Source organism: Hypomesus transpacificus, chromosome 4 (genome assembly GCF_021917145.1).
Source record: "Hypomesus transpacificus isolate Combined female chromosome 4, fHypTra1, whole genome shotgun sequence".
NCBI lineage: Eukaryota > Metazoa > Chordata > Actinopteri > Osmeriformes > Osmeridae > Hypomesus > Hypomesus transpacificus.
This window is the reverse complement of record NC_061063.1, coordinates 3,590,465-3,734,643: the sequence shown is the minus strand read 5'-3', so window position 1 is coordinate 3,734,643 and position 144,179 is coordinate 3,590,465. Positions and strand designations below refer to the sequence as shown.

Sequence of the window (144,179 nt, the reverse complement as noted above, 5' to 3'; positions counted from 1 at the left end):
GCCCTTTAAGTTAACATACATACTGTGCTGCATGAGATAGAACATAATAATTTACCAGTGAATCAAACTGTCAGTGTTAAAGTAAAAGAGTGTAAACCACATCCACAGAAACTACATGAAGGCTTGAAGAGCCCTATCCTTTGTTCCACTTATTATCTACATCATTTCACTCATGTAATACTTTGTAATTCCATAAAATGTTTTCTATAATGTTATTGCCATTATGTATTAACAACGTTAGAGTAATCATTCTCAATTTCAGCTAAATTGTTACTGAGAAGTGTTACTTTTCTCAAGCTAAAAAGGAAACAAAAGAAAGAAACTAGAAAAAAGGAAAAAAGCTGGTGTGTTTCTGTCTGCTCCTTGTATTGGCCCAAGATCCTTTGACAGCTGAAAGTTTTCTGTGCAGAAACAGATTGTCACTCGGAGGCGATTTGTCACAGAGGGCCTGGCATGTCTCCATTCCGATCCAGACGCCATGGCCCCACGCCTGCTCCACTGACGGGATTGTCAGAGCTATTTGTCACAACTCCGTTTAGTGATCCGATTGCTTGTACCCTCAGTGCCCTCCCCTTCTCCAGCCACAACAAATTTCAACAGTTCAACCTTTTCTGCTAATCAAATTCTCTAGTCAACGTGAAAAGGTTTCCCTAAAATATACAACCCACTATTGGACTGAAGATAAGATATGCATTGTGCTGTCTTCTAAACCCTGTTATTTGTATACCTTAGACTTGTAAATGGTGCTCAGACATACTGCAATATGCTGTCATTCTGATTGGTGAGAAAAAAAGTAAAATTATTAACTTAGGTCTCTGTGTCCCTCCTGTATCTCTCTCTCTCTCTTTCTCTTTGTCTCTCCCTTTCTTTTCGCTGTATTAAATGAACATTTAAGTTTGAGTCTAAAGGGAAATCAATAGACAAGGAGCCATACATGTCTACATTGATGTCTGCGGCAGTCTAAATGCTCATAGATTGACTGGGGAAATCCATATTCCTCTTGAAGCACTAGTGAGAGTAAGCAAAGACTGAAAAGATTAGACGACAAATTGGGTTATGGAGCTATGTTGGGTAGACGCTACACTGCAGAGCATAACTGGCAGTGAACTAAGAGCGATATCCGGTACTCAATGCCCTGACACAGAACAACCATACAGAAGTAAGACTGAGCTATTTTGTCTGCCACAATCAGACTCCACAAACTCCAGACTGCTGACACATTACGTTTTCTGTAAGACTAAGTGTGTGTAGCTAGGACACTGGTTGAATTCATGGATACTTAAAAATCCAATCAACACGAATACACACATGAACTCCACAGGTTAGAATAATCATGAACGCCACACAAGAACTACTCACTGTGTGAAAACGAGCCCAGTTAATAGTGGCCTCCAGTATCTGTGGACATACAGAATGAAATCTACACCCGAGTCATTTTTCCCCTCAGGCCACCTGTGAAAATTATTCATGCATTGATCGCTGTTGAGCTGATAACCTGATACTCAGCACTGTTGAGAGGATCCGAGGCTGTGCTCTCCACCCTGCCTGTACCAGCATGAGATATTCTTCCAGCAGCATGGAACTATGATTTCAGCAATATTTTGATATTTCATTTAAGGATTTAGGTATTTCTAAATGGTTCACTTGTGTGTTTGGGGTGTGTGTATGTATTTTGCATATGTGTGTGTGCTTTGTTTGTGTGTTTGTGTGTGAATATACACTGTATGTGTGTGTTGAGTGAAGTACACCTTTGGTAGAGCTGTAACACAAACCCACTTTAATTTAAAAAAAAATCTAAAAGTTTTAAGGGACCTTAAGTTTTGTCTGAATTTCATGATTGATATCCTAGCTCTAAAAGTAATTAGCAAAGTCTTTACTAAATAATGATGGTTACGACCTTTATCAAAGTGAAATGTGTTCAAGTCAGTGGTCCTTTAACAATAGGGCCAAGAAACTGAGTAAAACATTTAGATTTCAACTGTTCACTATTGAACAATAGCATCCAGTTTGTGGTTGTCGCACATGCTATGTGTGCATTAGCAATCTAAAAGTGGATGTGACTTTTTGAATGGCACCTGGTGTGCATTCCGGACAACGTGTGTATGTCTGTCACACTGTACATTTTGAAAGGAACACTTTAGGTGACAGGAAAATTGCAACACAAATCATTTCTGCCTGCCAGGCATCTCTATTGGATTAATTCAGTTAGGTGACATGATTGACACACTGATCCTATTCTGGCAGTAAATGCCATTTCACTCATCTGAAAGCATTTTCCTATTGCCTGCCTTATCCGCCTGGCTGAGACTGTATTAAAAAGGGAAAATAAAACCCAAACTCATTACGTAGCTGTCCTTGAACAATGCGTGCGCACCTTGAAGAGCATGTCATGCAAAAGTAGTTTTAATAGAGCTTAATCTATTTAAGACAGAGGATTTAAAATCTCCCAAAAATGGTTAGGGTGTGTGTACATGGCACTATACTATTAATATTGTTCGGAGTCACTGACTGAAAGGCCAATGATGAGAACATATTTATAATTCATCTTGTCTCAAGTTATTGATTATACCGATCTCACTCAGTAAGGGAACATTTTTCAGACATAAAAGTCATAAGGTTTTCATGTAAAATTTAAGACGTGAGCAGAAATAGAGCTGAAATATGATCTGCTCTCTATTCATAGAGCGCGGTAATAATTCGTACTCATCATATAGAGGAATTAAGGGAATGAGGAACTGTAAAGTTCTAAAACTAGATAGATTTCCAAGAATACAGTCAGTCATCTACAGCAAGGATTATTACGTTTTTTATATGATGTACAGCAGCTGTTTTTACTTATCAGCTTTCTTGCTGTTCATAGGTCACTATTAACCTCAATTTAATATGTGGAGTTGATCTGTAGTGAAACAGACCGATTTGACCGGAAAAGGGAATCAACTTGTTTACTTTTTACCGTCTGAATTAACAAAGTATGACCTGACTTGAAATGCCTTTCTGTAAAGCAGGGCACATATTTGGATATTGATTGCAGCCTATCGTTGCCTCCTTGGAGATTAGCTAAATTACCCTCCCCTTAATTTGGACTTGTACTTAAGTAGAACTCCACTGTGAGGGAAGATTTAAAATTCCATTAGCGTCAATGACAGCTCTGCAGTGGATTTAAGACCGGTCTCGTCTGATCGGCGTCCAAAATGTTCAAGGTAATTGATGAGAAAAAATGAGGCTGCCGCTTGGCTGTGATTGATTCCAGTGACTCCCTAATTAGGTCCCCTTTCACTCATCTACTGCAAAGAAGAAGAAAATATTCAACCTCTGTACTGCAAGTACAAATGATACACATACGCACATCCTGATTTTCAGCCAGCACCTGCTTGCAGGGTCTAAATCTTTTTAATGGCTCTTGAGTCATCACTACACTTTCAGCTTGTCTGTGGCTTCAGTGTTGTGACAGACCTGAGCATGTGAAACAGGAATGGCAAAGGAAGTAGTTGTTCTTCTATTTTACATTCAGATCAGACCTGACATCGGCATGGAACTTTGGCCACAAATAAATCTGCAAGGTCTAATGGTGTTGCTCAGGATCGGAGAGACATTTCAGGGATGGTATCTTTGTTGGTAAAACGTTAACCAAAATGACCCTTAAGATAACACAGGTAACTTCAGACAGGCACCTTCATGATGGCATGTAACAGAGGCTGTGTTTACCAAGGCTGATTAACTTAGTGCACAACTTCAGTCTGATCCTGTTCATTATTATTCTCCATGGTGCAGGCCTATATCATAACTACGTTTACGAGACATATTTACAATGGAGATTAATAACATATCATGGGCAGATATTTCAGAAGACGCTCATGTCGAGAAAATGTCATCTGATGTCGACACAGCTATTGCTCATCTATGAAAACATTGTCATTTTCACGTCTCATCTTCCTTTTTGTATTTAATAGAGTGTAAAAAATACCAGATGATAAACACTTCAGGGGTCAACTTTTATAGCCCCCTTATTATACGTCATGACGGTGACAGCATTCAAAAGAAAGGCTGCGAAGGAGCCCCCATGACTTGTTCCTCTTTGTAGAGAGCTACGTTTTTCTTTATGTCTGGTGGAAGAACACGGACTCCTCTGCTGCTTCATTTTACACTTGGTTTCCTCTTGGTTCCTCATGAAGCAGGGCCTGGCCACTTGTCTGACACCTAGATTGGCTAGAGAAACATTATGCAAATGTCTCCATGGTCTGTGAGTTGGGAAAAGGGGTGGCATATTTTTATGCACCTTAATGATGTCACCCACTCCCCCGCATGCACTTTTAAAGGGCAAAGTATTATTTAAATGAAATCCTAATACCACATTTTGAACAGCTGTCTCTGAATGCGTGGCTGGTTAATATATTTTAATGTTGGATGCTACTTTAATGATTATTCATCGCACAACCATGCAGTACAGTGTTAGGTAGATAGGGGTTTAGTGATCAAAAGGGTTAAAGTGACTTGAAGAAGAAAAAAAAATGGTGACAGAAAAATCTTCTTGAAAGCATTTATTCAGGGTACGGTTTAGTTAGAGAACAAGGGCACAATTCCGTTTTTTATGCTTAACTGCGAAACTGTCTTTAAGGCAACTGTGTGCCATAATACCAGTAAAGGAAGTGCACTTGATAAATTATAAATCCCTTCTCATAGCAAATTAAACCACATGCTCTCCGTCTGCTACTCCTGGTGACCTGTATTTCACCTGCCATTCTGACTGACCCAGTTTAACATCAGTGGTGCCACACCTTTCAACGGTTTGCCATCAATAAAACATTGGTTGAAGCAGCAAACCGCACAATTATATATTTTGTCCAACTTTACCGTTAGATGACACTCATAGCCTTGTGACTTGGAAAGCTCTAATGAGGAGTTCTTGTCCTTGGCCTTCTTCACCTGGACATTCAAGAACTCTCAGAACATTACACTGTTGTCTTCTCTGTTTGAAGCCTTCCTTTTTTGTTTCTTGGAGCACACCATGTTTTGTCTCACAATATTGACGGTCACTGCACACAGCTGGTGGTGGAATGGTGGCATTTTAAACAGTAGAAGTGTTTGATTTACCTAGTATGTGTTGTGAAACAACTCAACAATGAGAAAGTTGCAATAGGCAAACACAAAAATACATTCAAATATAAGAAACAGCGCTCACAATTCTTGTCTAAACGTCTGCACATTCCTACAGTTCTGATTGACAGTAGTTTCATAAAATAAACCTAGGAGGAAAGCTCACCTCACCAAAGTTGATTGGCTAGAACAGGATTGTGGGAGCATAATTGGCTGAGTAATGGGATTCCCCAAAATTAGATGTATAGTTCACTACAACTGAGCTTTCCGAAGGCCTTATTAGCTTACACATTTTAAAGGGACAAAACTTTCGATTTTTTATCTTTAAAGTGCATGGCATCAAGACTTTTAGGAGCTGCAAATGACATAGGAAATACTTTAATAAATATAGTTATTGTTATTTTTAATCCAAGGCCTCATGCTTGCAGGGCAGTTCACAATATGACAGTGAGCTGAAAAGAAAATACAATTAAAGTTGGACTAGTTTTTGTTCCCATGGCAATGCATTGTAAAGGAAATTAGACACATTGAATTTGATCATGTGAGTGACAGAGGCATTATGGTGTTGGGCCAGGTGACTGGAACCCCAACCAGCAGGACAGCACGGCTCCTTCAGAGTGGGTCATTACGTCCTCCTCCATTTGGACATCAGTGTGTCAAAGTCAAAGTAAAACCTGACTCAGAGGTTTTGAGTTCTTACAAAGGCAGCGAGTTCAGATGCTAATGAGTACCAGGGTACGTTTTTAATATGTATTCAAAAAACTGGTTGAGGGTCCTACCCTGTTACAGATAGGATCACACTGGATACTCATTCAATGAGATTAGCATGTCCGCCAGGAGACTGGTATGCATGCATGACAAACATAAAGACATCAAGATGTAAAGGTCAGCTATTAATTCATATCCTCCCCCTTACGGTCAAAGCTGCCAGCATTATTTTGCACCTCGACCATGATGGTTTCTCACCTCAGAAGTAAATGAGCGCAGAGTCATGTTGGATCTGGATGTTTTGTCTCATTTCTTTCAAAGCCTCCCTCATGCTGTCAAAGTCTATGAAATTCTATTGTTGAGAGTCATTAAGCTCCCATAAGGTGATTTGTCAACACATTTTCCACAGCCAAATTTAAAACCGTGGTGCCTAAGGGTACATGTGTGAGAATGTGTGTTCACCCAGAGAAAATTAGCAGACCCGTTCACTCATGACAACGTCAATGTCAGCTAACTTGTTGACAGCAGTATGGGGTGTTCCCTAACCCGACACACGCAGTGTGGAATCTCTGATAAAGGTCTGATAGGCCTGTGATAACCACATTGGACCGCCTAACATCACACCGTCAAGGTACAGAAGGAACTTGTGAATGTGCTCCAGACCATGCATGTACTCATTTGACCATCTTTCACCGTCCCTCCCGGCAACCCCCCCCCCCCCCCCCCTCCCCCTGCAGGTGTAATCTGTACTGCAGTCATCTACAATTAAGCAGAGGCAGAGAGAGAGATGAAAGGTATTTGTCACCTTTAAAAGACTGCAACGTTTAAGCATGTCATTTTTTTTATAACAGAGGCTACAAAAGACCTGTTTCACCAACCCAAGATACTTAAGAAATAATTAATATTGAAGTTCACTGCATTAGCGTTTGCATAATTGATATATTGACTGTGGACTATATTAATTTGCAGTGGCAGTCTTGTAGATGAGGAGGGCAGCAGGGTCGGTGAGGGGTTCTGGAGACCAAGTGCTTGAGTTTTAATCACTGTGGATGCAATGCTTTTTCAGGGGCCTGAGGGAGGATTGGACTAAAGGCTCTGGAGGGTCTTAATGACCCAATCAAGCTAGGTAAATCACTACCTGTGCCTCAGTGAACAGGATTCTCTCAGTTTGGATAGCCAGTACACAGAGGGAGAACTGCTGTCATTTGTCTTTTTCTTTTCACTCTGTCACTCCAGATGAGTAAGCTCAAATGGGGCATTCTTTTCATTGGAATAATTTACAAAAGTGAGATGCTTCACCTGTCACTGTGAAACACTGAAAGGTGACCCATCCCAAAAAGTGGGGTAAAGGGACGCACGCAAATATATTTAGAATTTTAAATTCAATTAAATACTTGCAGATACTAAATTAGATAAATTATGATAAAAAATGACAATACCATTAATGTTTCACCCAGCAGTGCATGCCGAGCACTCTTGCTGTTGAACAGTGCCAATGATATTGAACTGTGGCAGGAAGAGCTGTTTGATGGCTAATTAGTGTAGGCAGCTGTCAGAGCAGTAATGGCACAGCCTTGAAAGTTTTGATACTATGGTTATATTTATGCTTCCACAGCTCTCCTGGCTCTCGTGGGGACTATTCAGTTGCTAGTTAAGAAACAGGCTCGGAGAATGAAGGGAGGAGGGAGGGAACATCAGATTTCCTCTTCCCACGGTAAATGTGACCACATTAATTATAGATTTCGGAGCGTCAGTTAGATTCTTTCCACGTATTTTGGGAATGTGAGGGTCTGATTTCTTTCTTTAATCGAGACGACATGTGTCAGCTCCGTTCAGAAAAAAAACACTGAAACGTACATAAGGTTGTCAGAAGGTGACATTTTGAAGAGGCTGAAGTGCGAGATGCCTATTCGTGGACTCTGACACGGGGGAAAATGAGAAGGGCGAGGGGTGGGGGTGACTGTAGGTGAGTGTTAGATGGATATCCAATTACATCGACCTGTAACCTCTCAAACGTTATGAGTTTCATTTTTCTGTACACGGTCAACATAGTGGGCACACAGGGGGCTATTCACAAGATGCTATACAGCCATACAGTAATATCATGGACTGAAGTTTGAGATCTTCTTTCACTAAAAACGGGTTACTAAACATTGATACCACAATCATAATTCACAAGACGTGCTATGTGACTTACATAATAGGGATGCTATTATCCTGTCTCTTTAGGCTTCTTCTCTGAGGTGTTGTTTAGAGAACTCTCCATTCTCAGAAATCTTCAGGCAGAAGCTATCCTCATTAGAACCTGGCATGAAAAGAAAAGAGAGTCGTTTGCTTAGTACAAAGATTAAATAAAAAAACGTCTTTGAGCTCATTTGCAGTGTTATAAGATAAATTATTTATCAGCGCGTCATTTCTTCTGTCTTTTTCAGTTTCACCTTGGGCTGAAGTTTGTCTCCATCTGGTGCAGAATGATCAATACCCAAAGTTGTGTGAAGCAGCAGGTGACATGTCTTGAAGGAGACATGTGCTAATGGAGCCTGCCTCTGGTCTTCTAGAAGCATGTCTGTTCTCTCTCCCCCCTGACTCCCCGCAGGCCTCAGCTAGATATATCATATCAAGTGATTGTTTCCAATGTGACTTTGATTGATATCAGATTCACAATGTTTCCTAGTTTTGCGGACTAGATACTGGCTTGCTCCGCCGCGATTGGGTATCCATTAACAGTGAGTCACCACATTACCTTCTCTGGCAATATATTGTGATACGTACGGCACCGTGATATCCCCTTTGTCTCCTAATCGACAGGATATGTCATGTTTTTGATCCTGTGAAGTGGAAAGAGCCACTAAAGCCATATCTGTCATTCCATCCCTCAGAAGGCGTTTGGTGACAGATGGTTAAAACAGGAACTGTCTCTTTACTTTCCCCCTCCCTCTGATGGAGAAATGGCCTCAAAAAGGATGGAAACAACTCTGGAAATAGAGATTCTGGTCGATGCCATGATTATTTCTGCTGTAGTGCACTTGACAAAAGGAACTGTGTTGGTCAGTTGCGGCAGAGAGATTGGACGCTGAAAGTCGTAGGGAATTACTGACAAGACGTGAATTATTTGTCACCAAGGTCACAAATTAATTATGTATACTATCATTTCTTCTTTCATCAAATTCCTTCAACATAGTTTCACATCTCTTTATCACTGTATTTGGTCTCCCTGTGTTTGCGGAAAGTCTTACCTTTTGAATGAGAAAACTATATGCTTATGCAATGTAAATTATGAAGAAATTACATATTTGCTGTCCAGTAGGATTTTAGCAACTGTGAATGAGAAGGGAATGTTTCCCAGATGCGACAGATAGTATTTAGAGGAATATATTGTCGATATTCAGCTTTTTACTGTGCAAACCTTCCCAGCATGCTTATCAAAGCAATGTGTTACTGCTACTCAAGTTACAGATTTTCACACAAATGTAAAAATGAGAAAAGATTATTTATTAGGAAAGGGATGTGGAGAATAATTTGAGTAAAAAAGACACGATAACCCAGATATTACTGAGTTCAATGGCACAACAGAACATATCTTCCGCATATGCTGTAGAAATAAATACGGCCATGGTCAACAAAAAGTCATTGTGATTCCTAACCATGGAAAACGCAGGCAATTTGTGAGGAAACATTTTTTTTGTCTGCTCTATTTGCTGGATTTCCATTCACCCCATCCCAGCACATCCAAGCCCCTCCCTCACTGGCCAGCAGGAAATGGGCATTCAATGTCTTCCAGATGACTTCCTGAAAGAAATGAATCTCTCATGGAAAATGAGAACAATGAATAATGAAAGGCTGAATGGGATGTGCCTGAACCATGTTATTCATACAACCTCTGTGCGATGAAATTGAAGGTTTGTGATCATAGGGCTGGAAAGAGTCATTGGTGGAGGCTATTAGAGTGAGGGAAAACAAATGGGTTTTCTGGAAACACAAGTACAGTCATCACAGGCCCTGGATACAGTTCAGGAAGTATTAGTAAAAACAAATTATCCAATAAATGATTAAGAGCAGAACTTTATGCTGTGTCACATACATACAGATTGAGTTTAAACTTATTTTCTTCTTATCTTTCAATAATTATGTTATGGTATTTGTGAAAGCAAGATGTTCATCTTCTGTGCTATCCACACATTGAAAATGAACTCTATGGATTGAATCCCCATTCTCAATCAATAAAATAAAATCAATATGTATGAGAACAATCTTATAACTGGCACAGTCCCCTGAAAGAAAACAGGCCATCAACAACTGAAGGATGCTGTGACCATAAGGTATTTTTGGGCCTGAAAGACAGCACACCACGCTACACATTAGACCAAGAAAAGGAAGTCAACAACAAAGCTCACATCGTTATTTAAAAGACTTCAATTGCAGCCCTCCAGCTGCCGCAGTGATGCTGACAGGAAGTAGCCAGCTTGAGCACTTACAAATCTCTCTAATCCCTTTCTACATTTTGCACCAGACCCCTGCCCCTTCAGGGTGTGTGCATGTGTGTGCATGTGTGTGTTATGTGTATTTGCAAGTCAGGGAATGAAAGAGACGGAGAGAGAAAGGTTGGTGGAAGAGGGTTTGTATAATAGGACCTCAACACATTCCACTAAAGAACTATAATTTACCCTGTGGGTGACTCTCCTGGGTAATTCCAAGCACACTGAACGGCAAGCCCTGTAATTATAGAATATGGTTAAAGTGTTCAGAGTTTGTGGGTGCATGCATGTAAATATTGCATGCTTGTGTGCTCTGCATGCTGGGCGCCCTCAGGTAAAAGAACACTTGTTGCCTTGGTTCCCTACACCCCTTCCAGCTTGCTCCAGGAAGGTCTGAATGATCATTTCATCTGGTGGTGGTGGTGTGCAAGAGCTTGGATTCAAGTGGAGGCATGTCACTTTAACTTTGAAAAGAGGGTTAGAGTTCATGCACTCCACCTAAAGTTAATATGTGCAATGGCCAGCTAGAAGCTAGTTAGATGTTGTGTACCATGCTACTGTATGGCCACACGAAAAAGAGAACATGATCCTGAAATCTCATCACAATCTGCCCATGTGTCCACCCTGTGGATTGAGCTTTTTCCACAAAAGATCAAAAGCACGATGCAAAACCAACCAAATGTCTTACACTTCCATTAGATCTATATTAGTTTTGTAAAGGACTTGAGATACAGTATGCATAAACATAGTATGAAGTTTCAAAGCAGACCTTGTGGAAATGCAGTGAGGTGAATGTTGGTATATGTTTGACAGCGAGCAAGGTGGGCTGGGCTTCACTTGGTAGGGGACCTGAGGGGGGGCCAGTTTTGTCCTGGCAACAAGCTTTGGCAGCAATGTTTTGGGTCATTGAATGCTTTTTTCGATTCAATGATCTTGTTCTACAGCGCCACAAGACCCAAGAAACACCTTTCCCCCTCATGGTCCCAGCATTCCTTGTGTTTCCTGACAACAGAGGCCACCTCAAAGTGTCACAGCAGACTAATTATGTTTTTGTAATAAGCCACTTTGCAAGTACCCTCTTTAAACCCCCTAGGGACAATTGGCGCCGGCTAATTTAACTGAAGGAACCAATTCCAATCCAATTCACTGCGTCAGTCTCATCTTCCTAATGGTAGAATAGTTATCAGATGATTGATTGAGGAGTACTTTTGTTCTGACAGTACACTGACGTGAACACAGCTGGTCCCTTGTTCCAGTAGATGACTGGATGATGTATGAGTGTTTTCACTCAAAACAACCACTAACACCCCGAGATGCTAAATGATACAGTGCTGCCCACCAACTGTCACACAAGTTCAATGTTACAATGTTATCTTCTATGCATTCAACGCGGTATTCAAGGAGACGCCTTCAAGTCTTAACAATTCTCAGAATTACAGTGGTACAGTTTAAATTATTTATTTTTTATGTTGTCGCAACATTCAGTGCTTTGTAGAATTATTATTAACAATACTTAAATCTAAAACAACAGCGTTGAAAAGAAAGCAAAGCTGGCAACCACCTGTCTTAAGAGAGACCCAGAGTGATGTGTTGCGCTTTCAGCAAATACCAGAATTCACCGTTGGTCGTTAAGGATCCCCCATCTGTTCCTCCGCTTGTTCTTCTCAGTGGTGCTGAGTGACATTGAGATGCAAGAATACTCCCACATACAAATCTCACACTTCATTTAGAAGTAGAGCTTTGCCTGAGAGACAATTGCTAAACGAGCATACACAAACTGAAAAGTGGCAAACACCTCGACAACACTTGATTGTTAAGAATTAAATTAAGAAATCACAGGCTTTGGTCTCCCGAACAAAGAAATCTTTACAATCTAATAAAAGCTGTGGTTATTCTTGTGCTTTTCCATATGTTACGAAAGAAAATGATAGATCATGCATATGTCTTTTGATCATGTTCATAATTACATCTTTGCATTACGACTCAGCGTGACTTTTGCTCGAGAAAGAGGGACGACTTCAGCTCCAGGTAATGAAATAAATATGGAATTGGAAAAATGAATGCTTTACAAATATTGCTTGACAAAGCTCAATTGGCTATACTTCTAAAATTATAGTTATTTATGGAGGAACAAGCTGGCAGATGACAAGCCAGATTATTTCAAGCATTTGCAACAAGATACTGCACTATAAGGTCATACATGAACGTGAAATGAAAGACCAGCCATGGGGGGAGACAGGGGGGAAAGTGTCCATCTAGCAATATGCTTAAAGAAAACAATCAATAACCAATCTTGGGAGGAGAGAGGTTGAGGTTCAGCATGGAGAGGTTATCATATAGCGAGACCTGTGTAATGAAGGGCCTCTCAGACCAAGGGGATAGCTTTTAGTGGAAAGGACAGCTTTTAGAGGAGAGCAAGGAACAGTGTATGTGGCAGAACTGTAGGAAGACAGTGAGAAGAGAGTGGTGTTGATGTGACCGCAGGCTTGTGGTGATACAGTTTGAGTTTCACAGATTGTTTCCGATAACCGAGAAAGACAGAGCAGAACAGGTTTTCTGCTAATAATAGCCTAACCTTTTTTTCAAAGATAAGGTACGCTATATAAATAAACTGTTAAGTTTAAGTTCCAGGTAAACTTTTTTTCTTTATATTCATCATGAAGCCAATCAGACACCACTGCATATCATGTATTCTATAAGCTTTCTTTGTCAAATGTTGGCATCACTTGTAGGTCAGGCATAACTCTTGCACTGTCATGCGTGTTCATCAATGTCACAGCGAGGGCGTATTACACAAATGTATTGTGCATACATTAGTCATGGACAGGTGGATTTGCACTGCAATGTCAGCTGGATGTTCTGGATCAAGTCACCTGCAGAGGTAGAGGAAGTGTGCATGGAGGGAGTGTACACCCTCTCATGGCAAATATCATCACCCTTGCTATTATGTCGCTGCACTGCCTCTGATCATAGGATAAGCTGAACCACTCTCTATCACATGATTGCTGTTTACTCTGCATGTCAGAAAATCACTCGAGAATATTCTGTTCCCTCATCATATCTAAATTGAATTTTGGAAACAAACAAAATTCGATTGCCCCCCCTCCCTTAACAGATTACAATGCTGAAGGGAGAAGTGCAAGGTGGAGGCAGAGGACGAGGTGTCAATCAAGCATACTCAAAATACAATACATTGTTTGCTAAGCTATTGACATTTCACAAGTTCGATATGACAACGCAACTGGTTGGAAGAGCAATAGCAAAGCCAGCCCCGAAACCGAATAGTTTATGTGTCACACAATATTTTGCTCTGTTTTACCTTTTGGTAAAAACATTGAGATACAGAGTTGCTGTGGTGAACCTTTTGACCTGTTCACAGGAACACAGTCTGTTCTCATTTCATGTTGCGAGACGCTGACACTCCAGCAGACTTGGCCTGTCTCCCAGAGCTAGACTTACTTTCACACTTTTCACACAGCCTTTAGTGCTCATGCTAATGCTAAGGTTAATCTGACTAGTACTGGCACATCTTGTCTCAATCCAGTACTTGCACATCTTTTTTTTTATACCAGTACTGGGACAGCTTATTTCATCAGTAGACAGAGGACGTTGATTATCAGTGACATCATCAGTGTAATGATCTTGAACGGGAGCTGTTTTGCTGCAGAGGATCAGATTCAGAGACACTGCAACGAGAGGAAGGAACAGGATGCGAACTAGAATATTCTTGACTTTGATAAGGGGGTGAAACTGGCCTCGATAACATGTGGTACACTGAAGTCTCAGTGTCCCAGCTTGCGTGTGCTGTGGGGATTCTCATTGCATGGCATCCCGCAGCAACTGAAGTTATTTGGACACAAACTGATGTTCAATAAACCTTTGCTACTTTCAAGATGCATTTTCAGTCTTTGCTTTGAAAACTGTTTTGGTTTTCTGTAGTGAATGAGACAAATAAAGTTACCCTAGTTCTATCAAGATCTTACGTCACGCAGATTGTCAGAAACAACTAATTAGCCTTTACAAATCAAAACGTGATATGTCTTTGGGTGTCCGAACTAGTATTTTGTCTTCCCATTCATTCTCCACAATATTCTTGAAGTCTAGATATGCAGACAAAACCAGCCTGGCCGCGCTGGTAGAGAGGCACTGTCCGAACCAGTAACAAAAGGATGCAGGACCACGCTGTTTCAGAATAGCCCCCAGCTGAGGAACATTGAGAGAAAATGGCTTTAACTGCATCGTAACCTTGACCAGAGTGGAGTCTGTGCTCTGTTCTGTGGTCACTGCTGCACTCAGGGGGCCCTTTGAGCCAGCATTACTGCCTCACATCCTTTCAGCATCAGAGTGCAGAGGGCCCTGTGGCAAAAAGATTTAAAACGAAATGTCAAATGAAATGGAGGACGCAACAGGGTGATCACTGCAGGGCTAAGAACTGTTTGTTAATATACATGTGAAAACGTTTTTTTGGGTTCACACTGCAAATTCAAGAGGAATGCTCTGACCTACCTCAGCACTACCCCGGCATCCATCACAACACTGGATCTGGCGCAATGTGCGCCTCTCGCTCTTTCACGCGTACCGATTTAAAAGAGTCTGGTGTGGAAATCCCTGCACAGTACCGTTCCCTCACAAAGACATCAGCAGAACAACGCAGTGCCTCCTCCTTGGCCCAATAGAGTCATCAACCTTCCTTACGACCAAGCAGTTGTGACTACCCTCAGACCAGCTCTACGCCAGAGGGGAGGTCTCCTCTGACTTCTTAGCAGACCCCAGATCGAGATGGCGCGGTCCCGCGGCGATCATCTAGGGGCTCGTTTAGATGAGGTGTGCATAATGGGGAGACTTCCTTCACTGAAGGATGAATCAATGTGGCATGAAGAGGAGAATTTCCACCCCATTTCTCCCCCTGATTACCCCACTACATACAGCTTCTAAATAGCTTGTTGTGTCTCATAAATCTCTTTTTACCACCCTAGCATCACAGATGTATTACAGTGTATGCCTTACATATTAAACAAGAGGTGTCATCGAGACTTTGTGTGGATAATACATTGGGACAGTGTGTATGTGTCAAAAGTTTCAGGCTGTATTTGCAGGGCAAAATTTGTTATGTTGTCAAGAATGTCTTGGCCAGCAAGGTGCTTTGTAATGCATAACCTGTACGCTCATCTTGAAACAGCTTCGAGTGTAACCATGCCTGAGTCGCAGAGAGGGCAGAAAGGTGACCCTGTGACCTCTGTCTGAAGTGAATATGGGTTGAAGCCCACAGGCCACATGTCGCCAAGGCAACTGGAAGACAATTGGATGGATTGTCTTGGTTACCAAGTTCTAACCTGAAAGGGTCCTATTTTACCTAACATACTGTAAGATTGGTTTCAGCTTGTAATAACCACTTCTGTTTGAAATGGATGAATGGACCTCCTTCAGCTGGTTTGGATATTTAATCAAATTTACGATGGAATGTGTTTACCATGAACAACAATTTATGTAGAGTTATGAGAAAACATATCTGTTTGGAGATTTTGTATTCGACCCCTCACACGTATGACATGGACTGCTGTGGCTGTGCCAGAAAATGAATATGAATATCCCCCCCTAACAAAAACATCTAAAGAGCAGACAAGATCAAATCAGATAAGACTCTCACAGTGAGAAAGAAAACACGTCTGGTAACCAAACCTGTCCTCTGGAGCATGTGCCATCGATTCCTGGGTTTAGAGAAAACAAATGCATCGCATTACCTTAACAGTAGTGTCCACATATATCATCATTCAGCCTACCTCTCAAAAATAAATAGGTGTTTCTTAGGATAGTCAGGACAGTTTTCAGGTGTCATTTTTCTTAGTAAGCCAAGCATGGATCCACCAATGACTAGAAGGATGGTGTGTGGAGAGAAGGGGAGGGGGGGGGTTAAACAATCAATGAAGAGCAAAAATGAAAGAGGCATTTTTACTACACTAATGTGAATTCATCGCCATGCTCAACAATCATTGCCTTTTTGTGGACTCAACAAAACCTTTCACTTACTGCATATGATTATTGTACACATTTTTGCAGAGAACATGAATGGTATTGTTGAATACAACCAGTGTAACAGTCCATGACAAACACAATTACTGGTATGAACAGGTGACTTCTTTAGCTCCTTTTCAAACGAAACAGTGAAGACAGCAACAGCTTTAGCAACATCAAAGCAAAGGTTTATGTAAATTCCCCATCACCTTAATTTCAACATTCTCCATGAAGATAAAATGTTGACTGTTACCAGGCAATTGCCTGGTGAATGTGATTAGCCTGTGCTCATATGCGTTAAAGCTCAAATTTTTGAAAACATATTTTATTGTCTGTCATGAACAGTTTAGTCCATGATAACAGTGTATGAAATATTTTATTATGGATTTGCTTGATCTGTCAATTTTCAACCTTAACTTTGAACATGTGCTTGAATCAAGAAGACTTTATCTACAGATCTGGGACAGGTTGTCCATATTGAGCGACTTAACGAGGAGTCCAATGTCCTAAAGTTAGTGTTTGATCAATCGCACTGATCAAAATATACTTTGATCATTTCTTAGCTGGATTATGTTTCTATGCAAGTTATTCCTCTAATTCCTCTAAATGTTAAATAAAAATGTAATTGAACCCGAACAATCAAAACACATCATAATATTTACCCTACTCATGACCTATGGCAAAGTTAATGTGAGAGTAGACTTTAACACCAAGTAATTCTTATAGATTTCTTTAATATCTGCCATTTATAAAGCATTCTTTGCCAGTATAATTCAAGGATTAAATAATAAACTGAAAACATGAAATTTGCTCTTGGATGTTTTGGGTTTGCTCTGTTTGTCTTGGGTTTCAAGTGTCAGCTGTGAAACAAGATTCCTTTTCTCATTCTTGCAAAAGATGATACAGCCTACTTATCACAACAGATTTTTATAAATCCCATTGCAATCACATCATAGAGGAAAAGTAAATATTAGATCATTTAGACGAGCACATTTTCCATTTAAATTGGTTGCTCAAAGAATGGCAGGCAGCCTAGCAAATTCTGATGTGGATAATCAATTTCAAGATAAGAATGAATACGTTGATTTGAATTATGTATTGCATTTCTCACTTGTTGTGGAGCGCCTTGGTGAGAGCATTGGTGTATCAACAAAAAACAACATTTGTGGCTTTTTGTTTTTTATTTTGGGGTCGATTATGATGGTAATAAATGTGACCTGGGTCTGACTTATATTCCAACATTTCAATTAAGGCTCAGAGCTATTATAACCCAACTTTCTCACAAAGAAAAAGACCAACAACCTCCTCAAGTTAGTTTTAAGTGGGCTACAACTAGAAGTCAAAACTCGAAGTTGAACCACTCTACTGCTAATAGTTGACCCTTACATAACACTTATATTCTGTGACATTTCATCATATTTACCAGTGTCCTTACAAGATGTCTTTAAAGAATACACATCACTGGTGGTTTAAAGGTAACAATAAATACATTTAACAGCTCTGAGCACTTAATGGCAAAGCAAAAATACATTTGTGAAAAACCATTATCATCTCCGAGGACAGAAATGCCATTATGAACTGATTAGGTGGAGGGAAGCTGGATGGAAATCATTCTTGAATCTTTTTTTAAATCGTTAATTAGTGGGTCTGTCACTGAAGTTCAGTCTGCCGGGATGACTAATGCGTGCTTGCTCTCCCACTGGTCTTCATGGCCAGTTGGTACAAGGCTGTCTCATTTGCATATACAGCTCTGAAAGCAGCAAATAGTCCTCTTGCACTATCAATGTGCCCTGGTACATTCTTTAGTCCTGTTCTGCATGGATCTGGTATTGCTGCTGTAAAAATATGTTAAAATGAACTGTTTCATTTGTTTTCAATTCCAACTAAAATAATGCAGACCAACATCTGGTCAATCGTATCTGTTGTGTCATACACGTGGTCTAAATAATTCATATTAAGACTCATTTTGAGTGCTGACTAATGTTGTCAATCTAATTGTAGCTGTATTTCAACAAAGTACCAACAACACTTCATCAGTCAGCAAATTCTTTTTTATGTGTCAGAAATAATTCAAACCCACATACAACAGCCACTTTCAAAGTTTTACTTTCTATCCTAATGAGTCTTTCTCAGAGAAGGAAAGTGAGTGGAGACCACAGAGCAGCTGAGGGGCTCGGTCAGAGGGCATGCAGATCGCAGGACAGCCTGCTCTGACCGCACGTTGCCGTCGAATCAGGAGGCCCTGCATGCTGAGCAGCCAAGCCCATCAGAGCAGCCACAAACCCACCTCTGACCCTGCCGCGGTTGTTGGGGTTTGATCCGGCCGTCCCCCTGGAGCAGCACAGCTGTAGCACAGGAGATGCAGGCCTCCTCAGGCCTCAATTAGGCTCCACCAGCCCGGCTGGCCCGCTTCACCAGCCCCCCCCTCCAGGGAGAGTAGTGGTGACACTGATGTGGGCGTACAGCAGCTGAGGGGGAGGGCAGCGGGAGGTGCAACCTTTGAGGCTATGCCAATAAGTGCTTTCAAAATGAATGCCACACTTGTCAAACTTTCTCTTTTTTTCGAGATGCCGTAGCAACCCTGTGGTACAGAATGGTCCATGGCTGCATTATAGAGGGTCACATTCATTTTTTCCTGCCTACATGTCACTCAACCCTCAATAGCAGCATATTTTACTTGTATTTTTGTCGGTTTGGGATTTATCCTTTCACTTCCAAGTTTAGTTCAAAAACAGTTTGGTTGGCTTTTACAGCTATTCTCATACTACAAAACTTGGACAACTCAGTTTTTTAACTTATGTTAATTAATGAGTGTCTCCCATAGCAACTAACTGGCCAACTGCCTTGCCGTGAGAGCAAGCAAGAATCCATGCTGTCAATTAGCCAAATGTGATACCAGAATGCTAGGACCAGCTGGTAGCCTTGACGATCATCCATCTCACATACATTCTTTCTGTCATTATAAACTAACAATTTCCATCTATCATTTTAGAATTGATTCCCAGTTCCCAGGTTTTCTTATATCCTGGGTGAGATTTAACAAGCTGAGGCTGGGCTGTTAAGAATGAACTGTTGGATCATTGTCAGAGCTATTTATTTCATTAAATATCTGAATTCAGCATTCACTAACATACATAATTGAGAAGGCTTATACTGGGGGAATAATTAATTGCCTGACGCTGCTCTATCTTCTGTATTCATCATTTACATGGGCACATGACCGAGACAATGCCTTTAGTGAATTGTAAATCTGGTCATGCTAGTAGTGCTATCAACTTCCACCAGACCCACTTCAGCTATTCAGCTGAGACACAACTCTTGGAAGAACTCTCGTAGTGTTCAACCATCGCCAAGAAAATCCCCATACTTTGTTCATCTGCAATTTTGGTCTTTTTGTTACATTTAATTATATTGGAGAAAAGTTAATTGTTTCTGTGACATTAAATTGATTGCATTTTCTTTGAATCCAATTTACCAAGTTGCTGTGCAATGTTGAGCGTCTCAAAGGATGTACTGTATAAGATTCTCTTAATTTCTCATAAATTTTTAAAAACATATAAAGAGTCTGATGGACAGGTCAACTTTGGCCTTGTTCCAGTAACAGTCCAGACTTAAAGAGATTAGGTTCATAAATAACAGTTTTGCAAAACATGGCTTTGTTTATTGTCAGCATCTTAATTTAGAGGCTTTAAGAAAAAAAGCATTTTTGCTGGTTAAGAACACAAGCAGGTTAGGAAGGAACTCATAGACATATAAATCACTCTATATCGCTGTCAGAGATACATTTTTTATGTAATTACACATTGCAGAACAGTTGTATAGGAACTTAGTGTCTGTGAATTGTGGTTGCCCTGTACCAAACATTACCAAATTAATTATGAACCTGTGCTGTGAATTACCTGTAAAGAACTATGAGACAAATGACAACCAGTAAGAAAATAACAACAAACCATGAAACAAGCTTTTTTTAGATACTATTAAGCACATGCTATTTGTCAACACTCATTGTTGAACCTCAAGGTCTGGAACAGAACAAGCGTTAAGAGAAACCATTTTCCAATCTTCCTACAAGCCTAATGACTCTTACACAGCTGAACCAAGAAACTGAAAACACCTTAAGAATCCCAATGTTGGTGCTTTCCATGTGACTAATCGCTTGAAGTAACACAAAAAAAATGCTAATTTTAACAGTGACCCTGCTGAAATTCCAGGGTAGAATTTCTAGTTTGTGCTACCCCTTGAGATGTTGTATTTTCCCCCAAGTGATTTATTAAGCCCTGCTCTGTAGCTTTGGACGTCTGAGAGGGGATGAAGGGGTAAGGAGGAGGGGGGCAAAGAGGAGGGGTCGAACGAGAAGGCAGGGAGCAGTATCATTTTCTCAAGAGATGTGTGTGCACACAGTTATGTGACAAATGAACACCAGAGAGGCCCGGTGTTTCCCAGCAGCACAGAGGAAACCTCCCCAAGCCTGATTTATGGCATCTCACCACTGTCAGAGATTGCGGTCTGATCACTTCTCTGACCAACCGGATGGCTCCTCATTCACATAAAACGCAGCAATTTAATTAAATCAAGAACTTTATTACCCCACAAGGCTGACCCTTAATGTGACCCATGGGAATATCCAATAATGGTCTACTGCCTAGTAGCAACCAGGGTAGGGGTTTGCAAGCTTCAGGTGCAGAGAGATGATCACAAAGGTGAAGAGGACATAAAATTGATTTTATTTTCTGAGTTGCTATTTTTTCAATGTAAAGCAATTCACCATTCATTCTCAATCAAAGTGTTATTCATACCAAGGTCTAAAGCTTTATTATCATTTGAAGTCAATATCGTGTTTGATATAAAAATATGTGCACCATACAAATCAGAACATTACAGACTCCAAGTGTTCAGATCATTTATGCATCATAACACTCCGTTGGAAAAGAAAAAGTTAATCTTGTACAGTGGATACAGAACTTGTATTCATAAAACATAAAATGCTTTTTCATTTCCAGTCATAGTTACAATATGTCTTCCATGGCGAGAACATGTCTTCAGTTGGTACTGGATCTCTAATGATGTCCCAAATGAGAGCAGGAGCTGTTCCTTGTCATCACAGTGCCCCACGGGACTGTGAGGAGCCAGCTCCAATGACCTTAAAGAATTTAGATTGCTTTGCCATCAATTTGAATCACCACCTTTATGAATGCATAAGCATCTATGCAGTTGAGGTATGCCCGTGAACTTAGGAGAGAAATCAATTGAAAAATCTGTTCCAGAAACTAAAATGGGAAGCTTGTCCACTGTGCATCTTTGAGAAGAGTGTATGTTTCTGTTGAGGGAAGAGATTAAAGTGCCACACTAACACAGGTTCAGATGAGGGAAATGTCAAGTGGAAGGCCAGAATTCCGTGAGGGGAAAAAATTAAAAGAGAGATGTTGGGAGTGCTCTTTAATTTCCTCTTAAGGGCCACAGTTACAAGTCCTCAACTAAACAGGGATTTTATTTATTGTCGGTATGTATTTCGGTTCTGATTGTTTTTACTGTGGATTGAAGCGTTGGGCTGTTTCCACTCTCCTTGGAAGGAAACCCCACATAGAGCCTCATAAAGTTCAGACTAGATATCAGGCAGGCAGCTGAAGCTGTTTACAAGGCCTGCTTGTCAAAAGCTGATCGCTGACCATCGGAAAGGCCATCCGAACTGTTGCAACCTCTGCCTCGGCACAAAACAGCAAGCTTCGGTCCTCAAAGATTATTGAGCGATGGTGTCGTTATTTTCACCCGGGATCTTTTTTTCTTTGTTTATGACAACATGTTGTGCACAACAACCCATAAGTGTGGTATCCCTGCGTCATCCTCCAGGCGATGTCAACACTGCAGGACAGGCTTGACTGTTCCGAGGAAACTGGGAATATATATATATTTTTTTATGAGAGCTGTATCAGCTGTAATTGATCCATTGGGGCTGAAATTCGCCACTCCTTGACGTAACTGCCCCATTTTGAATGTTCCTATATTTGGCTGAAGGCACATCCACCCTTATGAACCCTGCCCCCCCCCCCTTCATGGAGGCAGGAACAGGTGGACCTTAAACAAAACCTTCCCTCAATAAATGAAAAACGCTTCAAAGTCAGATCAGTGAGAGGTGGAAGCAGAATAAAGATAAAAGAATAAGAACTGACAGTATTTACATCAGGAGAGAGATGTATTGGAGACCGAGCAATGGGCAACATACAATATTAAAAGGGTTTGAGAGTTAGACAGCCGTCCCTGCACAAACTTGTTTGATCTGCAAGTATTGTTTCAAGGGCATCTAAAGGTAAATAATATCTTGGAATCATGGTCCTTTTTGATGTTCAAAATCCGCCACTGGTGAAATTCATCAGAGAGCTTCTCTCTGAAGTAAAACTATATTTACCACACAATTCATTAAGAAATGTCAATCCAACACAGTTAAGATCATGCCAGTTTATTGGTAATTTATTTATTTCCTAGGGGCTGCATGCTGTGATTCTCATTGGAAGGCTATTGACCTTGCAAAGCAGTGCAGACATGTCTATAGGACTCTCTAATATCTCCTTTGGCCAATCAGTGTACAATCAAAATGCTTCAGTCTGTGACTCAATGTTTTATTACTAAATTGTCCACAACATTAAGCTACTGTTTCTAACTAAACACACAGAACGTAATAGTCTACATCCATGGTTTGATAGTAAATCACAATACATTTACAGCAATTGAGAAAGGAATTGCGTAAGTTGTTGCAGTATGGTAAACCTTTCCATTTGTTGACTGATTGATTGATTGATAGAGGTTATGTTGAAACATTACACAGTAGTATTTGTACACAAAAATAAAACATGGAAATGACAGATGATGTCAGCCATACAGCACAGCCACACAGTTTGAACCTGATTGGAGGAAACTGAGCAAATGAACACCTTTCTTCTTGAGATAATGACCACCAACTCTTTCTCCTCTCTGTCAGGCACTGACCTGTAACCAGGCTGTTTCTTACATCACATGAACATGAAAGAGGTGCAATTCAAAAATGGATCACAGTGTTTCAACACAAGCAGAAATGATCCCTTGAGATACTTGGGGAATAAAAGGCAAGAACGAACGGTAAGAGTTATTTAGCCTTTTTAAAAACAAGTCAATTGATGAAGCTTTGGGGAATCAAGTGATCTTTAGTTAATTATTAGGTTGAGAGTGTTGGCTACATTACACGTTTACCTCAGCAAGCCATTATTCAGTTGTGGACATTCAACACGTGAAGAGCTTCATTATTTCTGTGTGTTATCAACAATATTGTGCAAGGAAGTAGCTGAGGGAGTTGAGTGCTTGCAAGTCATATCCTGAATAGAGCTGTCTGGTGTCTGGTGACAGGATCATGGCATCCTATGTGTACACTTATAATCAAATAAGCCGTTCGTACTTTATTAACTGAGACAGGCTTAGTCAAGATAAGCCTGGCATTTTAAGCCACTTCATTGTGGAGTCTTCCCCCGAAGGTGATGAAAGCTGACTCTGGTATCCAGAGATGCAAGCTTACCCCTTAGTGTTATTGTCTGGGGGCTTGGCCTGAGAGCCTAGAGAGAATCACTTCCCTTAATGGAAAACTATTGTCTGCTGCTGAGGATATGGAGCTGAGAGGAATACAGATGGGTATATCCAGGTTTATGCACAACGAGGTTTCTCACCGCCAAAATCTATTTTAAGCTCAACATTCTTTTAAATCTTTTAAATCTGAGATATGAGCTCTGGTGAATGTCCCCCGACCATGGTGTTCCCATACGTCACATCATAAATCAAAATGAAGAAGCTAATTCAGGAAACAAGGGATACAGGATTTTGCATTGTCGTGCATTGTCAGTCTCAAAACAGTCAGTGGCCATACATCCTGAGCTCTGCTGACATACAATAAGGCACTGAAAGGGTATTATTTATTCATTTGAATGGATTAGATATAGTGTAATGAACAAAACAAAATGTAATTAGGAGACTGTCATTTCTGGCAATACGATGTCAGGCCCGAGGCATATTGCATTATTAATTTACTCTTCTTCTCTTGTGAAGTACAGCAAATGCATTAAAGAGAGGGAGAGTCACATTTCCCCATTAACTCTCAGTCAACACACACTGGGAGAGTGGGTTCATAGTCAGTTCAGCACACTTCAGGTTGTATGTAAAATGTATACACAGTCTGTGGCACTGTGAAGGAAACATTCCCTGACAGAGTGTCCCAGGGGAGGACAAACTCCATTTGCCCGGCAGGTGTCCTTTCCCTCTGGAGTCTGGCACAAGTGTGATACACACGTTAACCTCCTCCCTTTGGTGCTCCTCCTCAGGTGGCTCCACCACCATCTCCGCCGACACCCAGCTTACTTCACATCAGCTCGGTTGGCGGAAATTGAAAGTCCACCATTTTATCCTGGAGATATTCACAGCGAGGCTTCTTTGCTGGTGAATGTAGTGGATTCGGTTTTCCTTTCCACGCTGTGTGAGACTTCTTTAGAACATTCCGAAAATTCATAGGACAACCGCACCGGCCTTGTTTGGTTTCACCCTAAAAACAATATAAAATAATGGAACTTTGTTAGCCACTCTTGAAAGTGAAGAATCAATAAGTCATTACATGCCTCTGTACGAGACATAAACTCATCCATGGCATGATTTTCTTATGACTCCAGCTGGAAACATCCCCATTGTGGCTTGGAAGACAAAAGGCACACAAAGTGTTCAGATGACCTAATAATCACAGCGGCACAAAGGGCGGCAGAGACTTAGTCTGGCACCAGATACCCAGAGGGATTGTGGTTTGGTTAAACAGGAAGGATTAGGATTGTGCTCTGTGGACTGTGCAAGCCTTGGGAGGATGTCCAAGGCTCTCCTCAGCCTCCAGGTGGATTGCAGTGTTTCTAAAAAGCTCAGCAATGACTGTGTACTGGTTACAAACTGGTAAATGTTTTGACTATAATGTTTTTTATACGGTATAATGTGATATCATTGACACCTTGACCACCAAGACATTTGGATAATGGTATTGATTCCACCAGCCAGCATCTTTCTAATGCAGTTGTATGTTTCCGTGCTAAATCTTTTTTTACCGAAAAATAACCTCATACCACAATCTTCAATTAAAGTGACTCACCTTGTCTTAATACTGTTATACAACCAGGAAGTAGGATTGTCTATGGTAGGTATTGACTTCAACCTACAAGAAAACAGGAACATTTATTAAAATAATGCAGAGAAAACTAATTGGTTAATTATTTACAGTTGAAAGTATCCAAACATCACACTCTGTAAATTAAACAACGCTGTGGGGTTATTCATTTTACTCATAATTTGACATTTTATCAAAGACTTATGATACAATTATTTATAGAAGTTGATAAAGTATTACTGCTATTTATGATAATTTTTTTGCAATTTAAAGGACATCTAATTATCCCCAGCTTTGCCTTTAAACCCACTAAAGATTACAGAAGGTCTTAAAAGAGACAGAATAAAACATATTAATGCTTTTTTTAGTTTTAGAAAATGTTTATGTCTAACTACATTAGGGATGAGGTTAAATTGGTTCAGTTTGATTACCTTGTGGAATGGAGGCCTTTTTAACCAGCTACTGCCATCCTCTCTCTGCGGAGGTCAGCTGGGGTCATTTAGTCTCTTTAACAGACAGGGCAATGGCAGGCTCTTTAATAGACTGGGAGAGGGCCACACGACCAGAGGAGAACAGGAAGAGCAGAACAACAACAGAAAAAGAAAATCCCCCATACGAATTCTATAAAATAGAATAGCCATCGTTTACAGACATTTGAGAATTCCTGTTGCCGTAGGTGTCACTCAGTTTTTGTTCATTCTTCAAACAAATCATAAGCATTGGAAAATAAATACTGACTTTCATATGAGGTGCACTGTCAAAAGCAAGATACAGATGTGTTGGTTTTGGAATTAATGTGTTTTTGTTTGTATGTCAGACGTATATACTCTATAAAATCCTTATTCCTGAAGTAAAAATGAGATCAAAAGCTTTGACCAAACTATTGCTTGACATGAATTGTAATTATAGAAAGATATCAAAGAACACTGTGTCTGCAAAATTGTCCATACTGTGTTGTTTTGTGTGTACATTCAGTTTTCAAAAATGACTTGACTTTAACTACAGGGAAACATTATTGGGTTTTTGTTGTGCCATATAATGATTTGTTTTATGTTGTTATACATCTTATTATTTAATCTCCCCAATCATCAGGAACCTTTAAAATCATGGTCTATAAAACGTTTCTTTTCAAAATGGTCTTCATCAAGCTTTATGGTGTGATTTATTAGTTTAGATTATTATTTCATTTTATAAATGCAGAAGTATTCTCTGGAACACGATGTCTTTCTTTCAAAATGTTTATTTTGCATCAACCAAGAAGAAAATATTAAAGGGCTTACATAAGCTGAAAAGGTTAATATACAGTACTTATACACTACTTCTGTTACCTGGTGGGAACCTTTAACAAGTTTGCAATGATTAGATGTTTCAATATAACTTGATAATTACACTGAAAGCATTTCAAGTTTAAAACTAAAAGATTGATCATTGTTAAGAGCATGAAGAGCATCAATCATGAATTCTAAAGCTCATCAACATGTTTGGACTGAAGATATCTTACATAAAATATGACCTGTGATTTAAGATTGGAATGGTTAGAGTGGGCGACTAGAACGCAAACGATCACACCTACACATGTTTTAGGTTAGGAGAAAACAGTTGATACTATCCACAATGTTTGCACACCATGCTTTTATAAGCCCTTTAACACAAAATAACTATAATTTTACAAAAGGAGAAAACAACAAAGTATACAGTGATCTTTCTGCATTCTTATTGTAAAGGTATATCTTACAAGGGAAACAATTAACCAACCCCTCAGAAAAAAATATCTACAATACTTCACCTTTCTAGAGCTAAGCACTAACACATTAAAGTGATTAATCACAGCAGGCTCTGAGATTTGAGAGCAGCACTATTTGTAACGTTTCTCTTACTCCTCTTAGCAACAATGTAGGACTCGAATACAACATTGCATCAACATGTTGTTATACATACTGTACATACAGCTGTGATATAGAAACATGTTACTTGAATGCCTTTGCGGAGTCATTCAAATGTTGCTATGCAGTCGAAAGAGAAGCGTCACATATAATGCATGATTAAACTTATAATCTACTCAAAAGGGTGGCAATATCGCCTACTGTACTGTATATGTGCCCTTCAGTCATGTCATATTACCAGGGTCTTCAATTTGAAAACCAACTTCTAACGCTGATTCAAGGTCTTAACTCTCACCATCTCCTCTTTGTTAGTAGTTGGCTTTGTGTGATACATATTCTAAAAAGGGGGGAGCGTCCATAAAAAATCCATTACTTAGAAAGACACGGCCATGTGGGACTGTTCAGGTTGTACAAACAGTTCAATATCTGATGTATGGCTGCTCTCTGTACACTCCTTTAGTTGTCCGTGCCGGTGGTGCCTTGCTGCGATTGTTAGTCCACTCGTCCTGACCTGTTTCAGAGGGAACAACAGGGACAGGTAAGGGACGAGGGAAATGCTAATATACAGCATGTAGGTTACCACTTCTTGACGTGTGTTTGTGGAACTGAAAGTCCCTGTTATCAGTTTGCTGCCTGAAAGTGTGACATTGGCGTGACTTGTCAAATCAAGGAAGCTACTTCAGAAACGAGTAAGTTCCACGAGGGTTTCAAAAGACTGGTGTTGACTGGAGTGGACCGACAACAAACGAGTCGTTGTCTGCGAGTTCAAACAGAAGCTCAATCACCAATCTGCGCCTTACACCTGGAAGGATCCATTCTAGATAATTGAATCAGAAGATCAAATAGCGACTTGAAAAGAGCCTGTTTAGTGTCTCCAGGCGAAAGGTCACAATTACCATTAGTCTAAATCAGCCCCCATTCACCCCCATCACTGTCGATGTGCAAGTGCCTGCATCGATGCCAGCCTTTGTCTGATCTCCAGCCAGTAGAGACTCGTCCCTTGAGCTGAAGCTCACAAAAGGCCTGTTTTCCCTGTGACAGGGTCTCAGTTGGCAGCCCCTAACCAATACTCTTTAATTAAACTTGTCAACCTTTAACTGACAATCACTTTAGAAACAGTGACCAAGGTAACCTTGCGTTTTGAGAACAAGGGTGTACATCAACTGTTTTTCTGAAGGACTCCTTTGAACTGCCAGACATCCTTTTCTTCTCTACTGCAAGTCAGCACTTTGATAGGGTGGCGTGCCCGCATGGTTACAAGTGTGCACACTGTTTGGTTTCAGCTTTTTCTTCATGCTTTGTAACAATTTATCACCCAGAACATTGTGTCCACATATACATTTGTAATATCTCCTGTCCATTATTGTCAATTTAAAGGATGATTATAGAATAACAAGCATATCCACCATAACCATTTAATTGACATATCATCTCACAGACCATGGCAAAGGTTGCCGTCAGGTACTGTATGTATATTTAGTGGGCATGAAACTGCTAGAACACAAAGACTTGACATCTGCAGATGGAAGACGACAGTTTCTTAATGAGAACACATAAGAAAAGCGCCGCTACTGAATACAGGACTCACACAGGGTGGAAACGTCTAAAACTGGCATGATTAACACATCCATGCTGACCATAGAGAGAGAGGTTCATCTGAACAATTCACTCTTCCATGAAGCTGTAAACTCACCGTATGAGTCATAGGATTCTCCGCTTACCACATGCCCATATTCATAATAGTCTTCCGAGCTGAAAGGAGAAGAAAAAGAGAAATGCGATCAGACAAAGTGCATTATTAAAAGGGAGATATACACAGTCTTTATTCACGGTACATCCACCTCTTTTTCATGGAACGGAAGAGCGGAACAATGGAATGGAACCATGGAAACAAATTTAAGTGTTGCAGAGCATGGTAACCATTATAATGTTGTTGGTGTTGTTGTTGTTGTTGTTGTGGTTGTTGTTATTGTTATTTAACTCTTGACAGACAGATCAGATTTGTCTTTCTTTGTTTTACCAAATCCTAAACAATATGTAAACCCAGCAGTGAAGGAGGCTGTGCAATACCCTGCACTGTAAGACAACCAGAGCACACTGAAGGAGTCTTTAGCACACCCTCAACTGAAAGATAAGATGCCAAGAGAGGATCAGACAGGCTACTATCACTCAAAAGTTTGCAACATCTGTGCCTTCACATGGCAATTTCCTGGCACGTCTTTTTCCACAACCTAACACTTCCATATCAGCACATATGGAGATATATGAGAGATGGCAACTTTAATGAAAAGTAAAAAGGAGGCCATCTTGCATTGAAGTTCATTTCTAGCTTTCTCTCTTTATTTATCTGCCGTCCCCGGTGAGTTGCTGACAGAACAATCCTGCTCCGGCATCATTCAGTATCAGTGGCATCGTTCAGACCCGGAGAGGTAATTCATCATAAGACTGCCACAGAGACGACGTGGCCCATCACAGCTGAGTCCTCTCTCCCAGCCTGTCAGTCTGGCCTGTCACCCCAGCAGCCTCTCTCTCCAGCACTGGACTAGAGAGCTGCAGGTGCCCCAGTTGGGCCTCAGCATTCAACCTCAACACCAGAAGACTTCTCGAGGGGGGAACCTTTGCGATGCTGGCCCCCCCTCCCCCCCGAAGCACGAAACAGCCCATGCTTGATTTATAACTAAATTGGTTTATTGTACAAAGTGCTGTGAATCAGACAACCTGATTGGTGAGAGGCATCTCGGGATAGGATAAATACCAAGCAGTCCATGGTGTGTGTATGTAGCTTTTTTGCTTCCAGAGTGAGGATGCTCATATGTGGAAGTCACTGACTAAGGGAGAACAGATGTTGTTTTTCAGAGAGAGGTGAGATTTATAATCAAACCTCACAGTAGAGGTGCCACCATGAGCCTGCCACTGGTGTCCAGTCGCTAAATATCTGACACCACTGTTCATGAGAGAGAGAGAGAGAGAGAGAGAGAGAGAGAGAGACAGAGAGAGAGAGAGAGAGAGAGAGAGAGAGAGAGACAGAGAGACAGAGAGACAGAGAGACAGAGACAGAGAGACAGAGAGAGAGAGAGAGAGAGAGAGAGAGAGAGAGAGAGAGAGAGAGAGAGAGAGAGAGAGAGAGAGAGAGAGAGAGAGAGAGACAGACAGACAGACAGACAGACAGACAGACAGACAGACAGACAGACAGACAGACAGACAGACAGACAGACAGACAGATAGAGAGAGAGAGAGAGAGAGAGAGAGAGAGAGAGAGAGAGAGAAGAGAGAGAGAGAGAGAGAGAGAGAGAGAGAGAGAGAGAGAGAGAGAGAGAGAGAGAGAGAGAGAGAGAGAGATTGTTGTGCAAAGTTGTGCATCTTTTCTCTTGCTATGTCACACAGACCACAAGAAAACCTGACAGGCTACTCAAAATAATTAGATTTCTCACCATGACCAAACAATGGGGTGTGCTTTAAGGAGGATATCTCAGAACAAACATCAAATTACAGCAAGCCACCAAGTACATTTTTCCAAAACCCATTTTTCAAGAATCGCATCGGAAACAGTGGACAAAACCCTCCCCCTGCAGGCTGCAAAGACAATTAGACCATAGTTCAGAAATGTTCTGGAATGGTTTTGGAAGGGTCCCCAGACAGCTGCCAAATCAAATGATTTCCCTTTAACGGAGAAAAGGAGGATACCAAAAGCAGTTAGGCACCTCTAATTTCTGAGGTGACATTTTGTCAATATCCCCACGCTGCCTTCTTTCACCAGTGTCCTATTCTACTCAATGACCCTGAACGGTAAGTCCTCCAGAAGGTCAAAGATCCAGAGGAAATTACTGGTGCATAGTTCATGTTCTTAACTCAACAGCGGTCAAACACCCCTTACCACATTTAAACGTCAATCAACCAGTTATAAACAGAAATAATGACTTTCCCATGGTGCTCTGTATGTGACTGAGACTAAAACAATCAAACAGTAACGCATTAAATTAATTTTATAATGTGATTTTTTTTCATCATAGTCAAACTCCATAAACATTCCTGAAACGCTAATGATAGTGATGGAACCAAGACATTGCTGTGTTGCATAATTATAAATCGCACTTCAAAGGAAGGCATTTAGTTTCCTGCTGGTTCACACCAGCAACACAAATGTAATATGGCATAATAAGGCAGAGGCAACAGTGGAAAATAGTTTATGATCTGAGGACTTTCAGTGGAAAAGACTTGTTGTGGTTTACTCCCCTGTGTATTACACATTTAGCATCCCTGGCTGTGAATCACAGCTTGGTGTACTGCAAACAGCATGGCTGGCAGCATGTGCACAAGCAAAAGATGAGATGTCCAGGGCATTTAAAAACTCCTCGGAGATATTGCCCTGTCATAGGTGTGAAAGCACTTTGACTCAAAATAGGTCAGTCTTTGATTTGACATTCATTAGCAGGGAAGCGCATGTCCGGTGTTCCTATGTCTCCCAGCCTGTTAGGCAGCCAAGGTACGGCAATCTGTCTTAACTGAGGCTAAGACCTTGAGATATAAACGCTGTGCCTATTAAGTACCCCTGTCCCGTGATCACGACGCAGGAATTTCAACCTACTTTTCCACAGGTATGCTCCTGCCTCTCACATGCATCTGTCATCTCCGTGAATAGGCGATCTTAACCACTGATGGTGGCGCTCCCTGGCGCCATTAGACAGATGGCCGTGTTAAATCTGAATGATGTAGTACATGTCCCCAGTGGACTTTGTTTTGCTACACCTCCATTACTCTTCCAGTCCGCTGTGATAAATCTGGGGGAAACCCAGTGAGAGAGGTGCCACATGCCCAATCTAACCCAGTCAGTTGTGCCTTTGTCGTATATTTAATAGCAGTAGAGGGAGCATGCGGGTAAAAACAAACGTCAAAGTCATTGTGACATCATTCGTCTCAGACAGAGAACCAGGCAATACTTCCTGGATATTCTGACATGCTTTTTGTGTGTGGGGGGGGGGGGTTAGGGTCTCAAATTTTGAGACCAGAGGATGAAAGAAGAAACGAAAACGTGTGGGGAGCAGACCACTGTGCGGACGTGCCTGACCACTTTCTAGGATGACAATGGACTATAAAGGAACATGGCCAAAAATAAACCTATTTAGTTTCCTGCATATTGTCCAAAATGAGGTTCACCCAATTGAAGCTGACAAGGTCCCTCTGGGACCATGGTTGATTGCTCGACACATGGACTGATTGCAAGGCAATCTCTACTGCTGCACTCCTGCTGTGGTGTCACAATGATGGACAATGGTGGTCAACGTCATGGATGTACAAATGTGTCAAATGTGGCTTGCCTGAATAGAACCCATTCCAATTACATTTACTTTCCAAAAAGGGAATGGAAATCAACATAAGTGTTTTTTTGGTTGCTATTGTTATGGTTTGTTACCACGGTAGCTCTAAAATAAAGAATGTAAATGAATCACACAATAGAACATCTTCACAGCTCAGGAAAAAGGCAGAAACTTTTCCCAGAATCCATCCCAGGACCCCTAGGTCACCGTGCTTTTTAGCTCCAACATGTCTACCAGCATGACATTTCCTTTTTCTTAACCACACACAATGCATCTCCTAACAAAACATTTGGATCGAAGACACGGTACATTCCCCAATAGAGTAATACTGTGCCCCTTGGTGGTCCAGGCAAAGACTGCCCTTTGCTATTCACACATGCACAGCTGTCCTCTATAGTACTCCACACCTGGATTGAGTTTTACAGCTGTTCCTGAGGGACATGTCTGCCCTTTGCAAGACTGTCACAGCCCTGACGGTAAATGTAGCCCTGTGGGAGCCAACGTGATGACGAAGAGGTGCTGGCAAGGAGGGCGGAGGGGGAGGAAGATGGGGAATGGGGGGGGGGGGGGAGGAGGAGGAGAAAAGAGGGGCGAGGGGCGTCTGTAGCCTCCCGTGTCAGTCTCACAGGTGACGGCAATGAAATAACGCTCTGTTCACGACGGAGCGGCGAGCTGGCCTGGCCCAGGATGACCTCTCCCTGTGTCCAGCCGGCGCTGGGCCGCACCTGTCATCCTCCTCAATTACCCACAGGGAGGTCAGACCTGCTCTCAGACTAATACAATTAAAGAGACTCTCCACGCCTCCTCCTCCTCCCCGTCTCACCACGACCTTACACCTGATTAATACCCACACGTCGCACAACCCCCCCACCCCTCCATCAGCCTCTCTCCCGAGCTTAAGCCCTTTGCTGCTTTTAATAAGTGGATGATCATTTGAATCGCTGTGCAATACAAACACTCGTAGGGAAAAGACTGCGAGTGATTGCGGTTCGGTGGACCGACGGCTCTTGACAGTTCCCCACAATGCTATAGGTGTCAGGTTGCTGCTCTTTTCGAAAACATGTAAATGTCTTCTTGCGTGTGTCTCTGTGCGTTTGAAAAAGCTTGTCAAGCTAAATTCTCATGTCTCAAGGTTATGTGCGTACATCCTTTTTTTCCTAATCAACATGCAGTTGGAATGCACTGCCAACACACTGACATCTAATGAACGAAAGTGTTGAGAATTCGATTTTTGTTCACCCGGGTTACCGAGTGGCAAACACAATCCTTTAATACACAAAATCTCTTCCTCTCTCCCTGTTGGTGGTGGTGGTGTTAGAGTGAGGGGGTGATATCATACTAGGGGAATGTTGAATTGCTTAGCTTGTTATCCTGCAGCAACAGAAGTCCTGCCACGTGGCCAGAGCTCGGCTTTTCAGACTTGAAGCTCCTGAAGGCAACATGAGGCATTGTTAAGAGACTGTCGGTCCACGGATCCCAGCTCACGGTCCTCACGGGCCCTGCTCCAGCTCTGACCTGTCAGGCTGTTATGAGGGGGGACTGTCTAAAAAATGACTGCACCTTTTCCATAGCAAGATTTAATGAAATGTAACTACCTCTAAAAGTGGAATCTCTTTAAAAGGAATATAGGAATATAGGAATAGCAGTATGCTGCCTAAAATGTGAAGGCGCCTTCTTAAACTGTCATGTAATAATAATCTTGTATCAGTTAGGAGACAAACAAATAAAAACAAACACGCTTGTTCGCGAGATTTATAACAACTGCTGTGTTCAACGACTAAAATTGTCAGCATGATGACCAAACTCATAGCAATCAAAGGTCTGTCAAAGCCTGCCATTGTCAACAATCACTGAAAGTAATGTTGCAAGAAATTGCCAACGTCGTCCTCATCATAGACATTGACAACCAATCTCTCTATAAAACTAACTTTATAACAGATCTGAGACAGGGAAAATATAAATAAGTAAACAAAAATAAGTAAATAAACTGAAGTAGCTGTCTCTGGAGGCAGCCATTTCCAAAGGCTGAGCCCATTAGTTTTCTTGTCTGTAGCCAGATAACAGATCAGAAAATCTTTTGGAGCCCACCAGGCCTCTAGGCACCAGTTTTAACATGATGGACTCTATTTTTCTCCTGCCCTGAGCCTTCTTGATTATTCACGAGGCCGCTTTTAAAACAAATATCTGCAGATACCCAGGGCCAGCCAGCCTTTCCCCCAGCGAGCGTCTGCTGATCCAACAGCCAGCACATCAAGATGTGCCCCTTAGTCTCTCAGCACAGCGGAGCAGAGAGAGGGATGCTGTTCCCGAAGAGACAGTGTGAGAGATGGACGATGTCTAGCTGACATCCTGGAACGAGCACAAAAGGAAAACATCAAGCATCCAGCGCACAAAAGCAGGGGACAGGCTAATATGTTGGTTTTTTCAATTCTTTTTCTCCTGTTTTTTTTCTTTTTACAGCTGACTCTAATGCAATTTTTTGACATCTTAAGTGCAGTAACAATCACGCCCTCTTTGAAACTGCTCACGCAGGCAAAAAATAAAGGTGAAACATTGTGTGACACAGATGCAAGATTAATAAAACGGAGAGACAAGAGCAAACAAACCAGCAACCTAAAGGAGAGCCTTCGACCTTATGTGACATGGGGAGGGTGATCGTTCCCTTGATATGAGAAAATCGATACTCCTTATTTAGCCATGCAGGACCCTCTGTTTTACATAATGCAGACATTTGGTGCTCCATTGCCGCAATGGACAAAAAGCCAAACGTGTTAATGTTGGCTTGAATGTCGGTCAGACTAAGTTATCACATCATCGTACAAATTTAAAAAGGTTGTAAGATTTTGATCCACATTTACGCCATTTCCAAATGATCAAATGTAATAACTGTAATAGTTGATCTGACACAAGTTGCCATCATGATGACATCAGTGAGAAACTGTAAACTCGTCTTTTTCAAATGCGTTTCTCTTTTTCCAGTGAGGGGTTCCATCCAAAAGACATGCACTGAACTCTGTTGAGTACCGGCCCCTTCCATATGTTATCAGATATTTAAAATGTTACCTTGTGTAGTCCTTCTAATAACATCATAATCCACTGGTATATGCTATTAATGACTTCCCCCATTTACACATTATTCACAGCTGCTAACAGAGACACGAGTAGATCTATCTTGCAACCTTGGCCAATCACATCGAGGCAACTTCATTCCAGAATACATGTATAAATTCAGATAACCTCTCTGTAGAAGGGAGTGATTTAAAGGTCAACTTAAAACATCTCAGACCAAGTGAAATACCATACGATGGTCTTTCTTCTGACGATCCTTATACTTCTTTGCACAACCAAAACAAGCTTGGGATGAAAGACACTTGATTGGTATAAAACCTAGTGTTCATAGCTCTGAAAACCAAGAGGTGGTTACTTACTTTTGTCCTTGATTGCTGTAGTTGTTGTCATAGGATTCATAGCCCTGATCATCGTAAGCTGTCCCATATCCATCGTCATAATCCTAGAGTGAGAGGGCAAACGGCAAACATGTTCACACAATCAGGAATAACCAGTTCACATTGACAAATGGAATACATCCTTACTGAAAAATATGCCTCATTAAGGTTTATGTTTCTTAGAAATGACTAAGCAGTGCTTTGTGATAGATTTGAAATGCAAATCATTTTAATGTTGTTGTTGTTCTTTGTTATGTCTGTAACCCCACTTACAGAGTCAATGTTTTCAACATATTGTAACACTTGCATCATTGTGGATATGGATGATCCCATCCATTGTATTGTATTGTTGATATCAGGAGGCGTAGGAAGACTGTGTTGGCCTATGCATCAAAGTGACAACCCCGGCATGGTCTTCATCTCACTGTCGACTGTGTGACAGCCAGATGTATCGACTCATGCCCTGACTCTGTTTCATCGCCATCTCTAAAGATGAGCCTTGAACATCTGTTTGTGCTCCAGCGATCTCCACCACCACCCCCGCCCCCTGCCTCAACACCACCCCCGCCCCCTGCCTCACCCTGCCCCGGTCCCCCGCCTCGTCAAAAGGAACATCAAAGGGAAGCAGTGGCACACCCGTCCTAATTTAGGATAAATGGGACTTATGTTCCACAAAAGATGTCGACCCCTTGCGACACATCTCTCATCCCCACACACACTTGTGCGTTAATTCCATCTGCCCTTCATTTGCATGCATGAAATGAATGGCTGTGAGATTTAGCAACAGAGGAAAATACTCATCAAATCCATATTATTATTAAGGGCCTAATTCCTGATTACCAACATGCTCTTGCCAAATTACACTATTCAAATTTAGTCTTTTATCTTTAATCCCCAGGAAAACTCATGAAAGTTTATCAGAACAGCTGGTTCATTGCTAACATGTCATTTTTGGCAGCAAGCTTTTATTTTTGAAAATCTATGCAATACAAACAGAGGGAAAATAATTGTTCCATGCATTGGAATATTGAATGACAGGAAGCTTCTGTAAAATTATAAAAAGTAAATCCATATACCACCACTGCTTTTTTAGTATTCATTGCCTGTCTCACACATCAAATACATTAGTCTCCTTGAGTCTGAAATGCAAAGGAATATTTTATCTAGAATTGGCAGTCTAACTTTCTTAAACTGCTAGTGTGAAAGAACATCAGCTAAGAAAAAGGGTTAAAAATCGGACTGCACTGATGTTCCAGCAAGTTCTTTTCGCTTTGTCCTGTGAAATAAAGGGGCTGAGAATATTTGATGCTCATGTTCCTATCAAGCGTCTGAGACAGAACGAGTTTACATGATGAGACTGTATACGATGACCTGGGAGACGTCCTTTGTTCACACCTTAGCTAAGCGTGAGTTCATTGTAAACGTATTCAAAAGAACCAACGCTGTGTAACTTGCACACACATTCAGATACGTGTTAATGAATAACATTATAAGGAAAGATTTGTTCCAACAGACATTGCAGTGAAGAACGAGATGAATGTCGCAACTGTGCTGAGGTTGCATATACATCGTCTCCATTTCAGGGGGGGGGGGGGGGGAATACCCTCAAGGTACTATCGGAATAATCATTCCCAATGCCCTGGACCCGAAGAGCTATCCCACTGATCAGGGCTTGGAGGGCCTCTGTGAACAGTAACATAATGAGACTACATTTGGTTCAACGGAAGGCGACATTGCAAAGCCAACCCTAATCACGGCCCCATCACATGCAACATGCTGTAACCACGGGTGATGGCCATGTAGCCTACTGTATTTGATAGCACCAAAAATAGCACACCCTCATTACTTTTTATCATGAGCTTGTTACAATTTTCAAAGCTTTCATTCTAGTCTTTGTCTCACTGTTAACTCTATCTAGGTACTGCCGATTTGGCCATGTCGTGTGGTGGAAACTGTCACATTAAAGCTGAACAATGGCATGTTATTGCCGTTTGTTTGGACCAGACACACCATTAAGTGTGTTGTGGTGAAATGTAAGGGAGAAACGTCTGTGTTACTAACCGTGTCAACTGCTGTTAGGGTTGCAACAGCTCTCATTATGTTTAGTTACTTTGGTTAAGTGGATGGCCTTTGCACAATTCAAATGAGTTTCTAGAATAGGAATAGACAGTTAAGGCTGATCACTAACCTTAGTTTTGTGTCTAGCAGGGCCGACAAGCGGGGCCCACTAACAGCAGTAATGTCAGTAAACTAGCTGAATGAAACATTCTGTGGAGCAAAATGAGGGCACGCGTGGTGCTAATACAATCAAGCAAGCTACATTTCCAAGTTTGAAGCGGATTAGCATGTTGGGAAGAGACGGACAGAAATAGAGGGAGAAAGAGAGGAGTGCAGGCAGGGGAGAGGAGATAGTGAGGAGGGGAGAGAACAAGAGTGAACCGGCAGCAGCCCCTAAGTGAGTCTTTCATTTGTATGCCAGTGGATGGCTGAGAGGCATGTTGTTAAAAGATAAGGCCTGCCCTCTGAGGCCACTAAAGACTTACAGAGGGCCTGGCACTGCATGTTTGAACAACAGTATCACAGTCGCTACACTGTGCTCTACAATAGCACCGCAACAGATAGGAATGTCACTGAAAACGAGAGAAGGCAGTTGGAGGGGAACATGACTTGTCCTCTCCTCTTACACTTCAAATATTAGACAGGTCGTTTATCATCCATGGAAGTACAGCAGTGTGCCTAATTCTCATGCTGTTTTGGGAAACCTGTTTCCAAGCACTGAAGGAATTATCGAAAACTGGGGCAAAAAAAAAAAGAACTTGAAGAAAAACTTTCAAAGAAAAACACAGATTAATCTATGGTGAGAAGTTCTCACAGATAATGATTTACTTTTCATCAGCCATGTACAATAAAACATAATTTTTCCAGTACTTGATTGCCTTTCTAAAGCAAGCCATACTGCTGCACATTAAAGTAGATCTTCCATGTGGACACACAAGTATCAGAGTGTGCTCAGGAGCACTGCACTGTTGTCAGCAACAATTACAACTCATCGATCCTTCAGAGTCAGCAAGATGGACTCGTTCTCATAAGGCCTAAACCAGAGCACTCTAAAGGACTTATAATATACAAAACTGACCCACATGCATCAAGCAGTGCTTTGTCTCTTAGCCAGAGGGATTATAGTTCTTATCTGCCATGAATTCAAACAGATGTGGTTGGATTCGTGAAATAACTTGCCACATCTCACCACCGCAGCCTACAACCAGTCAAGATAAAACATCAGTCAAGATCACTCACAAAATAGACCCATGGATGCTTTATGTTTGGCCTGACATGGGTCAGAGGCATTGCACCTTTGTGTATCTAGTCAACTAACAGCACCTTTAAAAACATACTGTCAAAGTGTGTAAGTACAGTGTACAGTAACTTGACCTGCCTTTTGAGATGGTTTCTTCTCACAGTGACAAAATTGCGCTTTTTTCATGCAACTCTTTGCCAGCTACATATTCTACACTAGATACTATCCCACAGATACCTCCACAACTGCCTTCTGTGAGTGTATAATATATATGTTCCATCTCTCCTAATTCCGCACTGACGCATTTCTAATTATAAAACCAAATTCAACTGGAAAGTGCCTGTTTTGTGGTGAGCAGTAAGAAATGGATGGATAACATTCAGAATAATAGGGACTACTTTATGTCTAATTCCATCCCAATGGGATGAGTGGCAGGTAAGAAGAGGGCCCAGCATTGTGAAATACATGAAATGAGATTTGGATGCAATTACCATGCCTTGCAATCAAATTGAGAGTCCCAGACTGATCCCAGCAAATAATCAGATTTCTATGATTTTGTAAAGTAGCAATTGGATTCCAAATAATTTGATACCACTACTTACTGTACAAATCAAATCTCAAATGAAAGTGAATAAAGCAAGCCGCATCAACAAAAACAACAGCATCCAAGTATCATTCTTACAAAAAGCGTCTGCAGGTATATAGATGAAACATAGCTTGAAACTTAAGGGGCATCCTCATCTTTGGTCCTGAGGCCAAGGCAGGGAGCAACACACCAAAGGTGTACAACAATCGGTGAGTCATTTCGACAAGCTTGAGGTCATATCTTTCTTTCTCATTTTCATAGCTGGGTACCCAAGCCTGGCTATTTGTTAGCACTCACAGGAACAGCAGTGCTGTTGAGCCCTGCTTTCTCAGATGGAGGCGAGGAACTCATTCAGACTCTAATTCGCAGCGATACGGTGAGATTTATCATCGGACAGATGTTTGTTCCGTTTTTTTCCCCTCCCAGATACACAGGTGCAGATGTCGGGGGATGCAGTTTACAACTGTGACAATGATGGGAAACAGCTGGTCCAGAAGTCGTTTTCTATGACCTCCACGCATTTGAATTGCAACCTCTGAATAAACCTGTCAGATGTTGTTAGGTATGGGTTGGCGGGGCAATCTTCCAACTGAGGCCAGCTCCTCTCACCCTCTCTCTGCTAAATATGCTACGTTGATGCCAATGTCCCTGGGGAGCAAGTCTTGACAGTACAGCACGAGTCCCTTTTGGCCAATGCACAAAGACTCAGACTTTCAGAGTAATATATTCATTTCTGGCAGCTGTTCATCTTTTTGCATGGCTCCCTTAAGATAGGTCAGGAGAAACCAAACCACAACAACGCCTACATACAAGATGAACACTCCTTGACAAAAATCACAGTATCTTAGGATGTATCAGGAAGTGTTGACTTGAGCTTGTGTTTACTGCTTTGTGTGCCCGCAAATATGCACGAGTATGTGTGTTGCCCGATGAGTATTGCCCCAAACGTTCATATTACAGTAACATTTCAGAAGCGTGTGTGTACACAATAACCTCCGCAGTAGGAATACTCACATATTCACCATACGTGTCCTGCGCTATGGGCGGTGGTGGTCTGTAGCCTGCTGGAGGGGGCGCCCCTCGTGCCCTCTGTGCGGGTACGCCTCTGCCCCTGGTGGAGGGGGCCCGGCTGGGGGGAGCCCCTCTGGGCGCTGCTCCCCGGGGTACAGCTGCATGTGGAGGGGGCACTCCTCCACGACTCCTGGAGCACCAGAGAAACAGGGTTCAGGAGGACCAGAGCATGAGCATGGATGCATCCCTTTCATGGATGTCATATGATTATAATACTGTATGATTGTGCATCAACTCAATGAATGTTCGTCAATAACAAGCCAACAGAGTGAGTAAACTTCCCTCAATGTATTTGTTTAGCTAAAATGAACACCCCCTATAGACAAACAGACTCTATAACTAGTCAGGCGAGTCTTCAGCAACCACGAGTTTCTATACATGGCTGCATACGACTTACTGTGAACCTGCCAGTGGAACTGCTCCCTTATCGCACTCAAATTAGCCATGGTAAATGCTAATTACGATGCAATTCAAAACATACCCAATTATATTCTATCTCAGAGCAATATAAACATATCTTCACTGCGACCTTGTTTATCTCAAAAGCTGATGAAAAGATATGTTTACTTTTATAAACACAATGAAAAAAAAAAACACTATTTAGCATTCTCTTTCCAAATATGCTTTTGATGCTATAGAGGACTTGCTCGGGATGATAGAATCTTGTTAAGGCAAGGGGTTGTTTTTTGTTTATCTTAGGAGCTCTCGGAGGAGCTATGTAGATCTTAAAGGGGATATGTTCAGACAATCAGCTGTGCATAGTAATACTCATTGCGAAGCCAGGGCTGCTATGAAGGAGAGGAGTGCAGGCTACGTTACAACACTCACTAAGATACGTTCAGAAAATATGCTACACTTCAAAGTAAAATCATTTCAATGTCAATCCAAATGGCAGATAGTAAACACATTCTCCTCTTGGGAGAAGCCCATCCCACCAACCACAAGCATATCTGCAAACACCAACATGCACACAAACACAAACGTAAACACAGACACCATCGTTGAAGGTTGAAGGCACACACACAGACACAGACACAGACACACGCACACGCTCCTTGGCAGCAGGATACCTAAGGGGGCCAGGAGCAGGTGTCCCTCGTCCGCGGGCGACTGGCTTGCCCCTCACTGCTGGCACCTTGGCATCCTCTGAGCCGCCATTCAGGTACGTGAGCTCCTGCAACTGGGCCTGTCTTATCTCATCATTGTAATCCTGCAGACAGAGGCAACACGGAAACACACACACAACACCCACCACACAGACACGCACGCACGCACAGAATGTGCCCACACAGACACAGAAACACACACCCCTTCAATTACACCGTATTAAATTATGTCCTTTATCTCCAGGGTTATAGCCCCGGGAATATCTAATTAATGTACTTTACAGTACTGCCGTGACCGCCGCTCCCGAGGCAGCAAAACATTTCAGATCCCCCAGTGATAAATCCAGAGACCCCATTTGGCTTTATCATTGCAAACAGTTGTTTTCACTGCTGAATGAAACAAGCAATTAATATGGAAATAAGTCTTTAATCATAATACGATTGAGATGATTGTCATGTGTCTCATCTGCATCAATACCTATATTTGTGAAGGGAATTACAGGAATAATTAATGATGGGAAATAAATCATCATGGCTGAGAGCCATGGGCTGGATCATACATAATAGATGGGCTAAGAGTAAATAAACTCCCTGTTTGGGTGTCCCAGAGAGAGTTGTCTCATGCGGAATGATGTCTGCCCGTGTCACTCGTCAGTTGAACCCGAGACTCACAGGTAGACCCAGTGAATCAAACAACCCCCACAGTCTCCCGCGTGGTCTACTAAGTGTCTGCAGCAGAGGCGCTCAGACGGTCTCGTCTTGAGGCCGTGGTGCTATTTCTGCACACAATGTTCTTCTTGAGTACACGGAGGCTGTGCCGCGAATGCCTTGATTGAAATCAGCGAGCAGGCGAACCTTGTGTTATGAAAAAGAGAGGAGCAGGATTTGATGGGAAACTGTGAAGAGAAGGAGGAATGTACCGGTATGAGGAACTTCTTGATCTCTTCTAGAGCGTGACCCATCCTGGCGTAGGCCTCTGCCGGAGGCGCAAACACCTCGATGAGGACGTGGAGGTCTTCGTTCAGGTGATGATATTTGGCCTCTCCACTCTTCCGTAGCTCTTCCTCCTATTGGTGCAGCACAAAAGGTGTTTGCAGGTCAGATTTGCCCTTGTGGAGAGTGGGTGTGGGGGTCAAGTATAAAGCAACAAACTCTGCTTTGTCAAAAAGCCTGGCTGAGTCACGATGCCAGAGAGAAGTTGGCTGTTTTCAACTTGACAAATCAACCAATTGGTTTGCGACTTGAGAATGGAAAGATCTCTGTTATTTGAACGCTATCCGGAGAACACAAGAATAGATTTGCTTATGCTTAAGTTGCTTCATTTCCATGAACAAATGACGCCTCCAGCCCCAATCAGTCAGCGCTTAGTTGCTAGTGTGTTTGTGCTGATGTCAGACCCAACCAATCAATCACTTGGGTCTTCCCGCAGCTGTCTTTATTATAAATGTACCGATGGAACCAGCTGAGAACAACACATGGCTGTAAGAGAGCCCTTATGTGCTTGAGCTGTGGGTCACTTCATAGTTCATCCTCAGTGGACATGAAGTCAGAAGCTCCAGAAAGACAACCATTGAGGAGATTGTGTGGAAGCAATGTTTGATCCATAATAATACTCATTTAGCCTAAAGTCTCAAACATGGATTAAGGGATAACATTCATTCGTTACAGCACTTAAATATATTACTGTATGGTTGCTTACATTTAATGGGGGTTTATGATCCGTGTCATACCATAGAAAATGGTAGTTCTGAAATTATTAAACCCATAACCAGGCCAGTATATATACATCATAGATGTGTTGAAAGTGGACAGGCTAGACTCTGTATCCACTACCTCGGCCCAAGCAATAACAGCAGGTTCAACATCCCAGTTTGCTGGCGGATTCGCTACATATCACTTCCTTTCTCCAGCACCACGCGAGGCAATGTCTCTGATGTCACGTAATTATAAATAACCTTCTTTTAAGAGTGCCCGTGGTATGTTAATGATATGGTAATTTCCCCCATAAATCTGAGTTTTACGAGAGGAGGGCTCCTTTGTGTATGCTGTAGCACCACATTGACAGAACTGCTGCCATCGGGAGGTGTGTGTATGTTTGTGTGTGTGTGTGTGTGTGTGTGTGTGTGTGTGTGTGTGTGCGTGTGTGTGTGAGTGTGTGTGTGTGCGTGTGTGTGTATGTGCGTGTGTGTGTGTGTGTGTGCGTGTGTGTGTGTGCAAGTGTGTGTGCGTGTGTGTGTGTGCGTGTGTGTGTGTGCAAGTGTGTGTGCGTGTGTGTGTGTGCGTGTGTGTGTGTGTGTGCGTGTGTGTGTGTGTGCGTGTGCATGCGTGTGTGTGTGCGTGTGCGTGTATTACACTGATCTGCACTCATAGCCCCTTTCACAGCACTGATAAGAGGCATCAGCGCCAACCAGTCATCCTACAGGGGCTAAGCAGCCCATGGCAGCAGATTAACAGCTGTCTGTTCCTTTTATCTATTGGCAGAATCTTGGTTTATATTTCTCCCCGCAAATCTCTTTATCAAGCAGCACTGAGCCCTGGACACTGAGAGGCACAACAAAAATATTGGACAAAGAGCTCCACAGGAGCTTGATAAATAGAAATCATGTTTAGCTCCAAGCATTGAAAAATATGCAAAGACTAATAGTTGTTGCAGCTGGCATCTTGTTATCACAGATGCAGAATAACAGAATAGCCACAGTACTCATTGAATAATAGAATGAGGAAGGGTAAGCAGTTATGATGAGTCATGGAAAAAAAGGAAAGGCCATTTGAATCTAAACATGAATCCACTAGGCTTTGTTTCCACGAGAGCGACCCTGAAACCAAACTCATGTTATGCTTGGTTTAACATCGCCGCCAGCTAGGCAGTACAGGAAATATAACCACAATCAATTACCGAATACAGGTTAATTTATGCTCATTATCTCAAAATCATACAATTCATACAAAATAAAAACAAATGTTACCATTTATATCTGACAGCTCGGTTGTTTAAATCACTCTAATTAACCAAGTAGCCAAAATAATTGACAAAGTACAAGTTCATAAGAGTGAAACTTCTAAAGATAATAATTAATTAGGTAATTATGGTATAAAGTCCAGGAACAAAAACTCTGACAGCTTCTGAAAAGCAGGGGGTCATCCCCTCATCCACAGAAAAGAGCGGGACAGACTCAGTTCACAGTGGCGTTCCTCAAAACAATCTACACAAGACAAAAACCCCAAAGCGACAAACCTTCAAGAAAGTCTGAGGGCTTCATACAATGTATCCTCTTAGCCATTAGAAGATTTCTCATGAAGATAAAAACCCTGCTTGATCTACACACATATTTCACCAGACAGTCATCCTCCCTGAGTGGTTGCTCATGCTCTGCATGGTCTCAACAGTGTCTGCTGCACACCGTCAGCCCATCTGAACACACTCAGACACTCTTGCGGGGATTCACATCACCCAGGTTTTAGTGCACCCAAGTGTCTTTCCTGAGTCTGGGTGGTTGAACCATGCATATCATCATGATTCTGCTCATTTTAAAGGCCCCCTCCAGGCACAAAGAAACCTTTTTTCTCTCTTAACATGCAAGCGAAAACCTGTCATTCTTACAGTCACACAGCTACGTGACTTATGCGTGGTATTTCTAGCACTGGAAAACACAGTGGGTTTCGAGGAATACGGGGACAATTTTTACTTTCACCCTAAATGTATTCAAGAGTGGAAAAGAGAGGAAATTCAAACGAATCGCTGATCGGGGAGTCATTTAGCAAGACTCTCAGTCTCACTGAGAGTTCAATCAACGCGCCTCCAGTGACTGTTGACATGAGAGGCTGCTTAGGTCAGCACATGTTCTGAGACACGTTCTCTCACATTGGTGTCCAAGAGAAATCAGCCATCGCAGGCTATTGATCACAGCGATCAAAAGCGATAGAGCAAAATCATTGATGCCCGAAATCACCTATTACAATCAGACAAGCAGTATCTGCAACACATCTTGGCTTGTTGATATGTTATTGATACCTTTCCACAGAAAGCATCTGATTGAATTGGCTTCGATAACAATGATGATGGACGACGGCAGAAGGAGAAGCCTAAAGACTTAAAAAGGCAAAGGAAGGGATGACAAAATGTACCTTTTCTTTGTCTCTCATGGATCCTTTTCCAAGAATTGACATCTTTGTCAGAGTGTCCTCCTGTAGTCTTTTTAACGAGTTCCCACGTGGCCCCAGTAGTTTGCCGACAAAGTTGAACTAGAAAAGAGAACAAACATGTTGCCATGAGGATCTGTGGGTTTGTAATAAAAGGAGACATTGCGTGTGCCAGATGAGTTTGGCATAAACTGTATTTCTAATTCAAGCTTACAGAGAGTGAAGACAATTATTTCAACAAACTGTTTAACTTTTTCTTACATTTTCGTAGTACAAGTTTACCATAAATTGACTTTAGTATCTCAGCCGCACCTTTGGTTTTTCACAACTTCTTATACAGCCACTGTTATCTTTTCGGAAATTGCACACAACTTTATTACACAGCCAAATCATTTAAAACACATAAATGTTACACACAAAATCGTATTATTACCACAATTTGGTAACTTTTCTAACACCATTCCTATTTCTACAGTATGTGACCACTTTATCAATGTGTTTTGCGATTTGTGAGAGGCAGCGAGAGAGAGAGAGAGAGAGAGAGAGAGAGAGAGAGAGAGAGAGAGAGAGACAGACAGACAAAGAGAGAGAGAGACAGAGAGAGAGAGAGACAGAGAGAGAGAGAGAGAGAGAGAGAGAGAGAGAGAGAGAGAGAGAGAGAGAGAGAGAGAGAGAGAGAGGGAGGGGAAAGAGAGGAAAGAGAGTGAAAGACAGAGACAGAGAAACAGGAGAAAGGCTGCTCTCTCCTGTTCATGGTCACTATCCCTTTAACGGTGAGTTATACAGCTGTCTCCCACAGCTCTCTGGGTCATTAATTAGCAGAGAGGAAAGAGAAAAAAAAGACATTTTTGTTCTACACCTCACCTATGTCTCCTGCCTTTTGTTCCCTCACCGAGAGCTTATTAGTAGGCTCCTGCCAGCTTCTGTACAAGGGATCATGGTGCCAGGTTTAAGAGTGATTCACTCACATGCATTGGTCAGTCAACTAAGTTCATTTGCTATTTGTTCTATTTCCATATACAGGCTTTAAGATACTTATCCAGGTACTTAACTGTTGGATTGAAAACTAAAATTGGAAGTAAAACATAAATTGTGGTATAAAGGCCAATTTAAGCAGTTGTATTCTTGTCTAACCAAGCATAATTTGCCCACTATCCTGTTCCTTGACCACCATCCTGTTCCAAAAGATGTGTCTTTATATTTGATATACTGTAGAATAGAGATAATTCCCCATACCGCTCCATCATTCTCTATTTCTTCTTCATCATTGTGTCGACATTATGTTGGCTGCACTAAAGGGGCAAAGTTCCTCCAGCACTTATAATGAACAAGGGGAATTGTCTAGCAATGCCAAACAGTATTTAGCAAGGAATATATTGGAATATTGTATCTTTTGAAACAAAACAAAGCAGTTGTCATTTAATCAATTCCAACCCACCTGTGGTACACTTACCCTAGCATAAACCTGGCATTGGTGATTTCAGAAGTGGGCCAGATATACATCTGTGACAAATTATGAAAGCTTATCCCTCGGTATTTTGATGCAGTATTTTAAAGGCTTTTTTATTTACAGAAAGATTACTCTTATTTGCTTCAGAGATTACCAGTTTAATGGCTCTAAGTGCCGATGATCTTTATCTGGATGTTAAACATAGACGAATCCTAATGCGGGGTTTAAAAACGTAACCAACCGCACAGCAAAGCACAAATGTTGTATGAAAGTATAAAAAGTTCCTTGCATAAAACATATAGAAGTGCTTTGATTACAAACAAATGTATTGAACGCGGACAGCACCAGGATCTTTCAAAAATATAAGATAATAATATCCTCTGTCTCCAATATACATCCAGAAGTATAGTGACTGTTTACCAAACTTGCTGCTTTTGGGATTCATGCTACACCTTCTTTAGATGAATTGTTAATGATAATGCTAGTCCATGCTAGACCAAAATCAAATGTCTCTCTCCCCCTCCATGTGGGTTGCTGGTAGCTTCAGTTACAGCCCTCGTTCACAGCCACAGCGGAGGGACTCTGGATGATAGTAGTCCTAGCAACATGTACAGCTAAAACCACAGCATTTTCATCCACAAATCTATTTGTCAGTTGAGGAGAAGAGTGATAGGGGTTTGGGGATGATTAAAAAGTCAGGCGACACAAGGAGGAAAAGGATCTATGATTAATCACACTTAACCGAGGGGGGTGGGGGCGCACATCTAACATCTTTTCATCATTTCCTGAATGTATTACAGTGAGCCTAGCAAGAGGTGCGTTCAGAGAAAACCAGCACGCAGCAATTCTGCTGAGGACAGCGGGACAGGGCCGACAGCAGAAGAATAAATCACCATCACAACCACTGGGAAAAGGACATAGTCTAAACCGAAACTCAACCGGTAGGGCTACTTATGCCTCCAAAGTGGCCTGTGGTGCTTTTCACACAAAGAGGCTTGTTGGAGAGCACACATATTGACATCAAAACGGATCACAACTGTAACACTGGGGAGGAAGCTGTATAACTTCCAATCTCTCATGCCAGTGAAGTCGCATTCTGGAATGGACAAAAGTCACACAATAATGACTTTCTGGCCATTATGTCAGAGACAAGGAAAACAATTACCAGCAGTTAATATGAAAATGTGACACCTCTAGCTTTTTTCTTTCTCCCACTTTCCATTTAAGAGGTATTTAGGTCTTCAGTCGAGAGAAATTATTTTTATCCTAAAAAATAGACAGGTTAGAAAACTAACTGTGTCCTTGTCTGTTCACAATGATACAACACAAAGCTTTTCGAATGGACACAATGAACGTGACCTCCTCTCAACATAAGCCTATGTGGCCATTTGGAAAATGGCTGTGCCACTCGAACACGGAAAGCCAAAAGGTGATGTTTGTGGTTCAGAGGAAAAACCATTCAAGTTACACCGATCACTCTCACCATTGCTACCTGTCAGATTGAACAAATTGAATTTGTCTTCCTTCGGTGGCTTGTTGGAGCCCTAAACATCGTATTAGTGGCTCCACTTATCAAACCTGTCAAAGCAAATCTGTTTAGCTGCTACCCTATGAGACACACACAGGTCTCCCGATGTCATTACGTAAGTTCCTGACCAAAAAATAAAAGTAATTGTTTGACAACAAACTGTTTAAATAAGCTCTCACAAATACAGTTTAGAGTTTAGCAGTATCCCACGATGAAGCCCTGAAGGATGAACATGAATAATACCAAGACATCGTGGAAACCACCCAAACAGCAGCACCGGATGTCCTCAGATGAGAATCCAAACCCATAACAGCAAATCTTCTTTTCGTGAGAAGGCAGGGGGCTGCGCATGGACTCTTCAGCTGCCTGTCCTGATTAGCCAGGTCACCCATAGACAGATAGACAGACCTTTCCCGAGGACATAGACGAAAGCGTTAGTGACGGTGCCATCTGAGAGGAAGCCCTCTCTCTTTTACACTAGCCCACTCGCCATGCTCCCTGTGGGACAGCTCTGTGATGCAGGCCGCACAAGTTGCCACGTCTTGGTAGTCACCACTTCAGCGGTCTCAATAGCTCCCTTCACGAGGCAAAAACATTATCACTCAAACAGCATGTGGCTTTTCATCCTCGCATCCAGGTCAGGGTGAACCTACATGTTCCATTTGATTTTTCGAGGGTCTTGTGTATGGTGGGGGTGAGCCTTTTGCCTCGCCCTGCAGGGGTTTACCTGCTGCCTTCATCTGACCCATTCCTACTGCCATTCCATTTGTTACTATTGTGCTCGTTCCCTTTATTCAACATCTAGTGCACCACGTTTTGCATTCAAAAAACTTAAAAATATATATTTTTTAAAGGAAATGAAACCAAAGAAATGACAAAAGCAAGCGAGACCCAATTTCAAAAATAACCATCTTTGCACAAAATATGATCATATTAACAGATGCAAGCGACCACTGTGAAGTCAGTGTGGGGGGAGAGGAAAGGTTTTGTACATTTCTGTTCTGACTATCCCAGTTCTGTCAATTCTTTTTTATGTGGCTTAGCAGGTTTTTATTTTCTTGCAATCACGCTTTTTATTACAAAAGAACAAACACAAAATCACATTTTGCATTCAGAAACTCTAAACACACGCAAACACACACACACACATAGACAAACACACAAGCATACCTACACACATCACAAAATACAGTAACTGAGTATCTGCATGCAAATAGGATCTGTGAAGCCTTCATATTTCCAGTACTTACTTTGGGAAATTGTTTGACGGGTATTAACACTTTCTGCCCCAGTTTCATGTTCTTGTTGATGACGACGTCAATGAACTTCTCATCCTCCTTTTCTTCATCTTTCTGAATTTTTTCGATTTCTATACAGGGAAATAAAAAAAGAGAAACCATCAATAACTAGCTGTTAACCAGCATCTTACAATCAGAGGAACTCTCCAAAAGTGTTCAAAGATCGTTTGTTCCCCCTAATGAACTGAGACAATGGCATTGGAGTTTGCTTGGTTGCCACTCATGCTCACACCTTTTTTTTCTGTCTGCTCAGTCGACCGTGAAATAGCCTCTTTTGGCTATGCTGTAATTAATTGGATGTGGTTATATTCATATCAGGGCCATTCATCGTACCCATTGGACGATTCTCTCCAGTGGTGATACTTTGCAGTCTGAGAGAAGATTTCGATTTTTGCCAACACTTGAATAGCTTTCATGTGCTATGGAGAAAGGAAAAAAAAAAACGATAATGAGGACACTCGCGTGTTCAGAACTGTACACCTTGAGGGCAGTGAAAATATTGGCCGTCATGGTTCCTTTCATTTAAAAGGTGCTCTTTGATGTATTTGGAGATGTCACCTTGAAGGTTCAATGAGATGTAGAACATCTGTGTTTCAGTGCCCCTAGAATGGTAATGCAGAAGGGCCAGGTGAGGAGAGAAGAAGGCCAACGCCCAAGCCTTCGGGCTCCAAAAGGTCAGTGGAAACTTTGCCGAAAGGTGAGCAGCCAAACTTCAGCCGACATGCACTAATTCTTTACATACACGTGCATGGAGCGTGTGCTGGTGTTTTTTTTTTTACAGTGGGTCACGATGACACACTGTAGTGTCTGGATTGCTTTTTTCAACGTGTCAACCCTATACGGACTCTTACAGGGCTGAGTGCCATTTCCTGAGGAAGTGAGGAAAGGCATGACAAAGTTTTACCAGTTCTCAATTATGTTGTGGGATTGTGGATGCAGATCCATTTGCTTCAACCACATACATCAGTCGTGATATGCCTGCAAGAGCCGGTTCCACATTATAAAAGAATGAGGGGAAATCGGGACAGCTTAAGACGTTTAGGAATGAGAAGTTTAAAATGCCTTCACATAAGATAAATACCAGCATCAGGAGAAGGCCTTGAGGCATCAATATCTAAAACATTTTTTGCAACATTCAAAGTAAGACATCAATCAAAATCACTATGAAAGTATGTATAGCGCTAGTTGCCCGATTCACATCAAGCAGCTTGCTTTTTGAATCATCTAATTGAAGAATCTCACTATCGCTGCATCTTGAATTCCTAGTTCTCAAATTACATGGGACACCAGTCGGAAAACTGTCCAGAAAATTAAAAGGTGGTTGTCTGGGCTCTATGGAGCAACGCAGCATTAGATTTCAGGAATGTAATGAAAAGCTTTGATATCGGTCTTAACGAGGATAACAGATGCATCAGTCTGCTGGGGAGGGCTTTAAGCTGCAACTCCTCCCAAGAGGGCAGAGCCTGGATCTCACATTCAGAGAGCAGCCCAGATTCATATTAATGCCTGGCCTAATAACAAGAAGGAGTATATTCCTCCCTACACTTTATGGTCATCCTCAAGGCAACATACAGCATTCAATGGTTCACTGGATTGGTGTTGGTACAACAATTCACGCCAATGAAAACACCCAGCTTCACTGACACGACGCCTACAGTACAGTACACACGCAGAACTTTCTGCTAAAGAGCAGACATTTCTTCCATCCAATTAACGTTCCTAGCGTTTGGCAAAAACATCCAAAGATGGCAGTGATCTCGGTCAGCCCTTGAGGCTCTTGAGGTGGAACGAGTTCTTGTTTGGGTCTGGAGGGTTTTCCGCGGCGAGCGGTATGTCTCTCCCACATGGCTGTCACACATTAAAATTGTATTTACAGCCTATAAGATGCATGGAGCTGAGTGACGACAACACTCTGCAGGGGGCCGCCCCAGCTGTCTGCTTTTCTATTAGAAATGGAATCACTTAAGACGGGCCTGAGATTTAGGCCTTCCCATTTAAAATTCATAAGCGGTTTGAGGATGCTTTTTGTGGGATTATACATGACTTGTCAGGCGAGAGTTGGAGTGTTGGGGAGGATGAGGCATTCAGGTCTGTAAGTTCTCCAATTTTATGTTGAGGATACTGACATACCAATTACAATTTTAATGTGTCCACATGGAGCATGTGTTTTGCAGGATGTGTGAGCAAGAGAATGTGGACTTCATAGGATGTCACCCAGCAAGGCAACATCACCATTTCTGAATGCACGGTTACAGCAGAACACATGATGTTTGGAACACGCAATAGTGATACAGTGATACATGTCGAGTGACTGAAGGTTCTCATGGAGAAACATTGGAAATGTTGTCATGGGGTAACGTCAGGAGCTTGTAAGGCACTGCCAAATCTACCAGGATTCAGATCAATAGCAGGGCTGTGCTGTCACTCCAATGTCACCAGCCCTAGTTTTGATTTAGACACCCTTTTCCCTCAAATTACCCCCTGCTTGGGTGTGACTTTAGATTTTCATGACAACTGACAGACACTGACCAAAGAAATGCTATGTGCTGCATTTCATTCGCTACCTTGAGGCGAAATTGTATGCCCAAGACCATTGCACATGCACACTGGGGGGTAAACCAGCCCTCTACCAGACAGACTGTAAGGGCAGGTGTACAAAACATCTGACATTTAATTTCTGTAGTGCCGTTCTGAAGAGAACTATTGGAGTTTGTTCTCCACTTTCCCAGACACTGTATACAATTTGTGTTCCTTTCATGCTGACCATGACTCATTACACAAACTGTAGAGAAGGTTTTCTGTGCAGTTATAGGTCTAATGAATGATGTAATACAAACAGGTAAATCGCAAATGTTTCCTGCTTTCCGAACAACAGGATAAACCTTCCAATTCCTTGGTCAGTACAACATTATATCAGCTCCAACCTCAATGCAGAGATTTCACTGTGAAGACAAATTTACATTTCAACCACCAGGTTGCTTGCTTCACCATCACCACAAACACAATTTATTTGTGATAGTGATGTGAGAATTCTTACACAGCCTTTAGACAAACAAAGGCTAGATGTCTTGTTCCATCTCGATTTAGCTCTGACACAGTAGGTGTCAGCCACAGTATGGCCCAGGCATGTTTCATGCGTGCTTCCAGTGTGACCGCACATTACGTGTGAATCATGGCTTCAGGCTGTGACCCTCGAAAGAGAAACACTGACGCTCAAAACTCTCGCCTCCATCCTGAAATCTCAATTTCACTCTGGCCCCTCCATTGCCTTGACAAGGTCAGGCTGGCGGCAGGAATTCGTCTCGCCCCCTAATCTGGAGATTACATTCTCCGTGGCCGAGTCCGGGCCCTCCCTCTCTCCCTCTCTCTCTCTCTCCTGCTCCTTCCCTCTCTCCCTCTCTCCTGCTCCTTCCCTCTCTCCCTCTCTCCCCCTTTCTCCCTCTCTCCTGCTCCTTCCCTCTCTCCCTCTCTGTCCAGGCAGCCCTGCCAGCCTGGCTCTCTCTACCGCGAGGTAACGAGCCAAGACCCGCTTACAGCGCGCAGATAATGTCCAGGATTAAGACTGAGAGCCCCTTGAGTAGGGCCTCTTCCATTTCAGCATCCGGCCCAGAAGCCTCGGATACATCCAGCCAGCGAGGGCGTCTCTTCTCTGCTTACCCCGGTGTTCTCTCACTCCTGACTGCCTATGTGTTTCCCAGATGGTGGGATGAATGGAGGTGGTGTTATCTTGGCTTTGCATGCCTGATGATAACTCTTTGTGGATTTGTTGGATTTGTATACTCATAATTATTTGTTTGTGATCACAAATCTGTTACAAATGAACGTTATTAGGTGTATTGTGCAGGCTTCCTATTGCAGAACAGCAATGTGTAAAGCTATGTCAATGATATTCCAACAATATATAATCTAGTTATTTTATGTCAAAGCAGTGAGAAGAAAATGAAGTTTGTGTGCTTATCCTATGGGAGTCTTTCTGCACACCATTTGCATATATCACATTCTCATACAACAGTCCAGAGAGACAGCTCTGCTGAGGTTCAGAGGAGAGTCAGAGACATGAAAGGATGTGCTTGAGCTTGTGTGGGCCATCATTTCACATTCCGCACCAAACTGAGGCTCGAGACTCTCCTCATTCTCTCCTTCTCTTCGGCTGGCACAGATGTCAGCTATTAATAAGACAGGACGGCTCTATACCTGACCTTTAGTTCATCAAGTCATGAACACTCATGAGATACTTGTTTTGTAACCATGTTCCAAAGTTTTGAATCCAAGGGAACTTTATAGTGTTCACATTTTTAACGTCACAAACGTGATCTTTTCTTCTTGCTTCTGCATTTGTATGCAGAAAACTTAATTTTTCAGTTTGGTTGCTTGGAAACCAAAAAAACCTTCCCCCTTAAGGCTTGCACAGTGTGCCGTGTTATTCCTCATATCTTAAAAATCTGATATTACTTTAACTGGTCTCCATTGAACTTTTTAAATATTTGACTTCTCTGACTGTTAGGCCAACATTGTTTCAGTTACCTTCTCCATGAGGGATTTCAAAGTTCACAGCAGGTAGCACAGGACCAGTTGTGACTGTCAACTATGATCACATGCAGATTCTTATTTTAATAATATAGTAGCTTCAACAGCAAGAAAGGAGAAGTGTATTTCAAGTAAGAGAGAAAAGATAAAATAACAAAGCAAAGCCAGAATAACAAAACAAAAGGAAATATAGTCAAACCAGGTCCCCTGTGAATCCGGCAAAAAAACACATTGGTTGCATATTCAAGAAACAACAATGCTATTTATTTTGTTTACAGGGAAGCCTGAAATGTAAGTTTGATATAATTACACAAGAGACTTTGAAACATTCTAATCTATGTATACTTCAAAAGGTAGCATTACCAGAGTTTATGTGCTGTTCTTATAGTATATGCCCAAACAGCAATACTGCAAAAAGATTTAAGACTGACTGAAAAGTTCTTCTGACACAGCAGTGAGACTCGTGCAATGTGTTATGTAGGTTAATAGTATTCTCTATGCATAATTCTGGAAAGAACCTCTTCATCACATATTCTGGTCTTCCATAAAAACAATGGATTACAAACAAGGAGACGGCTCACGCCAGTGAAATGAAGTGCCTCCTCATTTTCCTAGGATTTTTCACGAGTCTGACAATCAAGTGGGAATATTGCACACTTAAAGGTGCAATATAGACAATGTGGAGGACTGATCTCCCAAGAGCATGGAGTGCCTCTCCAGGTCTCTTGGACATGTTGGACCTCATCCCTCACCCCCCCTCAAACTTGGCCTGCCGTCCCGAATGTCTCTATCAGCCAACCACCCCTTGGCACATGACCACAGTACCTGCACTTTGAAGGTGTCTGATTAAAAATTCATTTTAAGAGATGCTGGAGTGGGGTGATGCAAGTGGACGTTTGCCATCCTGTGGAAGAGACCCTAACGCCTTTTTCTTGTCGGATTCCATCTAAGATGAATTGCTATCTTTGTGTGGCCAGCCTGAGCCAACCAAAACAAAGCCTGCAGTGTTTCCTTGAGCACACACTATGGACCTCACAAGACATTCTAGACAACAAACACAACCACGTATTAAGTATCTGATCCGGAATAAGGAAAACACTAAGGAAACAAATTAATGTGGATAACGTTCAGGAATGTGATCAATGAAAACATATCTTCCCAATTGTATCTTATTAACTATTATTCACAGGGTTTAACCAAACCACATCCTCCATGATAAGTCATGTATGTAGAAAAGGACCAAAGCAAAGACTACTTGAACCCTTGATATACGGTATAATTAACTTAAGCTGATGTTTATCGGTCCAACATCACTTTGCCTAATGAAGTTTCCCATAAAACTGTCATTAGGTTCTGAAAAGGAGGGGGGACTTGAAAATGAAAATGAGAACTGTGCAGCTTAATGTACATCATTATCTGGAACTCATCTCAGGTTGCGTTATCAAAATGCACTGAATCATCATAACTCATAATGGGCCGGGCGCTTTAATTTTTCATTTCAATTACTCATCCAAATGTCAATTAAAAGTGCAGACAATAGCCGGAGTGCATGTACGTAAGTGCTTTCAAAAAGGTAGTCGCGTGGTTCCTGGCATCCATACTGGCAGCCACTGCTTCAAACTGTTTCAAAGACGAAAACAAACATCGAAAATCCGTCATCTGAATGAGCTCTGATTTTTAACAAAGTTAGACATCTGAGCTCATGGATGTAAACATGCATTTCACTGCTACACTGAGAAGCTGCGAGCGAACAAGAACTTCTAAACTCACACCTTTGATCTCCACTCTCACTGTTTGAGAGCACTTTTTGGAATGAGAGCGAAACTGAACCAGGGGTTCAAATTACAGTGTGCAGCAACTTGAAGAGAAACGTTTCATACATTTGATGAAATATGCAATGTTGCTAATAGAAAAAGAATCGGTTCTATGCCTGTCCTCTGAAGGCCAGAGACTCCACTAGCCATACACAGGCCTGTGCTGCTGCACACCATCTATTTAATAACAGAGGTCATCGTCATGGCAGTAAGCATCAAACAACCCAAGAACAAAGAGAATCAATGCACTAATTGAAATTAACCACTTGATGTTCACCCGCAGTGATACATTAATTTATACATGGAGGTGTAGCAACTGCTCAGCATCAGGCGCAGAGCGGTTAGAGGCAGGAAGGGGGGAGAACGCTAGATCAGGTTTTCAAAAATATGGCCTGTGTTGTTTTATCTTCACCAAGCAGATTATCTGGCAGTCCTGTATTTTAAAAAAATCCCAGGGATCACAAGGACTTGATTGAAGTCGACAAAAAATTGACATGCATAGTGGATTATCCATTGGGGTTTCATGGAAAGCCGATGTCACCGCCAATATCCCTTCCCATGCCAAAGGTAAATAGAGACTTTCACTTAAACAACTGTCTCATAGGCTACCCCTAACATCCTAAAAAAAACACGGCAGATTACTGGATTATCAAAACTATTTTGTAAATCCCTATATCTCTGAATACTGATGTAAATATTGTGCATCCCTTACACATCTTTATTGTAACATATTCCCTAGTGTCTACAAACTTGTCATGTGAGTTTTAGTCATTGTACCAATAAATCACCCATAAAATGTTACAGGGTCATCCTTAAAATATTCATTAGAACGTGGAAATATCTCTAATAATCATCAACTAGTCATTTCCTTTTACTCATTATCTCTGTTCATTTAATTTGCTTAGCCATCATTAGAACACTTCATTGCATTCAAACCAATGTGCCATCCAAACTAAAATGTCTGTTGCATCAGGGTCGAGTTGTTACTACCTTCTGCAGCAGACACAATGCTCTTCTTAGCATTCCCTTTCTCTGCCTGACTATCTCTGCTCAAGCAGACCGACCAATCCTCAAGTGGGGCATTCTGAAGAAGGAACCATATCAGTCTGGAAGTAAAACAAGACATGAGAGCTTAAAGGAAGATGTTTTGATTACGTAAGTACAAGTCAGACGTGTGTCTCTGTCTCTCTCTCTCTCTCTCTCTCTCTCTCTCTGTCTGTCTCTCTCCCGTACTCTGCCTATCTTTTCCCCTATGACACAGTTACAGTACCCTGCCAAGAGCACCAAGACTAGATAGCAAATAGATCATTAATCTAGCTGTTGCATATGCATGTTGCTTTCAGCCTCTCTCTTTTATATTGATGCATATGAGTAATAATTCATTGACGTGCACTTTGCTCTTTAAATATAAGTCTTCTCTGCAGCAGTAGGGATCATGTAGTTTAAGGTATATAGAATTAGCACTCAATAATAAATAGATTTTTGGTAGAAAAAAGTACCATGTGATCCTTATATTTTCAAATAGTGATAATTTATAAAGTAATGTATATGCAAAAGCTCTTTAATTACTCTATGGAACTAATTAAAGAGTCATGAAATTTTACACATTCATTTTGCAGATTCACCATTAACGGAGTGTCAGAATTTAAATTTAAAAAAAGATTTAAATGATTTCATGATGATTAAATATTAATATTACACACGGAGTGTGATCATTTTTCTTGGCCCTCATATTTCTACTTACAAGGGCCAAGCGTAAGTTCAGATGTCAGATCTATAGTGTCCTCTGTGAAGGAGAAACTTGACTTCATGTAAAAAAACATCTTATCTACAGCTATGACAAATCTTTCAGAAGGCCATTACTGTAACTAACAGAGCCAACGGAATAACACAAGTAAATTAATTTGATAGCAGAACACCAGACATGTTACTTCTCTATTAACACCTCATTTTCTTCGCTTCCACAGTGTGGTTCCTTTTTTATGGATGTCACTGAACTCTGCCATACAGAGCATTCCATTACAAACATGGCCTCTGAATATCCATGCATCAGACATGTTCAGTAGTATTTGATCACATTTGATCACATGCGTTCAATCTGCTAACAGATTTGGATATGATTTGAGCCATATCGCAAAAGCCCTTCAACATGCCACGCAGTGTCCCATGACAACCTATCGAGTTACAGTAAGTGATATCCCTTAACCGACAAGAAATGGATACTGTCCCGCTCTCGTTTCCAGCTTGAGCGCAATGAGAGCCACCACTCACTTTTACTTTTCTCTACACCTCCCACACCGACGTGAGGAGAAGAGGGACTGGAGATGGGACAGGGGAGCTAAATTTAGCACGGTTAGCATGGGGGTGTCACAGGGACAGGAAACCAAAGCGATTGCATCAATGTTCAGGAAACAGGCTTTGTTACATTAAGAAAGATAAACTTTATGGATCGGTTTTTATCAATCTGGTGCTCGTGTTGTGTCAACTTTTCTGATTTTGTACAATGCAGAAGAATATTTTGTATTGTGTAAAATAAGGTGAAATAAAAATGTATACATGAATAGAAAAATCATTTTAGAACCAAACATTTTGAAAACAAGTGGGTGTGGATTGCACCAGTTTACTGTTTAAAAGAACCTTGACCATCCTTGACCATCACACAAATGTGTATGTTTAATGAGTGAATAGTGTTCTAGTGAGTGTATAGTATATTCATATTCACATCCATGTTTGGATATAGTACCACGTGTTCTGAAAAGATAGGTGATACAAAGACATAACGGGGGGGGGGGGGGGTTGGAAGTGGGGGGAGGGATGTGTGGAGGAAGAATGGTCGTACAGCGAAGGCCTGAGTGTGTGGAACGGCCAGCCAGGCTGATGAATTACACGGCCTCTCTCCTGGGTAAACGGACACCGCAACCCCTCCCCTTTTAACAATGTCTCTGACTGTATCGTCATTGAAACGTATTGCAGCTGAGCCGCTTAATCTGAGAGGCTCCGGTTCTACCACAGCCAGTCAAATGTAGGGACCCTAAAAGATCTTTTCTAATCAAATATGATATCATTTTTCGCAAAGATGACCTGTCTACCAATACCAATCTAGTCTCAAGCCAAGAGCGATGCACAGAAACAGACAATCCCGCTGGCCATTGATTCAGTCAACACTAATTGCCGGGAAGAAGCCCCATATTGTTTTCATACATATTTCCTCTCTCATTGTCATCTGCAGTCAGTTGACCAGGGCAGTGCCCTCTTTGTCAAGGTTTACAATGTGGTTTTACAGGTTATGACATTGCAGACCTTCCCGCCACAGCTATTGAAACATGGAAGACTGTGGTGCTCACATCACTGTGGAACTACTTTACCTCTCATGAATGGAGTATTTGAGGTTGTGGTGAGGACAGCACAAGCTGTTTGTGCCTGCTTTTGTGCTCAAATATCACACTTCTTTGGAGCTTACGAGCAGTAAATAAGTCCTGGGAAATGGCAACTTGTAAGAGTCAAGCCTTACAAATGTAAACTTCTCACTCTCTCACATTCTCTGTCATCGCTCTTATTTTAGGCAGAGTGAATCTCTCTTTTGTCTCACCAGTGAAATCTTCGTCACTATTCAACCACATTAGCGAGCCTAGAGCCTTGTGTAGCTGAGGTGCTCCCAGGGAGGGAGCTGAACTCTCCACAGGGTGATCATGTCTGATCAGGCTCTGGGCGGTCACGGAGGGCTTTTAAAGGCAGGGGAGAACATGAACAGAGCCTTCCTGTATTCAACCTACCATCCAGAGTGATTAAATCAATTGTGAGCGCTTAGATTTGCTTCAAGCTCCTTGCTGCAGGAGCGATAGTGTCAGTCTGCTGATTTTGTGCTCGCTGAGTCACCCGTTGTGCACTGCCAAGCACTTACTGGATCCCCGGAAAGCACATCAAACCTGGGATTTTATGAAAGAGGATCCAGGGGAGGGCCACGGCAGGGCACTGGGCCGGCGACAAGATCAACGAGAGAAAATGAGAAAAAGCGACAAAAAGAATCTGCCATTGTGAGCCTTATTGTGCAGGGCTGAAGCCAGAGGCAGAAGGCGCCTTGTCCAGAGGCCTCTTATCCTTCCCCAGTCTCATACCTCAAGGTCAACAGTCAGACCAGCTTGGAGGTGAAGGCCAGTTTGCAATTAATCATTTTAAACAAGGCTTGACAAGGAGTTTTGTTCTCCATTTTTATTGAAGATCTTGCATTACAGAGGAGGGTATTTCATTTGCAGCCTTGATCTCTTTTCCTGTTATCCATTCCACCCCAAAGAAGGTGATGTGATCATGTGGTGAAAAAACAGGTGGAAAATAATGACTTTGTGTAACTGGACCGGACCATGAGTACAGATTAAGAAAATGAAAGGGAGTTCATGGAGTTGGTCTGGTGCTCTACCAATCTCATTATTGACCACAAACTCATACTGGACTCACGGCACCTGGGCCCCAGTGACCATAGACACACTACCCTTGCTGTTCCCTCAAACAATTCCATGGAGGACCAAATTGAAACAGTAACTGAATCAGACAAATGAATGGGGTCAAGTGGCAGTCAGAGTAACCTCCAGACAGTGCGGTATGATAAACGTTTTACTTTAGAAATTTTTACTTTTCTGGGGGGGGGGGGGGGGGGCGGGGGGGCGGGGGGGTATATATTGGAAAATTCAGCAACTACAACTGAAAGAATTACACTAGGCTGTTTTAAGCAATAACCAAGCAGGAAAAATACAGACAAAATTAAAAAACATAAAAAGGCATTCACCAAAAGATTCTCCCTCTGCCAGACTGGGTATATGGCTTGCCGCTTTGCTGTGATATTTAACATCCCTCCCTAATACTTTGTAAAAGACTGAGCACAAGTACCTTCAGCTGATGACTCATTTTGTGTGCGCCACTTAGCTTCCAGGCTACATACAATATAGGCTACTACAGGTTTTGTGTTCAATACTGTACATGTCATCTTGATCTTCTGGCTCTGATCACAGAGCACCACGAAGCATGTGGCTTCCCCAGGAAAAAAAGGTCTTCAAAGGGACACTTTGTCCTTACTCCAGTGCTGTAGCATAATTATATTATTGTGAGAGAATATTGTATTATAATAAGCAAATTCACACCACTGTATGTAATTGTTCTGCATCTTGTGACCCAAGCCTATAACCTAGCGCTAAAAGTCCTGAATAAATTGTATGGTGATTTGTGTGTAGGCATCTGAGCCATCCTCCTCTCTTTTCTTCCCCTTTACAATTTTTTTCCTTCCCTTCCCTTATCCTCTTCTTTTCTCTCCTCCTCTTCTCTCCTCTCCCCTCAGCCTCCTGGCCCTGTGTACCAGATGAACAGGCCTAGTGCAGCCCTCCATTTCCCATGGTTATGGGCTCAGCCAGGCTGTCAGGAAGATGAAAATATGCCTGGCTTCATTTAGTGCTGTGGGGATCCTGGGGAGAAAAGGAGCAGGTAGAGCTAATGGACTACTCCAGGACACAGCAGGCTGTCGACTCAGCAACGCCGCCGGCTATCTCCTCAGGACGCGCCATTTTTCTGACAATATCTCTGAGGGCAAAGTGTACAGACTGGGGCGCAGCAACCGCCCCTTCCTGACTGGATTGGGCAGGAATTAAAGTAGGGTGTGTTATGTTCATAAACAAACAAGCGAAAAAGAAATGAAAATCTGATTGTCTTCCTCAAGTTCCGTTGTTGATGCATGTTTGTGTGTGTGTGATTGTGTGTGATTGCGTGTGTACATGTGTACATGTGCATGTTTTGGGTGTGAGTGTGCATCCCGTTTATGTGACTTGACAAGAATCTGATCAGTCTCTAACAGAAAAGTACACTACCTGAAAGAGAGACAATTGAAGTGTCACATTGGAACATGCAAACCGTATTTTGCTGTGTTGACATCCGTTGCATATGTTACTTTAGTCAAGCAACAAGACAGCAGAGGAAATGTGAACAGGAAACATAAGAGAGAGGAAGAGATGTCAACAGACTGGGAAACACACAACAAAGTCTGGCTTTACATAAGTTATAGTCTCTCGAAGCTACCATGTCTATTTAGCGCTGGGTGAGACCATTCCCCTTCCATTCTCTCTACTCCTCCATATTTGCACTCATCGGACGATGTGAATTGACTCTGGGATCAGAGTCAGAATCTTGGCATGGACCTTAGGAGGGTGCGAGACAGAGACAGAGACAGAGGTTGGGTTCTCTGCGCACTCACTCTTCAGTCATGCTCAAACATAGTACAGCGTAAGGAAGACGTGGCCTTAGCTGGAAGGGAGACAAGACCATCAGGCCATTGTGGAGACATCTACAACGACTCAGCACATCTTTTTGCGCTGCACATCGTTAGCATGGCAGCTCCTGCGACAAGATATCACACTCTCCACTGGTCTTCCGACGGGTGTGCAGAGTAAAAATGACGCATTGGTACCTTGGGAACGGCGAAATTCTGTTTAAAATAATATCTTTTCTTGCTTGTTCTTATCTAAGGGTGGTATGATCCCCGGGGTGGTGGGTTAGGGTTTAGAACACATGGGATAATAGGACAGAGCATATTGTATGTATCGCACCCTATAATGATGCAGTCTTAAATGTGGTCAATGCTCCCAATGTCTTTAACTAAATGGCTTCATTCGATTTAAAAGGTGAAGTCATACCCACATCAAACCACAATACCATGGAACAAGATAAATTATTTACATATTTTCCTGGACTGGTAATCTTTTTAGAAAAGTCCCTCCATTGATTACTGTCTCTTTCATTTGGTGTGATAACATGCATTGATTCAAATGGTTAATGCAGGCTGGCAGCACATATTACACACACAGTGGTTTGCAGTTACTGGTTTGTAAGTAGAAACACAGCTGTATTCCTCCATCTTGACACCCACTCTGTGGCTGAGAATATCCATCCCTCCTCCTCTTTCTCTTGGCCTTAGCTCCTATATCAAGTCCCCACAGACAGTCCTCTCTGCCTGCTCGGAGAGAAAAACAGGCAAGCAGATCTCATTAATAATGGCTCTGTTGAAACATCAGTCCACAAGTTCCTGCTATTTGGCTAAGCCCAAAAAAGCCTTTTAAAAGATGTTGGTTGGGACGATAGGGTTGGGAATACTGGGGCTGTAGGACTGGGGCTGGGACTGTAGGGCTAGGACTGGGGCTGGGACTGTAGGGCTAGGACTGGGGCTGGGACTGTAGGGCTAGGACTGGGGCTGGGACTGTAGGGCTAGGACTGGGGCTGGGACTGTAGGGCTAGGACTGGGGCTGGGACTGTAGGGCTAGGACTGGGGCTGGGACTGTAGGGATGGGGCTTGGGGAAAATCTAATAATTTATCTGACTAAAATAAATGCCTCTAAGAATATCCAGTGGCCAATGATTCATGAATTAAATGCATTGAAAAGGTCACAGTCAATTGAACAAATGACTCAAAAGAGAATATGCTCTGACTTATACAAAAGCAGAGAACCCAGACCCACAGGAGGCCAGGATAGTGGATAGAGCCCCAGCAGCTAGCGAGACTGCAGGAGGTCAATGACCGATGGGAGAAGACACAACAATGTTTTTGCCTTTGTGCAAATTGACGAAACATAACCATAAATTTGCAAGCAGCTAATCAATACCCCAGACATGGCCAAGCTCTGAATAGGTATCCAAGGGAACCCATTCAATAATTCCGATCAAAGATGGACTGGCTGGCCGTTATTAATCCTCCATTAAGCGCCATGGGGCAGAGGCCGTTTAAAGGAGGAGTTTGAGAGGTTAGTCACAGATCTAACCATGAAAGGTTACTCTGGTGTGCAGAACTGACCATTAGAGAGACTTCTCCCTGTATTATTGGCAAAGTCATCAGTCAGACGTGCACCATCGCATTGGTCGGATTTCACAAAGGGCACACTATGACCCTTCCCTTCGACTACCATGGCTTCATAAACTCTATCACTTTTCCAGAGGCCATTTTTTGGCCTATTGTATTTCACAGTGTTATGAAAGATCTTCTGTCCTAAGTGAAAACATCCCTTCAAGAACACAGCTTTGTCCAGGACGTCCATTGCCATTGACAACTCTAGTTAATCCTACATGGTAAAGTCAACCATTATGCAGTAAAAAAGGGAAAATGTATATACAGAACAATCTGTACCGGTGACTAATGATGATGATAGTCAAGTAACTGTGGCAAACAATTAGTCCTTCTATTAAAGATTGCTGTGTTTAATGCCCACTGTCTCCTGGGACTACCCTTAAACATGGGCCCACTCAATCATGACGAGAAGGCCGATTTTGGAACGAAATGGGTCATATGATACTTTAAATAAATATGATAATTAGGCAGACACTACCAATCGCCAGGGGGGTTATTTGTGTTGTGTAAAGGGAACAGAGCCGAGGCGTCTCTGAAGACAGGATTTAAATAATGCTTTGGTGGAAGTGATGCTGATTTATGTTCCACAAAAGTTCAAGCTCAAAGTGCTGCAGCCTGTGCATGTGTAAATGAGTCGGGAGAGTGTTTGTTTGTCTCAGTGTTCAAGTGCAAGAGAGAGAGTGTGTGTGTGTGTGTGTGTGTGTGTGTGTGTGTGTGTGTGTGTGTGTGTGTGTGTGTGTGTGTGTGTGTGTGTGTGTGTGTGTGTGTGTGTGTGTGTGTGTGTGTGTGTGTGTGTGTGTGTGTGTGTATTTCTAACTAGAAAATCATTTTTTGGTAAATGAAATATCTTCAGAAACATCAACGTTTCAGACATCCCAGGTGTTCTCTTTGCTCATCTCTCAAACACTCGCAGCTTTGAAGGCCGCTCCTGCTTCACCATCATGTTTCGACAGCTCTTCCGTGACAAACGGAAGACAGCTCCCTCACGGTGGGCTCTTCCCTCTCAGCAGGTGTCGCAATTATCTCTCACTGGGCAACCTCAGTGGCACGGCGGGGGTAGTGTACTCCTGAAAATGAGCCCAGAGATACAAACAATCCTTCCAACTGAAGGTGTCTCTTGTCCCAGCGCAAATTGTCACCTACAGAGAGAAAACACTGACAGTAATCTACAGCAGCTATAGGCCAACAGGAAAGACTCAATAATGGGGTCCAGGTGATTGGTGGATTCAAAGGGAAATATTTGGACCCTATGGCCCTGTTTGAAAAGCAACATTAAAAACATGAGAAGGAAGTAAACCATGACTGAACGACATAAAAAAAAAAAAAACTAACAATTTGGAATGTTTTGCTTACACGAGTCACTGACCAGTAAATCAATGTATTTTGGCTCATTGGTTTTCAATAATGAGAAAGCGCATGCAATGATGCTTTCGCATATATCCAACTTCCGTTTCTTTTGTGTTGGTTGTAGCCTGAGGTCCTTGCTCATGTTAACCATCTGCCGTTGTTCTTTCTTCCCCAACTGCGGTATTTGAGTGGTGCTACATGGCTCTGTCAGATTTCAGCCAGACATTACTCTGTTTCTCCTCTGGAGCTGGAAACGGCCGCCTGACAGGCCCTCTTTGGCCCACAAGCCCCAGAAACGGCTCAGATTCCTGGATCTGAAATGTGACCCACTCCTCTGTGTGTCTCCCTGGCTCCTGCGTTCTTATCAGCTCCTCCAGGACAAGAAGGAGTTGTCAATACACACACCACTGAGGAAGCAAACCTCAGCCCCCTCCCCCACCGACCCTGCCTGTCTTCACCAGCCACACCACGGTCCAACAGCAATTAAAACCCTGGCCTCAACTCCAGACGTGTGAACACATCTGAACCACCGATCTATAAGCTTGATTTCTATTCTTCCACCCTCACAGCTTCTCAGTGACACATCCTCACAGGAGATCCTGCTTGTGTGGACTGCATGCTGGGTTTCATTATCGTCATCTTCTTCAAGGAGACATTATGTGTGACATGTACGTGCTTAGAGCCGGGATATGATATGACTCTGCCTCTTCCTAATAATAACCTCACATTCTCACCGTCCATTATACAGAGCTGCTCTCTGGGCATGGATCATCCCAGGCTGCTGTCAGAGGCAGCTGCATGGGGCTCTGTTAAGAAATGTTGATGGTCAAAACAACAGCTTCTTATGACTCTCCACAAAGTCAAAACATTGCTTGTAATGGTGTTCTCCATGTGTGGAGATGTCCAAGACAGAAAGAGAGTGGGCGTATGTGTTGTGCATTGTCAGCCCTAACAAGCATCCAGATCCAGTCCCAGGTCAGTCTCTAACAACCCCTTTGGTCCAATCCCAGGTCAAACTGTAACAAGCAGCCCAGCCCAACAGCAGGGTCAAAGCACAAATAGGAGCTATCAGTTTCTGTTGCAAACAAACACAGCCAGCAGCAATGGAAAGGAGGTTTCATTACCGAGGAGAAAAATGGCTAAGTGTCCTCGTTATAGGAAAAATAATCCATACTTGACCCAGGGTTTATGTGTCTACAAGAATAAATTAGCATTTAACCAGTAATGACAACAATAAACAGCTTCAAATGTCATGCATGTTGTATTAAACAGATTTACCTTTAACCTCAATGTTGGTGACAAGGAGAAATGTCATGTAATTAAGTAATCCCTCTGAAAAGTCTGTAAAGCTGGAAACGTTTGTTCAATGTCTGAGATTCTTATTGCAAGCTATTATCATACCCTGTTGACAGGTGCAGTACTTTACCAGAATAATTCAAATGCACACCATTAAATTTGGCTTAAACTCACCAGCAGCTCTTTACCTAGCAGAGAATAGTGGGGGGAAAAGGCCTCCAAAATGTGAACACAATTAGGCTTAACATCAGCCCCTTAAAATAGAGACGGGAGACAAAGTGAAGCAAGCAGCACAGCAGGACACTGAGAGGAGGTCCCTTGGCACCAGGAGTAAGTGAGCATCCATCTCTCTCTCTAGTACATTACAGGATAAGTTCTCCTGCTCTAAAAACCTAGAAAATGCACTTAACTTTAATTTACTGATATCCTTGCCGCTGTCATTCGTCATTAAAGATGCATGCCCACCACCCCTAAAGACGGGTATGAGAAGGGTATGAGTTTATTTTTCTTTCTCTTTCACTAGTGAGCCAAGCACTTTGAGGAAGAAGGGTACGAGTGTAACTTATTGATACAGCTTCTAAATATGTTTATCCGAGAGCAAGGCTTTTTCCAGTTACTTTTCGATCTGGGGTTTATAGCAGCAGTGATTACTAAGAACTTTAAAGACATGAAACATGAAACATTATGCCACTGTTTGTTTTTGCTACATTACTTAGGGAGCACATCTGGTATTGAGCACACATGCATAGTGGAGCTATGTGTGAAACGGTAGAGGCGCTTCTTGCTCCTACAGAGAGATCTGGTTGCAGTAGCCAAAGGCTCTAAACACATCTAATCGCATTAATACTTTTCGCGCTATTTGCTGCAAAAGTGCTATGCAAAGTTCTATCCTAAACCCGATCAGACTTAAGTTTTTTTTTTCTACAATGGAGCTTTGAATTGTGTCTCCCAGTTGCAGAGTTTGTCATTGGCATGCTTACATAGTTATTTTTAGGTTTATATTTGTGAGCCTTTGATATTGCATGTTGGGGGATTAGACCCACCAAAGTAATAAATAAGATTGTATACTGGTTGTGTACAGTTCCAAACAAGCTCTCTGACCCTTGCAGTACACTAGAGGTGACACAAGCTGAGGACTCATCCCACGAACATATTGAGAGGTTTATACATTCAACATTGGATTTCCATATCGCTGTGACCAACATGATACAGTATCAGAAGGGAAGGCATGCTCAAAGGCAATTCATAGTTCAAAGCACTCTTTTGCATTATCCAAGCATTATTTGAGGGAGTGTTTACCCAGCGTCTAGGTGACTTATACCATCTGTTTATAGAGCAACAGGCAGAGTTGAATCGTCTGCTTACAACGAGGCACAAGGCCCCAGCGCTTATCTGTAAAGGTGTGCCGCCGGTCTGCGCTCCAGCGAGGTGGAACGATAAACATAATTAAATTGAGTTGGATTACACAAAATGGATCGGATCAGTTGGGAAGGCGGAGAAGCTAATCCAGCACAATCCCCTCAATAGAGGTGCCAACCACACAAAACAACATAAATAAGAAGATGGCAAGGTGAGACTGAGACTGTCAGTGGAAGATGAGGGTAAGGGCAGTGAAAATGTCCCTTCAAACAAGTGCTCTGAGCCAAGGTTCTCCAAAGTCAAGCACACTACAGTATGTAAAAAACCTCCACTCATTGAAAATTGATTACTATGCAGTAATTAGCCTACTTGAAGAAAACTGAGAAGCGATGAAGAACACTTTGAAATGGTGTGCAGAGCCAAAATTCATAATATGAAAGAAAACAGCTCATTGGGAGGTTTTAGAGTGGAATACCAAATATATTACGTAGATGAACACTCTTGAACTTCTTGACATTTGGATTGAATCTCAAGCCAGCAACAAATATAAAAAGAAAATCAATGTGAAAAGGCTGTTATCTGCCTTTTCATTTGAAGGACTAGGTCAGTGACAAATTCAATAAACACACTGCCTTTTTGTAACACAAGTGAAAAATATTACTTCTTCCCCTCTACGCCCTGTAGAGATACTCCATATGTCCTTTCAGATATTCAGCTTAAACTAAACTCAGTTTTGAAAATGTGATTCACAGAAATGCAGAGGCCCTAGTATTAAATCAACGGCGCACTGTCCCCCAACCTGTGTTTCTCTATCATATTTCCTTGAAAAACATCCTGACTTTTTTTTTATTTGTAGGTATCATATTCACCAAGCTACTTTCCCAATAAATCGTTCTCTTTTTTTCTTTTTCAATTCCAATTTCTCTCCACCGCTCCTATTTTTTCTCAGATTGCATTTTTCTTTTTTTAACTGACTTTGGCACAATCCTTCACAGAAACCCATCCCAGGGGATGTGAGCCCTTACTTAGTCCGTCTTTCCCTCTCCACCCTCAAGTACAGTAAACAGAAACACACAGAGTGGGGCTTTCTCATGCTTTCATACTAATCCATTGTAATCTGGGCTGTCTTTGTGCTGTCTCGTGCTGTGTTGGCAGATAGCATTACTATGAGATGGAATGATGATTAATGGATGGGTAATTAGTGCAGAAAAGCCAGAGGGACACGGGCCATGCTGTAGTTGATTATTCAATGCAGAGAGAGTTAACCTTCATAATGCTTTAGTGTAGTATTGGTGGTGGAGGTGGAAAGGGCAGTGGGCAAACACATGTCTTTTGAGCATACAAACCCTGCAGATAAAGGTCTGGAACTCCTGGTTCAGCTGCAGGACGTGCTCCACGCTTGGTTTAAATGATCTCATTACACAAGATCCGGAGTGTGGGCTCTCTGAATACTCCTGCTTTCTCTAAACAAGTGGCGTTTGCATTATTTAAGAGAGTCTTGGATGGTGGAGGAGGGTTTGGATGCAAGGCAGTAACCCTGCTCTTAGTTAGCAGTCCTAATACAGGATAGAAGTACACCCTTATGGGGGGGTGGGGGGATGTTCATCTTTATTACATCTAAAATAGAAATAGAAAACTTAGCATATTTAGACCAATGTGTTTTTCATGGTAATTTTTCAACCCATGACTATCACCAAGCTAAATCACGCCTCAGGCTAGACTGCTATCAAGCAGGTTTGTGTGACTACAACCTTCTGCCAGAGGTTCAGTTAATTTTCCTTTCAATATGATGATATGATTCAAATAGGTGCTTTAAAAAAAATAAAAAAGCGGTATTTCCCTTAAGACCTCTGCTTCGCGAAATCCACAATCAGCAGCTTTCGAAAGAGAAACTCCAGCTAAAACAATCTCTGTCTGTCCTCCATTCTGCTCAAACTGAAATGCAAAGCACCTTTTCCAAGTCAATGAGTTTTACTGAGACACATGCAGTGAAATCACACATCATGACGCAAAGCACAGTGATGAGATCTGTATTTGAGAAGTAAAGCCACAACACTCTGAAATCTACTGAATAAAAGAAGACTTAGAGAGACATGAAAAGAGAAACTAATAGTCCTTTAGTTACTTTTGACAACCGCAACCAGCACAACCACACCCAGAAGATTGTTATAAATGGCGCAGTCTGAATTACTGTAGTAACAAAAAGTAGTTTCTGTTTTAGTGATAACTGTGTTGTTAACAAAGTAAATGGACTATTACTCTGAATGAATGATTTCTCTTAAACTGTGAAATTATTCCTTGGTGCAGCTATTTAACTAGAGCAAACCTGAATGTGGCACAGTAGTGATTTGGGAGTGAGATCATGGTTAAGTTACAGTCCCGTCGACTCATTACTCTTCAAATAACCAGCATGTGTGCGTCGCACATTAACAGTGAAATCAATGCAGGCATGTTAACTCATCACGCCTGTAAACGATGGTGCCATTAGATTTTATGGCTGGGCTTGTCTGTGTTACTCATGGCCTACATTTCACCCCTGACGTCCTGTGGGATCCAGTGTAGAGGAGTGAAACACCGCTCTGCAGACACCTCTGAGCCGCAGCAACACTCAACACCTCTGCACTACTTGTCTGAATGCGGAGAGCTTTTCTAGGGCTCTCCGTCTGGCCTTCCCTCAGTTCACCTGCGAGTTCAACGCAACAGCACACGTGTAGGTCAAACCTTGGGGTTTGTGGACGCCTGGCTTCTCACGGGTTCAGCGGCTGGGTCGGGTCACTATCTCCCTGTGTAGCTCAGCCCGCTGGCCAGAGTCGGATGATTATCGCTATCAAGCACTGTTTCCCCAACACAACAGTATCTCTACCTTTGATCCGGAGCCAAGGGCTATTTCTGTTCACTGCGAAGCGGTCCTACTCGAGTCTGCACTGACTCAGAGTCCATTTCCAAGCCCTCCAATACGAGCACATAAACTTTATTTTCCTCTGTCGATGAGAGGAGGACGCACACTGCATGCACTTATGACGGGGGCGCAACGTCTGAAACGAGCGGTCTAACTGCTACCTCCATGTTCAGGAGCTGTGGAGACACGTGGGGCTCGGTGTCATTTGCTTTGCCAATGAGCTCATAAAATTAGCTGTTTAAATGTACCCCGAGTACATGCAGTAAAACTAAAATGATTAAACAAGAAGTGGGGCCAAAAAAATGGGACTGTTTGTGTTCTGCGTCAGGGCCAAGTCATGCCATGGACCTGAGACACAGGCTGTGAACAGTCAGGCAGGAGTGTTCAGCTCTAGCTCACCACGGTACATCTTTAAATGATGGACTCTCATTTCTCCTGTCCTCTTGAACATAGGATGGTTCCTTCACATGTTCGGCTAGCTACTCTTAGCTGCTCTGTTACTTTCAAGGGTAGACTTTTTGTAATACGCTCTTGGAAAAGTCTGTGAAATTTCCGTTATAGGCCAATTTAGGCTTCCATCTAGTTAACACACCTATTACCATTGGTTATGATTGTACAATGGTCTCCACTTCCATATACGCACAAATTGCATGGGTGTAACGTAGGGCAATGGTTTTGATTGTGGATTCCTGATCCATGATAGTTGTGGTGACTAACACATAATCAATCACTCTTATCAAGGTTTTACAGTTGTGGTGACATTCCACTTATTGCTATTAGCCTATGCCACAATGATCATTAAGTATGAAGAGTGACTCTGAACTTGAAGGTTAATAAGGTTTAAGAATAGTTCCATGTTCAATTTTTTCCTGTTTATTTCAGCATGGAAACCAGCCAAAGCCTCCCATATCAATCTACGGTCTATTCCAAAAGGGAGAGTGATTGCTAGCTATGAGGTGTAATGGTGGGAAGACCTTGGTAAGGGCAGATTCAGACCCTGGGGAAACAGTTGCAAGGGGCCCAGCCTTAGAATAGCAAGCTAGTCTCTGATTGGCCCAGAAATCATTGAGTGCAATGTAACATTTCCCCCCAACTCTCTCTAGACGTGATTTTGTACTTTTATGCATATTCGTTATGGTTGGTTCTGTTTGCATCCCAGGCCAATTGCACAATCAACTCCAGAGCTCATGAGCAACATTCCAGAACTGGTTATATATTAAACTGCACCATGTGCCATCTGCTGTGAAAGAGGGAGATAACAATGTTTACACTTTGTGAGTTGTGGCATACTGTTAGTCAGATTCTGTTCTTTATGGCTTGTAGCTCGATTCCTAAAATGTCAAGGATTACTGCTGCCACATGTGTCTAACTACAAATTTGTCCTCAACCGTAACGTCACAAAGTCTTGATATCAAGTACAAACTGTTTCTTAAAATCCCATGCCTTTTTCTGAACCTCCTTTTCAAATTTACTTATATTTGCATGATTTAAAGACTCTTTAATTAGGCAACTCTAATTCGATGCTACCTTAACTGTGCAGAAGTCCAAGACTTGACAGTAGGTATGGATCACACCGCTCTTTTTTATTCCTTTGAACATTGTCAAAAAAATTATAACTTTCCAAATGTGCATTTCCTTGAAATTCCAGTTCTATCATTTTGCTGAAGAAATTTGTGCTCAGAGAAAAATCTATTCCAATTTTTTTAACTGACTGGCTGATAAGGAAAAGTGCTGAGTAAAAGATGGGCTTATCTCTCCCTGACTAAAGTGATTTTACCTTAAGTGAGAGAGCTGACAGAAACACATTCATAACAACTATTCTGTTCCTGTCTTGCCCTAACTCAGTACTTTCATGCTTCACACAAATCTGTTACCAACCACAGAAATCTCCATATTGATACTTCCCTGCAAATTGGGACCCTCAGTCCAATGACAATAGAAGAAAGTGAGTCTAGAAAGTAATACCTCATCCTACTGAATGAATGGTTGGCGAGCAATGCTTTCTGGCAGAATGTTAATTACTTCAGGCCAAGGCCATTTTTGTTCTTTATTAAAACCTTATATTATTATTAAAGTCTTATTTTGCTTATTTACATTTGCAAAGCTATGGATGATTGCGTTTCTTTGATGAACTTTGGAAAGTCAATCGGAAAATAAGGATTTTTAAGGCGCTGAGACGTCAACTCCAGACATGCAGCTCATTTACGAGTGGTACTCGAAGGATGTGCTTGGATGCTATTCTAGTGCATTTCCCACAAGAGGGGATCCGTGGGGGTGCGTCTGGAAGTATTTTTTTTATTATTCAGACATCTTCAAAGCAACCGTGCACACAGCGCAGCAGTCTTTGCAATGGATTAATTAAAGCAATCTTCAAATCACTAAGGAACACGCGCTGTTCTACCCTGCTTTCAAATAGCTTTTGGATCAAGTCAAGTTCTCCAAAGTGGAAAACAAATCCACCTACGAATGACGAATGTGTTTCTTTCAATGTTAACATCTTTTTCACACGTCTGTGTGCATTCCTAAATGACTGCTTCATTACAACCTTATTTGTTCAGTGAATGCAATGTCTATTTCTGAGTTTTATCAGGACTTGACACATTCACAGCCAAGGTGAAGTGAAATATGAAACCTTTTAGTGATGTTGGCCAACTTTATGAAAAAAATGCTCGTGTTCAACAATTTGACCATTTTCATTCCGCATTCATGAACAATGCTAGACAAGTGATAACCTGAGGCTACTTTATAATCAAATTAGACAAATGTCTCAAATTCAGATACTAGGGTTATTATGCAAGAAATATAAGTGGTCGAGAAACGATGTTGGAGTTGGGACTCGGACAGTTTGTCATTACAAACTTAAATTTGTGATATAACCTAATGAGGCTAGCTCATCCAAATCACCAGGTAGGCTTTTGATGGGTATTACCGTTTCAAATTATAGCATAGTTTTTACCGAAAATACCCAAATGTTTTATTAATGTTAATATTTCAAATTCCTCTTGAGATGCTTACCATGGTCCAGTAGCCGTAAAGAATGCTGAAATGATGGGTCGAGTGTGTCTTTCTCAGCCATCAGCTCCGGCAAATACTTTTCGCTATCCATTTCGAGCAGTGCGTCTGTTCCAAGTCAACGTGCTATGTAGTGGATTAATGGTACAATTGAAAAAAAAATCGCTATATCCCAAGCACTACACCATCAATTGCACCGATATACTGTTACAAAAATAAAATTGATGAGCCAATGTCTTTCGTGGTCGCTATAATTGCATTGCAGCTACTTTTTACGTTGCAACAGCCACCACAAATTGTGTGCGCGCAGGAATTCCGTTATCCCATAGGAGTTGTGTTCGCCGTACAAACCCTAGTATTCATCACAGCCAAGCCAACCTGAATCTCTCTCCTCTCTGTAAACAACCTCTTCGAAGCTCCCACTGTTGTATCCACTGGCAACGAAGCTTATTCTAGGTCCTATTGGTCGCCGTTCACGGTACTCACAAAATTCATGCAATGTAAAGCGTCAATCATCGGAAGGGGCGGGCGTAAAACGAAAGCCTGCAAGAACAGCTGGAACTGTCCAAGGTGCTGATTCCGCGCTAGATTTCACATCTAGTCAAATCAACTATTTACTTATTTTCAACAACGCTATACAGACGCAAATATTTGTAACATAAATTCGAATCATTTCATATACGTTTAGGCAAAAATAGGCTACGGTACCAAACATTAGGCCACGGGTTAGTAGTTAGGCTACATTGGGTTGTAGACCACCCAACGCTGGATTTTCTTTTTTTAAATTACAACATAAATAATGGGATTTCTAGTGTGCTGAACTGACATTTTGCAGTGCTGACCTCGAAGTGATGAACGGCGATTTACAAAGTCCCGACAGGCTACGTAACATTGAATTCTGGTTTCAAAAGGTTTAGTCAAGAAAGCCAAAGGTTCACCTGAGATAGCTGGGTGTAATTTGAGTTTACTTCTGACAGCATTTAAGTCCTGTACTTAGCAGTTTTCTTGACTCTATGTCAAAATAACATGAGCTATCATCCCAAATGGTCGACCACAGTTTGATGTGTGCACCCTAAGGGGACAGCTTGACTTGATGTGTATGGGCAACTCCTCTTCTGTTTGTCAACATGTGAAGGATTTTTCCGTGTTCAGTTCAACCCATCTCATTTTCCATATATTTATCATCTGATTTATACACACTCATTTAAGGTTGAGACATATCTGTGAAGAGTAGCCAATGCAAATGCCAGAATGGACGTAGTCCAGATCATGAGCTCATGGAATCCTCAGGCACAAGCTTGAAGCTGCTGAAGACTGGTTTGCTTTTCATACCTTGAGATGGGGGGGGAGGGGGGTTCTCCCGCTGTAGACTTTTTAAATGAAAGAACACTTAGGGTTCCTTTCACTTGTAAGACAACCAGTCAATAGCTCTGAGAAAAGCTCTAAGGAAATCCTACAAAGGTCATGCTTTCATTTTTAAAACACCTGGGTGTTTTTTAAATGTGCTTTAGGTCATATCGAACTCTGATGTATGATACATGGTCTCTTCACCTTGCTTTACAGAACATCCATGACAGATTTCGTTTTTTCACTGCAGTTCCTATATAATATTGTAATAACTAGACCACTGGGTTGAACCACAAATCAACCTAGAAGTTTTTTAAGAGGGGATGAAGAACACAATTTAAGCTAGTTAAGAATTGGAAAACAGGCACTAACCTCAAACAAAATCATTATTTTAGTGGGAGGATGTGGGCAACACGATGCTGCTGTCAATATTTGTGGAGGATGGAAGGGTAGCGCCTTAGGTGGGTGGTATCTGTGGGCTTATCAGTGTAGTTACATAACTCAGTTTTACCAAAGGTTTTTCTCCATCTCAATAACTTGGAAAAGATGCCGAGAGACCAGATGCAAGAATGCTGGGTTTATGTATATTTATTAATGTTTTATATGTATGCTCAATGCTTTGGAGAGAGCCTCTGTTTGGTCAATTTAAGGATTTGAACTGTGGTCGGAAATAACTGCTTGAGGCAAGGTATTATGGGTTATGCAGAGAAAAATGAAAAGGCAACAGGATGCTTCATAAACTCACATTTGACAATGCAAGATCTGACAAAGTTAAAATTCTACTTTTCTGGTTTAATGGTTCAAGATTTGCAAATAATACATTTGCTCTATCTTTAGCCAATCATCTGCTTGGAATGAATTTAGTGGATCTATTTTATTAGCCGATTCATATCTGTTATTATGTAGGTCTATTCCTATTTTTATTGTAATTTCACAAGTGTTACACATACCCAATTCTATTCAGACACCTGTTTACTAATGTTTTGCTGTAAGAACAAATGTTATAAAACAGCTTACCATTTAATCTCTTTCATGCCCCATTAAAACAGGCTCAAATGCTGTAAAATACAGTAATCTCTTTTCAGACCTTTGTGGACGTATTTATAGATATGCTTGCCATCTGTCATCTTCACAACACCTCAGATATTCCCTTACATGCAAAGCTAAGACATATATCATATTTCACAAGGTTATTAAGTCAAAGGATTTCAACAAAACAACAATTATAATAAATCAATTGTTCTTAAAAACAGCCATAGCTTGTGATCTTCATAATGGTTGTGCAACCAAAACAGCAGGCATAGTTTGTGTAAACAAAGCTATGAGAAATATGCCATTGCAGGGAACTAGTAGGGACTGTACAAAATAACAGTGCGCCATTATTTTGATAAATAGTTGGTTTCATCATTAGATGTTCCATCAATAGTGTGTTTACCTGCACCTAGCTGCTCCAAAGGGCTCTTACATTCAGAAAGTCCACCATAAATATACTGATTATTTTTCTGACTGAAAATAGCCTGCACCCTGAGGTGTCATATTCCTTCTCATACAATTAGAACTGTCAAACTGATGAAGTTAGGAATTCATTTACGTGATGGATTGTAACACTGAATAGTTATATGATTGCAGTCAAAAGCATCTGGAAAAGTAAGGAGTAACATGATGTGATGAGGCCAGCTTAACACAAATTCCTGTCGGACACAGTCTGTGTATGGATTAGTTAAAACCTTGAAAGACCAGAGCCTCAAGCTTGGTGCAGATGCAGAGAGGGCCCTGAAACATCTTTGGCCCTTGGGAAGGAAGACAAGATGGAGATTACAGAGAGTTAACATGGTCACATGCCTAGAGGATTCTCTGTCTTACTTGAGGCACCAAAAAAAAAAGGGTTCTGAATAAAAATGTGTCTTCTGTTCTCAACATCCTTTAATTAAATTCCATTGCTTGCTTGTAGATCTAATGGTTGTTTTCTCACCTTAGGAGTGATTATACTTTGATGTGTCTGGGGGGATAATTGAAGGTTATTTGCATTTGCATCTTCCAATAATTTTCACCCTTTGGCATTTCAGTCTTTTTTCAATCTCAATCAGTAGATATTACGGTATTTGAAAATAAATAAAATACAATTACAAATAAAAAGGTGAGATTGGGATTTGGGGAAATCATTGCCCATTCTTTAACTGGTACGTTTTCTACGAGATCCTAAACTTTGCCCATGTAGTCTACTATTGTGGTAGATAACTGCTATCTTTTGAGTGACTGTACTGCCTCCTAGTGACCATGACAGCCACAGTCAAATGCACAATTTGACTGTTCATATACTGTACATATCTGTTATCACGAAATTGAAAGAACAATATCACCAAAAGCCTATTATTTACTTCAAATACATAGTTTGGGCCTTATACAAGTAAGTAGTACAAATAACAGTTCCATTGAAAGAATACTGAGTAAAAACAAAAAAACAGGTAAAAAACAGTTCGCCGTCTTTCTCTCTCACTTTTCTTTCTTCAAACTAAATTTAACCTTTCCGTATTTTCTCTCTCGCTCTTCTTACTGTAAGCTTTTTGTTTGATGCTTTTACCGAAACACAACGATTCTTCAGTTACAGAAGGAACTTTGGAGACACCAAACCAAAGCATGCACATGTTCGCCAAACAGCCGTTCAATAGAATTGTATTGCCAGCGTCAATCTATCAGATGCATTGAACAGTCATCCTGGCCTGGCTGTGAAGCGCGGACTCTGGTCTCCACCCCTGGAAGTGTTGTGTTAAAGAAACCTAATGAGAATCTGTCAGCCGAGCACAGGTAAACAAATCAATGGCACCCGGCAGGAGTGCTCCCAAGGTCGACTGCTTTCCTTCTGCGCGCACACACACACACACAGACACACACATACTCAAAGCTACATATACAAACACAGCCATACACACAAACACATACCTGTACTGAGCTCTAGTCCTGCCACTTAAAGGGCACACAGGATTTGGTTCAGTGAGGGAAAATTCCGCAGTGTTCAATGTCTTTGATTGGACACCAAATTTGACCTTTTCTCAGATCATTATGTCTGATCAGAGTTTTGCCATAGTTCCCCACGTATTTCATATTTCTTTGTTTGAGATGATGCTGATGATGTTGACTACCAAAATGGTGACATGTCACTTCAAAAGTTACACAATAAATATTTGCCGAAGTGCTTGTAAATGGTAGACACTTTGGATGTGTGCTCCAGCATTCATCGTGTTCAGCACTTGGTCCACTTGCACTTTGGCATTTGAAGTGCACATGGTCCATTACTGCTAGTATATTTCGTGGTCTTTTTTTGTTAAGAATAATTTCCTATCCTTATTTCCCTAATAACAATGCAAGTACAGCTCATGGTTCCCTCAAAATATTGCTCCGAGGTCGAGGCAGCAATCAAGAATAGAGTTTTTGTTCATAACAGAGAACTATGGATCAGTTTTGTCAGGTCAAAAACAACACAACAGTATCTTCCTTCTTTCTCATCCTCCTGCCGCTTCAGGAGAGTGGTTCAATTCAAAAATCATTATTCAGCATCGGTATGTATTAAGGGGAGTACCATAGCCCACACAACGACTTGCTGTTTTCTATCTGGGCAACCAGGCCTTGTGATGTGAGATCAAAGATGCTATTGGGCTGAGGGTGTGGAGACAGGCTCTACCTGCCAGCAGCAGACAGCTGATCTGAGGGGGATAAAGAGAAGTGCTGCTGGCGGCAACATCCATCTCCCTCCACGTCGTTAGCACCGCCCGTCCAGCTCTTCCCCAAGCCGGGGACACGCTACGCTGCACACGCTTTACCCGGCTCTCCCCAACGGAGATACGGAACGGGCCTACAGGGCCCTCCACCCGAGAACGAGAGATATCTCGGATGAAATCGAATCGCTCATAGGTTTGCATGTCCTAGAAAGACAAAAAGGGAAGGAGATTTGCCAATGAAAAGCATAAAGAGGACATATGGACGATCTCCTAGAGCAGTGTCAAATAGGCGTGCTGAAATTCAGGCGTGCCACTAGGGTTTCTGGGTCTCCTAGCTAATTTGTACTCCTGGCCCCAAAATAAAAATCACACAGGAAGGTATAGGGTCCTGCTGGGCCCTCTGTCTGACCGGGGCCCTTAGAATCATCCCCCCCCCCCCCTTTCGATAAGGCACCTCTGCTAAAATGTCCCACATTGGTGCACGGCACACACAAAGCTACTCCCCAACTTGCACTCCCTTCCTTGTCCTTCCCTATGCTTCATGTTTCCTGAAGGAATAAACACATTTCAAATCTGGAGGCAATGACAGATGGCAACAAAAAAGTTGTTCCTTTTTCATCTGAAAAAGAGAAACCATTAACGTCAAAACTGTGACGTCTATTTCAGGTAGAGAAGTCTATTTCATGTTGAAGGTGAAAGTGCGATGGTGACATTGTTTAACAATGTATCAATCAAGGTGAGAATTAGACAAGGGCTTCAGGAGATCCTGAGGGAGAGAGTGACATTGTTTTTGTAATGTATTTTTTCTTGCAAGTGTTTGGTACGTTGTCATTCTGTTTCTTAATGTTACAAAAACATAATCCACAATGCGATGCATTTTTGCAGACCCAATACCTTAGGCAATACTCTCTACTATTCCTCTGTTAATCATTTATTAAGGTAATCAAAACATGTGTCATAGTGCAATGTAACTCAGCATAGTACTTGTGCATAAAAGTAAACCCATTGACCATTTCACAGAATAACTTCTTTTTATCCATGTTTCTTATGCTGCAGTCCAGGACATCATTTTGACAGAGGCACTTTCCCACAAGCCCTCATTAAGAACCGAGGAAATAGAAAAGGAGCTGTAGAGAAAAGAAAAAAAAGGAATGTTGATAGCCCCGACTGGCTCCCAACCCGGAGGCGCCGGTGTCTGATTCTTGCTGTGTGGGGTCTTATAGCTCTGGGAACATTTGTGTCAGCACAGGGACGGCAGCAAGCAATTACAGAGGGAGCATCCCTCTGCCGACCTGTGAGTGACAGCGAGAAGACTGAGATTGATAATGATCTAAAGGGTTTATGCCGGTGTGGTGCCCAGTCTCCCAGGTGAACGACAGCTCGAGTTTTGGGTGCGGTACGCACGCACATTTTTTATATTAACTTCACAATTACCTGCAAAAACTTTGAAAAACAACTTATTTCTTGTTACTTCATGGCGGACTAAAGGACCTTGGTCTCAGCAAAAATGATACAATTATCTAACTGATCATAATGAGTGGAGTGCAAGGTAGAATATTTTGTAACAATTACCTGCCGGCATCACCCTTTTTTAAGATCCCAATACAGCATCCTGAAATAACTACCCCCTTTGAGGAAACACACTGTACCTGTTTGTGTCATAATTACTCTGTCTCTCTGTCTCTACCTCTCTCTCTTTCTCTCTTTCTCTGCAACAATAGCACAGTAGATATTTAAATGAGCTCCAAGAGCTTGTCTCATCCCTGGCACTTTCTGCCTGCATAGTTAGTTCATCACAGCATTGCAGTGCTCTGTCGGCAGCTGTCAGAAGGACTGGTTGGCCATTAAGGCCGGACGATCGGCTTCTGCTCTCCATTAGAGCTGTCATCTCCACTGAACAAGCCCCTTTAATCACTCCAAATGTCATTTAACACAAGGAATTCTAATCCCCTCTAAGCAACAGAGGAGACAAAGGAGCAGCAAGCAAAGCCCTGCAAGAGCATTTGCATTTTGAGCAGCAGTCAACCTCTTCAGCAGACTAGAGCTTGTGACTTCTGTGTCTCTGTGACCACTTGGAATTCAGTTGATGGGGGTGCACTGAGGGAAGAAAGTCGTATGCAATGGCAGGGTAACTGAGAAGATTAGCCATTCAAGTGATAAAAAAAGTATAATCTCTCTGATATTGCATGGTCTACTATAGTATGATAGCTCTCATCCTAAAACGACCCTCCCTCTATTCACGTTGTATGATTCGAAGTTTGTTGAGGTCAGTTGAGCAACTAGATTGTGTGTCTCAGCTATCGCTCCTTTATTTGAAACATCATTCCCAGAGATGACTGATCGTTAATTGATATGACAAGTTTTGAAGCTCCCAGCTTTTTCCGAAGGTCATGCTTAGAAATTTTATTACTAACTCATAAGTTTAGATTTTCGCTCACAATAAATTGTTGCGCCAAAGAAAATGTGACTACTGTAATGTCTACTGGCATTAAATGCTCAAATGTCCATATCCCACCTTCCATCAGATCCCACTCACATGCTGTGTGTCCTCCCTATCCCACACAGAACAGAAGTAGGCACCCCTATAAACTCTTCTACTCGCAAAGGCTCTATCACTAACCTTTAACCCCTGTGCACGGTAACAGTCGGGAAGCATGAGAAATTGCTGATGCAGTGACCTTTTTCAAGGCACTGCTTTCGTGAGTTAAACTGACGATACAATCTCCAAGCAGAGACTGTACTGTAATACAGGGATGATAAGTGAAGGGGGTTTGTTTGGAGGTGGAGAGGTTAAAGGGAGAAAATGATGTGTATCTTCTGGGGCGGGACACCAAGACATGCCACACAATATCTAATATCTAATAATATCACTAATAAGTGGTAATAAATCATACAAATATACTGACTTTCTATGTTTATTCCTATGGGAAGAAGGTAAACAGTTAGAAGAGTTAGAGGCTAAATTGAAGGCAACATTTTCAACAAGAACATGTAACAAGAACATGTATAACTATTTTAGAAGTTAGATATTAGAAGTTTATCTTTATATGTACATGAAGAAAAGTAAGTTGTGTTCCAGCCTGTGCTGGAAGTTGGGGGAGATGGACTTTGATGGAGTACAGAGGGTCTAACTGCTAGGGAAGGGTTGAGTGGTTCAGGCAAATGGTTCAGGGGTGATAGGGTTGAGGGGTGGCAGGGGGGTATGTTGGTATAGTTTTTTTTGTCCATCCCCCCATGAGATCATTATTTCTTGGAAAATTACACACTTTCATTGCAGATCTGTCTGGTTTTTATCCTACCTAGAGATTTGCCAGAGGGCTTGCTTCGGACTCACATTTGCTTTTTAAAACTTGCTGTTAGCAGCAATTCCTAGCATTCAAAGGATTTGACAACATTTAGGGGTAAAGATAGTTCTCAATGTTCCCTATATATTGTTAGGGTTTGCTAGTAATGAACAACCTGAAAATTTTCTTTAATAGCAGGTTTTGGAACTCTGTCCATAATCCTTCTTATGTTTGTGGCCTGTTGCATATTGAATCAATGTTGATTACTGCAAGTACAGCATCTGGATCCAAACACATTTTTTTCAAATCCCACTGAGTTTGTGCTGAAGGTCAGAACGTCAAACCCATATCAAGTAAGAGCAACTCTCCTGAAATTGATTATGTCAATGACGTTCCAACAGTGACCTGTGATAAGAGGTCTTAGCCCTTTCCACCTCATAGACGAGAAACCACAATATCCATTACTCCTTGTCCTCTTCAACCTCTGAGGGGTGACGACCATCGTCCGTCCCTGTGTGAAAGGACATGGCTCCAGCATCGTGCAGCACGTACCTCTCCATCTCCGCTGTGTCTGCAGGGGCCTCTTAGGTGACAGCGTCACTCGAGATGCAGCACTCCAAACTGAAGTCCAGGGCTTCCTCCAGCCGGCTGGCTGCCTGCCTGACTCTGTTCTCCTCTGCTCAATGGACATTGATCCCCCAGCAGCGACGCCATGTCCCAGGGAGGGGGGTAAGCGGATATACCTCGTTGCCTTCAACAATCCTTCTGCCCCTGTAGGGACAGAGTGGTAAATTAATAGTGTGCTTGCAGCCACTAGATATTGGTAATGTATTTGCTATTGATAGAGTGAGATAACATGAGTAGCTTCAGCCTTACTTAACACAAAACATAAATCCTCCGAGGCCATTGACTATGAATACTAGGATGGGACAGAGGGGGTTATTTCTCACCTTTGGTTCAATGTTTTCAAAGTTTATTTTCTACCATCAAACATTTGTAATCGGATTAAGTTACTTAGACTATTTACTGATTTATTACTATTTAATGATACTGAGCATTATTGGCTAAAGAATTTCACACTGTATCTACTTACAATAATAAAGAGTTCCAGACATGTAGAAACAGTACTTTTGGACTGGTGGAGGTTAACAGCATGTGACGTTACCTGCAGTCCTCAGAGTAAACACCTGGACACATTGGTGGGTTTAAGCAAAACTGAAGTCTCAAAGCACATGAGACTCCATCTGCCCAGCGGTGCTGCAGCTGATGTGGCTCTGTCCACCTGTTCAGACTTGCACAGATCTGTGCAAGGACACACTGTTCCGCACCACAGCACAGAGAAAATCCGTCTCCCTCATAATGGCTGAGGGCAATTATTGACCACACAAAATGACAATGGAATCAATTTCTCTGTCTCATTCCATTACATTTTAGATGGATCTTTCTTCATTGGTCTTTTCACAGGCTATATGTGGGATGTGTCTAGCTAAATAATTAAATAGCGCTTACCAAGAAACCTTCATGGTACATACATATCCATTCCAAAGCAAAATTATAAATACTGTGGTGATTATGTTGTGCTATTTTGTAAGTTATTCTCTGGAAATTTTACTTTACCAGAAAGTAACAGAGCTGATGATGTTTCATACTAAGCAGATTCTCTAAAAAGTGTAAAACGAACTGACCTAGGGTGGTATGACCCAAACATCCCAAAATGATTTCACAGGAGACCTGCAGCCAGAAGAGTTACTTGTTGAATACATATTCAGGCATCAATACACACCTGTCTAAAATGTTGGTTTACTTTATCCGAATGATGCAGCATTGAATATTTCTCTGATCGTTACAGTCCCCTGTCACCATGTCATCATGCTGGTAATAAGACATACAGTATGACCAATATTTCCAATTTGCTTGCTTTGTCATGGAAATTGTGTTTTTATAGACAGGCAGATTCCATTACACTGTGAAAGCAAATGTATTATGTGATCGGAAACAGCTAGGAAACCAAAATCCACCAGCCTCATAGTTTCCTCTTCAATAATGCAGAATCTGTCCTCTAGTGAAATTGGCCAATTGTATTGGGTGGACGTCAGGTTGTCGTTTATGACATTCTACTCCTTTTCCAATATGTTCATGGTAATCAAAAACTGATTTACCAATAATCTCAATTGTATTTCTCGGTGACATATTATTTGATCTACATGATTCATAAAGGAGAGGCATTCATTCCAATTCTCTGGAACCCGGGGGATGCTTGATACAATGAAAGGCTTTTGCCAAGGTCAACAGCTTGTAGTTGTTTCATTATTATATAATGAAGTGATCTCAGAGAGGAGTGAGAAGCAGTAACCATTGGTGATATTGTGGGTAACAATGCCCTCTATAGAACTCTTCTGGTAATACAGTAAACATTTCAATGATTTCATTCATGTAGAAATTATAATGCCACAATATTTCTGAATGGTATTGAATTGCTCACTCTCTAAGCTTTGTGTTTTGCTGAAGCTAGTGGACTTGCCAATTGATTCGTATCTAATGTGGAAATGCCGTAATTCACCCATACTTCATAATTAAATTACATAATTAATATGACACTTTTATAGGCCCTACTTATGCTATTTAGATGGTTATTTATACAGCCTAGTGGAGCAGAGGCAACATTGAGTACAACATTAAAACACTTATATGTCCCTACATTTAATGTCCCGCCATCATTTATTTAACTAATCCATCTTTGTATTGTCAATCCCAATAAATAATTTATGTTAAATATTGCGGAGTTAGTGGATTGTCTAGTAAGCAAACAAAAATTATTCGCTAGTATTCGTTTTTGCTGGTCAGTGCGCAAGGAGACAAGGGTATATCAAGAGCAGACAAATACACAGTAGGCGGGGCTTTGTTTCCATGACAATGACGTCAACATCGGTGTCGGGTAACCAAAGGTCAAAAAATAAAGTGAGAGAGGAGGTTATGGGTGGGCTTGAAGTTAGCTAGCCAGCTAAATAGCTAACAATATTATTTTCTTTCAGTGAGTTGTTGAAGTGAAAAGTATGTACGTTGAAATTAGCAGAGGATGCTGTTTTGTTAATGTCTTGGTGTAGACATTGAAGCTCGTGTTGTGGTAAGGAAACGAATGTCGCCGGAGCAAGGACGGACAGGGCAGAGCTAGGCTAGGTAGGCAACGTTAGCTAGGAGTAGCTAGCTAGCGAGCCACTTTGTTTGACTTTGAGCTACCTAATCTTTGAAGATGATTTTATCTCTGTAGATAAATACAGTGTTGTAAAATTGAATATTACGTTATAATTAAAGATTACCCACTACAGTACGTCTTTAAGTTATCTAGTTGGATTGGGTTAGTTGACGTTTGCTGCTGCCTGAGTTGGCGTTTGTTTCCCGAAGATTTGTCATGATAGCAGGTGCTAGCTAGCGGTATTAACATAACCTTTTTTTCTAGTTTAGCAGGGCAAGAGGCTCTAGTATTATGAAGGTATTATTGGTCAAAACATGTGCCTGGATTTCTCTTTAATGTGGAACAATTTGTAGTTACACAAAGGTAGTCAGCTAAATTGTTATGTTAACAAATTACTATGACTTAACTAACTTATCTTGTATATTAGCTAATGTTTCGAGTTTCAACCAAGAACGTTGTGGGCTTATCTTGTCACTGGCCTAGCTTGAAACAATCTTTAGATGGCTACCTGGCTGTTACTGTACACCAATTTGTGTTACAAGCTGCTGTCAAGGACTTTACTTCGTTGAGTGTGGCCAGATTGCCATTTTGAGAGTAGCCCTCCGAGTACCTGGTTAGATAAGTACATGGCTATTTAGCCCAATCAATTCCTGTCAGCATTGCAGCTTACCCCTGACGGCTAGGCGTCCCAAACAAGGACAGACATGTCAGAAACAGAAACTTAAATGTCGAGACAGTTCCCGCGGGAAGCTTGCTATGCGTCTTGCTCTAAAAACATGACTACCGCTTTTCCCGAATTCAGACAGTGCTGCTTTTTCACTGATCTCCAAAAAGGAGTGATAGGAAAGAGATCGCTCTTTATATCAACATTCTTCTCCCTTCACATCGTGCCAGAACTCATGTATTTTGTAATGGCAGTGCAGTAGTCGGTAAATAACTTTGGAAAGGCACCGTTGCCTAAAACCCATTGTTAGGCTGAATCCAGCAGTGGACAATGCCTTTAGGTTGATAATCAAATGCACGGTCCTACCCCATCTGCTTAAGGAGCGCCAGGGACTGTTGATCTGACAACAGATCTGCTGACCCTCCCTGACCCAGCAGAAACATTCAATGCCTCTCCCCCATCCAACCAGTTTCCTTCCACGGATGTCTTCTCCCTTCTTCCCTTTATTGCTGATGGGGAGAGGGAGGGATGTTGTTTTGACATTTAATTAGTTTTTCCTTAAAAACATTCCTTGTCTCAGATTGGACTGTCTTCGACTCTAAGTACTGTTGTGCGGAGGTACACATTTGACTGTTTTTGGGGGTTTGTCATGACTCATCCAACCTGGAGTAATTTCAAATGAGATGTAGACAGACAAAGGAAATTTAGTCTATTTTAAATGCTTACTAGGGACACACATGGATTATCAATTAACATGTTTCTTCCAGGAAACAAATACATGTTAACTATTGTAAAGCATCCTTATTCTCCAGGAATTATGCAGGCCTCTCGGCCCTTAATGCTTAAAATGTCTGCAGCAATTCAGATAATTTCAAGCTCCTTTTCTTTTGATGTATTTTAATTGAAAAAATTATGTATGTGGCTGCTAACTTAGTGCCTCCTCCAGTCTCTGTGGCTGGTGGGAGGAAAGTTGTTTTCTCACCCTGAGGCTGTTCCTACTACCTGGCTGTTTGGAGCTGTAAACATCCCCGACTGGAAGCTGTCCACCAACAGAGCTTTCAGTCAGGTGTTTGCTACTGCTGACTTGCCTTTAGCTCCAAGGAAACAGACACTACCGCTATGCTGCTGGACCACTGCTGGACGTGTAAATATGGCATCCCAATGTCCTGGTAATCACATTGGATCCTTGTGGCTTAAAAGATGGATCACATAAGAACCTTCCGTGTCCACATCTCTCACATCACCCTGAAGTCTGCGCTTGAAAATATCAGGAAGGATGAGAACTTAGAGTGAAATCAGACTTTAGTTAATGTAAACATCCTACACTCAGCTGTGACCTAGCAGCAGAGGCTGGGAGAAGGCTGTTTACTTTAACTGGCTTGGACTCACACGCAATGGCGATGTAAGCACTGTGTTCTGTCAATGCAAGGTCATATGCCACTAAACTATCAGCGCCGTCAGCCACCACCATCACAGCCTCGCCAACTATCAACTGCAACAATGACCCTGTTGACCTTGTCCCTTCTGCATTCATCAATCAAAAGTGCTTTTAAGGCAACACTCCATTTTTATATTGGAGCACCTTTTGTTATGGTCTGATCAACTGTTGGCTTTTTTATTGCAAAATGTTGTCATTGCTTTAAATATTACATATTTACAATAAACAATATATTGCTGCAAAAATGTTTCGATTTTTCTGTTTGTTGCACAATTGTTTACAGCCTACCAAGTATAATAGATATTAACAAGATTTAAATTGACCAACTTATTGAAATAAATTGCTGTATGCATACAGAGCCACTAGATGTCAGTCATGCTCTGGTAAAAGTAGTTCCAGCTCAGAAAAGATCAGATTTTATTCTACACTCTCTACAGCTATCAATGTTTATATATTAGGGCTGTCAAAGTTAACGCGTTAACGCGTTAACGCAATCACTTTAACGCGACAAACGTGCCGTTAACGCAGGTTTCTTTTTGACCCTGGGAATCACCTGTGGTCAAATGAGTTCGATGTTTATTATAGCAGTATAGTTTGTGAGTGAATAAAACTCCTTCACAATTTAAGTTGTATTCCATCTGAACTTGTTATATGGACATTATCATCCAGTTAGGCCTATTTGAAGTACACCCTGTCAATGTTTTTTTTTTTTATCATTTAATGGGGTAACATTTTAACAGATTGAATAGTTTGCAATTAATTGCAATTAATCGCGATTAATCTTGTGAAATAATGCGATTAATCGCAATTCAATATTGTAATCGCTTGACAGCCCTATTAAAAATGTATAAAAATTTGAGATATGCTTATACACAAATTGAAGCCACCTCTTTTAGTTGTGCTGCTCAATTCTACCATAAGATATATCTAGTTTTCAAATGATTTCAGGTGTTTTAACAGTACTGGAAGTGCAGTTATACTGTTATTAAATGATACGCAATCCCTTATATGAAATCCTATGCCCCAGCCCAGCCTTTCCCAATCCTGGTCCTCAGAACCCCATGCACTACATATTGTAGATGTTTCCCTGCTCCAACACACATGAATCAAATGAATAATTAATTGGAGAGTTCACTTACCTGGTTATGTCGCATGAACCTGCTTTCTGGAATACCCCCCCAAGATTCAAATGAATGGGTCGTTATCAGGCTCAACCACTGCACTAGATGGCCGACCTTAAGCAACTTGCCTCTTGGTGTCAGTATTGCTCTACTTCAAAGTAATTCTCCATGTATGTTTTGTAGAGATCCCACACATGAAGGACCTGCTTGCCGGTGTGAATTTTCGGGAATAATTTTCGAGAATGAATTTTCGAGGTGAGAATAAGACATTTGGGCGTGGCCTGTGGCCCTCCCTAAGGTCAAATGTGGGCCATTCTTGGTGTGGGCGTCAGTCATGGCCCGTCAATTTGCAAAACCTTTTAGCAAAGAGATCTGGATTTATGGGGCCAAATATTGAATAATCATAATAATACCAACAACAAAAACAATCCTTCCTGATGGAGGAATCCTAAATATCCTAAATATGAATGCACGTATAGTATGTATACATATCATGAAGTGCATTGCTGTTTTGCCTACAGGCTATCTTACATTCTGGCATGGAGAGGAATCTCCATTGCCTTCAGTCTGACCAAAGTAGAAAGTGTCACTCAATTTGGAGGTCACTTTACGTGTCAGCGGGAAAGGTTGAATCACTTGTATGTACCTTGTGCAGGCCTATAGTAAGCCCCCTGTTAATTTAAAGGTCAAGTGTGGATCATGCCCTCAGTCATGGTGCACCCAGAGGCTGTCTCTAATTTCAGTGGAAATGAAACACTCACTGTTCTCTGACACTTGGGTTGCTCCAACCGGATTTGTATGATTAATATATAAATCCTACTGTCGGCACATGCCAGCAAGTGGCACGTTTTTAATTTCTGTTAGAACAAAATTGAAGGAATTTATAAGAGAACATCCATTAAGAAAATTGCTCTCATTTAACACTGCTGCTGAAAATGAGTATGAGGCAGGCTTTCTGTCTGCTGTATCACCATGCTTAATGTCAATGCCAACGGGTGGCCATTTATACATGTAGAGCAATGTGAAAGGTCCAATTTGTTGTAGGACATCTGCAGAAGGACCCTCTCAGCTTTGAAAGATTGCATAAGTCGATGGATTTCTGTGTGGTCTTGAATAAATATGTTATATCTATATTTTGTAACTGGAGTTCTCATGATTTTTATTCTGATAATCATCTCATGTATACATATTTCTCACAACTTGACTGGTACACGCATACAGTATATCTGAACCAGTCTCGGTAGGAACAGTTGCATCCCACAAGTTGTCAGGAGATGGGTCAGAGATCTGTCTGAAACATGGTACAGTGATTTACTGCTTGTGGTTGCCATGGAAGCCTGTCCTTGTGCCAGCATGGGATTAAGTAAGTGTCACTCTTGGTCACCAATGAGGAACTTGAACTCTCTTGATGAGCTGTAATGTAATTGGTTTGGTGAGATGAATGATAATGTAATTCTTCTGTACTGATAGATGATGATGTTATCACCAGTACTGATTAAGTTGTCACCACAGCTTAGGGAAAACAATCATTTGTCATATGCCTCAACAACAAGGAAACATTTCCACTGATGAAACTACAGCTTGTCATAGCAGGAAAAATACATATATTTAACCCTGTTCATTGATGAGGATAAACAAAACAACATTTTAACTCATATAGCCAACCCCAACCAATCCTTTTTGGCTAAAGGATTGCAGCTGCTAGTTTCACTAGTTCAAAGACAGAGTGAAGGTGCTTTCATTTACAGTGTGATGGCAGAGGGAATCATTACACCTCTCATAGAATCACCCAATCAAAATGCACCTTATTGATTGGCACAAAACCATTGATCTAATGCCAGGGAAGATCAGTGCAAAGGTGTATGTGAAGTGAGAGTGTTACCTGTGAGATGTGCATATCAATGGGCTGCAGTTGCTGCCAGATCCAATAAGAGGCCATATGCGCATATTAAGTCAGAAGAGAGTAGAATCCAACTGAATTCAATAACAGGTCCCTGCAGGGACTGCCAGCAGGAACAAGAAGAATAACCCACAATGGGGCATAGGCAAGGTAGATACATCTGTCTACCTAACGTGTTTGTATTGTATGACCCCCAGGAATTTAGCTAAGAGTGCTGGATATTAACCGGAAAGTAATGAAATGCATTCATTGCACTGGGCAGGGATGCTATCAAGTGATGCCGACTCATGGCTTCTTCGCTTTATTCCCTGTGTTTCATTGTCATAAAAATGTAATGTCATTATAATGTGTGAAGTGTTGGCCTTGATGTTTTTTCACAGTTTTTGAAGTATAATATTAACACCTTTCCAAGAGATTGTGCCACAGTGTTGACTGCCCATCCAGTACATGTGAGTGCAATTGTATAACAGCAACATATATGTGTGTTTCCAACTTGTTCCACCATTGTGACTCAACTACTCATTCACATTTCATTTCCTACCCTTTTCCTACAGCCTATAGACCAGCAGACTGTGTTCTGGTACAGTGGTATATTGTACTATGTCTGTGAATCATCAATGCAAACACCCATGAATATTAACCAAAAGATGTTGAAAGGTTTGTTTGCTGCATGCCTTTTAATACAGGCAGGGGAATTGTGTTCCAGTGTTAATTTGAACATGAATGCGCTGCATGCCCTCACAACTACAGCTTCTGTTATCTTGTACCTCTGATGTTGTCTGGCTCCCCGGGCATTCCAAACCCCTCAAACCATGCCAAATGTGTTTAAGAAGTGATTAACCATAGCTTAGATTGCTTTTAGCAAACATAAACAGGGGAGAGAAACCCCTTAATATGCCTTGGTAAGGATGACCATATCTCCATATTTCCTGGTTATGTGTAGTCTTTCACTCCCTAGGAATTCATCTGCTGGTGTGTTTGTGCTGATTTAGAAATACGGTGGTTTAGATCATGTTATATCTAGTCAGGAAAATGCATGGAATTAGCCCCCTATGGTGTTTAGTCCAATTGCATTACAGTTGAGCCTGACAAGTTGACAGTACCTAATTACAAAGAAGATTTGCTGACTATCATTTTGTAATTTTAATGGTTGAGAAAGAAAATTACTTTCACAGTTATTTCATTGTGAAACTGAGAATTATTATCACATTTATAACTCAAATATATATATATACAACAATGTCTATCTGTCCTCTGTAAGGACCCTTTCTCTCTACTTGCACCAAAATAGCAACTGACTGGTCGGACCTAAGGGACAGTTAGTTGTCATTCAAGTGAAACTTGAGGGGGTATACAAACTATTTGTATACCCCCTTTTTATGCAAGCAATGTCACAAATGCCTTGTCACAAAGTGAACATTTATCCACAGTGAAGCTGAGAGACAGGGGGAAATGGGGGGGGTTTAAATGCTCCTGACCGACCTGATGGGTCACTCTCCACAGAGTCTGCAGACAGCGTTAGTTTCTCCACCAGAGTATGAAGACAGCAGTATACACTGCACCAGTTTGTATTGTAAGTGCGCCACATCAAAGTGTTCTACTTGTTCTAAATTGTAATTCACCTGTCAATAATTATTGTGTGTGAACTTATTTTTGAATTCATATTTTATCAAATCTGGATGCATACCCCAAAGCTGAAACCAAGTCAACAGTCTGGCAGAAATACATTGAGTTTTTATTTTGTAGGCATAGCCACGCAAACCTTCTCGACAGGTCTATTGGGTTTGATAATGGAAAATGGAATAGGTATTGACTTAACTGGGAACCCCCTGAGGCTCCACATAAATCTCCTATTCCTCTAAACATGCAGCTGGAGACCCAGGCTTGTCCTTTTGACTGTTGTCCAGGAAGAGAAATGTTTGCAACCAACTTAACGGCGGACTGTACAAATCAATCAATAAGAGCGATCTGGGAGAATGGGCTATTTCTTGTTACTTGGGTAGGTGTTTTATGTTGATCTCTTCAACTCTCTGAGGTTGATGCTGCTCAGCAGGAATGATCTTCAATGTTTCCACAGACAGTGAGTCTGGGAAAGGCACGTTGCATCACCTTGGGAAGACATTTTATCTCCCCAAAAAAGCATGTTCTAGAATGGGTTTAACAAGCTTGTCACATGAAGGATAGGCTATGCTGTGAAGCTACCCTGGAAGATTTTACTGTTTTCAAACCAAATGTTTTAGTATGTGTATAATTTTGTTCAAGGACAAAATTTGGTTTTAGGTATCAACAGGGTAATTATAAAGCATTCTCAAATGAGACATAGATAGCAGAGCAGGTGAGATGTGTATCTTTAAGTCATTAGCCTGACTCAGCTACATATTTAAAACACACTAGTTTTACCATTACCCAGGCTTGTCTGCTAACTCAGCAGGGCAATATCAACATCTAGCACTCAGGGGAACAACGAAAGAATCCTGAACTGGACGGCAAAATGATTAGACCAGCATCTTGTATTTATGTTATGCCTCACAGCTGAATTGCTCCACAAATCCTGAAAGGAAACAAGCTGTTGTTTCGGTGTTTGTGGAGAATCTGTGCACCTCTCCAGAGAGGGAAACTCAGATTTCTAAGCCTAATCCAGAGGATGTGATGCAACATCCAGTTGCAACCTGCGGGTCGTCCAGGCTTCACTGAGACACACACATCCATCAGTGCTTGAGTGGAATCCCTTTAGCTCAGCTGGAGAATGGGGCCCGGTCTATTAGTCCTGGCTCTGCTTCTGTCTGGCTGATCTATGGAGCACATTTAGACCAGAGCCCAGCTAAGGTCTCAGTTGACGTCTTTCTGCCTCGCTGCCTGAGTCTGTTAGGATGGCCATTCTTTACACCTGGCAATCAGGTTGGAAAAGAAACAGGGCTACCTGCATGGAGAAGGAGTGCTGTGACAATCTGGATGGAATTTGTTCCACCGCATCTTAGCATTGTGTCAAAAAAGATAGCAATGGATGGGTTGAGGGAAGTCAGAAGGCACTGTAAACAGAGGTCAGGGGGTGCTATACCATGCTGGTTGGATATGTTGTCTTGGAGTTCTGGTAAATATTTTATTAGTGGTTTCTGCTTGGGCTGTGTTTCCATTGATTGTGCCTAGTTCTGTGTGTTCTGTCCAGTTGGTAACTCTCAGATCAAATTGATCTCAGCATGATTGTATGCTTGCTTTATCTTCGCAGGTGCCAACAGCCAGCAACCAGTAATCAATAACTTTATTCAGCCACATGAGGTACAGTATTTCAGTAGCAATAACAATGTGGTCTGTAATGACATCCTCTAATGCAGGGGTTCTCAAACATTTGGGGTCCAGGGACCCCTTACAGGGGAGAACATTTTCCAAGGACCCCCCCATAATCGTAACACCCATTCAGAATACCCTTTGTGCTCTTAAATGGACACAATGTGCTTATTTTATTGGTGCAAATGGTCACCCATCTGTAGATTATTATATATGTTTTCAGTTTTGAATGATACAGCACAATTTTACAATTTTATAATTTATGGCAAATTATTTCGTGGACCCCTGGCTATGGCTCGCGGATCCCTCTTTTGAGAACCACTCTAATGTGTCTGACTGGAGGGCCCAACGGGTGGTTTTATGAATTAATAAAAAGTCATGAAATGCAATGTCCATGATACAAATCTCTGAAACCTGAAGGTTTTGAGAGACATGAAATGAATGTTGAACGTTTTCTATATAAATGAACAAGCAGGGCTCATCAAGACATGCTGACATGTTATAATGTTTCAAACATCCCGAAAATAACAACATGACCAGCGCAAGAGACATTGTTACAACCCATGAGCTTCCCTCTGCTCAGTATCTTGTGTCATCAGTAAGAAGTGAGCTGATGCAGTGCTGGGATGATAACCTTTACTTGCGCTCAATTGCACAAAGACTCGTGAATAAGTTTGAAAGGAGGTCCAATTAAAGGGTAATTGTGCTGCTGTAACCAGATGATAATGGATCTTACAGGCTTATGACAGGGCTGGGAGATTGTTTTTAAAAATCACGACTGTTGAATAGTCTCTGTGTCTGTTGATGCTGGAATAAGATGTAATGGGCCCGACAAGGGGACTAGGGAGAGGGGGAGTCGTTTAGGACTCCTGCTTAATTACACACACATTTCTGGGAGCTTATTTCTGCCAATGATTAAACCATAGGCGTACTGCACGTAAAGCAAGGGATGGAAGACTATAGTTTAAATTAACAGACAAGTGGTTTGAAGGTTCTTTGTTTCTTCACTGTTCATTCATTGATGTCTGTTTCACAAAGACGGAGCTTTACCAAGTCCAATGATATGTTGTGGGCATTTTAATGATGTAATGAAACCTGGGTTTAAAACAGGTCGAAGGAAGGCCTACTTGTTTATTTGTTCATTTTTGACATTTGTGGACAGTACTTTGTGTCAACAATACTCATGTTTGCTTTGCAGACACATTTAATATTGATTTTTGGTCCCCTTTCTCTACACAGGGCTTGAAAAACACAAGATCACAACATGCCGGTAATGAAAGGGGGTTCAGCGACATAAAAGGGAGATAATGCATTTCTTCTCAGAATCCCCAGTGCCCAATCACAGGGATTTTTGGCGCTGTTATTGCAATTTCAAGATACGTTTTTACAGAGATGCCTTTAATGAAAAGGCAGTCAGAAATGCATCACGCTAATGTGGCCTTCATGTAATTTGTTGCCATGGAGGTGGATAGCAGCTGTAACAAAACAAATGTCACATGAAAAAGAAGATTAGAGAAACTGTTCCTCTTTTCCTAATTAAGAAGTAATCAGGCCAGCTCTTAAAAACAATGAGCATGTCTAGTTAATTCAAGCTTCACAGCTGTAAAAGTTTGCCGGCAGTGTCTAATTTATCCACATGGTTGATTTACAGAATAGGTTCACATGAGCCAACGTCTACATAGTGGCAAAGCTTCTGCCTTGTTCCTTGACTGAATTATAAGACAAGGAGCAACATTTACACAAAGACACAAGTAATACATCTAATGAATAACTGATAGGTAATGCTTTGATGTTGCTCTGGTATTGAAGGCAAGAGTGTCCCAGGCTGTATGTTCCGAGTTCTGATTTAATGTAGGGCTTTATGTAATACATCCTAACTTAAACTGTAGGGTTTAAAAACCTCTGTAGATAAACTAATAGCATACTTTTGTAATGATTAAGCAATAGTTATGAGCTAATAATATTTGCAATTGCTTGTTTGCTCTCAATACATGAGCTAAAGAAAATCTTATACTATCTTATACATGAGCTAAAGAACGTCTATATATTTCAAATTCTTGCATCCCTTCGAACAAGTCATTGTATAGCTACAATCGTACAGTTTTCTCTTGCAACCTTAAATACTGGATGATAAACACATGGTTGTGTACACTTTTTCAGCTAAGGGTTTTGATCTTTCCCAGGTACAGTACGACAGTATGTTCTTCGTTTTTTCATGCTCAATCCAAAATGCTTTGTTGTGTTTGCTAACTATGCCCACCCACCCCACCCACACAGCTATAGAGCTATTGAGATTCTGATGTTGTGGCTAACCTTATTTACCAGCCAAGTCACCCCTGATGCATGATTAATGACCCCTCTTCCTAGCTTTGTGGAGATGCGGCCATATACATAATAAGTCTATCACTTAAGACAGTGGAGGGCAAAGCCCGGTGGCTGGAGGACGCAATCCTATCCAAGCAGGGGACTTTGGGCCAAACCAAGAAGTGAGTGTGGAAAAGGATGATAACATTCAGGCTTTGTGCTTGTGTGAATGCCACAATTCAATCCTTATAGGACACGGCAATGCAGATATGCCCTGCAACAATGTCACCTTAGCCCTGGATACTGTTGACCAGTAATTCCCTCTGACCCAGCCAAGTGTCAAAGTGTATTTCGTAATAACACTTATGTAAACATTTTCCTTTCATCAAAAACTGCTGTGGCCCAACTCTCAAAGGCATACCAATCAAGAGTAGAACAGCAGGATGTTAGCCAGTACTGGGACACTGAAGAAGAAAAAAGACTGTCTCGAACAACCAACAGAAAAGGCATTACAACTCCTTCCCTGTGTCATCCTCTGCAGCTGCCATATGTCTCTCCATAAGTAGTAGGAACAGGCTCCCTGAAATATATAAATGTCCATGACATGACCGGCTTTGACCACTTGACCAAAAGTATCTACTTCGATAAAACAGTGCTTACTGCATCACAGTGGATTTTTGTGTTTTACAAATGTAGTAGGACACCATGGGAGGATTGCCAATGTGATATGTAGTGCTGCTGCAGCCTCCCTAGTCTATCCTCTGGTGGGAGAATGAGTTATTAGGTTGTGGTAAATATCTCCCTCCAACAGCAAGATGGTGAGAGACAGAAAATGAGAGATAACGAAGAGATTAAAAATAAACAAACCTTGACAGGGAAAAATGGTTTTGAAGAGGAAAGCACACACCTGAGACTGCTCATTTCGTTTATGGAAATCTCCAACGGCCACGTTTTTGACTCCTGAAATAAAAGAAAGCAATGAAATTGATTTCCCTTAGAACCTGGGTTAAATTACCCTATTGTGTTGAATATCGGTGGCAACATCAAGCATGACGGTGAGAAGGTCTTTCAATTTGTTGCAATAGATAACTTGGATTTACCATTTTCTATGACATATTTTAGATACTGACTCTAGCATGCTATAATATTGCACAGCCTTAAGTTAATAGCTTCGCTGATGAATCATACTCATCATGGAATAAATTACATCAACATTCTACATAAACCGCATTTGCTAATTGTGCACGTACGGTAAGTGGTGTACCCCCCCTTGTCTATTGGATTTCTTATGCAACAAAAAGGTTTGTAGAATGCATTCATCCAGGTTATAAAGCATTGAAGGTGGTGGCTGTCAACAGTCTGTCACTTTGAACTGAAAGTCAAGGACACCCATCAGCCATGTTCAACAATATCTCCCATCAACAACCTCTCTCAGTTGTCTGAAACTGTTTCTCAGAGCTGACATCTATTTTGGCTTCCCATCTCTTCTTTAAATTGAATCTTAGAACTTGCTCCATTGCTCCTTGTGTGAGTTTTCTTTTTGTAAAAATGAAAGACACATGTTGAATGCACAAGCAGGGCTGAAGTCACAGAAGCCAACACTGAAATTCTGCTCCTGTGGTGCAGCAAATTCTCAATTTTTTCTCCTCTCCTGGCTAGATACATTCTTCATAATTGTTAAACATGAAGCAAACCACTTCTTAAGACATCTAGAGGCACGATTTGAAAAGAGAAATTCATGGATGGGAAGTTTTTCTTTATTCATTAGCATTTCAATTTCCATATACAATTTTGTGTTTTCCAAGAGAACTGTATATTTGTCATTACCATAAAGGAAAAACAGGCACAGGCTGATATATCTTGAGGTCTGTATGTATACCTCAAGTATGTTGATTTAAGCCTCTGTCATTCTGAAGCAAGTCAAGAGAACCCAAAGTCTGTTTAAAAGTGACTAGTGTAATGTTCAATGTTCAATAGCATTAAAGGCTGTTTTTTGTAAGTTTTGTATGGAATACGATTGATGCCATGTTTAGTGTACGTGTTGTATGATACATTTTTGTTTGACAGTTTTGCAGATGGCATACCAGATGTCAAGTTGTTTTGCATTGCTCGGACCTCCCATTTGCTATGCTATTTTTTGTTTTTCAGAAACTGTACACTGTGTTATAAGAAAGAGCCATTACAAGTTCTGGAAGTTACTACTGAATCCAATTTAGAGCCATTGTCATTGTTCAGCAATCAACCTGCTGTATACAAGCTCTGGTTTTTACTGGAATATAAAAGCTTCAAAACACCCAAGTCAGATATTTTGCACCAATCTGGAAGTAGCTGACAAAAATATAATTTCAGCCAACAGGCCAAGATCACCTGGAATGGCAGATTCTGGATTGCCTGAAATAACTATCACAAGGTTTGTCAAGTGTCATCATAACTAATGAGATTTCATCAGTCAGACGGGCAAGAACAACACTAACGCCGACTGCGGCTGTTAAATTAGAGATGGGCGAGTGGTGGGGGGTGCACGGGACAGATATGGAGGGATGTCATTAGGACTGACGGGAGACAGTCAGGCACCACACTATTGCACATAAAAGGGAAGAAATGTCTGTCCTACTTCATGGCTGTGTAAACCAGGCGGATGTTAATGGCTTCATCACTCTGGGGAGCACAAAGCACACAGACAGCTGACTTGTTAAGCAACGCAAATGCTGTTTATATGGTGGGATGGAATGAGTGCCTTGAGTGATGTTTCCTCAGTCGCAGGGTTTCCAGTTAACTGAATCAGTATTTTGCAGTGGAGGTAAAATAGCAATATGTTTTTTATCTGGGAATCTTTTCTCCAGTCCTTCGACCTTTCATGAAGGTACTCTGCTGATGAACAGACATGTAGAGCACTCTGCTCACCCATCTCAGACTATAACGCAGATACTCAGGCAAATGTGGCTTGATTGTGCTCCTTTTTCAATCCCAATAGGACTTTATAAAAAGAGAAAAGCCACCCACGTCACTTTCACAGATGATGTGTCACTGAAAGTTTCCTTTGTGTATTTCTCTTAACCAAAACCTTCTTATTTTTTACCTGTGATCTCTACTGCATGACAGGATCTGCCATGGTTGCCTAGAAAACAATATATATTGAGAGGCAAGTGATAATACGCTTGCTTACAACCTATTAAGACCAACTCCTCCCTGCAGTGTCCCTGGTACCCTTCACCTTTCAAGCTCTGATAATTTCAACATTACAAAGGGGCATGTCAGTGTTCTGCGCAGAGAAATCACTGCAGATTAAATTGTTCACACAGCTCACAGAAAGGTCAGTTCAGTGGACTCTGATGTGAATAGATCTGGACCTTGATTATACCTGACAATGAGCGGGAAAGGAGGGAGGAAAGAGCAAACGACGATAACTGCATGGCTGGCAGAGCTGGAGAACTGGAAGTTCACTCCAGATCTCCAAGCACACTTTTCTCCCTCGGTCATGCTGGTGTTGACGACAGCAGTTTCTCATATCAACTTGCCGACCAAACCTGTACTGTGGGAGAATCAACCAGTGACTCTAAGTGTTATCTTCCTCTTGCTGCAATTCATTTATAACCAGACCGTTTTTAAGTGCACATATAGACACAGAATTTGTTATGTAAAAAACAGTCTTTAAAAAGACATAGACATTGAAAGCGCATGTCAGTGGGAAAATATGGGTCACTCATGACAATCTTGCAAATGTAGATTATTAATTCAGTGATGTGATGTGAGTTTTTTCAGTTGTGTTTAAATGCATAATTAATCTATGGTAGTGAAGTACTAAGGAAGATTTCAACTAATAAGGGATACAGCATTTCTATATACTGTCTAATATTTAAATGGACAAAAAAAGGGAGCCTCAAAGCAAATGTTTGTGTCAAAGAGAGAGAGAAAAAATGATAGAAAATGAGAGACAAGGAATGGGAAATGGAGGGGGATGAAGGGAGGAAAAGGGAGAAGACTGCCATTTCAGAGCACATTCAAATGCTCAATGCAGTCATGTGTGAAGTGAGCGATTAAAAGCAAAACTATTTGCCATCCAGCAATTAAACCACCCTGGCATTGCAGCTTGACATATGCAGAAGTTTCAAGAGACACAACAGAATTCCAAATTCACCTGTGAGACTTGGCAGATTAGAAGGTGAGGTGGATTTGTTACCAGAGTGCTGCAGTTCGTACGGCTTAGGTACTTAACCTTAGATTTCCTGATAAAAATACCTTGAGATGTGACCAGCTGACCAAAACAAATGAGTTGTTTGCTAAATTAGGAAAGATTAACTCACTGGCTGCTGAATACCCTGAGGAGAAGGAATGGATTTTGCAAGGTGATCAAATGGAGATGATTGATACTGAAACTGAGAGAATTGGCTAATTAAAGCAATCCATATATATCAGTGACGCCCACAGTGCCCAATCAATATCATTTCTTTATGAGACAGAACTGACTGGAAGGAATACATGTGTGGGACTGTGCAGCCTATGATATCCTCCCTCACATTAGTCTTTTGCGACACAAAATATTCCCATTCATGAACGGGGGGTGGTTGTAAAAAGATGATCCAACTAGCGACACAATGTTTCTCATTTAACATAGGCTAAAACTTACAGTGAACAGAAGTCTCACATAGAGCTCCCCCGCAGACTCAGGGGAGTTTGGGGGGGTGGGGGGGGGGGTTTAAGCGACACCCATAAATCCCCAGTGAATTCTTCCTCTCTTCATCTCCTCTCCTCATTTCTTCTGACTACAGATGTGAAGCATTAAGAGATAAACACAGTAGCAATAATCCAATTAGCTCTAATGAGCACACCCATGATCAAGGCATTTGAGAAGGAAGTCCATGTGCTTCACTTGAAGCCTGTTTCAAAAAGTAGAGCTGTGCATTTGACAGAGAGAGACCTCACCTATGAAAGGGAAGACGGTTGCCAACACATCTCAATCTTTGTTTACCCGTAAATGGAGTGTCAGTGGACTGAAGGTCTAATATAATTTTGAGATTAAGAATGAGGAGAAATGTAGCTCCATGCAAACAACACCCTTACGGCACATAATGTATGTTTTGCTATTTGCCACCGTTCTGCCATAGATTATACTGCAGATAAGCAAAAGTTGTGAGATATGTGATTCATACTCTTTAAGCAAAACATGTGCACAGTCAAAAAAGTGTATAACTTTCTCACCAAATTTAAAGCCTGTCAAACGTAGCAGAGGGTGATGCTAAGTGAACAGAACAGAGAAAGGTTGTGTCTGAAAGAATGCTACATGAACTGACACACAAGGGGAATTACACCAAATGCACTGTCATACTGATTTGCTTTTGACCTTTCCAGAAACCACTTTCTTGTCACTCAAACCTTTGACCTCTGAACAGACGCACGCCTACATACACACACGTACCCAGACGCACACGCACTGACTTGTTCTTTTCTTCCTGTGTTTCCGATCTCATTACCGTGAAAGAGATCACCCCTTACTTAAACACACTGGCCCAATGACGTTACAGATGCTAGCTGTCAGTTTCCCCAATCCCTTGGCTAATGCTATTAGCACTACAAGAGACGGTGAGAAGGTGATTCCTTCCAGTGATTAATGGTGAATCCGAATATAATACATAACTAAACGTCAAACTATGAAAGCTTTTGTTGTTTCCTTGTGTTTGTTTGCATGGGTATGAACTGCGGGAGAGAGGATAAAAAACAGCATGAAAGTATCCAACACAGGGCTGTCTTCTAAAGTCTGTTGGAGCATGTATTGATGAATGGCTTTGAACACTGGTCCATCAGGAATCCATGTTGCACAGAATAAATGTCTCTCAGTATGCAGTGAATCACTTGGATAGTTGAAAGCATAACGAAGGCAGTTATTTTTTTCTTTCTTTGAATCTGTGTTCTGTTTGGTTAAAAATTTGCTTTGCTTTGATTGCAAGATAACATACTACTTAATTCATGTTTACGTATTACAAATGAAGTCATCTGAATGCATTTCCTTGCTGCTAATCACATTTCTCTCAACTGAAAATGTTTTTGTTGAGTCAAGTGGTTAGGAGGAAGAAAACACTTCCACTTAAATGTATGAAGTGACAGTATAACGCCATTGAAATCTTACAGATCTTTGATCCATAAACAAAAGTATATGTCTTCTCTGTTGAAGATAAATATGTGTATGTACTATACATACTATGTATATATGCGTGTGTGTATATATACCGTATTTCTGTACTGTAACCTGTATATATACAGTGTACATATATAAATAATATATCATTATATGTATTTAAATTGGATATGAATCATACAGTGAATGGTAACAATCCCCTTCGAATGAATCAAACTTGTGAGCAGGGCGTGTCTTCTGCCCAGCCAGAAGAGCATAGCCAGAGCATACTGCTACTATTGTGCCAGGTGACACATGTTTAATGCAAAGGAGCCATGTAAAAGTGAGAAGAGGGCTAGGTCCTTTGAATGGTAATCGTGTAGATACACCCCACGCTTTTAAGGCTCCTCCTGAGGTCTCAGCATGAGATGTACCCAGTGAAGGCCTCCCGTGTGTGCACGCCACACACACTTTGAAGTTTTGCAGCAGCGAAAAGCGTTTTAGGCATTAATACCGTGATTCAACTAAGAGACTGTCTTTTTTAGAAAGTTGAGAATGATGGTATGAAGAAAGAAAACCTGCAGCTTCCCTTTATTCTCAGATGACGAAAAGTTTGGCTCTTATTTTGTGTTCCTCAGAGACAAAATGATTCCTGGGGAGACATGCTGCTTACGTCTGGTGTTAAACATGCTGATGGAAATAGAGTTGCTTGGGAGAATTATCTCTCTTGAGAAACTTTCCAATGAGGCACATAAGAGAAGTGGTGAGGATTCTGCCACTTCCTATTGCAACATGCCAGTAAAATAGGATCAATCACATGTTTTTCTTAGGAATTAAAACTATGGTGTGTTGAAAGTAGACTAATGTGAAAACTATAGACTAAAGACTATTTCTGAACACACTCAAATAGATTTGAGAGAAGTGAGTTTAATCACAATAGTTATATGGTCTAATCATGCACACAGCAGGCAATTGTGCCAGTAGAGGAACATGTAGTGGTTCCATTGAACTCTCGGTGCATCTAGGGTTATAATGCATAATAATTATAATTATGTAATGCTCTTCGAGCTAATCTGGCTCTGTGATAATACAATGCACATATTCATTCATTAAATATTAATTGCATCTCACACCTTCAGTTCCTTATATTTCCCATTAGGCATTAAATGTTAAAATGCAGTTCTCTCTTAGATGAAAGAACACCTTTAATTCTACTCTGGGGGAGCTGATCTTTGATGGCAGATAATAATACCAATTATTTTCACTTTCATGCTATAAAAAAAAAAGATGTCTGCAATATCCCTCGCTTGTGAAAATAATGGGTAGCCATAACAATTGCTAGAAAGAAAAAAAGGAAAACATTTTAAAACAATTACCTTAATGTTTTTTTATATTGTACTTTTATATTTTGGTAAATACACTTGGAATTACTGGAATGTATTAAGGTTAGAACACTGAGCCGTGAGGAACACTAGTCAGGAGTCACATTCAACATAATACATTATCTGGTGACTAATGTTAAAGAATATGCTTTTGTGTGTTGTTTTTTGTTACATTCTAAGATTTGTCCCACATTTCATCCTTAAATTTGCAACAATGGAATGTGGCTGGTCTATGGTAGTGATATTCTGTTATTGATTGATCAATCTGTCATCTCCCCTAGATGCAATTATGAGTCACAAAGGTTTCTTTACAAAGAGTTACCTGTGTACAATAGAGACTTTATGTTAATTTCCCTAAACTCATTTATTCTGCTAATATACCTTTCTAGTTCCCCTTACACACAGACACACACACATCCACCAACATACACACCATTGACTTCCCCTATGCAGGTCGAATATAATTGGATGAAGAACTAGAAAATACGCCCTTTCCCGATGGAGTGATATCTGCTTTACTGGTAATGGTGAAATGATTATCTGTTCTTTAAAATACTTCTGGGGTGCTCTTCCTCATCTAGAGCTCCTGATAATTTGGCAAAACACATTTGCAGGGCAACAACACCCTGTAACTCACACTGACTAATCCTAATTGTCAGAGGTAACACAAGCCACACAAATAAACAACACGTAAACATCAAAATAAAGACTTTGCATTCCTAAAATGTTCTCTATTAGTTTCTGTGTTTGAGAAATCCACTGGAGTCCACTGGAGTTTCTTTTACCCTGCATCCTTTCAAGCTGTTCGAGAAAACAATGTATTGAGCTTTTGTGATAATCCGGTCTGCATCAGGGACAACTGAAAGAACGATTCCTAGCTATACCAACAGAGTGCTCCTTCCCTCAGAAGCAATATCTCTGCCAGATAGTTTAAAAAAGCTTGTGAAGGTCACCATTTCAATTTCATTGAAGTATCCTTTGAACCTCAGAGAAGAGATGCACATGTCCAGATATACATTAAACAGCATCTGGTTTGAAGGACAGCGCATATGTGGACATAATGGAATAGAGCTACAAAAGCAATGAATGAGGAAAAAAAGTCTGGATTACATGCATCATTTCATTTCACCGTGATTGATGCATCCACAATCAGCACAACTTTCTGTCTCAAGGGGAACTAGTGAAGAGGATCCTGGTGACCATGAATGTGAAAAAATCTAATCAGGTATCGACGCTGTTATACTTTGTGCAAGAGAGACAAGGGGTGCTCTGGCTAAGCTGATACAGTCCAGAAGTTGGACCAATCAGAAATCTCCACCTTCACGGACACGACAGTGGGAGATGCATGTTGATAAGGAACAATTGGTATCTAGAGAGGGATTTCACTGCGATTCCATGGCTAAATGTTAATCATTTTGCACTGTAAGATGAGATATCTCAGTTAGCTATGTGACCTTGGTTCCTTGTGAGAAGGATATTGCCAGAGGGCTATGTTTCATGCTGGGAGACATTGATATTTGGCACACATTCACTGCAGCTGAAACCAAGCATGCGCAGTATACATAAATTGACAAAATCTGCTTGGGGTAAACATGTCTGTCTCTAAAATGTCATGAGGTATGGTAAGTGAGTCTTTCCTGTAAACACAATGCAAGCAATCATGATTCAGTTCTATTTTTGAAGTGTTTATCCTAAAACTTCTGTTGAACACTTCTGGTGTCATCATATGGATAGACATATGTAATCAACACAACCATTCGTGGGCAGTCTTGTTAGATTTTCATATTAGGCCTACCACATTTTGAGATGCACACCAGATAGCAGAATTATATTTTCGTGTTGCCAAACTTTGCAAAGCATGCCCTCTACACAAAGCCTCAGGCCAGTTGACTCTTGTCAGAGTGTCAGAGGAAATTGTCTGATGAAATAAAAATGGTAGAACATATGGTTCAAATCAACAACAACCAAAAATCACTTGAGGCATCATATGTGCATTCTCGGTTGAGGTAGCCTGACCTTAGACTTGGTAAGGAAGGCTTCTTTGCCCACAGCAGACAAATGTGTCAAATTTCACTCAAAAAGATGTATGTGGCATCCACAAACTGACACGTGTGCGGTCATGCTAGAGCGCTTTTAGCGCCTTTGTCCTGAAGTCCTGAAGGCAACACTGATGCCTCATTTAGTCTCTTATTACTTTCCATGTCTGATTATAGCAATCAGAAAATAAAGGAGAACATTAAATTGACTAATTAGGCAAGACATGAAAGAATGAAATACTGTATTTGTAATAGAAGTGGGCTCATGTACACGGTCGACTGAGCTTTCGTTTAAAATTTAAGTGAAGATGTCATCAATATAAACTGACCTGCATCTAAGTGATACGAGAGCATATCACGCATTCCCCATGTTCCTCTTCCAAGACAAGCTACAGTACTTTTAGTAGAAAGGGGCGTTGCACTTGTGGTGTCTTCTATCCACATGTCCGCGGCAGGGTATTAAGGCTCATTATTGCCAGTAGGCGGGCTGTGCACTGGACAGAAACATATGCGTCAATAGATACTTTTAAATAGCTCACATAAAAGCCGCTTTATGATATAATATTTTGATCCACAATGATGTGTTCGAATTTAAATATGCTTTTATAATGTAACCTTCAGTCCGTCAGTCAGAAAATAGTCATTTCATTCTTTCTTTGGAGCTCATGTTCCGGACCGAAAACGGAATAACGGAATTCCCTATCATGATTGAGTGTTCGGACTTCAAAGTAAGTATTGAAACGCAAAAATAAATAATTTCGTAAAGCTGACATTTTCTTCTTTGTGCAATTGAATGCAATAAATTAACTGATACTGTAAGGTAGCTATACTGAGCTAGAAGTCAATGTTAAGCAACAACAGTGTCAGCTACAACTTGGCTGTACCGTTATGAATCAATGGTGCATAAAACATGGTACATGAAACATTCAATTCAAAACGTTATCTTCAAAAGCCCAAGTTTATTGTATCCTGTCGTCAAGTTTTTAATATTAAAGGAAAAATTTAATCGCATAGGCTACAAATTTAGACTGTATGTCTATTTAATCTTTTGTGAAACAGTTTTCAGTAATCAGCACTGCATGTAAACACAACGTGCACCACGGTGTCTTTCTCAACTTGAAGTTCTTTACTCTATCTGCCGGACCCTTTTAACCTGAGTTCATGTTTTTAACCATTGTACCATAGATAGTAGGTTACACCACGTTTCAAAAGCTGCATCTGACAAACCTCTATTAATTTGACACTGCACTGTAATACCTGCTTCTTCTAAATCGGTCATTAGGGACGCCTATATGGAGCATAAATTAATCATTTGGACGTGTTGACCACACAACTACACACGTGCTTTTTTTTAAAGATCTTATTGTCTTCTGTAGAGTCTTGTTTATAGGTTGTGGAAATGTGTAGATTATTTCTCATTTTGCATATCCGCCAGGGGTAATTGACATGGCCTATGCTAATTATGCTGTATGTGAATAATTGGGGCTCTTTTTACACTAAAACGTTCCTGTGACCATTACAGATATGTAAGGTGATGAAGGTATATGTGTTGCTACCTCAACAAATTACTTGCACATCATGTGCTGTGACCTTGGGAAATACTGTGTCTGTGTCTATATGGATGCAGGGGATGCAGTGTATGCATGGTGGTCCATTCATAAAGGTTTTTATTACCTGTTACCAGAATAAATTGCTGCAGGACATTACAATACTGATTGATTTGAGGTCCTGTCAGCATAAAGCGAACCCATAGTCCTTCCATCTTACCTCAATACAAGTTTGTTGAGTGAACCTATTGTAAGCCTTCTGTCAGCTGGGTATCAAAAAAATCTATCCGATTTCCTTGATGTAGGTCTTTCCATTAAGGAGAGGTCGGCTTGCAGCCTGCTAGGCCAGGGTTGTCTAATGAGGCTTTTTGTACATCACACAACCTTCACCACCAGTCCCATTCAGTTGGCTGGATGGAAATATTGTGTACCATTGTATATAATATTGGATTAGTTGTTGTAATATATTTTCTCTAATCATTTCAAAGCATTTAACATTTACATGTAGGTCATTCAGCTGAAGCTTTTATCCCAAGCGACTTACAATACATGCATTTGTCTAAAGTAGGTGAACCGACTGTACAAAGCTAAGCTTCTTTTTTTTTCATGATCTGTCATGTTCCCAACTGATATTTTGCTCAGGTCAGTTGATGAGACATGGTTGACTGTACCAGCCCTGGTAATCAGTGAGGTCCTCTCGTGTGTTCCAGCTCCTAGACAGTGGAGACATCATTCCTCACCACAGGGCCTGGGAGACCAAGACGGTTCCAGCATGATTATACTGGCTGGTCTAAGCAACAAGCATAGCACGGCCATGGAAAAAGACTGATCCTAGTTCTCTGAACACCCCAACCCCCACAGCTGTGGTCTGCACAGCAGCATATCGGAAGTAGGCTCCAGTTAGTGTAAGGTATATTTCACCAGTAATTCGAGTCTCCATTCAGAGCACTTTAAGTGGTCACAGACTCTATTTTTCCTCCACAGTGTTCACTTTGGAATCCTCCCTGGGCCTTTGATTTGCCCTCTGTTTCCACTTAGAGTCCTGGCTGCTCTCCAAAAACACCTCAGCACCACTCTTTAGATGTGCCCATGTGCACAGATTTTGTATTTCATGGTGGTTTTTCCCCCACAATAAATACATGTAAATGTGCAGGATTCTCAAAGTTTGGTGTTGTGTCATTGCATCAGGCTGTCTTTATTTGAGAGCTCAAAATAACTGTTTTGCTTTCAACTTCACATCAATTGATTGCTGCGTTTACCAAATGCAATATGTGTATTGCATTTCACAATTAGGCCTGTGGGTTTATGTGTTGTCACACTTTGTCTGTAAAAGCATATCCATACTTTCTGAGAAAGCAGATCCATACTTTCTGTGAAAGCAGATCCATTTGACAATGCTTGCAGCCAGTTGCCTTTAGATAATGTGTAAATCTATGTGTCTACAGCTGGTCTGGTTCAGATGGGACCGATGCATTATGTTAAACTGTAGCAGCAGATGTTTTACCCTTCTGATGGCGCCTCTAAGTTCATATGGACCTCACATTTCGTAGATGGCTGTATAAAATAACTTTTTTTTTCCGTTTTGATGGACAGATGTGCTGTCCTTCACCATTTCGTTGTCTGCCTGAGTCATTCTCCAGAAATTGTTCCCCTGTGTGCCACCAGGGTTGTGTCACAGCTTATATAAAGCTTCCTTGTGAACCTTTTGTTCCCATTTAGTCATATTGACAGGGTCACCCATCCCCAGACCCTTAGATTAAATGAAATGCCTTAATTCCCCCCACTGTAGAATGACTCACTTTAAATCTGCAGATACTGTACCCAACACAAACCTTTCCAATACCCCGCACTACAGAGGTAAAATCTAGAATTGTCAGGTTGAGAAAATGCACTTTTCTTCTGCAGTCATTGTTATTAAACTGTCAAATTGTCTTTGCCTTCCCCGTATAGACAGTGGCGTTCATTCGATGGAGAACCCTATTTCAGTGGGCTTAGCCCTTGTCTTGATTTCTGCTGGTTGATTTCAGAAGAGGCTAATTGCCATGCCGCAGAGGTCCATTGTTAATTAGAAGTGCTCTTTGGAATCTATCATATGGGCACTACTCTAATTGGCAGTCAAAGCTGTGCACCACCTGTCCCTGCCTTTAGCACTCCAGGTGTGGTCGGCAGAGCTGAAGGCCATGGTAGTAAAAGGAGGCAGCTCCTGTGAATAGAATTGAACCATGCTACGTCTGCCAACTCTCAAAATGGCAGCATTGGAAGAGGACAGTGATTCACACTGTAGCTGAACCAGAAGTGTGAAGATGGCACAGGAAAATCTAAATATATACAAGTGCTTATCCTGTCCATTTTTAGACAAACTTCTCACCCTATGTGCTTCTCTGCAATCCACACATAAGGTGTCAGTTAGCTGCATTGCTAACTAATAGTTTGCACTAGAAAATCATTTTGTCTGTATTGCTATCATTGTACATATCACAATTATTATAATGTGTGAAGAATTCAAGAAAAAGATTAACACATCCAATGCTACCCAATCCCTCTTTTTGTAGATCTGTCATTGTTCTTTTTGTGTGTGTACCAAAACCGTTTTTAAGAACACGTGGCCTTGTTTGCCTACATTTCTCTTTGTATTGTTAACTACAACAATCGACTTGTTGTCAGCTCTCAAACCAAATGTCTACAAGAAGCATTGTGTGTCTTTAAACTTTGTGGTTTGGAACAGCATTCAAAATGTTGTGCCTTACCCTATTGTTCTGTAATCACAACAATGGGATGTGTTGCCGTGAATGAACTCAATGGAGTTTAACATAAATATCCTGTGTCATATTGTTTTACTATGTTGAGTCACAATGTATAGATATGAATACAGGTATGTCTTATTTAATATATCAAGACATGCTGCTACTTTATATCATAGGGGTTTTAAGGAACTGGGAAACTTCAATGTCTCTGTGTTGTAGATGATGGTGCTGTTTTCATTGTGGTTTTGATGATCATAAAAGGTTCGGTTGTGTTTTTAGTTTTTTCATCAGACCACACTTGTAACACACAAGCATTCCTGGCAATTAAGAGTTTACTTTTCATAAAGGAAGGGTTATGTATACTCTCTCTATATATAGAGAGAGAGAGTACACCATTTTAATGAAGGTTGAGGTGGGAGGTAGAGAGTGTTTTTGTAAAGGCTAATAGCCTTTCTGCAGTTAGACGAGATCAAGAGCAGAACCAAGGCAAGGCTAGAATTTAATGCAAAACATTGTCTCCTGCAATTCTCCTACTCTCTTCTTTTTTGTTATGTATTTTTTATAGTTTGTCATCTCTATTGTTGATCTCCTGAAATTGTCAAGGCTCTTTTTGCCCACAGCACTGGGCTACTTCCAATTTAAATTCATAGTTAAATATTGATTGTAGCCGAAAAGGGACTTTTCCAGATTGTGGGGAAAATGCAATACAAAGAGCATTTAAGAGAGGACCAGATGACGGTTTGGGGCCTTTGGTGTATAGAATACTGTGTTTGGTTGATGGACAGGAAGCTAAAGGAGGCCTCAGCTGAGTCAACAAAGCTTTATATTCTTTCAGACAGGGCCCAGGTATCTCTTTCACATGTTCAGGTTGGTTTTAAACACATTCAGAAAAGAAGAGTAGAGAGAGGAACATTAGCTATTTCTTTTCTTGCTAGTTTTTCACATCCATGCACATTACGTCTGTAAAAGCACAAACTGAACACAATTGTTTTGAGTGTTGTTTACCTTAAAATGAATGGACCTCTCCCAAGAAAAATACAGGATTCATAGGAAGGGCGTTTGAATGTCTTAGTTCCAAAAGTAAACCAGTGCTGACGGACAGAGCTCACAAGTTGCCCAAATCAAAATATGTGTCTTTACTTAGTATATGGCCACTCTCTCAGCCTCTTGTCCAGCTATCTGTCCCATGTCTGCATACTGTACACATGCAGAGCTGGAATGTGGCGTCCTAGTACCAACATTCCTCCTCCACTGCTGGAGGTTTTCATTTAATTCTCCTCGCTAAAATGAGAGGCATCCCATACTTTTCCTCCACATGATTAATGGGATAGCAACATCCAGTCCTTGGTAGATGTATAACATGCATGAAAAAAACCCGTCAACACTGTGGAACTGCTTTGCATTCTTTCCTCCTGCCAGAATTTGCTATCAAAGCAAAAGCAGTGAGGATTTCGACTGCATGTAAAATCGCCTGATCAAAGTCATCAAATGACTGGTGGAGTTTCATTTGAACAATATCACTCTCCATGCTTAGTGAGCAGACATTTCCACCTAATATCACAGACGTTTAAACATCCAGAAACGGAGACGCTACCTTCCCATCTTTTTCAATGACTGTGGTCATCATTTGGGGTGTTTTGGGGGAAAAGTCTGTCTTCAGTGTACTGTACGCCATAGCAAAAACACTGTCAGACCTCAGAGAAGGAAATGAAAAAGATTGTCACAATTCAGTGCTGTTGAAGTTTGGGGGCTGAAATTGCTCACAGTAAGAAAAAAGCAAGGCTAACAAAAAAAGAAGAAAAAAAAGAAAAAACTTTTCTGACAACTAGAGCTGTATTCTGTTACTCCATCCTGAAAGTTGATGACTTTTCTAAGCTAGAGATTAGAAAGCAAGAAAATGAAAACTTCACAGACCACTCTCTTCTCTTTTTTTCTCGTTTACACACACACACACACATTATCTCTTTCTCTTTTTTCTCACTTTCTATCTTTTTTTCACTCTCTGACGTCTTTGCTGTCTTAGCTTAAGTAACTTCAATGCAAAGCTGCTAACTTTCAGCAGGCCAAGGTCAGAGAACAAGATGATTGTCCATGTGTTGTCAAACACGGGGAGGGCACCATCTGTTCCAGAACATTTCTGTTCATTCTGTCATCTACCTGGAACCTTTTTTAAATGAGGCTCTCAGAGTTGAGTTAACGACCCCTCAATCTTTTAAATATCCATTAACCCTACCTCCTACATCGTTGTCAAACTTCCTGGCCGGGATGACAACCAACCACATGTTCCTAATTAGCATGTAGTTGATATGCAAGATGCCATTTATTTGGGAGAATGTGAACCAATATGCCCATTAACGCTTCAGTAAAAGGGAATGCAATGTGTCATTAGTGCTTTACCTTTTTTCTTGACATGCTCAAAGGATGGTGAAAATTAGATGTTTTTTTGCAGACAAACCTTGAGCAGTCTCCTTTCACTCAGCCATCACTCCAGTCCTGTAAGTTTCTCTTGAGGGCAGATCACAATGTACTGGTCGATTCTTAATAAAGAAAGACCTGCAGTATTTGTCTCTTGGTATCAGAGATTTGCACAAAACCAAGTGAGCTCTGAAATTGGAAAGAGCAAAGGGGACATCTGTTTTTGTGCTCACACTAATTTGTCATGCTGGAGTTTGACAACTAAAGAGTCTCCCTCTTGAATGTTGACATGGCCTTGGATAAATGTAGACATTATGTGAAACTGTCATTGCAGTTGTCTGAGCACCAAGATCAAATACAGACACTTCTCAAAGGCAAGTTTTGCCTTTGAAGGTTTTCCTGTTTTTATGAGAAATCTAGAAAACTACACTCTGAAAACACTTATATTCAAAGCTAATCAAAGAGATGTATACCGTTTTACCATACCCCCAGTCTGTTCTCTAAACATCTGTCGTGTTTGCTTTTAGGTGGATGTTTATGTGGAGAATGGATGGACTACCGGTCATTAACCCTGCAAAGTTAACAGTGGGAGAGTGATTTAAGCTCTTTTCCCCGCTGCCATCAAGTTGACAAAGCCATCTTGAGTTGTCGCCACAGTGGAATGACCTGTCTCTGGATTAGCCAAGGAACTACATCCACAAGGATTCCTCAGTCGGATTTGCACCAAGGACAGTTTTATCTGAACAAACTGGTATGCACAGGATGACATGGTTTTTCAGGAAGGTGCTAATACTTTGAAAACATTTTTACTCTGCAATCATGACAAGGACATTTATGTTTGGTGTAAACAAGCATCCGTTTTTCTGTTGGAATATTTAAATCCCTTTCAGCATGCAGTCTCCTGGGAATTAATTTTTCATAGGCCTACCCCACTTGGAATTCTGAATTGTCAATGAGGTTCTTTTGGTCCTTGGCATCCTAGCATGTCTCTATTCAAAATGAGGAAAATCAGAGCTTTTACTCTGTTGTTTTGCATCATCACCTTTTCAACGTTCCTGTTCAGTTACACTTTCCCTGACCCATCCCTGTACTTCTACAAATATGCTTCTCGCTGGTCAGACAGCCTTTTTTCCAAGGGCTTTTGTTCCTGTCACCATTGTATGACAGAGCCAGATGACGACCCGTGGTTCACGGAGCGCTTCAACCAGTCTGTCCACCCGTTCATGACAACCAGGAACAGTGTCCTCTCAGAAGAGACCTTCAGGTGGTGGCAGGTACTGTAAGACTCTGCTCACAGTACATTTCCATGATGGCATAGTAGTGCTTGTAAAGGTTATGCCTTGTTTGTTTACAATAATGCGTTCATTTAGCAGGCAATTTTATCCATAGCAAAGTACTAGGCAATTTGAACCAGCAACCTTTTGCAGTCAAACACTCTAGTGTTAAGATATAGCTTTTTCCCCCCAACCTTTCATCGCAAGCACAATCCAGGGTGGTTTATTGGACCAACATGGCATTTGCTATTTACTTAATTAAACCAAGGTCAGGTAGAGTATGATAAAGAATGAGCTGTGTAATTACAACCTTTAGAGAATCAAATCAACTGTGACACTTGTTTTGGCTTGTTGTGGCTTGTTTAAATTCAAAAATCAAACTCTAATCTACTCTTTGTATAAAACTGTTCGGAACACTGTCTTGTAAATGAAAATTGATTCCTCAGCTATTACCTAGGCAGTCCCAAACGGCATTCAATCTCGCTAAGTCAAAAGATACATTGATAGGTGCAAAAATCCAAGGATGTTTTGCAGATCAGCAAAACGGCAGATCGGCATCAACAACGTGTCACACGTTCACCTGTCATGTCAACAATAGAAATCCAACGATGTGGCGGTTATCCCATTCACCTCACACCATGTCCAATTAAAGGTGAAAGTAGAACAATTACTGAAAGGTTGGCTCACGTCTCTGCTCATTTATAAAGACCTTTCTCACAAGGGGATGAGAAACACGTCTAATCCAGGAAGGTTCCGCCTCAGCTGTGTAGTCTGATGGATTAGGTTGGGCGTGACCCCAGGATAAGTGATGAGAAAGGGCTGTGGAGAAAGACCCACCACTACTTGATGTCCCTTAAGTCCTGTTTGGTTACGCATCCATTCCAGTCAAGATAAATAGGTTACCTATCTATAATAGGTCACGTGTTAGTCTTATCCAGCAATATACAATATTGTACAGTATACTGCACAATAGTCAGCAATAGTCAGTCAGCAATGGTTTACGTTTGGAACAGTACAATACAAGATACTGCACATATACAATACATTCAGTGTGCATTCTTAATGTGTGTGTGTGTGTGTGCAAGAGCAACAGATCTCTCTCTACTCACCACCACATAATATACTCTGAGTTTCCCCTGCTGCTATTCTTTTTATAAATCAAAAGGCTGCCAGGTGATGGGGGAAAGACCAAGAAAAATTACATGGTAGATAACCTCCCCGGAGGTTGTTTGAGAAATGTGCTCTGTGTCTTGCACTGCCCTTGTTAAATCACTTTTACTTACAGTAGCCCCGGAGTCAGGCTTTAATCTGAGAACTTCACACTACTGTGTCACCAGTGGCTCCAGTCAGAGAGGCAGCCAGCAAACTACAGCCAAGTGGTGGAAAAGTTGTTCCAAGTCATCCCTGATGAGCAGCTCTACATGGACGCCAACCCAGAACGCTGTAGAACCTGCGCTGTGGTGGGGAACTCAGGGAATCTGAAAGGAGCTCAATATGGTGGCCTCATTGATTCCAACAACATCATCATCAGGTGGCTTGTTTACTTTTGATTTCACCTGTTTAAAATGTCTTGACTCAAATGCAGTTTCCTGTGTTGAATCCCCAGCTAATATATTATTTATTTTGTGGGTATTATTTTATAAATACTGCACATATGGTCCTGTTGCATTGACAGCTTCATATCACACAATTTCTGTGTCCTGGAGACAAGGACAAAACCATTTGGTTTTCTATGAGCAGAATCTGAAAATCAATGCCATGGCATATATGTTCAGTTCATATCATGTACTACAACATTACATGACACGTACATTAATTTTCTATTGGAACGCTGCTGAAATAAATAATGAAAACCCTCAAGTCATCTTGGCAATAGCAAAACCCTGTTAAATGAAAAAGACTTTGGCACAGCTCGCTGCCAAGAGCACACGCAATGTGAAACCGTGCCCCCAATCCAGTTTGACATAATGAAAATGAATATTTACCAGGATTCCCATCACTCGTATCTCCGTTTTCAAAGTGAAAGACCCAATTTAATCTCATTCTATAAGAGCTGTATTGCAGGTGCCAAGGCTGCAGTAGTATCTTCTATTCAGACATAATGACATGTCCAGGGTGCTTACATCATTCACCCCCACTATGATAAATTGAACATCAATCAAATTCTTATCCTTATATAATGGGATAAGCCATAGAAAATAACTTACTGAAGTTGGATAAAGCCAGAAAAGGTGACAGTATACACCTCACATCAGAACTCATTTAAACATTTGTATTTCTCAAACATGTTTGCTTTAATATCAGACCAACTGAGATTAAATTAAGCGTAAAAGAAACAAAGTCTTTGGATGAAATTGATTGTGCTGATCCCATTTAATTAATTTAATTTTAATTAATTTAAAAGAGATCTTTGACAGAGCAAAAACTAAGTTGTTCAAATTGTGGTTTCGCTTTCCTCTTAGTGTGCTCTCTTTTGTACACAAATATAAACTGTTCGTTATAACAATGACTTCAAACTATGAAGTTTGTCGCACACGTTCAGCCTCGGATGGTTAAATCTCCAAAGATACCGGCTGAATTCACACCCGCATTCTGTCAGTACAGTTTGGATCCAGAAATGTGGCGTGATAGGAGTAGGTCAAAGGATAGGGAAAACAGCAGATGCGAATCAATTCACTCTCCTTGGGGTACTGACGACCTGCTCTGTCATTTCCCTGCCTGTGTCACTCACACACTGTGCGGGGGAAAACAGATTGAATCCTTCTCCAAGATACAGTGACAGACTGTTGTACGATAAGCACAGCAATCTGGGTGTTCCAATTACTCCTAGCAACTAGTCGAAGTGTACAGTATGGAAGTGTGAAGGCTGCTTGTTTTCTAGTGGCTATTGTGTTCCCTGCTGTGGCCTTCCAGAATGAACCAGGCACCCATCTCTGGCTTTGAGGAGGATGTGGGCAGCAGGACCACTCATCATGTCATGTACCCAGAGAGTGCCATTGACCTGGAAAACAACACCAGTCTGGTGCTGATCCCTTTCAAAACCCTGGATCTTCAATGGATCATCAGTGCACTGACAACAGGCACCATCAAACAGTAAGTGCTCCGTTAAACAGGCACTTGACTATGTAATGGATTGAGGTTACAGTAGATTGCTGTTAATCAGTCTGTTGAATGGATTGTGTGCATGATCTGTTTTAATAGCGTACTAAAATGGGATGTTTCACTTTTCTTGTAGAACGTACTTACCTGTCATGTCAAGAATCAAGGCCAACAAGTATAGGGTGAGTCCAAATGTGTTTAACTGAACTGAACAAATCTTAGCAAATGTCCAAATATACATATCAGTTCTGGGCCTTGCCATGTTTTACAGGTGATCATTTACAACCCAACCTTTTTCAAGTATATCTACGATACCTGGCTAGAAAGCCACGGACGGTATCCATCCACTGGTTTTCTCAGTTTGATGATTGCTCTTCACATATGTGATGAGGTAAGGTCCTATGCCCGTAGCAACAATGAATATGCAACCCAAGTTGTGACTGTGTTTAGCTGACGTGTTGCTTCTGTTTTGGCTGTAGGTGAGCGTGTTTGGGTTCGGAGCAGATCAGTTTGGGAACTGGCACCACTATTGGGAAGAGAATCATTTGGGAGGAGCCTTCCGTCACACTGGGGTACACGACGGAGATTATGAGTACAATGTCACCCTCCTGCTGGCAGACAAACACAAAATTAAACTGTTTAAGGGGGTTTGAGTATGAACAGTCTTGAGCTAAAGACTAGGCACTGGCAGCTCTAAGGCCGGCCTCACAACAGAGCTGTCGCCTCATCCACAGAAACGCCATGATGACAGAGAACAGTTTCACACTTCTTCAACTCAACTCTGAAGAAATGGACAGTTGTGGACAGTTTTCCCAAATATGTAACTCTATGACTAAGGATGTATTGATCTGATGTTAAACATCCTTCCTAGACCACATATCAACTTAATATACCCAAAACAAAAGTGTTTTTATTTGTTCTTTGTAACGGTTTGAAACCGACTGAACAAAGAGGAATCATTACTTGTAAATCTTAACATTTGTGTGGTTTCTGTGCAACAATGTCAGGTCAGGTAAGCATTGGGATGGCAGAGGTGCCTCACTAGATGTCACATTGCTGCTTGTCCCAGACCTGACTATGTGGCCTGGCTGCTCCAGATGGCTGGTGGTATTAATTCAGGTGGGAGCGTCTGTCACATCCATACGAAGCCTGAAACTTGGGTGGGAGATGACAGACATGCTGCCACCACCACAGAATGGGAACCAGCATGCAACCTGCAACGAGTGCCAATGGGTTAACATACATGGAATGTCATAGGGAATATTTGTATTACACATTACATAACAATACATACAACATTAATTAGATTTCTGACCTATGGGTTTGATCACTTTTTATCCATTCACTACATTTTGCTTCCTATTATGGTGGAATTTGTTTCCCTGGGTCATAATAGAATTCAAGTGAATGTGCAAAAAAAAATGCCAAAATGTGCTTTCACTGAAATGTGAATCACTCTTTTCTACATATCATTATCTCAGTGAGCCACTAGCTGCGGCAGTGAATGTGTGAAATTACCAATCTGATTTACATGAAATCAAAAGGCAGGGTTGAAAAGGAACATAAAGTCTGATTTTTCAGTGCTGCTTAAACATAACTGACATATCTTTTAATTTATAATAGTACAAATAATGGTCATTTGATCAAAAGGACCATGAATTTATTAGTATATGGATCTGTGTCATAAAAAGTGCCTTATCCATGATACTCTTACAGTATATAGAAGAGGTTTGGGATATGGGTTTTTTTTGTTCCAAGGTGCCTTTACATGGAATTTGTTTATTATAGAGTAATAAATACATGGAATTTGCTCAATGTATTATGTCTAAATAGGCCAGCACGCAATGTGATTTTTTGATTATTATCCACATGCTATTTTTTATGACTTTCTTACCACTATTAATAACATGTATGAATTGCCATTTTCTTGATGTATCCTACACTAACCATTTGAGGGATCAGTGCATTATTTATAACTGCTCACCAAAACTTGACTTTCTTCCCATACTAAGAGATCTTGCCATCCAGTCACTCATTTCCAAATATGGATGTTAACGGTATTTTGCACAAATGTACTTGCTTACCATATTGTCATTTGTGTTTGTGCCTTGAAATTAAGCTATTTCAAGTAGCCTAATTAGCCTAATTGCGTTTGTTGATTAATTTTTCTCATTTTGCTGTTATTACGTAGCCATATCTTTTAAAGCAATCTCTTCACCCAACATTCGAATAAAGACTTGCTACAAGACTGATTGCATTGTCTTCTCGGATTATTATTATTTCTCAGTTTTTTCTTGGACTGTGATGCTATACATTGAGTCCCTGAACAGGATTACGAACACACCGTCATCTAGCGGACACATTATGAAGCAACGGCCATAACTTCATGTAAAATATAGTGGACAATTAACATACAATGATGCAGCCCATGTTTTTTCGTGTGGCCGACATTTTACGATGAAGGCAATACTAGGGCATACACACCCATACAATAGCATTATAAATATGTTGTATGTTGTTCATCATGATATTATGAGATCGGGAAAATAGTGCATGCTGTGCTTGGCGTAACAATTCATAAACGATGCAGAACAAAAAAGGTCTCATAGCTAGAGCTTAGAGTAGCCTAAATAAATAAACGGGGGTGTATGAGAGTTAGGTTCGGCGGGTGGCGAGGTTCAAATTGGTGACAGTGTTTCTGAGCCTGGTAGTACGGGCTCCAAGAGGGCAGAGGGGGAAACATGCAAAGGGATCTTGCTCATAACATCTGCGTAGCTCTTAGCATCATCAAAGATCCATAATATTGATAATTGGTTCAACGGAGGAATTGTTTGTAACTTAAAACAACGTGTTTGTTTTTTAAAGCACGTTCCATAAGACATTAATATTCGCCCTATCCGTTTGTACGCACCAGTACGCCACCACCTGATGCATGTGCCGCATAACCAGGAAGTAGGATTGACTGCTACGACTGTAAACAACGTGAGCGTCATAATTTAATCAAATGCACAATATCTCAGGTAAGAGCTTCAAAAAGTGCGATTGTTCATATATCTTTTCAAATAGATATTTATATGCATGCTGGAATTTACATTTTCTACGGGCTAAGAGTTTCTGTTCATCTTTATTGTACAAAAGTGTCAGCAGTGGTGTGCTTGCCTGGTCTGGAGGTTAACAGTTTCTGTTTCTATTCCTTCGATAATACTCTTTGTCATGAAAAACTGGTTAGGTTTTTCTAGCCAAGTACAAATTTAGTTGTTGAAGCCCAGACTCACCAGATGTAAGCATAATGTATGCAACATATGTTGGCGACTTCACAGCTCCTATTTGCCAAATTAACTTCTTGTAAGGACGATGTAGTCTCTAAAGCCTACAGGCCTACTAAAAAACACCTGAGTCGTATACCAGCTCAAACCGAAATTGTTCTGGTATTGTGCATGATTAATAACACTATACATCATAGAAAGTAAGTTGGTATGGACTTTATCACCTCTATTATTTACATCATTATTATTTCTCACAGAATGTCTGTTGAAAGCCAAGAGGAGAGAACAGTGGAGGTGAGTGGGTTCCCCGAAGTAGTGGATGAAGACCTGCTTTCAATGTACTTCACCAACAAGAGACGCTCTGGTGGAGGAACTCTTATCTCACTGGAAGTGGTGGGAAGAAGGGCTGTGCTGGTGTTTGAGGAAGTTGAAGGTAAAAACTGGTTGACTTATTGGCAGTTGGTCAAGTTAGTCATGAAGGTGTTTCAGGTTTCATGTTTGGAATATAAGGAATTCAGAAACCATATATTCCTTTGTATTCAGTCAGCAAGCTGTCCATGTTTTTTTTTTTACCACAGCCGCAACAAGGGTTTTATCCAAACGACCCCATGTTCTGCGTAACATTGAAATGACGGTGAGAAAACCAGCCTCAAAGGATGCTGGGAGGATGCTTCTGCGTGGGGTTAACCCCACAACTTCTATGGACTTGGTGGAGCTTTACGTTGAGAATATGATAGGGTTGGACATGGAAGACTACAAATTGGAACGTTTTCCCGGGAAAGACTTGGTCCTTATCCACTTACATCAACCTTTTTCTAAAGGTTAGTTTGATGTTTAATTTTGTCTATTTATTACATAAACTGTATGAAAAATGTAGACGAGTGAAAAACTCTTAAGCTAAAATAATTCTCGATAAACATGAACAACATAAAAATAGGCTGTATGTTTAATTGTCTTAATTTTCACGTGCAGATTTTCAACGTATTAGTGCAAAGATTTCTCAAAAACCTTTGGACCAGTGCAGTATCACTCTGGAACAGATTGAGCAAACTGACTCCATCCTTGTGGAGAACTTACACAGTGGCACCACTGAGGACATGCTCACGCTTTACTTTGAGAGCAAGCGAGGCGGGGGCCGAGAGGTGAAGGAGGCCACTATAATGCCAAACGGCGTGGCCAGAGTCTCTTTTGAAAGTTTTGAATGTAAGGCTTTGCATGTTATAATGTTATGATGTGTGTGTATTAGCTGGTTAAATGATAAAACATAATTGTCCAATATTATTGTTAAAGACTAATTCTTTGTTGTTATTGCTTATTACTTTAACAGCTGTGGAGCATGTCCTGAAACTACCCCACAAACTGGAGGACACCAAGTTGACTGTGAAGCCTTACCTTGCCTTCCTCCAACCAGAGGAAAACCTATCAACTGAGAGCACTGTAAACATGACAGCAGAAAGTAGCCCCTCTGTTATGGAGGACACACAGATAGAGAGGATCAGTCAGTCACAGCACAGTTCTCTCGAAGTGCCGAGTTCCATTGACCAGACTATCTCCAACCAGACTGCATTGGAGATGGCCACTGCTCCTGAAGAGCCTGAAGAAGCAGGAGCAGAGATAACCATGGAAGAACTCCCAGCTGAATCAGAACTCTTCTCCTTCAGCGGTCACATCCCCATCCCTGACCCAGTGAAGCTCACCCTCCTCCAGATGAGTCCGGTGTTGGTAGACATCCAGCAAGCCCACCCCGGGTTCAACATGCAGGTTAAAGATGATGGTGTGCACATGTCAGGGCCTGATAAACTGGGTCTGGCACAGCTGAAGAACACCATCCTGGAGTTTCTTGGCGGTATTGCTCAGGCGCATTTAACTTTTGACCCAAAGAAGGCCCGGTTTCTCCAGGACCAGAAAATAAAGGATCAGCTACTACAGACTCTTAACAATCAGGGGACACCCTGTATTTACAATGTAACAGATTGTGTTGTAGTGGTATCGTCGCTGTCGCTGAACTTAGTAAGCCAGGCGTGTAACACATTAAAATCTCTATTATCTGAGTTCAGCATATCAGTAGATGCAAAATATGAAAGTACGCTGTACTCCCAAGAGTGTTCAGTATTTTTCCAATCTTTGGACTTTTGCTCTGCCACCGTGTCAGAGAAAGGTAATGGGATTGAGGTTTTGACTCTGAAAGGGATGGAGAACAAGAAAAAGGCCAAAGTCGTAGAGTTCCTAAGCACACCCATCGAAAGAGAGACTGTCATATCCATGGAGCAAGGCATGCTTAAATACATTCAGATCCATTGTCATCAGCTGCTGGCTGATATGGATCAAGTTTCTATATTTCCTCTGGAGGCTGAGGACACATGTGGTCTTAGAGTACGTATTTGTGAACGAGCGTTACCTCGATCTGATGCACTTCTTTTCTCTCTCCACATACTCATTCCTTTGTCATTTTTATCAACCTGATTGACAGATCCATGGCAACGTGGGGTCTTGTCAGATGGCCGACGAGGTGCTGAGAGAAGTGATCTCTTCCGTGTGTACCAGGACCATCACAGTTAACAAGCCTGGTGTGGCCCGGTTCTTGGTCCAGGAGGAAGGCACCAGCATTTTGGGGGAGATGCAGGCCAAGTTTCAGGTGTACATCAGCCTGGAGAAGGTGCACTGGGAACCTCTGGAGAATGAGGTATTTCATGTCATATAATACATGTGTGGCCACCCTTCCCATTCAAATTCATAAACAGTGCTGGGCCAATCACAATTGTTTATCTGATATGGAACAGTTTAAAACGATGTCTGTACAGCGCTGTTGAGGCATTTTTGTAAACAACCTAAATGGCGTTTCATTTCAATGGCTCTGATTGGTTGTATCTATTCAGTTCTATACAATTGCATCATCGATAATGTCCCTTGGATATTGAAAATTAATTAAGAGGTTCCAGACTAATACTCATTTGCAAATTGGTCTGGCGATACCAGGCTATAAAGACAATGCTCTTTTCACAGATTTCCTGCATTTTAAGAATGTGCTATTAGTGGTTATCTCTACTATTGTCTCTTGACAGGACATCTATGAGATGGCGTGGAAGATGACATTACCTCAAAACTACCAGAGAGTTTCATTGGATGGTTCTACGCAGGACCCAACATCAGCATTGAGCCTCACTGACAATTCCGACAATCCTGACACAGGTAGTAAAAAGCTCTTCCTATTGTTTCTCATCATCGGTGACACAACAGGAGGTAACATCTATTCATGACAATGCACTCATCCCAGGTCTTATTGAGAATGCAAAGAAACTCTTCTCTGCCATGGATGAGACCGTGGACAAAACCACTGACATGGAGCAAGAGGACCTGTACTTGGCAGAAGAAGAAATGCTTCCCAGCCCATCAGACCAGGGCTCAGATAGTGTCATTGACGTAGAGTTGGAGGAGACTCCACGGCCCTTAGTTGTTGAAGAGGCGGCAGCTAGTGGGCCACTTGTGGCCAGTGATGGACACGGTTCCACTGATCTGTACAGCACCTTAGATGAAGAAGCCCAGCTCTCCTTAGCCATCCAATTTTCCATGGAGACAGCCAACATGTCTTCCACCACTCCCAAAGCTGAAAGGTCCCACCTGAACAAGGCTGTCCACATGTCCCTCCAGGACACCATCAAGGCAGCTAACACGGGCCAGATCTTCGTGTTTGCTGGTTATTCCTGTGACCTCATCAGAGTGGACATCGCTCTAGGGAAGAAGGTGACCCTGAGGCAGGTTGAGGAGAAAATGGAGCACAAGAGCCTGAAGAGTTTGTCAGAGTTCCACATGAGATGCTTGGAGCTCATCAAGAGGAAGCACGCTGTGGAGATCCAGATTGAGGGCACGACTGCCACCATCTCCGGGTTCAAGGACTACGTGAATGAGGCTCTGCCCGACATGAAGCTGCTGATGAGGAGGATCTCCAGCTCGGCGTCGGACGCCGACATTCTGAAGACGGTGCAGTGGGTGTGGCTTGACCAGGGAACCAAGGCGACGAAGCCTTACGCTCCAGACGTAACTGTGTTTATCGAGAATGCCTGGAAGATGAGGCAGAAGAAGATTGACTTGGTGTTGAACAATCAGCCTTACATCATCAACTTCGAGAAAATGGAAGAGCACAACGTCACCACCGGTAAATCTGTACCTATCACAAGGAAAATGCTGAATTCTGGGGATTTATTCACAGAATTACCAGGTAAAGGCGTTGTGGCAGATTTGATTTTAAATATTTTCTCTATATGAATCTAGATTGAAATTGGATGCTACAGAATGTTTAGATGCTAATGTGTTGTCTTATTTTCAACAGAGGAGGATTACAGTCTACTATCTACCCTGCCAGATACATCCAGAGTCAATGAAGAGTGTGATGAATTCCAGGATGTTGTGAAAGAGTTTTATGACAGCATACAGGAATTCCACAACAAAATAAGAATTATCAAGGTTTGTTTCAGTATCAGGTTTGTTTCAATATGAATAACAGCAACTGCTATAATCCTCTTGTAATTTGAAAGTATTTAATGTCCTGCAATGCAAATGTCATTTTCCAGGTGGAGAAGCTCATGAATAGACTGCTGTTTAATCAGTACAAGCTGAAGAAAGCTAGCATTTCACAAAGTGCAACTGAAATGGAAGTCGAGCAGACGTTGTTCCATGGCACGAGTGAGTCGAGTGTGAAGGAGATATGCATTCATGGATTCAACAGAAGCTTTTGTGGAAAGAATGGTATGAACAGTGTATTGCATGTTTTACTTACGGTGCTTATAGTCTTGAAATATATTTCCAATGATTATTTCAAATCATGTTTTACCTCCATGACTGTAATTACTGTTATGTTTTCTCTCTGCAGCCACTGTGTATGGTCAAGGAGTTTACTTTGCTGTGGAGTCTGCCCTGTCGGTCCAGGACCAGTACTCACCCCCCAATGCAGATGGACACAAGTTTGTGTTTGTAACCAAGGTGCTGACTGGGGACTTCACCAAGGGCAGTCATGATATGAAAACCGCCCCTCTGAAGGAGCACTCAACTATACCCCTCAGATATGACAGTGTAACCGACAATCCCAGGAAACCCTCACTGTTTGTCATCTTTAATGACACACAGGCCTTCCCACAATATCTCATTACATGTCAAAAAATTCACCGCTGAGGTTGTGAACTAGTCGATGGATGATGAGCAAAGAAGGGCTAAATTCATTTTTATGTTTTCTTCTGCTTTAATTTCATATGTTATAAAGAATGTAAAGGAACTGTTAGAGATGGGCTAAGACTGGCTTCCCACGTTCCACATGATGATTCCTTCTTAGTTACCACCATGGCTAATATAATGGCCATTTGAAAAGCTTGATCACGCAGCCCCATGCAGCACAAAGGTATATTATGTAGAAGTACATTTTAAGTTGAAACTTCAAGTTCATTTATTTTCAAATTTCAACTGAATCAGTGTCCCTGTTAAGTTGTGACACTAGATAAATAGTTAGATAAATGCCAAATAAATGCATTGCCGTCAGTAGTATAATAATATCGGGTCTATGCATATGAAAGCAGTCTTTCTTTACTACAATATGTGCCTCATGGGATCATTTTGTCAAATATGTTTTGTTAAAATTAACTGAAGAACTAATGTGGTGTTGTCTTTTCCTTTCTGTGGTTTATAGTGATCCTCTGACAATTTCAGCCAGGCTATAACTAGCCTAGCATGAAAAAAATATATATATTTTATGTATGTATATTTATGCAAGGGCTAATGGCGCAGAGACAATGGTGAGGATGGCTGTTCGATGTGAGGAGGACTTTGGTTGCCTAGGAACGTTGTTGGCCATGTACCTTGTTCCTCGCCGAATCTTATTCAGGCACGCCCGCTGAGCAGCGCTGCGAAACAACCATAGACCATAGAAACAACCGAAGTACAAGAGGCAAAACAACAGCCCGAACAACCACACATCGATAGAATTATGTGGTAGTTTACTAGCTAGCTAATTACTACTACTGAGATAGAGGGAATATCTAGGTTTGAAACACCTACGTCACTTTCACAATAGGTAGGTTCATACGATAACTAGCAAGCCACATACTTACCAAGAAGATGCTGGTATTAGCATGGCACCATTGTCATTCATACATAGCATGCTAGGTTGACTACAAGCTAGGTGGATTTATGATCAAATATAATTACCAGTGATTAAAGTTAGCAATTAAGTAAGCATTTGTTGTAAACTAACCACAAGATCTCGTCTGGCATGCATTTCTGTCTGGTTAGCTAGACTACCACTAGTTTACCTAATCAGCTAGCTAGCTACTACTAAGCTAGTAGTAGAAGTGCTACTGCTAGTACCAGCTAACATTTGCTGTCATAGTTGACAACAAACATTACTGGTATGAAAGATTGTATTAAGCTTATTCACTTGCTCATACATGGTTCTGTCCATGTTGCTGGTTACTGTACTGTTGTACATCCGTAGTCTAGATGGCCAATACTGTGCAATTTGTCCCACCCAAGGTACAGTGAGGGTTTGCTGTTAGGATGTATGCTGTTTACCGGCAAGCCCACACGCCCACTGCAATAGAGTTCTCCGTCTACTGCAACTTTATATCCAACGAGGAGGAAAACTTGGTGGTTGCAGGAACTTCTCAGCTCTATGTCTACAGAATCATTCATGATGTGGAGGTAAGGCAGTAAGGTCGCATCACCATTGTGATGACTTTACTCTCTCTTTGACAGTAACATTATGCAAATGTTTTTTCATCATTTCATTCCGTTTCAGAACTCATCAAAGACTGAAAAGTCAGCAGGTATGGTCTGAAGTGCACCTGCAAGTTTTAATATCAGTATTATTAGTTGAAAATCTGTGTTTTGTTATACTTCTACCAGACTTTCTTAGTCGTTCATCTCCTTTGTAGATTCCAAGTCTCGCAAGGAGAAGTTGGAACAGGTTGCCTCCTTCTCCTTATTTGGCAACGTCATGTCCATGGCCAGTGTGCAGCTAGTAGGGGCCAACAGGGACGCCCTTCTGCTTAGCTTTAAAGATGCTAAGGTACTGCCATCAGATTCAACACATCTCATTGTTTCAATAGTATGCATTAGTTACAGCCACATTACCAACCAATACTGTCCAACCCCCCCAAAATAATCTTTTTTTTTTTTTTAATCTAGCTGTCAGTTGTGGAGTATGATCCAGGGACACACGATTTGAAATCTCTCTCTCTGCACTTCTTTGAGGAACCAGAGCTCAGGGTTAGTTGAAATGTCTTAAGTAACATTCAGTACTACTGTGTAACTACAGTTCATTTGTACAATTAAATTGGTTTTCTATTTTCCAGGATGGGTTTGTCCAGAATGTCCATATTCCCATTGTTCGTGTGGATCCAGAAAATCGATGTGCTGTAATGCTGGTTTACGGCACCCAACTTGTTGTGCTTCCATTCAGAAAGGACACCCTTACAGACGAGCAAGAAGGGATGGTGGGAGAAAGGTTTGGACCTCTTTCAATGTGGAATGGGAATAAAGTGGGTATCATTCGTTCTAAATCCCTCATCGTCCTAATTGAATTTTTCCTGCAGGCCAAAGTCTAGTTTTATGCCGAGCTACATCATTGACGTTCGAGAGCTGGACGAGAAACTACTGAACATCATTGACATGAAGTTCCTCCATGGCTACTACGAGCCCACGTTGCTCATTCTGTATGAGCCCAACCAGACATGGCCTGGGTCAGTGCGCCCTTTTTACCACCTGTCCTCCTTTCATGCTCCAGTCCGACTCTCCCTTCCCATATTTAGACTGCAAAACACCAACCACATCCACTGTGTCTGACTGTGCACCGGGCGTGTCCTCTCCCCAGGCGTGTGGCTGTGAGACAGGACACGTGCAGCATCGTGGCCATCTCCCTCAACATCATGCAGAAGGTGCACCCCGTCATCTGGTCCCTTAGCAACCTGCCCTACGACTGCACCCAGGTCATGGCGGTGCCCAAGCCCATTGGTGAGGCCCGCTTTGACACCTGCATCAGGGCCAGGTTTCCTCTCCCGACACTCTGGGTGCTCCAAATGTTTGCACATGAACACAGCTCTGTCCGCTAGGGTTTGTAACTGACGTGTCGTGTATGGGGTGATTGCGTGACACTTGTTTCTTTCTCATCCTGCAGGTGGTGTCGTGGTGTTTGCTGTCAATTCATTGCTCTACCTCAACCAGAGTGTTCCTCCCTATGGGGTGGCGCTCAACAGTCAAACTAATGGGACCACTGCCTTCCCCTTGAGTAAGCGTCCATGCAAGACACACACACGTTTCACCACTCTCTTTTTTTTTTACTATAGTACATGAACAAGTCCTAGTAGGGAATCATGGGATTTGGGACCTCACTAGAGAACATATTTTCTTTCGGCCTTTTCAGGGGTACAGGATGAAGTGAAAATCTCTCTAGATTGCTCCCAGTCCGCTTTCATCGGATCCGACAAGATGGTCGTCTCTTTGAAAGGTGGAGAGATGTGAGTGCGCTCCTCGGCTGCTGTAACGCCGGCTTTCGTCCGCCAGGCACACTCGCTCAATACAGACCCAAATGCATGCAGTCGTCTCGGAGCAGTTGTGTCCCCCTATGCAGAGCGTCGGATCTGAAACCCTGTGCTGACCGTGTCTCTTGTCCGCAGCTACGTGTTGACCCTGATCACCGACGGCATGAGGAGCGTGCGGGCCTTCCACTTTGACAAGGCTGCTGCCAGTGTCCTGACGACCTGTGTAAGTGTCTGGCAGAGCCGGGAAAGAGGGAAGGGCCGGGGGAGTAAGTAAGACGGCTTGCTGAGCTAGACCTTTTGGGGGTCTGTGTGGGAGTGTGTGCCCAGGAGAGCCACTATCTAAATCTGCCCCCTTCAGTTAGAGGACATGCTGACAGAAGCCCTTACCAGGCACCTGGCATCGCTGGCAAACACACCCACAGAGAGAAAGAGGGGGAAGGGATTCTAAAAGTCCTACTGCGTCGAAAACAACTCGCAGTCGCACCCGTCAGGCACCCGGAAAGGGCACGTCGCTGTGTCCTAGATTCGGACAACTCCCAGTGATCTGACCATGGAAGTTCGACTGAGACCCGGAGGACCTTGTCTCTGGTTGGCTCCTGTAACCTCAGTTCCTGCTCCCCCAGATGACGACCATGGAGCCTGGCTACCTGTTCTTAGGCTCAAGGCTCGGAAACTCCCTGCTCCTGAAATACACCGAGAAGCTGCAGGACACCCCGCCGGAGGAGGGAAAGGACAAGGAGAGAGAGAAAGACAGGGAGAAAGAGAAGCCGGTGAGTTTAATTTTGAAGACAGTGTGTTGTTCATTTGTTTCTTTTGCGTCTTGTGGTCCGTGCCATATGTGTGAATTTGATTGAACTCAAAACTGTTCCTGAAAATATGAATCCGTTTTGGCTGAAGGCTAAACTTGGATCTGATTAGTGGGTGAATGAAAGGGGACACTTGATTTGGATGTTCATGCCACACAGCTATTCAATGGCACATTGTTGCTGGTCTTGTTTTGGAATAAGTCCAGTTTGGTTGGCAGACTACCAATCTACCCAACCCCCTCCCCCCTCCCCTGTTCAAAATATAACTCAGTAAGATAAATCCTATGTATACTGTAATCCATCCAGGAGGAACCACCCAGTAAAAAGAAACGAATTGATTCCTCCACAAACTGGACAGGTACATTAACAATCTTTATAATCCATATATATCTTACTCAAAGTATTTGTCGGTATCATACACCTATTTTAGAACCACTAATGGATAAATCCAATCAATAAATGAATACCTTTTCTCGTCTCCAGCTGGCAAGGGCCCAGACGAGGTGGATGAGATAGAGGTGTACGGCAGTGAGGCCCAGTCAGGCACTCAGCTGGCCACCTATTCCTTTGAGGTAAGGACCCCCAGCAGTGGCGGACATTCCTCATCTTTATCTACCGTCTACCAGGTGACACTCAGATGCTCTTGTTTCGGTGTGTCTCCAGGTGTGCGATAGCATACTAAACATCGGCCCTTGTGCCAACGCCTCCATGGGGGAGCCTGCCTTCCTGTCTGAAGAGGTATAGTAACGACCTACCGACCTTATTCAAGGTCACCCGTATCCTTCAGCCCGTATGGTTTCGTTTCTGGGGCTGATAAAAATCCAGGCTTTGCTCGGGAGTTTGATTTTGCTATGAAAACATTGGTCGTGTTTTGCCCACAGTTCCAGACCAACCCCGAGCCTGACTTGGAGGTGGTGGTGTGCTCTGGGTTTGGGAAGAACGGCGCGCTGTCTGTACTTCAGGTAAAAGCTTGACGGAAAGCGCGTGCGAGTGGTGCACCCCGTCCCATCTATTTCTGCACTGTCCTAAGACCTTTGGTGGTGAGGCTCGTCTGCCACAGGTTCAGTGACAATGCTACAGCAAACTGACTTCTGGGTTTACCAGGGCTGCCTCAGAGATCAATGGAGTAGCCTAAAAACACCCCAGACACACTCCCAGAGAGCCAAGCCCTCTGGTGCTCACCACAGGCATCGGTATTCAAGCAGCATTTCCCCCATGTTTCTTCCTTTCTTTAGAGACTTGCTCTGACTGCCTTTACATGTTTGTTCACTCATATTCCTCTGGTCACCCCCCTCCCCTTCCCCCCAAACCAGAGGAGCATCAGGCCCCAGGTTGTGACCACCTTTGAGCTGCCAGGGTGCCATGACATGTGGACTGTCATCTCCCCTGAAGTGAAGGAGGACAAGGTTGAGTACAGCAGAGACTTCCCCACCACCCCCTCCCCCCTCCAGCAATGAACGATAACACAGTGGTTTAATAATTGTGTACCCCCTGTTTCCTGTGTCGCCCCTATCAGCCACCCAAAGAAGCCAAGGGGGATGGTGAGGGGGAAGCCGCTGACGAAGGGAAGGAGGACAAAGAAGAAGAAGAAGAGGAGGAGGAGGAGAAGCCAGAGCCTGTGGGGGAGGAGGACAAAAAGAAGCATGGCTTCCTGATTCTGAGCAGAGAGGACTCCACCATGGTACACACACACACCCAAATACCCCCCCCCCCCCGCAACCCTACACCAGAGCCTGCTGCAGCTCATCCCTGCAGACTCTCTGGAGCCGGGACACTGCATGCTTTAGGAGTTGTTGTCGTTGTTGACATTGTTCTGCGTGTGATCCGGCAGATTCTCCAAACCGGCCAGGAGATCATGGAGCTGGACACCAGCGGCTTCGCCACGCAGGGACCCACCGTGTTCGCGGGCAACATCGGCGACAACAAATATATCATCCAGGTCTCCCCGATGGGCATCCGACTGCTGGAAGGAGGTATGGATGCGTCCGCCCTTTTGACTTGAATGAGATCTCCTGAACATTGTCCCTCTCTCGCTAACGAAGCCTCACGCCGGCTCCTCTCCCAGTGACGCAGCTCCACTTCATCCCCGTGGACCTGGGCTCTCCCATAGTGCAGTGCTCCGTGGCCGACCCGTACGTGGTCATCATGACCGCGGAGGGAGTCGTCACCATGTTCGTGCTGAAGAGTGACTCCTACATGGGCAAGACTCACCGTCTGGCCCTTCAGAAACCGCAGATTCCCACGGTGAGCGACTCAGAACCGGGCTACGACTGCAGACGTCGGGACGGCAACCCAGCCGGTGGACGCCAACATTGTGTATCCCTTAGAACTTTCGTTTTCTTCCTTATTGATCTTCGTCTATGTCGAACTAGCCCTAAGCCGATTGGTCAGGTGTTAACTTTTCCTATGTGGTTTGAGCTATCAGAGGCTGACCCATTAGTGTCTCCCCGCAGCAATCCCGCGTGATCACGCTGTGCGCGTACCGTGACGTCAGCGGCATGTTCACCACGCAAAACAAGGTGACCTGCTCCACAAAGGAGGAAGCCATGGCCAGGAGCCAATCAGAGACAGAGACCGAGACCATCATCCAGGACCTGGGGTAGGATACGCCAAACAACGGTTTCCTGAACCATCGCCATGTTCCACATGCTTATAGAACTATAATATAATACTATTGTAAAATAAAAGCCCATGCTTTTCTCTCACCCCCATCTCTTCATGTGTAGGAACATGCTGGATGATGAAGAGGAGATGCTGTATGGGGACTCCAACCCTGACGCCAACTCATCCAGGGACGAAGCCAACCGAGGGTTCTGGGCCGGAGGCTTCCCTGGCATGGAGGGGGGCTCGGGGAAAGCAGAGCCAACTCACTGGTGCATGATGGTCAGGGAGAACGGCGTCATGGAGGTAAGACTTCAAGGGGGTCGATGTCCTTGTGCTGCCCGAGTTTACGATATCAAGAGATGTTAATGTCACGGACGTGTCCCATTGTGTTGTCTAGATCTACCAGCTCCCTGAATGGCGATTGGTCTTCCTGGTGAAGAACTTCCCAGTTGGCCAGAGAGTATTGGTTGACAGCTCAGCTGGCCAATCGGCAACTCAGGGGGAGGGGAAAAAAGAAGAAGTGACACGACAGGGAGAGATCCCGTTGGTCAAAGAGGTTGCCCTGGTATCGCTCGGCAACAATCGCTGCCGGCCATATCTGTTGGTGAGTTCCACCAGATGTGATCGTGTTGTAGAAGGTATTCAACAGTGGGGATCAAGCTGAAACAGGAAGACCAGAATAGGAGTGCATTTCCCCCATTTCTTCCAGGTCCACGTTGAACAGGAGCTCCTGATCTATGAGGCCTTCCCATACGACCAGCAGGCTCAAAGCAACCTGAAAGTGCGCTTCAAGAAGGTAAAACCGAAAGCATCGGAAACAAACCAGTCAACTCAACCATGTTACCTTCCAGAACGTTCCTTAAAAATGCCGGATGTCCCTCTCTGCCCAGATGCCGCACAACATCAACTACCGGGAGAAGAAGTCGAAGCTAAAGAAAGACAAAAAGACCGAGGGCGGCCCGGGGGAAGAAGGGGCAGTGGTTAAAGGCCGGGTTGCCCGCTTCAGATACTTTGAAGACATCTCTGGGTACTCTGGGGTAAGGAACAAGGCGTTTCTCATCTTTGAGAGTGACCACTCAAACCACCTGTTCCCCCCCCCCCCCCCCCCAAAAGCACCTCGCAATCACTAAGTCACGTGGTCTTGTGTTTGTTGTGTGTGTGTGCGCCAGGTGTTTATTTGCGGACCCTCTCCTCATTGGATGCTGGTGACCTCCAGGGGAGCCATGAGGCTGCACCCGATGACCATCGACGGCCCAATCGAGTCGTTTTCCCCCTTCCACAACATCAATTGCCCCAAAGGCTTCCTCTACTTCAACAAACAGGTAGGGACCAGGCGATACTGAAAGCACGGACGGCAAACTTAACCCACCTGCCCCTTCGCAGGAGGTGTAAAAGACATGGGTGTGTGTTTTTTCAGGGGGAGCTGAGGATCAGTGTTCTGCCCACCTACCTGTCGTACGACGCTCCCTGGCCCGTCCGAAAGATCCCTCTGAGGTGCACGGCCCATTACGTCTCCTACCATGTGGAGTCCAAGGTACGAGTCCTCCACCGCGTGCGTCAAGAGGCTTCCTGATTAAACACAGACAAAAAGCAACACGGCTGTCGTCGAGACGGCAACACGCCTGCCGTCTGTTCTCCCACGCCTGCATGTGGTCGTCGTGTTTAAGCTGCTGTGTTGAGAATCCTTTCCATCCCCCAGATTAAGGGCAAAACAGAAAGCACGCTGACCGAGCTTTGTTCAAAGGCGGGGATGAAAGTGTTTGTCGGGTGGGGGAGAAGGAAAAGAAATCAATAGAGAGAGTTTTGAGAGAGGAGAACTCGTCTTTGATGTGAAGTTGTGTTTGCTGCTTTGCTATGCCTCTCAGGTCTACGCCGTGTGCACCAGCGTCAAGGAACTCTGCACTCGCATTCCCAGGATGACCGGAGAGGAGAAGGAGTTTGAGAACATCGAAAGAGGTGAGTCTCACGCACCCACACCAGGGGGCCGTTTCTCCTGTGGCAGGGTGGTCCCATGTTGACTCGTGAAGCGTCTGCCTCGATAGCTCACTGGGTAGCCGTAGACCCACATGAGCTGAGGCCTTACCACAGGGGTCCGGGTTGGATTCCGGCCATGTCTTCTCCTGTCTCTCTCTCTGCCTTTCCTGGCACTTTCTTACTGGGTCTATCAAATAAATAAAGTAAATAAAACAGAATAGATCTTAAGTATCTGCTCATGCTAGGATAATAGTCGGTCTTAAAGAGTATGTGACAGATGGTGCCCCTTCTCCTCCTCAGAGGAGCGCTACATCAACCCCCAGCAGGATAAGTTCTCCATCCAGCTCATCTCGCCTGTCAGCTGGGAGACCATTCCCAACACACGGTAACCACTGAATTACACAGCACTCCAAGATGCTCACTTTAGACAACAATTGAAATGCCTTCATGGCACGGTACACCTAAACCTTTCAAACTGACGCGTTTCGGCCTCAAGATTTCATCAGGGAATCAAACACGGTAACTACTGCTCCCGATTGTGACTTGCTGCCCATGCGACAGCGACACTTTCCATGTCGACACAACGAGGGTGTTTCCCACTGAAATCAGCAGCTGCAACACCCCCTTAACTAAATTCTTTCCTTCGACCTTAACTAAGAGGGTGTCACAAACACGTGGTGGCTGTGTGTTCTGGTGTACTCGCTCTGTGCGTGTGGTTGCGCGCGTGTTAGGATTGACCTGGAGGAGTGGGAACACGTAACATGTATGAAGACCGTGGCGTTAAAGAGCCAGGAGACAGTGTCGGGGCTGAAGGGTTACGTGGCCGCAGGAACGTGTCTGATGCAGGGGGAGGAGGTCACCTGTAGAGGCAGAGTGAGTTCCCAACACATACACACACACTCTCACACACACACGCGGTTCCAGATCTGACCCGAGCACGCGTGCCTCGTTCCAGATCCTGATCCTGGATGTGATCGAGGTGGTGCCAGAGCCGGGACAGCCTCTCACCAAGAACAAGTTTAAGGTGTTGTATGAGAAGGAGCAGAAGGGGCCCGTCACCGCCCTGTGTCACTGCAGCGGGTTCCTGGTGTCCGCCATCGGACAGAAGGTACCGTCTCCCACCGTGCTGGAGTAGAACGTTCTCCCACATCCTTCACTGTCATTTAAGAAGCTTCCGTCGTTTCTCCTCTCGCCTCTTTTTGAGTCGTGCGTCTGTTTGTTTGACGGCGTTTTCTAGATCTTTCTGTGGAGCCTCAAGGACAATGACCTGACGGGCATGGCCTTCATCGACACGCAGCTCCACATCCACAGCATGTACAGCATCAAGAACTTCATCCTGGCCGCGGACCTGATGAAGAGCATCTCCCTGCTGCGCTACCAGCCTGAGAGCAAGACCCTGTCACTCGTCAGCAGGGTACGGCCGGCCAGCCCCACCAACCCAGCCAGCCCTACCAACCCCATCAGCCTAGCCCACACTGATATGCAGAACATCCCAGTCCTATGTAGTTAACACACTGAGAGAGAGTCCCGCAAAGTCGTAGAGCAAAATATGTTTTAAAGTAGTGGATCCACAATGTGTTTATTGTGTCACAAGTTAGTATCTCCTGCCAAGTACAAATGGTACTACCATCTTATGGAACACCTGGGTTTTTGTTTTGGGGCACAGGATGCAAAGCCTTTGGAGGTGTACAGCGTTGAGTTCATGGTGGATAACAACCAGCTTGGATTCCTGGGTAAAGTTACACTGCTGAAGGAAGCATCACAATCAACTTTCTCTCTTTTCAAAACCGTTCACAAGGTCGCAAGAGAGTCGACACAACCACTTTGTAACATCTCATATCCCCCCTCTCTCTTTCAGTGTCAGACCGAGACAAGAACCTGTCCGTTTACATGTACTTACCAGAAGGTCAGTGCTACCAAGAAAGCTTTCAGTCCCAAAGCACATTTCCAGACACACAAACATAACGACCATATCTTGAGCCCCAGTACCATAAAGGCTGAACTCTGTTCCACAGCCAAGGAGAGTTTTGGGGGCATGAGGCTCCTGAGGCGGGCCGACTTCAACGTTGGAGCCCACGTCAACGCCTTCTGGAGGATGCCCTGCAGGGGGGCGCTGGACAAGAAGTCCCTGACCTGGGATAACAAACACATCACATGGTTTGGTAAGGGGTCAAAGTTCGCGGTCTACGGTACACCGTCACTCTCCTTTTTCAGACCGTCTCACCTTGAGTTTAAACGGCAGCTGTCGGATGATAAACGTTGTGATGGATGAATGAGAACTGATGTTCTTCGCTCTCCTCCCTTCCTGAAAGCTACTTTGGATGGAGGCATCGGGTTGCTCCTACCCATGCAGGAGAAGACTTACCGTCGACTGCTCATGTTGCAGAACGCTCTCAACACCATGTTGCCTCACCATGCCGGCTTGAACCCCAAGTCTTTCAGGTTAGGATTCGCCCCCCCCCCCCCCCCCCCCCCCCCCCCCCCCCACTGCTGCTGCTTCAACATTCCACTCTGGATAAGGCCGAAACTGACTCCTTTATCGTTTCTTATGCCATACTAGCGAAAATTCCCGGGATTGGTGTATTTTCCATGTGTAACAATTGGGTGTCTGTCCGGGCATCTCATTTTGTTGTAGGATGACGCACACTGACAGACGCACTCTGCAGAACGCGGTGCGGAACATTCTGGATGGAGAGCTCCTCAACAAGTATCTGTACCTGAGCACCATGGAGCGCAGTGAGCTGGCCAAGAAGATCGGTACCACATCTGACATAGTGAGCACAGCACCTCCTGGCACGAGCAAGACCCCTGGATTGAATTTAACAGAATAATTGTATTATAGTCAAATGTAACGACATTTTCTCTTCTTCTTCTGTAGATCTTGGATGATCTCCTGGACGTTGACAGGGTGACCGCTCACTTCTGACAGCAGGATTCTCTCTGTACCATCCCTCTGCTTCCATACTCCTCAGCGGGTGGCAGTCACTCATCTTTTTTATACAGTTAGACTAAAAATAATAATTTGGTAACACAATGTTGTATACAAAAAAGACATTTCAGTTGTTTTGCTATATGTGTTTGACAAGATATGAAATTCATCATGTTTCATAGAATATTTTCTAAACAAAAATGATTATTAAATCATTTAAAAAGTGTAATGCTGGGTTTTTACACCTCTATATCTTTGTGAAATTATTTTATTACTCCATACATCGATACTGTAATACTTGAAGCAAGTCAGCCCTGGGGTTGTTAGTTTTCCCCACTGACCTAACACTAACAAAGGTAAGTCTTACTGAAGGCTAATCTGGATGAAGATTTGTAGCCCCCCCTGCAGGGTTAAACAGGAACACCTGTCCTTATCACCCCAGGATCATGATCCCCAGGTGCGTTTAAAATCCTGTATAATACTATAACAGAAAACAAGTAGGTGAGGTAAAACCATTTTTATTACTTCACTTGTAGTACAGGACATTTGTCATACATTCCATTTGCCTACTGTCATTTTAACTATTAACTATAGTTACTTAATTAAAACAAAAAGTTGACCTGCATAAACATTTAGAAATAAAATGGCATGATTACAGATGTATACCATTCTCTGACACTGTACTCTACTCTGATAAAATACAGAATATTAAAACAAATAGTGATAAAAGTTTTTTTTTTTATAACCCATGCATATTTCTGCTGGACCATCATTGCTCAATGACATCCTGTTCACAGTCTTGTAAGGTAGGGGGCTGGTGCTTATCAACACTCTTGACTCATTTGAACATACTTGTCCACATCATTGTCATTACCTGATTTGATTTAGTGGTTTGCTGGTTCAAGATATTGTAGCACCATTTGTAAACCTACATCAGTCAAATTGGCAACTCCCATGACAGTAAAACCACTTCTGCATAGCCATTACACTGACTGATGTACCCTATTAAGCAAATTGAACATGGCTCAAAAGAATGGTTTTGGTTTGGTTGTCCACAAAGGTTTCTACCTGAGGTACTGGTAAACCTCCTCATTCAGCTTTACCAGCCCGAGATAGGAGAGCAGAGTCAGCAGTGACCGTGTCAGACTCATCATGGCCATCTCTGACCTGGGAAGACAAACCATCATCGTCATCATCCACCTTGAACTGCCTGTGATGACAGGACGGCACTGACCCTGGTGGAGGACATCCAATTTATATCTCCTTACCTCAAGGCACACTCAAATTTGAAGCTCTCCCAGACACTGCGACTCCAGCTGAACACCCAGAGTCGAGGCAGAATCCCCGGCCTCTCAGCTTGAAGTCTCCCCCAGCCTCGCACGGCACTGGCAACACAACAACAAAAGTGAGCGGTTCCCAATGTTGATGGAAAACTTAACGTCACCTGTCAAGGATCCAAAACGGGATCTTAAATCACGATTGCCGTTTGAAGAGAGAAAACATAACAGTTTGAATGTAGAAGTATCCATGAAGTGGATGGATGATGCAAATGCTCACCTCTTGGCCATGACACAGTAGCGGTCCACAGGTGCTCCCAGACTGATGTTGATGCTCCGAACAGTGTTGATGTTGCGAAAGACCAGCAGCATGGGGCGGGGCATGGACTTGAGCACCTGCATGACTTTATCAAAGTGGTTGACCGCCATGTCCCGCATGTAGGAAGTCTCCTCTCGACTCAAGATGTTGGACAAGCCCAAGTTGTTCATGTTGATCGGCCTCTGCAGCAGCATCTCAGAGAAGATAAAGTAGTCTGCATATGACACAGGAAAATGTGTGAAGTGCTGAATGAAAATCCAAAGACATGCTTCACTTAAACAAAAAGGTCACGATCTGTCCTGACCTTTCACTCCGAGGACATTGGAGTACGTCTTCATGGCGGCTTCATCTCGCAGTACTATGGATCGCCACAGTTTGCAGAGGGCTACCCTGTCACTGCAAGTTCAAATGTCTAGTGTTAAGAGTTACTGGTGCAGCTTTCAAGCTGTAACATTTAACCAGAGGAACTTAGGAATGGCAGTTATTGGGAAGTGTGACTCTACCTTTCACTGAGGTAGTCATACAGGCCATGATCTAGAAGTACCAGTTCTGCCTTCTTATCAGCCCCTTTTCTCACCAGCACTGTGGCACAAGAAAATACATGTAGATATCACCCGATACCATCCAGTTTACTTGGTTTCGTTGTAACACCACTGATAAAATAAAAAGTATAAATCTATACAAAATAAATATTGTAGTACATTTACAGAGAGCAGTACATAAAAACAAAGTTAAAGGAAGGTCAGTTGAAAATGGACAAATAACAGAGATTTCTCCTCTCCTACAGGCCTCTGACCCACAGGGCTGTAACATGCACCTACCGTTGCCAGGGTGGGGGTCAGCGTGGATGAACCCTGTGTAGAATATTTGCTCTGCAAATGTACGAATCAATTTGTCAGCAGTCTGGAAAACAGAAAGGTGAAAACCACTGTTTATCTGAGTCGGATCGTGAGGATTGTGACAAAGTAACACTTGTGGTGCAACGACAGGCACTTACATCTTTCAAGCTCAGTCCTTGTCTTTGGATCTCTTCCACATTGTTGACTTTGCAGCCTTCGCAGAACTCCGCCGTCAGCACTCTCTGTTGAGTGGTGATTAGCTCATTATTACCTGGGACTTAGGTAGTGCTAAAGATAGTATGGGGGTGATCTACGGTAGTCAGGATTAGCGTTCCAGTCTTACCTTGCTGGTTTGCTCCCAGTAAACCTTGGGCACGACAATGAATTTAAAGTGTTTTAGTTCCTCTGCACACCTCTCAGAGTTGGTTGCCTCATTTTCAAAGTCCAGCTCTTGTGCCAAGGTGCCTTTCAAGTCCTAAATTCATTCAAATAAAAAGAAAACCTACATATGTCAAACAAATGGCCACAAAGCATTTCAAATCACACCCCATGATATCTGACAACTGAATTCAAGGTTTGTAAGTTTGATAGTATCAAGTGACCCTGACCTTAAGGACCCATCGAAATCCAAAGCTTGGGTGCATGAACTTCACAACATCCAGAAGGATCTCCAGAGTCCTGATGTCTCCATCAAATCGATCCCTGAGGTCAATGTACTGCACCTAAATATGACACATTGTGCAAACAATACATGACAAAATCATGAATCTGAAAACCATTCAAACAAGACATAACTCGGATTGTTTACTGTTATCTTGGCTGTTGGTTAATGTTTGCCCACCTTAACAGCCACTGTGGTGCCATCATGCAGCTCTGCTTTGTGAACTTGAGCCAAGCTTGCTGCTGCTATAGGTTCATAGTCAAACTTCTTGAACAGCTGGTCAGGGAATTTGTCAAAGTCTTCCAGAAACAATGCATCTACCTAGCGGGCACAGAGTAAAAAAGACACAATATTCACTAACCTTGAGAAAATGTATGCAAGATGGATTTGCAGCCTTGTTATTGGTTCCTTATTCTTCCAGGTCTCACCTCTTTGTACCTCCTATTCAAGGCCTTGTCTTCCAGGACCTGTAGGGTACGAATGTATTCAGGTGGTAGCAGGTGGTTGAAGGAACACAGCCCCTGACCCAGTTTGATGTAGATCCCTCCGTTCTTCACAGCTCCCTCCACCATGTTCTTTGCTGCCCTCTGGTGGCACTCTGACATCTCTGTCTCATAGGATGGGCTGCTCTGGCAGGGGATGGATAAACATATGACATCCTTAGTTTTAAAACTGCAATAGGTTGGGTCACATTATAAACTATTCAAATAGGAGAAACAGCGCCTCCGGTTCTTGTCTGAACTTCAGCGCTTTCCTCCAGCTCGAGTTTGATTGACAATGGTTTCACAAGGTAAGTCAAGGAGGAAGGTACGCCTTGTTTAAGGCAATTGGCTGGAGCAGGATTGCTGGAACTTTAGTGGCTGGAAAGTAGCGGCATGCTCCCAAAATTATAAATTGACATTCTACTGGCACTGAGCTGTCGTGTTGCTAGTCAACTCTCACAGGGCCTAATTAGCTTACAGAACGTGTATAAGGGAGCAGAAAAATATTTTTACAGAAAAAATCCTACCTGTTGTACCTTTAATTTTATCGCATCCTTATACTCTTTACTCTATAGGCTAGCAATACAGCGTGATGAGAACTCCCGATAACATATATTATGTGCTTCTTCAATTTTCCAATTTACCTCATCCACGCCTCGTAGTGTCACACTGGATGTCCACCAATAATCTAATGAGATGGAGAGTCCAACATAAATAGACCTGTGAAAACAGAGACCCATGTGATGAGTTGACTGTACAAGAAAATATGATACATTTTGCCCATTCTGGGTATGTAATATGATGACGATACAAACCTGCAGAATCGTCCGACACCCTCTATCAAAATGTTTAGCCTCCTTCTTTCTCGAGGCTCTGATACAGAGTACTGAAGCCCCACTACTACTGGAACTCCGATGGCTACACCAAGAAACGTTTTCTTCAACAGCCCTCGACTCTTCCCTGCCCTGAATGGACAAGACTTAAACTTTAGGCGACACATCATCACACACTCAAAGAGAAATACACTGTGTTTTCTGTGTAGCAGTACCTGTGATGACTCAAGGACCTGCTCAGCAGCTGTGTGACTGGATGTGGACTTCTACGGAGCAGAGCCATGTGACGCCGGCATAACTTCAACTGTGGAGAGCACAAAATAACAACACTTACACATAGAAGTGAGGCAGACTTGTGTGTGTATGTGTTCATAAATGTGTTGTGCTGCTGCTGAGCTGAATCGGTGTTTCTATTTCACATCAAGGCCAGTAGTGACAGGCCCGGACACTTTGTTGTTTTCATTGACTGTCTAGATCTGAGGACACACTGTAACTGCAAACTAGTTGATTTACAGATAGGGGTCCTTTGTGTCAGGGACCTGACCATACACGTCATCATTTATTCACTCTCTATCCACATAACCATTACGAAAACAGATTTTACATTCTGAATGGTTGGCTTAAAGTCACAGGCTCTATGATATTATGACGTTCATAACGTTACAGTATATATTTCTAGTAAGAAACAATAATAATACTATTATTAATAATGTGTAAATTTTGCAGGCACTTTCTCTAAAGTTGCAATCACAAACCAAGTTTTTATTGATTTAATGGCTGATGGTTTGTATCACCTTACAACCCGCAACCTCTTAATTTGTATGCTCTACCACTGAGCTATACCAACATAGTACCGCCTATACTTACAATGGCACTGTATGGCTATGAATATATTAACATACAAGGTGACATTACAATGTATTTAATTGCATCATAACAGTATGAGTGTTGGTTTCCAATCAAGGATTTTTGACCTCCTCCTTTGACAGCGAAAGCATGAGTTGCTGTTAGCTCCGAATTGCAAAGACTTCATTCCATTATGGTATGGTATGGTTGATCGGGCAATGTCTCACAGGTCCATAACTACACTTCTGTGCTCCTACATTGTCCTGAGTTAACCTAACTTCATGAAACCCAGATTGCTGCTAGCTGTCTAAAGCAAGGACACCTTACTGCAGGGGTGTCGAACTCCGGTCCTCGAGGGCCGCTGTCCTGCATGTTTTAGATGTTTCCCTGCTCCAACACACCTGATTCAATTAAAAGGATTGTTATAACGACCATTCATTCGAATCAGGTGAGCTGGATCAGGGAAACATCTAAAACATGCAGGACAGCGGCCCTCGAGGACCGGAGCTCGACACCCCTGCCTTACTGGCTATATAGCCAGTAATTATTATCAAGTTTAGGTTAGCTGGAAGGCAGATAAACAAGTAGTAGGCTACTATACATTACCGTATTTAATGTCTCCCTTGCCATGTTCGATCCCCGATCTCCGTAGGGTGAGATGGATGTGTTAGGTATTTTAGTCTTGTAGTCTTGCTGTAGTTGTTCCAGTACACGATTTTAGATTCCTCCGACTCCGCCTGATTTGTTACCCGGAAGTAAAAGACCGTTTTACGTCATGACATATTTTACGTATTCATCACAAATCAGTAAAACGTTTTTATAATTAAATATTTAAAGCTTATAATTTAATTTGCGCAATGCAATATGTCATGTATTAATGACACGACCAATGTTTTAAAGCAATTTTAACTATGTAAGGCTAACGACCTGAGCCTTAACAACGGTAAAACAATATAAACACAGGTGGGGAAAAGGTTACACAAATCTCTCATTTTTTATTCTAGACTAGTGCCAACCCAAATGTATGGACTAATGCTAGAGTATTAAAGTAGGCTACTATGTACCTTAACCCCAAGAATATGATTGAGGAAAAGAGTACTAGTTAATACTAACTCTATATAGTGCTAAACTATAACAGCAGACTAAATAAATAAACGCCAAAACTACAGACATAAGCATATATTAGTACTAACCTTAGAATATTTATGTAAAGAGTGAAACATGAAAAACAAACGTTCACAATGACAGCTCCTAAAATACAACAACAAT

General features: G+C 42.1%; 5 protein-coding genes and 1 long non-coding RNA gene across 7 annotated transcripts; 4 read left to right on the top strand and 2 right to left on the bottom strand.

The window, feature by feature from the left end:
* Positions 1 to 26,687: 26,687 nt before the first annotated feature.
* On the bottom strand, positions 26,688 to 75,088 carry khdrbs3 (KH domain containing, RNA binding, signal transduction associated 3). The gene is made up of 9 exons (XM_047019538.1): positions 74,695 to 75,088; positions 50,517 to 50,635; positions 46,274 to 46,390; positions 43,069 to 43,215; positions 42,113 to 42,252; positions 40,986 to 41,172; positions 36,070 to 36,152; positions 29,020 to 29,078; positions 26,688 to 27,837 (listed from the first exon to the last, which is right to left on the bottom strand). Exons 1-9 carry the CDS (start codon positions 74,783 to 74,785, stop codon positions 27,746 to 27,748), a joined length of 1,035 nt encoding a protein of 344 aa, XP_046875494.1. The 5' UTR covers positions 74,786 to 75,088; the 3' UTR covers positions 26,688 to 27,745.
* A 10,889-nt stretch (positions 75,089 to 85,977) lies between these two features.
* On the top strand, positions 85,978 to 88,578 carry LOC124467215. The gene is made up of 2 exons (XR_006956060.1): positions 85,978 to 86,162; positions 87,842 to 88,578. It is a non-coding gene; the product is annotated as an uncharacterized LOC124467215 (long non-coding RNA).
* Positions 88,579 to 106,953: 18,375 nt separating this feature from the next.
* LOC124467544 (CMP-N-acetylneuraminate-beta-galactosamide-alpha-2,3-sialyltransferase 1-like) lies at positions 106,954 to 119,804 on the top strand. Its single transcript, XM_047019851.1, has 7 exons — positions 106,954 to 107,201; positions 113,707 to 114,453; positions 115,791 to 115,984; positions 117,367 to 117,546; positions 117,689 to 117,734; positions 117,824 to 117,943; positions 118,032 to 119,804. The coding sequence occupies exons 2-7, from the start codon at positions 114,163 to 114,165 to the stop codon at positions 118,203 to 118,205; spliced, it is 1,005 nt and encodes a 334-aa protein (XP_046875807.1). The 5' UTR covers positions 106,954 to 107,201; positions 113,707 to 114,162; the 3' UTR covers positions 118,206 to 119,804.
* A 663-nt stretch (positions 119,805 to 120,467) lies between these two features.
* Positions 120,468 to 126,458, top strand: parp10 (poly(ADP-ribose) polymerase family member 10). Its single transcript, XM_047019630.1, has 11 exons — positions 120,468 to 120,572; positions 121,076 to 121,251; positions 121,397 to 121,639; positions 121,791 to 122,021; positions 122,146 to 123,191; positions 123,289 to 123,501; positions 123,881 to 124,007; positions 124,093 to 125,034; positions 125,146 to 125,279; positions 125,387 to 125,561; positions 125,686 to 126,458. Exons 2-11 carry the CDS (start codon positions 121,077 to 121,079, stop codon positions 125,982 to 125,984), a joined length of 3,585 nt encoding a protein of 1,194 aa, XP_046875586.1. The 5' UTR covers positions 120,468 to 120,572; position 121,076; the 3' UTR covers positions 125,985 to 126,458.
* A 218-nt stretch (positions 126,459 to 126,676) lies between these two features.
* On the top strand, positions 126,677 to 138,404 carry cpsf1 (cleavage and polyadenylation specific factor 1). The gene is made up of 38 exons (XM_047019282.1): positions 126,677 to 126,876; positions 127,335 to 127,502; positions 127,600 to 127,627; positions 127,736 to 127,869; positions 127,989 to 128,069; positions 128,156 to 128,307; positions 128,396 to 128,542; positions 128,674 to 128,813; positions 128,977 to 129,087; positions 129,223 to 129,316; positions 129,476 to 129,563; positions 129,964 to 130,110; positions 130,453 to 130,504; positions 130,630 to 130,718; positions 130,810 to 130,884; positions 131,028 to 131,108; positions 131,460 to 131,552; positions 131,663 to 131,827; positions 131,978 to 132,119; positions 132,212 to 132,390; positions 132,600 to 132,745; positions 132,873 to 133,053; positions 133,148 to 133,354; positions 133,460 to 133,546; positions 133,641 to 133,787; positions 133,920 to 134,072; positions 134,168 to 134,284; positions 134,616 to 134,706; positions 135,025 to 135,109; positions 135,456 to 135,597; positions 135,680 to 135,832; positions 135,962 to 136,138; positions 136,391 to 136,457; positions 136,583 to 136,630; positions 136,740 to 136,886; positions 137,037 to 137,166; positions 137,360 to 137,498; positions 137,603 to 138,404. The coding sequence occupies exons 2-38, from the start codon at positions 127,359 to 127,361 to the stop codon at positions 137,648 to 137,650; spliced, it is 4,407 nt and encodes a 1,468-aa protein (XP_046875238.1). The 5' UTR covers positions 126,677 to 126,876; positions 127,335 to 127,358; the 3' UTR covers positions 137,651 to 138,404.
* Positions 138,156 to 143,657, bottom strand: adck5 (aarF domain containing kinase 5). 2 transcript variants are annotated; one of them, XM_047019283.1, is made up of 15 exons: positions 143,517 to 143,657; positions 142,280 to 142,368; positions 142,047 to 142,196; positions 141,876 to 141,951; positions 141,178 to 141,378; positions 140,930 to 141,070; positions 140,697 to 140,810; positions 140,432 to 140,563; positions 140,247 to 140,330; positions 140,071 to 140,152; positions 139,753 to 139,831; positions 139,554 to 139,645; positions 139,211 to 139,463; positions 138,922 to 139,038; positions 138,156 to 138,820 (listed from the first exon to the last, which is right to left on the bottom strand). In XM_047019283.1, exons 1-15 carry the CDS (start codon positions 143,538 to 143,540, stop codon positions 138,718 to 138,720), a joined length of 1,737 nt encoding a protein of 578 aa, XP_046875239.1. In that variant the 5' UTR covers positions 143,541 to 143,657; the 3' UTR covers positions 138,156 to 138,717. The 2 variants fall into 2 exon arrangements, with proteins under 2 accessions (XP_046875239.1, XP_046875240.1); XM_047019284.1 differs by lacking the exons at positions 142,280 to 142,368; positions 143,517 to 143,657 and having other exon boundaries at positions 141,178 to 141,373; positions 142,047 to 142,059.
* Positions 143,658 to 144,179: the final 522 nt, after the last annotated feature.

What these genes read in the sequence shown, in the direction of transcription:
- parp10 (XM_047019630.1), top strand. Translation starts at nt 121,077, where the DNA reads ATGTCTGTTGAAAGCCAAGAGGAGAGAACAGTGGAGGTGAGTGGGTTC. An exon ending in GGTGTTTGAGGAAGTTGAAG is followed by an intron (nt 121,252 to 121,396) that starts GTAAAAACTGGT and finishes TTTTTACCACAG; the next exon opens with CCGCAACAAGGGTTTTATCC. An exon ending in TTCCGACAATCCTGACACAG is followed by an intron (nt 124,008 to 124,092) that starts GTAGTAAAAAGC and finishes CACTCATCCCAG; the next exon opens with GTCTTATTGAGAATGCAAAG.
- LOC124467544 (XM_047019851.1), top strand. Translation starts at nt 114,163, where the DNA reads ATGTCTCTATTCAAAATGAGGAAAATCAGAGCTTTTACTCTGTTGTTT. An exon ending in TCCAACAACATCATCATCAG is followed by an intron (nt 115,985 to 117,366) that starts GTGGCTTGTTTA and finishes GTGGCCTTCCAG; the next exon opens with AATGAACCAGGCACCCATCT. An exon ending in CTCTTCACATATGTGATGAG is followed by an intron (nt 117,944 to 118,031) that starts GTAAGGTCCTAT and finishes TTTTGGCTGTAG; the next exon opens with GTGAGCGTGTTTGGGTTCGG.
- khdrbs3 (XM_047019538.1), bottom strand. Translation starts at nt 74,785, where the DNA reads ATGGATAGCGAAAAGTATTTGCCGGAGCTGATGGCTGAGAAAGACACA. An exon ending in CCTGCTCCTGGCCCCCTTAG is followed by an intron (nt 41,173 to 42,112) that starts GTATCCTGCTGC and finishes CTGGTGCTCCAG; the next exon opens with GAGTCGTGGAGGAGTGCCCC. An exon ending in TACAGCAATCAAGGACAAAA is followed by an intron (nt 29,079 to 36,069) that starts GTAAGTAACCAC and finishes TTCTCCTTTCAG; the next exon opens with CTCGGAAGACTATTATGAAT.
- cpsf1 (XM_047019282.1), top strand. Translation starts at nt 127,359, where the DNA reads ATGTATGCTGTTTACCGGCAAGCCCACACGCCCACTGCAATAGAGTTC. An exon ending in ACATCTCTGGGTACTCTGGG is followed by an intron (nt 133,788 to 133,919) that starts GTAAGGAACAAG and finishes TGTGTGCGCCAG; the next exon opens with GTGTTTATTTGCGGACCCTC. An exon ending in TTACATGTACTTACCAGAAG is followed by an intron (nt 136,631 to 136,739) that starts GTCAGTGCTACC and finishes TCTGTTCCACAG; the next exon opens with CCAAGGAGAGTTTTGGGGGC.
- adck5 (XM_047019283.1), bottom strand. Translation starts at nt 143,540, where the DNA reads ATGGCAAGGGAGACATTAAATACG. An exon ending in GGTGTCGGACGATTCTGCAG is followed by an intron (nt 141,952 to 142,046) that starts GTTTGTATCGTC and finishes CTGTTTTCACAG; the next exon opens with GTCTATTTATGTTGGACTCT. An exon ending in CACTACGAGGCGTGGATGAG is followed by an intron (nt 141,379 to 141,875) that starts GTAAATTGGAAA and finishes ATCCCCTGCCAG; the next exon opens with AGCAGCCCATCCTATGAGAC.